The 130696-nt window shown below is 36.0% G+C and overlaps 2 protein-coding genes across 2 annotated transcripts; one reads left to right on the forward strand and one right to left on the reverse strand.

Moving 5' to 3' along the window:
- The first annotated feature begins 56555 nt into the window (after positions 1–56555).
- Positions 56556–100750, forward strand: LOC148941241 (uncharacterized). Its single transcript, XM_089104498.1, has 6 exons — positions 56556–56674; positions 66907–66988; positions 80640–80771; positions 89154–89321; positions 94342–94707; positions 98530–100750. Exons 2-6 carry the CDS (start codon positions 66944–66946, stop codon positions 100270–100272), a joined length of 2454 nt encoding a protein of 817 aa, XP_088960624.1. The 5' UTR covers positions 56556–56674; positions 66907–66943; the 3' UTR covers positions 100273–100750.
- A 15667-nt stretch (positions 100751–116417) lies between these two features.
- LOC148941242 (protein ZBED8-like) lies at positions 116418–117002 on the reverse strand. The gene has a single exon (XM_089104129.1). It carries the CDS (start codon positions 117000–117002, stop codon positions 116418–116420), a length of 585 nt encoding a protein of 194 aa, XP_088960255.1.
- Positions 117003–130696: the final 13694 nt, after the last annotated feature.

The raw sequence follows: 130696 nt of genomic DNA on the forward strand, positions 1-130696 counted from the left end.
GAAGATTTATTGGGTGATTTAGAAAAGGGGGAACATATCAGCTCGCGGATGGATTTCACCAACTGAAATCCATCACTCTACCCCGATTTTGTTAAACGTCAAGCCCCCAACCAACTATTAATGTTAAAATGAGAGACGGGGAGTGATTTAATATCCAGGGGGTGTTCCCGGGCCCCAAAGTTTATTGCGTTGAAACTCATAGTGGGGATTAAAAGAAGGCGTGTAAAGGGGTGCCTACACATTTTGTAAAGAGCAATTTCAACATGAGCGTGTACAGAGACTGTGTAGAAAGTAGCCTAGTGCCGAGAGCACAAGTGCTTGCAATTCGCTCTCTACAGTATAGAAATTATACTTAGAGAGTGGAAAAGAATGCAATGTCATGTATATCCAACAATCCCGCCCGCGGCCGGCCGGCCTTCGGCCCCGTGACCCCGGGGGGGGGATCCCACCTTTAAATTCACTATAATGTTCAACTGTGCTATCCTGTGATTTTCAAGTGTTTTTTTTTGTTGTTGTATAGAAAAGTGTTTTTTTTTGTACAGAAATGTGTTTAAAGACAATAAGTGCTGCTGATAAACAAAAGTGTTGTACAGAAAAGTGTTTTTTTTTAAGACAATAAGTGTTGCTCTTCATGGAACAAAAGTGTTTTTATTTATATTGTACATTGAATGTTATCATTATAGTTCATGTTGAACAAATAGTGTTTTCATGTTGACAATGAAATTTTGTCATGTTCTTGTTGAACAAGTGTTATTTTTATCGTTGCAGTTCACGTTGAACAAATATTTGTTTTCCTATTGCCGAAATAAATGCTGCCATGAAATATTGTTTTTTTGTTGTTCTTGAATAGATAGATCAATGGGGAAATTATTGCTACTTATTCATTGGACGCGTATGATTTACAGTTAGTTGTATTCCGACTGTTGTCAGCTGCAGTAGTAACATGTATTAATTTAAAACACCATTTAAGTCGTTTCTGTTTGGTCCCTCAATGTCAGGTAAAAAAACACTCTTAGCTAGAATAATAAAAAATTGCGATAAAATGTTTTTGGAAAAAGCGAAGAAAATCTACTATTGCTACAGTATTTGGCAGGAGTCCTACGATCAAATAAAAGCAACTGCAACAACCATACCAATAAAATTCATACGGGGACTTGATGTTTTCAATAGTATTGAATCAAACTCGTGGCTGATAATTGATGATTTGGCTGAATCTATAGAACAGTTCTCACAGGAAATGCTACAACTGTTCACCGTTCGCTCCCACCATGAACACATTTCCATAATCCTAGTTCTACACAATCTGTTTCATCAGAGCAAATGTATGCGAACCCTTGCTTTGAATTGCACTATCTATATTATCTATCGAGTTGTTCGTGATTCTAGCTTGCTCATAACTCTCAATAAGCACAAATACCCCGGTGCACCAAAAATTATATTGTCATCGTACAAAAAGATGACTAGAAAGCCAAAAGGGTATATTTTGCAAGATCTTAATCAGAACACACCCGAGGATATACGTGTAGTCACCGACATTTTCAAAGATGAAATTACAGCACATCTTCCGGTGAACAGTAGAAAAGGCTATTAGTTGCTATCATCACACTGAAGAAACTACGCGAACAACGGCATTTATTTTCCGTTTTAAGCACTTCAAAACCCTTGCTTAGGAAGGCCATACTCAAACATGGGGTTGACAATGATTTCATTAATCTAATATCTGAACTTTGTTTAAATTTAACTGAGGGCAGGCAATGTTCAACTGACTGAAGGTGTTAGACAAGGGAAAAAGCAACATCGTTCCCCTGTACGCGCCTTGGCTTGTAAAAACAAGGGAAAAAAATTTAAAAGAAAACGTCTCCTTCAAGCGGGCGGTAGCTTTTTCACACTTTTACTGCCAATAATTGCAGGAATTGTAAACAGTTTTCTCTTGAGAGAGAGAATGGCTAAACCCTATAAATTGACACCATTTTAACTTGTCCTCTCGCCCGTCGAACATTTTTAAGACAATCTAAGCAAATTCATTAATGATGAGAATATTGCCGCTGACAAAAAACTGCTTTTACTTCAAGATGCATATAAAAGTATTAATAAACATAAACCTTATCATGAGAGACCCACCGCTACTACTGACCCCTTTAAATAGGAAAAATCTCCTCAAGATTCTGCACAATCAAAGGAGAAGGAATTGAATTCGATTGTATCGAAAATTGGGAACCTATTGCCACTCACCTATCGAGAACAGAGTAAAACAGTATTATCTTATCTCATGCTGGAAACTGCTGATGAACATCAAGTTCAAGTCGATAGTACAGGGAAACGAATTATAATTCAGGGAAAAAGATATAATCTAGTTGATTTAATTTGTGATATGGTGACGAATCGTAAAGGACTTTTATACTTTGAAAATAATTTATACATTTTTCTAAACGCATTAAATTTTCCGAAGGATCTTATTGGCAATAATAAGATTCTCCGGAAACCAAGAAAATATCGTCCTTATACAAAACCACTAACAACTTCATTTAAAAAAGAAGAACAATAGTCAATATTTGAAAATACTAGCACCACTGATTTTACAACACCTGTGGCTACTAGTCAAAAGCGAAGACAAATTGATTCACCCTCCAGTGTGGAAAAGAGGGGTGGTCATTACACTACGTGCTTGTGTTCAAAATGGATGAAGTTCTGAAAGGTGTCTATGAAAATGTCGGTGAAGCGGGAAGTTTAAGTTCTCCCAATACACTTTCGAAAGTTGTCCCCAGCACCACACATTAAAAACAGCAAAAGAGTAGCCACATAATGAAACGAGTTATACACAGCATAAAAATTACAGGATTCGCGGCAAACAATACCGAAAAACTAAAGCCTTTTTCCCTCTGCATATCATGCAAACGGATCTTTTAACTTTAGACACTGTTCAACAGCGTCACAATGCGCCCGACAAATATATTTTAATGGCAATCAGTATCATTAGTCGCTATGCATATGCCATTCCACTGCAGTCAAAGAGAGGTGTTGAAGTTGCACAGACCATTGAAAGTATTCTTGAACAGGATTCGTATAGAAAAATTAAATTCGATCGGGGCATTGAATTTGTAAATCCCCATGTGCAAAGGGTTCTTTTTAAATATATTTCAGCGCTTTATCATAGTCACAGCCCAATAAAAGCTGCATTGGCTGAACTATTAATAAGAATAACTTGTCTATTAATTTCAAGATATTGTACTCAGAAAAACACAACTGCTTTTATTCATGATTTAGATAAGATCGTGCAGATATACAACCATCAATCCCATCGATTTCTGTCCAACTCAAGCCCTCGGGATGTTCACTACAATGAAAATACATTTGATACTTTTCTAAAGCAATACTCCAAGTGTGAAAAAGAAAAAAAAATGTGAAGAAGAAATTCAATGTTGGTGATACTGTTCGAATTAATAGAACCACCAATATTTTTGAAAAGGGGAATTATTTATGGAGCACCGAACTTTTTAACTTTTTCCAAATCCTGGACAACGAGCTCACAGCATATCAAAAGCGATACCTAAAGTATGATGACATTATTTGCGGTTTTTCTGAATACGAACTGAAAAAAGTGAGAAACACTATTGAAAGTTATAAAATTGAAAAGATATTAAAGAGTCGTGCTCGTATGGGAAAGAGACAGTAGCTTGGTCGCTGTCTGGGAAAATACTCAGATTTTTATTTTTGGATCGGTGCTGAAGATATTAGGAATTCCCAATGATTTCCATGTGACTTTCATGTCCATTGTTTCCGATCCTCTACACAATGACTTGAATAGAACAAGTGATTTTTGGACGAAACTCTCCGCCACCATCAAATTCGACGGAAAGTATGAAGTGGCTCTTGTCGACTGTATTCTCAAAAATAATTATGACATCCTGAGAAAGAATCGTAAATATGGTATAAAAATTAGACTCTATGATTTTCCGCTGCGACAATGTGATCAAGAACAAATTAGAAAAACCGATTGGATGGATAATTCGTTTATTGAACTCCCTATGAGGAAATCACCTGTGTGAATGATTTATGTCGTTCTATTAATAAAAGAATTTCCGCTCGTAACAAAGGAGCTTTTCATTTCAACTATTCAAAGGAGGAGGGTAAGATCTACGTTAGTTCACCTATTGCCAGTGAAAAGGTTATTCTCAATGATAATCTAAAGGATGTTCTTGGCTTTAAGCTCAATATAATCAATGGTAAAAGTGCCGGAAACACTAATTTAATTTTTCCTGACTACCCACCTGCCTTCTCCACAGAGACTTGTATATTTATCTATGCCTCATTTGTGGGAACATCTCGAGTTGGTAATTCAAATGTTCCCTTCATACGATTTTTTGAACGAAAAACCAATCAAGAACATATTCACCACTACAATATAAAGCATCTTCAGTATATTCCCGTAAACACTTCCTATTTGGAACTCTGTCAGTTAACACTAAGAACCGAATTGGGCGATCCCATAGCAATTTCAGAAGGTTTGGCTGTGATTACATGCCATTTTTGTCCCATCGTTCATAAGCAAGATGTCTAATAAAAAAGTGGTATTCACTTGTCCTGATATTGACTGCTATGTTAATACTCTTGGCCCAAGACAACAGGGCAATGGAATGGACTACTACAAGGGTCACTCGTCAATGTCTGGCTATGGTCTTTGTAGTTGGTTTGCTAAGCTCTTTCGTTCTTCACTACGGCTGACTAGAAAATATCTTGTACCGACTGCGACAGATTTTGCATCCCCTATGCTTTACGATTGGGACTCTGGCAAGGATTTTCTAAAAAATGCTTCAGAAAATCTAAGGTCCAGTGCGCGAACCCTTGGCGAGAGATTAAAACAAACTGGTAGAAGATTAAAAAGGTCAAGAAACAATGCATCACTCATCAGTCTCCACTCAGGTCGGAAACGAAAGACATCATCCCTTTTGTCAAAGAAAAGAAGGAAAAAGCCGACACATGGTGTAAACAGAAGAAGAAGCCCTAGGAAGAAAATTGTTAGATCGAAACTAGATTTCTTTTACTAAAATGTCCTACCTGCCACATAATGGCTCTCAAACTTAAATCACCGACTAATTGAATATATTAAATTCTGAATATGTTTATTTTATTGTCAAGAATTTATACTATTAACAATTTAATCAACTACAAAACCTCTCTGACAACCTCCAATTTAAAATTTATTTTAATTAAGACTACTTTATGGACTTGTCGTCGAAATTTATAGATTTGCAAATAAAGGTCCAGAAATCAAATAATGCAGAGGCAATTCCGACCGAATGAATATCCTATGCAAATTTTATATTACATAATCTATTTCGTTAAATCAGTGTCTACATCAACGACACGTTGGTGAATACAAGCAACAATCTATAAGATTATACAAGCTATATGCATTTCATATTGATGACACCCAATTCATACAAGAGCCTGAGAGGAGTTTCCGTTGAATATGAATATATCACTAATACTAATAGTACATATGCACTTAAAAATGCTACAACTAGTGAATTACATCTAGTTGGAAAAATATATCATAAAATATTTAATATACCCCTATGGCTGCCGCCCAATGTTAAAGTGGATATAAAACAAACGCTTGCACCATCCAATTTCATATTGAGAAAAGAACTTGCTGTCAATCCCGATGTAAGTCTCTCCCTCACCTCGGCAATACTTCATGTACGCAAACAACATGTCATGAGTTCTGTTGCTTTGTCCTTGAAAACACTGAGAGCTAATTAAAACAATTTTAAACTAGTTTTACTTAATACCATCACCAATCAGCGTCATAATGCGATTAGTTAACGCAACTTCGCCGAATCATCCCTTATCAATGGTGAAATTCCGTCAAAACTCGCTTTGGTATTTGTAAAAAGCGCCAGTGCAATAACATCATGGACTGAATGCCCACATAAATTAGAGATGTTTCGACTTTCATCTCTTCTGTGCAAAGTAAACGGCATCCCACTCTACAATCTATCTTTTGATAGATCCAAGAGAACATTGTAGGAGTTGACCATGCAAAACCTACATCATGACTCGCAACTATTTGAAAATGGTATAACCGAAGATATGTTTGCTAAAACAAATGGTATCACAGTACTAGATTTGTCTGGCACACAGGATAAGAGTATAGTACGTACGGGAAGTGTGCTTTTAGAGTGTACGTTTGCCGATCCGTTGGCTGAGAGTATTGCACTAATCTCACTAAACTAATATGAAATCTATTGGGAAATCACTCCTGAAGGTAGTTTTCTACTAGACTTTGCACCATGAACACCAGTCAAATAATCAATGTATTTAATATTGATCCATACTTGTCACAGTACAAATCCTATTGTATACCCTCGGACTTTCTCGGAAAAATTCAAAGTGTCAACAATACTTTGATTATTGTTAATAGCAATCCGTTGACTGTGCTGACGGGTCATTGTCTGTGCATCTTTCAAACAATGAAGACGATTGAATTTTTTGATCCTCTTGATCTACCCTATACATTTTACACGCCTCATCTCAGCAACTATATTGAGAGCAGTGGGAAAACTATTATTCAAAATCAGAAGAGGGTTCAGGATCTAACAACTAAAAGCTGCGGCTTCCATGCACTACTATATTTTGTGGTCCAAAGTCACGGCTGTACTTATATGCAGTTTCTCTAAATATATGTTGATAATCCTCGTCTGAATGACATTTTAGTGGAAAATATCCTCTCAAACCTATATAATAATGATTTCAGTGCACTAAGAGTAAAGTGCTTTAAAAATGTTTTTGAATTTGTTTATTAATAAAATGAATATATATACAACAATGTCTTTAAATCTTCACTTAGATTTCTTCATCGGTGTATAGGCAATTGTCGTGAACCACTAATGCTGGTAAATCATTTGGATTCACTGTATATTGATCTTGATTGACTGTAAAGTCAGGGTCACATTTTCTACAGTACAATGTAACTTCACTCTTGTCATATCTCTTTGTATAGTCAATGATACTATTTGAATTCATATTATGAAATTCACGAGTTTCAATCTGTCGATTTGAAGCAATATCACATACAATGTTTTCAAATTGTGAATCACATTCGGTAACTGCAAGATAAAAATAACTTGTTTTATACTCATATTAGGCAGTGTCATCACAACGATGACTTAGAAACCAAATTGCAATTTTAGTCCAACAGTTGACTCGTAGACCAGATTTTTCTTCCCAGAATAATTTAAATCCAGGACGATACCAATCTCGTAGAAATAAACTAGAATCACGTTTGGGATTCTTTCCAATCATAGCAGGGTAAGTATTCTCCCACTGATCACATTTATCATAGTGACAGTTGGAGCACAGGTGCCCTCTAGGGTGAGAGTCACACACCTCTTCAAGACATGAATTACATCCTTTAATTTGTACTGCATAGCCATGTACTGCATTACATAATTTACACTTTTCACTATAGTCATCTATAATTGTACAATTCTCACATTGAGTCCAACTGCCAAGAGTGTACATGCGCAATGGACATATATAGAGCATTTTTGGTTTCCGATGTCAACTCACTCACAGCTAAAACGAAACTGATCGTCCTCGCTCCATAAATTCAATGAGGGGAAATGGGGGAGAGGAGTAGCTCTGTGACGGTACCCCTTTCGAAGAACGGGGGATTCATCTAAATTGAATCTATTGGCATTGTTTTAAATAGTATATCCACGCTATCGTTCAGCTTTGTTCCAATTAATATATCAATAAGTTCACTATAGGCACTTGAGTCACACGTTAAAAGTTTCATGCAATAGTCCAACGGGGGATAATCACTCCTCATTATATTGTCAAGTTTTCCCTGACAAGAGAATATCCTGCGTTTAAGAGATAACTCGAGAAAATCATCATCCAAAATCAAATATTTTTCCATAAAAATTAGATTTGAATTAATTCTCTTTTTCTCAAATTTATTCATTTTTTGATCCTTTCACTCTGACTGCTGACTCTAGACTGACCCTGATTCGTTAGCCCCATAGCCTAACCTTGCCAGAAAAAAAGGAAAAAATTTTCGATTTCGAAACAATTTTATTGAATAATTACAACAACATCAATAATACAGAGCATGTACAATTAGCGATACTGTTTATTGTCTTCAATATGTTTCACCAATGTACTTAAAACACATTGAAGTCTATTCACATGTGCTATATCAACTTTAGCGGCAAAACATAATTAATCATCCATTTTCAATTTGCTTAAGGATATCACATATCTTGCATATACTGCATCCCATTCCAGACAAAGACGTGATCCTTTCGTGATTTCCACCGCAATGTTTGGTGCTCTTGTATTATTATCATCAACTCCACTATCAACTTCTAATAGGGTAAACATTCCACTCATCGCCATCAACACAAATATATATCCAAATGAGTAAAGTCCTTTCACTCCTTCTCACTCCTTTGAATTCTATTCACAGACTAATAAAACTTTAGCAAAAAACCCTGTCCTTATATTCCCTCCGTCGCTAATATGTAACCAGCCCTCTGATTGGCTGAGAAGGGGGATGTAACCGAATCGCTGATTGGCTGAGAAGGAAACACGTGATCTAACTGTTTCCTGGAAACTCATAACATTCGCGTCGAGCATGTACATTCTCACTGACAAAAACCATAAAACAGACATAAATTGCTGTTGACATCCATAAATGTGAGAAAGTTCCTGTTTTTCCATTCTCACTGACAAAAACCATAAAACAGACATGAATTGCTGTTGACATCCATAAATGGAAGAAAGTTCCTGTTTTTCCATTCTCAATGACAACGAACTATAAAACAGACATAAATTTCTGTTGACATCCATAAATGTGAGAAAGTTCCTGTTTTTCCATTATCACTGACAATAAACATAAAAAATACATAAATTGCTGTTAACATCCATAAATGTTATAAAGTTCCTGTTTTTCCATTCTCACTGACAACGAATCATAAAACAAAAATGAATTGCTGTTGACATCCATAAATGGGAGAAAGTTTCTTTTTTTCATTCTCACTGACAAAAACCATAAAACAGACATAAATTGTTGTTGACATCAATGAAAAACATCAAATAAATTGAACAACACACATAACCGTCCAAGAAACATCCGTCAATGAGAGAAAATTTATGTTTTTTTAAGTGAGAAAATTCCTTTTTTTTCATTCTCACTGAGAAAACCATAAACCACGTGGTACTCGTCGGAGTATAAGATAGCCTTCTACTACTTAAAACCCTTGCCCTGAGGGTTGTGGGGGAGTGTCCTCTTAAAAAACAAATTTTCTATCTGGAAATCAACTACGCTGAACAAAATGGCTATCACAAAATTTTGATTGGATGTATTTGGGGGAATGATGGGCGTGGGGAAGGGCTAGTTTCCCTCCAATCACTTTCGACTATTAAAAAGGGCACTAGCCCTTTGAATTTTCAATCAAATGAGCCTTTTTTGAAGTTTCTACCACAACGCCTTCTATAAAGACCTTATATGTCGTCCGGGCATAAATTATAACCGTTGCCCCGTGGGTTTTGTGAGAGTGTCCTCTTCAAAAATATATTTTCTATTTGGATATCATCTAAACTGAACAAAATGGCTATCATAAAATTCTGATTGGACGTATTTGGGGGAATGATGGGCGTTGAGGGGGGGGGGTAGTTGCCCTCCAATCACTTTCGACTATTAAAAAGGGCACTAGCCACTCCAATTTCCAATCGAATGATCCCTTTTCGAAGTTTCTGCGACCACTCCTTCGATGCGAAGTGCCCGGGTATGGGGAAAAACCAAAAAAAAAAAAAAACACATTGTGCCCACATCGTTCTTTACTTAGGCAGCGCTAGTGCGCTGCCTATGATAAGGAATATTTTTAAGCACTGTAAAAATTTGGTGCAAATAGTGGAGGTTGAGAAGGGGGATCGAAATAAGAAGCATCTTAAAGCCACAAAAAAAAATATTGTGTAAATAGGAGCAGGTTGAGGAGGGGGCAACCCCTAATATAAGGAACAATTTTAGTTCGTTTTAATGTCACTTTTAGAACTGCTATATTCAGTTACAAGCCACTTCTTTTTGCGATTTGGGTGGATTGGTCTTCTCCGTTTCGACTGTGGCAGAGGAATGGTATCACATTTGCTTCCTAATCTTTAATGGTTCTCCAATTGTATATAATAAAAAAACAAAATAAAAAATAGATCTTACCTTTTAATCAGTTCTTTGCAGCGATGTTGATTTGCAAGAAAATTTAACTTTTGAATTAAGGAGGGTGTTATTTTTGTAGAAAAAAAAAGCAGTCAACTGAAACTGGGCTAAGTGAACCCAAATCACAGGAATAGGAAACTCTATAGGAAGCTATTTCGGGAGAAGGGAAATTTAAAATTAAAATACAGACCATTTTTGTTTTTAATATGAGCTATTTCGTTTAGTTTCAAAGATTAAAAAAAATATATATGGTTGAAAAAATGTTGACTGGCGAATATTTCTGTTTGACTCAAAGAATTTTTCACTACACTTGACCTTTCTAACCAGAGGCTGGGAGATACGGACACAAGACTGGAGGTGGGACAAGAAATTAGATACTAGTTGGAAGACACGAAATAAAGTATTGGAAACAGAAGATGCAGGACTAGATCCAAAAGTTTGTGTTTGTCCTTGACAGTAGTGGGCAACTTCTTGGCTTGATTCCAATATCCCAACGACATCCTTCACTTTTGAGTGATTGTTGTATTGTGAAGCGTTTGACAAAAACCCACGAAATGAACTAATCACCTAATTTTCCGAACATTATTATTTGCTTGAATGGATAAATTGTGTGAGTAAATTTCTTTATGTTATGATATATGTCAAGGTGTGAAATTTTGCGGGTGCTGACTTACATTCAGTGGATTGTGAAGCTTGGTGTTCTTATTATGCACAACACCATCCCCATTAATCTGCTACAATATATAGTTTCTTTATCTTCAAGAGTTTGGTGTATATTTCTCAATGCAAAAAAAAACTATATATCTCTTTCTTAATATTAACTCATTCTACTATTGAAAATTCAACTATCGGTTTTTCCACTCTCCACTACCTATTTTTTGTCTCAAAGAACCATTGTTCGCTCCATACGTGGCACAATTTTTGCCACACCATTACTCTTCACGCCATACGCGGCTCACTTTGTGCCACGTATGGCACACACCACCAAGTGCACTTGATTTCCGATAGTGGATGATCCCTCGATTCAATCATTATGTAAGAATCGTAAGATGGGCGGTAAAATTTCAATTTTATGAAACTATGATTGAGGTTAATTTCTCAGGAAATCTCCCGAGAAGTTTCTGGGAAGAGTTTTTTGTACTCTGAATCATGCCAACCCTATTGCTCCAAAATTTATGCTTAAGGAAACAAAAATTAAAAGCTACATAATAAAGAATAGATTTCTTAAAAAAAATGAAGAAAAAAAAACCCATCAAGGCTCGAAAAATCAAAGACTAACTGTTAAAATCCGGAGCTTGCTAGCTTTTTGCCACCTATGGTGTGTCTTATAGTTAAGCTCTTTCTGCCACATGTGGTATATTGCCGCCCCTCTATGTCTCTTCGTACTACACATTGCACCCTCCATATCATTCGTAGGGTTTAGCCATACTTGACACGTGCCAACAGGTGTATAACTTTTTTATAAAGTGACAAGCCCCTCAGTCAAATATTCTGGCCTCGCTGGAGACCAAGGGTACTTTCCAAATCAAAATTTTAATTTATTACGTATTTACTTGGAGTTTAATATGAATTAACTGCAAACCCAGAACAATTTATTTACTAATTCCTTAATATGCATTATAATAATTATTAAAATATTAGTAATTTTAATGAGTAATGAGTACAATATGAAACTATGATTTTAATGCCTTAATAAATATTAATTATCATGAATTTGGTCATTATGAGAATCCGAATCTGATCCCAATCATCCCGATTTGATGATGATAGTGCAGAAGTTAATAAACTGAACATGCTAATTAACTGTGTTCACGAAATTTTATTACAAATTTAACAAGAAGTTAAATTCCGATCGTTCTAGCAGTTAATTTGCTCTCACCTGGAACGAAAAATTAAATTTTTTATTAAATATTATTAACATCTCGTCGAAGCTGGAATGTACTCTAAGTCGGTTAACTGCAATTTTCTTCTTCGTCTTGTTTAATTGTAGCTCCAAGGACTTGATTGACTTCTAACTTTGACTTTAAAACTTTATTGGTTTCAACAGTCACAAGAAAAACTCTTCATAGAAATTCAGACAGGAAATGGCCGAAAATATTTATTAAAAAAAAAGAGTTAAAAAGAATAATTTGGCCATTCAATCCTAACTACATGGATTTTTATCCAAATTGACAGAATATTTGTATTAAGATATGATTAAACATGTTCTTTAAACTATGTCCTAAATTTACGGCAAAAAAGTCCAGAAATTTTTTCACAGTTGATGACTAGTACATTAATATAAAACCAGTAATGTACGTTTTTTGTCTGGTTTTCTGCTGTTTTTTGGCTTCAATAGGTTTTGCAATTAAGCCATTCATCTGTGCAAGCCATGAGGTTTAAGATGTCTTGCAATTCACAATTAAACAACAATTACCCCGCATTATCTAAAGGGTCACGTTCATGTTCTTGCTGAGGAATATTGAAGTAACTGTGACATTAAATGCTCATAATGCCTATCAGGAGCAGTAGCAGATCGAGGGGCAGGACCGAGGGGGCACGCGCCCCTCCCTACCGTAGTCTAAAGTAGTGTAAATTACTTCATTACGCAAGTTTATGTTAAATAAACTTGCTCCTAACGCAAGTGTATCGGATCAACCTATTTTGCGCTCCCTTAAAAAAAATCCTGGATCCGCCCCTGATCAAGAGTGTTCAAAGGGGACTCGGACAAATCGTTAGATTTTGATTTTGGGGAACCTAGTTTACGTTTGAGGAAATTTTGGGATAACTAACACCCCTTCCATGCCCACCATTTCCCCAAACACATCCAATCAAAAATTTTGAGATAGCCATTTTGTTCTTTGTAGTTGATTTCCAAATAGAAATTATGTTTTTTAGGAGGGCACTCCCCTACAGCCCTCAGGGCAAGGGTTGTAAGTTATGCCCTGGGGGCATATAAGGTTTTTATAGAAAGCTTTGTCGTAGAAACTTCAAAAAGGTTCTATATTTATTTATCAAAAATTAATACTTTAAGTAAAGAATCTGATAACTGAATAAAAAAAGTTTACTTGCTTAGACTTAGGTCTTCTTACGCCAGCTGGCACATAAGGTGACAATATCACCTCTCTATAAACCCATTTCCAATTCTTTTGATCTCAAAAGGACGACCTTGACAGCGGACAGCAGGGACAGCCTGAGTCACATCTAATTTTTCCCAAAAAAAAAGTTTTTGGTTATTCTTTTCAGTATGCACTATATTCAAGAAGGTCATTTTCTTGAATATGTGATTTTTTTATTCTTTCTATACTTTTTTTTGTACCATTTTTATCCATCCAATACTAAAAGAGGCTGTATTTTTAATAGTTTTGTCAATGTCTGTTTTAACAAACTAAGCTTACGTTAACAAAAATTCTAAAATACATTACGGACGTTAAATTACGTTACGTTAACAACGTTGAAAACATTTAACAACGTTCAACAACGGTAAATTAGGTTACGTTATATATATATATATATATATATATATATATATATATATATATATATATATATATATATATATATATATATATATATATATATATATATATATATATATATATATATATATATATATATATATATATATATATATATATATATATATATATATATATATATATATATATATATAGTTTAATATACATATACTGATATTTAGTAATCAAAATTTTAATATTCTCTGATTTATTAAAGTTGTAAAAGTAAAAACATTTATATTTTTTCAGTAAAGTGCAAATTATGTTCTGGCAATGGGAAGGCGTAGGGGTTTTGAGCCCTACTCACATTAATTTGTTCTCGTTTTGAGTTTGACTCGGTTGTTTATTGTAATTTCGGTTCGTTTTGGGTTTCATTTATTTATCAATGCAGATTTTGTGGTAGTTTCACGCTTGGTAGATTATTTGATTTTATTTTTGCTCATTTTTGTTTTAATGGAGTTCTTTACTTTTCTTTAAAATACTTTTTTTGTGGAAAAAGTTTTTTTAATAAATCCCATAAAAACAACGGGAATGGGTTGAAACTTGGATATTATTACTACGCAGTGAAAAATTGTTGGAGTAAAATATTTGCCGTCTCTTTATCCCAAAGGAGACTCCACAACCAAAAGAGGCTTAATTTCTTACAGTTTTGATAATATTTTTTAAATAGTATTTTAAGTTTACTCTTATAAGATTTGTGCACAATAATTTGAAATATGTACCATGAAATGATGGGGTACTATTTTCTGGTTCCAGAGGAAGGGGACTTGTGCGCTTTTTGGAAACCAGAAGACATTAAAATTGTACAAAAATAGAAAATGAGGAAATATACTTAAATCTTACTAAAATAAATTCATTGTACAACTTGCCATCCCCTCCCTGGAAATTTTCCATGAGAAACGCTTGCTGTCTTGAGGATTCTTTAGGGAGAAAACTCCAAGCTTTTTGAAATAAATAGTTTTTATAATATTAGAAATTTTTACTGGGAAAACAGAGTATTGAAGATAAAAGAAACCATCTATCAAACAAAATAGAAAGTTCAGATAGTTTAAGGCTAATGAATAATCAGCCCTTTGTTGGTGAATATTAAAAATTTAATTAGTTTTACAAAAGTTAAGTTTTTCAGTTTGATTAATTTTATTTTATAGCTCTCTTTCGAATTTTTGAACTCGCTCATTTTGGTGGTCTGACATTGATTGCTTGGCGAAAAATAAATTTCTACAATGCAATCAAGGTAATATATTATATAATCGACGAAGAGATTTCAGCTTTAGTTCATTCGTGAATATTTTAATTTTCTCCTTATATATAAAAAAATGGCCATTCTTAAGAAATTGGGACAAAAAGTCAAACTTTTGCGTATAGAGCGAGGGATTGAGGAGGGGTAGCAGCCTAATCTACGAAATAATTCATGTTCGTTTTAAGCAAGTTCAGTTGAAAAATAGTTTTTTTTTAATTTAATTTCTGATCGTTTACTATGCCCTGGCCTAGCCAAGATATACTGTGCGCTACCGGCTCCATGAACTAATTTCTTCGAAAATCCCCATTCTCCTCAAATCCCAGATTTCTTGCTAAAAAAAATTGTATGTATTTCTGCTTAAGAATTAAAATGTTGGATTGGAATTAAAATTCTGGACAAAATTCGAATATTTAGTCAAAGATGGCGAGTAGTTTTGTTAAATAAGTCCTTTAGAATACTTTCACTGAAGAATTTCGGGTGGAAGGAAAGGTGCATTATTTTTTATATGGATAGAAATTCTTCTGTGTGGCTGAAGCCAGGGCAACCTCTAAAATAGGGCTTTCTGATGCTTAAATACGTTATATACACACATGTTTAAATACATTGAAACGTTATATATAAATAGGAAAAGAGAAATATTACGATTTAAAATAGCTGAAACTTAGCACTTGCCTGCCGCCCCCCCCCCCGAAATTTCCTGGCGAGGCTCATGACGTCTTGCCTCACTTTTTCCACCTCTGTGCCGTCAGGTATGCAAATATTATATTTTAGGCTACATAGACAAAGATTGTCACAATAGGAGGGGCTGGTTTCCCAATTTTTACCGATTTATACTGGTATTAGAATCGGTTTTTAAGGGCTCTTCAAAATTTTAATTTTTAAACTGTGAATGAAGTAATTGCTCTTTTTTTGCGCATTATAAGACGCCACGAGGCTTGCACAAATGAATGGCTGAATTGCAAAACTAATAAATAAAAAAACACCGGCAAAAAGTGACATTTTTACATTAATGAACCAGTCATCTATTACAATAAATCTTCAGGATTTTATTCATGCTATTACATAGAGAACGTGTTAAAGCATATTTTAATTCAGCATCTTTAAAATCCCTGAAATTTGCCGAAGAAACTCCTGATCAAGCCTTAAATTAATCTTAAACAACTTTAAATTTTCTTATATATAGAATAGTTTTACAGCCTGAATATAGAAAAAAAAAACATTTTCTTTTTTCTTAAAGCATAACGTCTTTAAACTCCCGTAATTTCGGTTACATCCTGGGGGGGGGGGGGGATTTAGAGCCGATTTTTCCCAAGTCAAGTGAAAATGACTAAGTGAAAAATTGAAAGGGAGCCATATAGTACCATAAAGGCAAAGGCGGCAGCGGCGTTTCGGGGGGGGGAGGGGGTGACTGCCCCCCAGTAATTTGGAGAAAAATTATTATATAGCCCAGGTCCCTTGGTTCTCCGGATGTAGAGCCCCTCTTGCCCTCCAATAAAAATGCTGGAGCTACGCCCCTGGGCAAAGGTATACTAAAGAGAACTGATCTGTTTCTGTGTAGGCTTGAATTATGTAAGACCATCTTAGTTTCGAAAAGATTTTTTAAAACGCTAAATTTCAGCTGGGACGGCAACCATATCAAATTACACCCCTACCTTAAAATGATTTAAAACAAATTAGAAAAGACATATAAAAGTAATTTAACATTAATGCTGTAAGTAATCACAGAGACAAGTGCACAGGTAGAGATCAATGACCGGGCCCCTGAAGTATCATGATTTTTTTTTTCTTATATTTTTCAAAAACTAGCTTGTTTCGCCTTTTTTGCAACTCCCCCTTCCTCTTAAAAACTCAATTTTATGTGAATGATGTAGAAGTTTCACTTTAAATGAAGAGGGTATTATTATAGGGATATTATTATTATTAAAGGTCCTGTGTCAATTCTAAATTCTTAGTCAACTTTCTTAAGACCATAGGTGGGCGGGCACTGTTTGCCTCTCATTCCTGGCAATCTAACGGCCCTATGTTTAATTTTAAATTCTTGGTCAACCTGCCTGAGACTCTAGGCAGGCTGACAAGCTTTTCCAACAACTAACAAACAAGTATTTGTCCAATAAAAGAGCCATAATTATTCCCACCATTTACCCGTCCGTGCAGCCATTTAAACATTTGCCTCTCAATTACTTGGACTATCTGTCTTGGCTTTGCTTTGTACCACAGTTACCATTTTACCCATTTTACCTTGTTACCATTCCTGTCTTTAAGCAAGGCCTAGAAGAAGAGACCTCTTAGCACCATCGTTGCAGCAGCAGCAGCTACAACCTAGTAAACAACAAGCCTATAGTAAAAAAAAACAGCTAAGAGAGAAATCTAAACAATGAAGAAAAAACGGGACTACAACCAGTAGAAAGAAAAAATAAAACAAAAAATGAACTATTGTTTATCTGTATATAACTTATATAGGCCCTGTCAGTGAGTTATGTATATTTATAAGTAGTAGGTTAAATATGTCACTGAGTTATATATTTCTGTATATAACTTATATGCCTAGTCAGTGAGTTACACATATTTATAAGTACTAGTCTAAATATGTCAGTCATTTATATATTTATCTATATAAATTTTATATTCCAAGGCAGTGAGTTACACACATTAATAATTATTAGGATAAAAATGTCACTAAGTTATCTATTGATGTATATAAAATATAAAGGAATAGTATGTGAGATAAAAATATTTATCCGTATTAGCTTAAATATGTCACTGAGTTATATATTTTTGTATATAGCTTATATAGGCCTAGTCAGTGAGTTATGTATATTTATAAGTAGTAGGTTAAATTTGTGACTGAGTTATGGCCTTTGCAAAACAAAAGTGATCCGTGTATCTGGCCTCCCCCAGGCCATTCAGCGTGTCCCCAGGTGGCGATAGGGGAACGCTCTACAGATATGTAGGGTGCCTCCATAGGAGGCACGGACCAAGGGGGACCTTGTCCCTGGGGGTCCATAATAGAATCTGGGGCACCCTTGCCTGGGGTCATAAATACAGGCGGAGGAGGAAGAAGGCCCCTCAAATGTACACTCAAAAGGGCCCACTGGTTTGTCCACAAGTTCCATGAGTTGCAAACCATCTCCCAGCAATGGGTTGAATTGCATGGTGATGCAGAACACCATCGCGGGAGGATCCTCTATAGGAGGACAACTGCGGCAGGGCGTAAGATCCAGATCTATGGACAACGGCCTCGGCAAAGCGCTGCCTCGACCTTTTGGGGGTACCTGCAAGACTGGGGACCTTGCGGTCAACTCTATTCCCACTTGAGGAGTGGCGCCCCTCGAGGAAATTATAGCCTAGTAAACGACACAGCATTCGCACGGGATTCTGACTAATGGACAATTCTTCTGGGATTGGTATGTTTTGATGGGCGTCTTTGGGCTGAAAAACCTCTTCCTAGCTAATTTATCTATTACGGGTTGCCTCCCCGTAGTAGCGTAATATTTGTAGGCATGAATATATAATGAGTCGGAGGTAATAGGCTTGAGATTGTCTGTGCAGAATTTCAACTCTTGTTGATAGAAGAGCATTGCCAAATGCTGAAAACCATGTTGTGACCAAGATGGGCCCAGGATTGCACAAAGCCTCCATTCATGGAGGTCCCAGGGACTTCTTGCTGTCCAGTTCTAAGCCAGCTTAAGCACTTTGGGGTAGACTTGAGAAGATATGTGATCCCCGTCCTGCACTGGTATCCGGGATCATTGCTTTTTCTGAGGCGAAAAAAATTTCAATGATTTAAAGAACATGAAAATTGGAACTTGGAATGTTACGACATTAAAAAATGACTATCGTATCTACATTTTGACTGACGAATTCAGACGATTCGAACTGGATTTATTAGGAGTTTCAGAAACTCATATCCGAGGGGCAGGGAGCCTGAAATTAGTTGATATAGAATTTTTTCACTCAGGCAGGAAAGATGGGGTACATAGACGGGGAGTAGGGCTCATGATAAATGAGGAAGCTGCAAAGTCTTGTTGAGGCTGGGAAGGTATTAATAATAGAATACTAATTGCTCATTTTATGACTAGAAAGTTCAGGGTATCAGTTATAGTAGTATACGCCCCTGTAGAACCGACTGATGGAGGTACTAGTGACTCAGATGAATTTTACTCACAGTTACAGGAGCAAATAGACAAGGTCCCAGGTAGAAATATGATGTTATTACTGGGAGATTTTAACGCCCAGTTTGGTAGAAATAAGGATAGATGGTATCCCAGCTTAGGTAAATTTGGTGTAGGAAAAGAAAACAGTAATGGATACAGACTTTTGCAATTTTGTAGGTATAACAATCTAGTTATAACCAATACGGTGTTTGGTCATAAAATGGCTCATAAGCTAACATGGTATTCATGTGATGGTAAGACAGCAAACATTATTGATTACGTTATTGTAAACTGAAGACTGGCAGGATTAATACAAGATACTAGGGTATATAAGAGTGCAGTTATTGATGTTAAAACTAAATACTACCATCTGGTAGTGTCTAGGGCTAGTTTAAAGCTGAAATTTTGGAGGGGTAACTGCCTTTCAGGAAGTTACGATGTTGATAGACTCCAGAATGAGAATTTGAGAGAAACTTTCCAGGAACAGTTGAATACTAAATTGAGATTTTAAAATTTGATAATGTGGAAGATGGTTTGAATAATTTTAGAAAAATATTTAGTGAAGTTGCTGAATGTGTATTAGGGAAGAAAGATAGAACTGCATCTAAGAATATTAGTGAAAAAGCTTTATGTTTAATAGAAAGGAGAAAGGACTTGTACAAGAATTATCTGAGTGATAGATCGCAAAAAAACAAAAGAAATGTAAAGAAAGTGGAGAAAGCATTGAAATATGAACTAAGGAGGTGTGAAGTGGAGGCCATGGATAAAATTGCCGAGGATTTAGAAGATGCAGCTAGACGGCATAATAGTAAAATATTGTACTGGCACGTTAACAAATTGAGAGGGAGTAGTCAATCCGGACTTGTCCCAGTTAGAGATAGGAATGGGGTTGCAATTAGCGATAAGGAAAAAGCTAAAGCGAGATGGGCCGAACATTTTGAGAACTTGCTTAACCGAGATAGAGTTGCAGGAAAAAATATAGAGGAAAATGAAAAAGTTTGTGATACCTTGGATGTGAAGGAAGATTTGTTTTGTGAGGAGGAATCAGCAACAGTACTAAAAGGATTAAAGAATAATAAGGCTCCAGGTGGTGATAGGGTGGTAAATGACTTTCTTAAATATGGTGGCTCTGAGGTTAGAAAAAAGTTACTGAAGATTGTGAATATGATTTTTGAAAAATGGGAAGTACCTAACGCTTCTAGGAAAACCTTAATTAAACCACTTTATGTGAAAGGTGATAAAAGCGAGTGTGATAAATATCGAGGCATTAGTCTGGTCTCTGTAGGTAGCAAATTGCTTAGTAATATGATACTTTTTAGACTGAGAGATGCCGTGGACAAAGTTTTAAGAGAAGAGCAGTGCGGTTTTAGAAAAGGTAGAGGATGTGTTGACCAAATTTTCTCTCTTAGATTAATAATTGAGAAGTGCCTGAGTTTTCAAACACCTTTAGTCCTCAGTTTTATAGATTATGAGCAAGCGTTTGATTCAGCTGATAGAGGAACTTTAGTAAAGGTTTTATCGTTGTATCGTATACCAGACAAATACATTAAAGTGATTAGTGCTATGTACGAGAATAACACTGCTGTGGTTAAGGTAGGAAATGAGGTTAGCAGCTGTTTTTTTATTAAATCAGGAGTTAAGCAGGGTTGTGTTCTATCCCCCTTTGTATGGATTATTTAGATGGACTTTGTTTTAAGGAGCACAGGAAAGGTAATGGAAGACCACGGAATCAAATGGGGAGGAAAAAGTCTCCTGGACTTGGATTATGCTGATGATTTAAGCATCCTAGATGAAAGTTTGAGTAAAATGAATGAAGTTTTAGAGGTTTTGCGTGTTCAGGTTGCTAGTATTGGTTTGAAAATTAATGTTAGGAAGACTAAGTTACTAAGGCTAGGAATAAGTGAAGAAGAAAACGTGTCGTTCGGTAATAAAAAGATGGATCAGGTGGACCGCTCCACATACCATGGTAGTGTTCTTAGTAAAGATTGTGGGAGAAGTGAATATTTTAAAAGTATTATAGCAAAGGCTAAGGGTGTTTTTTCACAGTTAAAAAAAAGTTTGTACTAATAGGAAGACAAGTCTACAAGCCAAGATAGGAATATTAGAAGATACAGTGACGACAGTGGTCAAATATGGCTGTGAAGCATGGACGCTGCGAAAAGAGGATGAAGATTTGCTAGATGTTTTCCAGAGAAATTGCGTAAGGATTCTTCTGAGTACCCGGCTGACTGACCGTATTTCAATCAATAGGCTATACGAAAAATGTGGTTCAATACCGCTCTCTAGGTCTATAATGAAATAAAGGTTGAGGTGGCTAGGGCACGTTGTGCGGATGAAGGATGACAGATTGCGGAAGATTGTTTTTTTCGGCTAACCATCTAGGGCTAAACGGAAAGCAGGTCGTCCCCGTCTGGGTTGGGAGGACGTCATAAAGAAAGATTTTAAGGAAATGGGAACTTCGTGGGCGGGTGTAAAAAGGGAGGCTTTGAATAGATTGGGGTGGAGGAGGAGCGTGCGTAGCTGTGTTGGCCTCAGGCGGCTTGGTGCTGCGATGAGTTGTTAGTAGTAGTAGTAGTATGAAACGAGGTGTCATCGACGCTGATAAAACAAAGGTAAAAAACAAAAACAACAAAGAGAGAAATCTAAACAATGAAGAAACAAACCGGACTACGACCAGTAGAAAGGAAAAATTTTTTTAAAAGACGCGGATATTTTGCCTGTATGAAACGAGGCGTCTTCGACGCTGATAACACAAAGGTAAAAACAAAAACAACAAAGAGAGAAATCTAAACAATGAAGAAACAAACGGGACTACGATCAGTAGAAAAAAATAAAACTAAAAAGACGTGGGTATTTCGCCTGTATGAAACGAGGCATCTTCAACGCTGATAAAAAAAAATTTTAAAAATAAAATAACTTAGAAACAATTAATATCCAAAACAAAGAAATAAATACAACTAATATTAATATCTACAATTGTTGCTATGTGGCTGGCTGGCCACCCAATTGTGGCTTGCCAGTTCAGCTTTAGATCTTTCATTAGCCCATGATAACTGAAAATTTAAGAGCGCGTTTTGAAATAATAAAAAAAAGCAAAACAAAAAAAAAACTACTGGCAAGTAAGGATGAATTACCATTTGAAGCTTGTTCAGGAATGTTAACTGTTATTCCGGCTAACCTTACGACTAAAAGTTTATTGCAAAACAAATTTATGGGAGTTTCAAAAAATATCATGAAACCCCTCAAAAATGGTACGGGAACAAAATGAAATCCTCCTTATTGGAATCACTTAGTCGAATACCCCATAAAAAAAATTTGTACTTGTGCATTATATCATACAAACGAAAGAAGTCAACTTTGGTCGATACCAATAAAATAAAATAAAATAGGATGAAAATATTATAGTTTAGAAACAAATTTGGGCTATATATTTGCACATTAGAGGGGGAGGAGGTAAACCAGAGCATATACTAAATACGTAACCTAACCCAGGTACCTCCCCCTCACCTCCCTAAACCCCCCAAAACAACAGTTTAAATATTGTAAACGCAATAAGAAATCCCGCTATGTTTTCCATTTCTCTATTGCAAATATCCGTTTGACTGATGTCCTGTAGTACTTCCTTGTACAGTCTATACCGCTGTGTAGGATATAATGCACAAGTACCAAACAATTTTACATTACTGATGTAGAAGTTTCACTTTAGATGAAGATGGACACTATTCAAGAGAGGAATGTTACCATTTTACCATTCTTGCCAGGTTACCATTTTACCAAAGTTACCATGTTACCAAAGTTGTTGCTGAATTCTCTAAAAAAAATTTCTTGCTCGTATTTAAAAAGGTTATTCAGGATTTTTTACCCCCCCCCCCCCCCCAAAGTGTGGGTTTAACATATTTCGACAATATCTTTTTATCAGAAATATATTTTACAACTAATATAATTTTGTATTTATGGCTTGTATCAAACAGTTCGTGGTAACGAACTGTAAGTAAGGAGCAACCCGGCTCAATAGAAACCGAAAGTCTAGAAAACAGGATTTTGATACCAATAGATAGATCAAAAGAATCAGATTTTAATGCTGATTTCAAATATATAAGGTTCATCAAGTTTAATTTTACCCATCAAAATTTATGCGCCTAAGAACATTTGGCTGATTTTCGAAAAAAGGGAGAAAGACCCCCTAAAAGCTATAGAACATTAATGAAAATCACACCATCAGATTCAGCGTATCAGAGAATCATACTGTAGTGGTTTCAAGCTTCTATCTACAAAAATGTTGAATTTTGCATTTTTTGCCAGAAGAAAGATCACGGATGCGTGTTTATCTGTTATTTTTTTTTTTTTTTCCAGGGGTGATCATATTGACCCAGTGGTCTTAAAATATCGTGGGAGGGCTCATTAGAACGGAACTTAAGAGTTCTAGCGTCCTTTTTAAGTGACCAGAAAAAAATGGAGGGCAACTAGGCCTCCTCCCACGCTCATTCTTTTCCCAAAGTCACCCGATCAAAATTTTGAGATAGCCATTTTATTCATCATGGTCGAAAATATAACTATGTTTTTTAAGGAGGACTTAATCCCGCGAAGTCCCCGGGGGGACTTCATAACTTTCTCGGGGGGGAAGTTATGAACTTTACCCAATGTTAACATATAGGTCTAGTATTGGTTATTAGGAAGTATACAGATATTTTTAGGGGGATTTTTTCTGGTAGTGGGGTGTGGGTGGGTCGTGGAATATGTGGGAGAATCTTTCCATGGAGGAAATTCTAATAGGAGAAGGAACATTGCTATGAGGGGGCGCCGGATTTCCCAGCATTATTTAAAAAAAAAGATCAGAAACTAAATTAATTTGACTTTTATTGGGTTAAATGGCTTTCTCGAAAAATGTTTAATTTTATTTACGAACGCTTCATTAGTAATAAATATACGTAACTTACGGATAAATTTACGTAACGAACCTCTATATTCATATATTTTTAATACGTTAATTAGGGGGTTCACCCCCTAGTCAATACCTCGCTCTTTAAGCCAAAGATTTTTTAGTACTTACATAAGAGCTATTTATTCTACTTAACGGCCTTTGTGATTAAGGGGTCATTTTTAAAGAATTGGAACAAAATTCGAAGTTTAACGTAAAGACCAAGGTATTTACTAGGGGGTGAACCCCCTAATATACGTATTAAAATATATGAATATAGAAGTTCGTTACGTAAGTTAATTCGTAAGTTACGTATATTTAATACTAATAAAAACGTTCGTAAATAAAATTAAACAAGTTTCGAGAATGCCATTTAACCAACTAAAAGTAAAATTAATATGAAAATTTTGTTTGAATTATTCATGTACGGTGAGCGAAAATCAAAACCTGCAGTAATTCAAAAACGTTCAAAAATTAGATAAAAAAAACAAGTTTTTTTTAACTGAAAGTAAGGAGCGACGTTAAAACTTAAAACGAACAGAAATTATTCCGTAGATGAAAAAGGATGTCCCTTCCTCAACACCTCGCTCTTTACGCTAAAGTTTGACTTTCTCACAACCCTATTCTTTTAAACAATAAAAACCTTTACCGTAAAGAGGCAGAAAACAGAAAACGAAGAGAAAAATAATTTCTGTTCGTTTTAAGTTTTAACGTCGCTCCTTACTTTCAGTTAAAAAAAACTTGTTTTTATTTTATTTAATGCCATAGAGGCTCTTATGGGCGGAGAGGAAACTCGATAGAGCTCACGGCTGGTTTCTAAAAACGGTTTCTAAAACCGTTTTTAAAACCGTTTTTAAACGGTTTATAAAACCGTTTTAAAAAACTGATTTCTATAAAGATCCTTTTGAAAGCAGGTTTACGCTGCCTTGTGAGATATAAACAAAGGGTTTCTCACTCCGGGACCTATATTTAAACTTTAATTTTGGGGGTATAGAGGGTCTAAAAGGCACCTAGGTTGGGTTGTATAGGTTTTAGGTTACATATTTGATATATGCTATGCTTTACCCCCCCCCCCTAATGTGCAAATATTTAGCCGAAATTTGTTTCTGAACTATTATATTTTCATCTTATTTTGTTTTATTTCATTAGCATTAACGAAACTTTACTTATTGCGCACTTACCAGATTATTCACAAGTACCAACAAAAACACAAAGAAAAAGTGTCAAGTGAGGAAAAGTTTTGCCCTCTTATCCTGTTCGTTTTCTTTTTTTACTCTTTTCAGAATAAATTTGTCAATATGGTCAATTATTGGCAGATTTGTTACATTGCCTCCCCCCAAGATTTTGATCATTGGCATCCTTGTCACATTGGACCTCCCCCAAGATTTTGCTGTAGATCTGCCTCTGTATATAGGAGTATTACAATACCCCATGTCGAGCAATAAGGAAAATCGCGTGGAAAGCGGTGATGTGTCTCTCTTTTTATTTTTTTTCAAATCAAAGACTAAAAAATTATTATCCCTCGTTAAAGTAATATTCAGGCAATCACTACTAATGAAATATTTTACTGATGGGAAAATACCTTAAGAGGGGAAGGCGTCATAACATCCAACCGTCAGGACATCCAACGTCATAACATCCACAAAATCCGTAATATCATGAACAAAAACATCCGTCAGAACCACCAACCGTCACAAAATCCAAAATTTTTAAACTTTAGTTATTTGGGATTTAGGGGGGAGAAATGTACCTAGGTTTAGGTTACGTATTTAATATATGCTCTGGTTTACCCCCACCCCCCTGATATGCAAATATATAGCCGAAATTTGTTTCTAAACTATTATATTATACAAACTTATAAATTTTTTGCATGTTGTGACGGTTGGTGGTTATGACGTTTGCTGCTTGTGACAGTTGATCGAAATGGTAGCACCCCCCAGGGACAGATCCAGGACTTTTTTAGGGTGGGGGCAAACTAGGTTGATCCGATAAACTTGCCTGAGGAGCCAGTTTAATTAACGCAAACTTGCGTTAATTAAGTAAATTACAGTACTTTAGACGACGTTAGGGGGGCACCCCTGGCCCCTGGATCCGCCACTGGCCCCCCCCCCCCCCTTAAGAACAGGAGCACCAATTCCTAAGAATAAAGGGGGACAAACATTTCGTAAGAGTGGGGCACTTTAAAAAAAGACACAGAAAGAAGTATTGTTCAAAATCTAAGGGGGGGACTTCCTTTTCCAATGAAACCAATATTTAAAATATAGGGGGCAAAAATCTATCCCCCCTTCCAATTGGCACCCCTGCTTAGGAGGATCATTGTTGACAGCTTTATAAGAGGAAAAATGTTGTTTTCTAGTCTCCAGTGTTTCTTACATGTTTATGCGCATACATTTAACACCTTCTAAACTGAAATTAAGACATGAGACTTAAAAGATAATCTAATATTCATGCAAAAATACCTTTTTATTCTAAAATGAAATAAACATTCGAGTTCACAGGTAAAAAAATAGAGCAAAAAATTTTCAAGCACAAAAAATAGATCGTCCTTGAAATCATGTTTTCGTAAGCATTCCACAACACCTAGAAGTAATAGGATGACCCACTACTTGACTTCAACACAATTTTAAACCCGCGAGATTATTTCCAGTATAACCGGATGCTCAAGCTACCTTTTGCTACATATTGAAAACGCTTTCTCCAGGCTGAGGAGTTACAAACTTTCAAAATTAAATATGCCATGTGGCGCAGGCCATGCGGGGTGGGTGTACCAAACTTTGTGTGAGAAGGCATGGCGTGGCGGAATTGTACATACGCGTGGAGTTTGTCATACATAGTGGAGGAAGTGGCACTCAGAGATGTACATCATATGGTGGAGTGTGGGTATTCCCTCGCTCGGGACTTCTTGAACAAAGCCAAATTTGTTGCCGAAAAGAAAAGGCCGCCAGTTAATTACAACTGAGATGACATGGCGATATTTTCTGAGTGGCTTAGACATAAAGTATTATTTTAAATTTGCTTGCTCATTCATTTAAAGAATAGTTAGAAAATAAACCGCGTTCTAATTTCTTGCCTTGAAATAAAAATGATTTAATTGTTCTAAAGCGTTCTAATTTCAAAACTTGTGTGTAACTAGGGGGCAATGAGTGTGCGAAAAAACTAAGCGAACAATGTGATACAGGCACGTAAGCTAAAATCTATTTTGTAGATGACCAATTTCACCTACACAATATAAAACGAGCGATTTAGAGTGGGGACAATATAACATACTCTGTTGGTTTGTGGGGAAAATCGTTCAAAATCTTTGGAACTTGGAAGAAGGCCATGCTCCGCCACACCAAGCACCAAAAAAAGAACGCATCAAGCACCAAACACCGAAACACCGAACACCTAACCCAGATAGTGGAAAACCCACTGAGTTACAATATATATGGATTAATCACTCTAATTTTCATATTATTCACCTATTTATCTTGTTTCAACGAATTCCTCCCCCCCCCCAGGAAAATTCGTTCATTTTTGTAAAGAGAATCTACAGAAAACAACCAGAGTGAACTTCCAGAAAGGCAAGTTAAAGTGAAAAGATCGCCGTACCAAACAGTTCGTTGTAACGAACTGTAAGTAAGGAGCGACCCAGCTCAATAGTAACCGAAACTCTGAAAAACAGTTTTGATACCAATAGATACATTAAAGGAATAATATTTTAATGTTGATTTCAAATATATAAGTTTCATCAAGTTTAGTCTTACCCTTCAAAAGTTACGCGCCTGAGAAAATTTGCCTGATTTTCGAAAAAGGAGGAAATATCCCCTAGACGTTATAGAACCTTAATGAAAATCACACCATCAGATTCAGCGTATTAGAAAACCCTACTGTAGAGGTTTCAAGCTCCTATCTGCAAAAATGTGGATATTTGTATTTTTTACCAGAAGAAAGATCACGGATGCGTGTTTACTTGTTTTTTTGTTTGTTTTTTCCCCAGGGGTAATCGTGTCGAACCAGTGGTCCTAAAATATCGTGGGAGGACTCATTCAAACGCAAATTAAAGTTCTAGTGCTCTTTTTAAGTGCCCAAAAAAATTTCTAATCATAGAATGAGCAGTTAGTATTCTATTATTAATACCTTCCCAGCCTAAACAAGACTTAGCAGCTTCCTTATTCATCATGAGCCCTACTCCCTGTCTATGTTTCCCATCTTTCCTGCCTGAGTAAACAAATTCTATGTCACTTAATTTCATGCTTCTTACTCCTGGGATATGAGTTTCTGAAACTCCTAATAAATCCAGTTCGAATCGTCTGAATTCGTCAGTCAAAATGTCGATACGATAGTCATTTTTTAATGTCGTAACATTCCAAGTTCCAATTTTCATGTTCTTTAAATCCTTGAAATTATTTTCGCCTCAGGAAAAGCACTGATCCCGGTTACCAGTGCAGGACGGGGATCGCATATCTTCTCAGGTCTACACCGAAGTGCTTAAGCCGGCTTAGAACCGGACAGCAAGAAGTCCCTAGGACCTCCATGAATGGAGGCTTTGTGCAATCCCGGGCCCATCTTGGTCACAACATGGTTTTCAGCACTTGGCGATGCTCTTCTATCAACAAGAGTCGAAATCCTGCACAGACAGTCTCAAGCCTATTACCTCGACTCATTATATATTCATGCCTACAAATATTATGCTACTATGGGAAGGCAGCCCATAATAGATAATTAGCTAGTAAGAGGTTTTTCAGCCCGAAGACGCCCGTCAAAACATACCAAGCCCAGAAGAACTGTCCATTAGTCAGAATCCTGTGCAAATGCTGTGTCGTTTTACTAGGCTATAATTTCCTCGAGGAGCGCCACTCCTCGAGTGGGAATAGAGTTGACCGCAAGGTCCCTAGTCTTGCAGGTACCCCGAAAAGGTTGAGGCAGCCCTTTGCAGAGGCCATTGTCCATAGATCTGGATCTTACACCCTGCCGCCGTTGTCCTCCTATAGAAGATCCTCCTACTACGGTATTATCCATCAACATTTAACGTAACCCATTGCTGAGAGACAGTCCGTAACTCATGAGACTTTTGGAAAAACCAGTAGACCCTTTTGAGTGTACAGTTAAGGGGTTTTCTTCCTCCTCCGCCTGTATTTATGACCCCGGGCGAGGGTGCCCCAGTTTCTATTATGGACCCCCAGGGACAATGTCCCCCCTTGGTCCGTGCCTCCAATGATGGTACCCTACATATCTGAAGAGCTTTCCCATATCGCCACCTTGGGGACACGCTGAATGGCCTGGGGGAGACCAGGAACATAAAAATGAAATTAATTAAAAATATTATGTTTCCTTTAAACATGGAAAATGGTATAGTCTTCTGTATGACTTTTAAAACATCAAATTATTATACAGAAGTATGAACAAAGTTATACAGAAGACTTTTTGGTGTTCTTATTTAATATAACTCAACATTAGCTTGTAAAACTAACGTCTAGCCGAATTTATTGATTTACTTCAACTTTAATAAATCAAACAACATTAACATCTTGACTACTAAACACTGAACTGACAATTCAATTTCATTTGTATTTTTTTCAGTAAAGTGCAAATTATGTTCTGGCCTTCGGAAGGCATAGGGGTTTTAAGCCCTAATGTTAATTTCTGCTCGTTTTGAGTTTGACTCGGTTATTTATTTTAATTTCTGTTCTTTTTGGGTTTCATTTATTTATCGATGCTGATTTGTGGTAGTTTCACGCTTGGTAGATTATTTGATTTTATTTTTGTTCATTTTGGTTTAATAGAGTTCTTTACTTTTCCTTGAAAAACTTATTTTGTGGAAAAAGTTTTTTTTAATTAATTTCTGTTCGTTTTATATTATCATAGTCTCTTCAGGGAGAAAGAAAATAATACTTTAAATCTTTTCTTTTTTTTAAGACTTTATAGTTTGACCTGGTATTTGTATGCTGGAGAAAAATTTTCAGCAATTTTTAACAACATATACCCTTTTAAAAATCTGGACACAAATAGTAGTGTTTAATATAGTTTCACACCTCCTTTAGTAGACCTGAAATACAGAACTTGATACCATTCGCAAAAAAAATCTGTTTACTTTATTTTATAGCTTGGATACCCTTACGCTACTTTAGTTTGGTTAAATTTTAAGAGCAAAAGTAGCCCCGAAAGTCTGAACATAATACCCTCAGGCGTTCTTGGGATGGCTGAGATGCCTTATTGGCAATTAGCATTAACACAGTGCATTTTCATTTAATCTTAAGATAACAGTTAGTTTTTAAACAAAATGGGCAAATGGGAGAGTGGGCATTGGACGGGGACTAGTTGCCCTCCAATCACCCCCAACAACTAAAAAGGGCATTAAACGGGGTTACTTTGAACTAAAAGTACCTTTTTTCTCGTTTATTTCGCAATAAATTTTGTAAATGGAATCATAACAACCTAGAAACACATTTCCATATGTATTTCTGACCGCTGAAGAGGGTGGACTTTACGGTTTTTTTCTATCCATTCCCACATGGCCATAATTTTTTTTTGAAAATGGTGTTCAAAATTACCTAAACTTTGTCCAACTTTGAACGACGTTATTTTATTTTATATATTGTTCTTGTTGTTTCCTAATTTGTTAAAAGCTGGCCATCCTTTCCGTAAATTTGAACGACCATTTCTTTACATACTTCCTCCCCTAGGGTTCAATGTAAAAAAAGTCACTTCTATTGAACAAATTTGAAAAAAAATACAGAAAATTAGACTAAGATCATGTCAAAAAACAGAACTTGCAGAAAAATCCCGGAAAACCGGGGGCTAGAATTTGTGTTCTTTGCAAAGTTTTTTGTATGACTTTGTAACTTCAAGGTGCCCTGCGATTTAAAAGGGGCTATGTCCTTGTCTAACGAGTGGTCCAGCGAAAACATATCTTTCTTCAAAAACTGTGACATCACCTTTCTTGGGCCAGTTGTAACTGAAGTCAACATTGCTCACACGTTCCATAAATTTAAACTTCACCATCCCCTCATCTGGAAAGTCTTCTGTTCGCCCAATGTAGAAATCTTACTCCTAGAACACAGCATAGAAGCCAGACAGTCTATTTGGGAGAACCGAGTCCTTCTTAAAAGTAGCATTGTCCCGACCCTCATGTTCACTGTTCTGGCCTTTATCCCAATTACGTTCACTGGAATCGTCGCACAGTTTTTCCGAAAAGTTGTCTGATGCGTCGTCAGATGAGCAGTCTAGATTCAAGACCTCTCGTAACTTTTTTCCAGCTCCCTTTCCTTTATTCGGCTTCATTTAAGCTTTGCCCGATTTCACTTCACTCGTCCTTGAATCCTCAAAATCTTTATCTTCTCTTTCGCTCGATTCAGCTAGTGATTTTCCGGGAGCCTTGTTAAGCTTTGTTCGCTTACGCGACACAGTACCAACAGTGACAAACCGCTTTTTTCAAAGGAAGTTATGAAAGTTCGGGGTTTCAAACAGTTCGTGGTAACGAACTGTAAGTAAGGAGCGACCCGGCTCAATGGTAACCGAAACTCTAGAAAACGGGTTTTTGATACCAATAGATATATCAAAAGAATCAGATTTCAATGCTGATTTCAAATATATAACTTTCATCAAGTTTAGTGCAACCCATCAAAAGTTAAGTACCAGAGACCACTTGGCTTATTTTCAAAAAAAGAGGGAAATGCCCCCTAAAAGCTATAGGACTTTAATGAAAATAACACCATCCCATTCAGCGGCTCAGAGAAACCTACTGTAGTGTTTTCAAGATCCTCTCCACAAAAATGTGATCTTTTACAATTTTTGCCAGAAGAAAGATCACAGATGCGTGTTTATTTGTTGTTTTTTTTTTCCCAGGGGTGATCGTATCGACCCAGTGGTACTAGAATATCGTGGAAGGGCTCATTGGAACTGAAATTAAAAGTTCTAGCGCCCTTTTGAAGTGACCACAAAAAATGGAGGGCAACTAGGCCCCCTCCAACGCTTTTTTTTTCCCAAAGTCATCCTATAAAAATTTTTAGACAGCCATTTTGTTCAACATGTTCGAATATATGATAAATATGTCTTTTAGGGTGACTTAATCCCCGAAGTTCCCAGAGGGAGGGCTAAAAGTTATGAACTTTACCCAATGTTAACATATAGTATTGGTTATTGGGAAGTATACAGAAGTTTTCAGGAGGTTTTTTTCTGGTAGTGGGAGGGAAGGTTGGGTCGGTGGGTATGTTGGAGGATCTGTTCATGATGGAAGTTTTCATGGGGGAAGGGATATTGCCATGAAGGGGGCGCCGGACTTGCCAGCATTATTTATTTGTTATTGGGAAGTATACAACCATTTTCAGGAAGGATTTTTTCTGGGGGGGGGGGGGCTAGAGGAGGGGTTACTCTGGAGAATATTTCCGTGGAGGATGTTTCTTTGGGGTAAGAGACATGTCTATGAAGGGGGCGCCGGATTTTCAAGCATTAGAAATTAAATCGATCATTAGACGATCAGAAATTAAATAAAAAAAACAAGTTTTTTCAACTGAAATGTAAGAAGGAATATTAGAACTTAAAACGAACAGAAATTATAACGTATGTGAGGGGGTTCTCCCCCAGGTCAATACCTCGCTCTGTATGCTGCAGTTTTTTTTTAGTAGTTTCAAAATAGCGATCTCTTCTAATTAAAATGCCTTTGTGATTAAGGGGTTTGTGTATCAAAATTTATTTTAAATTTTGAAGTAAAGAGAGTGGTATTGACTAAGGGGAGAACCCCCTCATATACGTAATAACATATACGTAATAAAAAAACAATAAAAAAACAAGCGATACGGCTCAATAGTAATCGAAACTTTTAAAAACGGAATTTTGATGTCAATAAATGTATCAAAAGAATGTGTCTATAATGCTGATCCTAAATATATAAATTTTATTAAGTTTAGTATTACTCATCAAAGGCTACAGGCCTGAGAAAATTTACTCGATTTTTTAAAGAGGGGGGAAACTTCCCCTACAAGTGAAAGCATTTTAATGAAAATCACACCGTCAGAATTCAGCGTATCAGAAAACCCTATTACATAGGTTTCAAGCTCATATCTGCAAAAATCTGCAACTTTGTATTTTTTACCAGAAGAAAAATATACGAATATAGAAGTTAGTTACGTAAGTTAATTTGTAAAGACATCCATTTAGCAAAAGAAAAGTAAAATTTTTATGCAAATAAAAGCTGCATTAACTAAAAAACGATCAGAAATTAAATAAAAAAAACATGTTTTTTAAACTGAAAGTAAGGAGCGACATTAAAACTTAAAGCGAACAGAAATTATTCCGTATATGAAAGGGGCTGTCCCCTCCTCAACACCTCGCTCTTTACGCTAAAGTTTGACTCTATCTCACAACTTTATTTTTTAAAACAATAAAAAACTTTAGCGTAAAGAGCGAGGCGTTGAGGAGGGGACAGCCCCTTTCATATACGGAATAATTTCTGTTCGTTTTAAGTTTTAATGTCGCTCCTTACTTTCAGTTTAAAAAACTTGTTTTTTTTTATTTAATCTAGTTAAGTTCAGGGTATCAGTTATAGTAGTATACGCCCCTGTAGAACCGACTGACGGAGAAACTAGTGACTCAGATGAAATTTACTTACAGTTACAGGAGCAAATATACAGGGTCCCAGGTAGAAATAAGATGTTATTACTGGGAGATTTAAACACCCAGATCGGTAGAAATAGGGATAGATGGTATCCTAGCCTAGGTAAATTTGGTGTAGGAAAAGAAAACAGTAATGAATACAGACTTTTGCAATTTTGTAAGTATAACAATCTAGTTATAACCAATACTGTGTTTGGTCATAAAATGGCTCATAAGTTAACATGGTATTCACGTGATGGTAATACAGCAAACCTTATTGATTATGTTATCAAACAGTTCGTGGTAACGAACTGTAAGTAAGGAGCGATCCGGCTCAATGGTAACCGAAACTCTAGAAAACGGGTTTTTGATACCAATAGATACATCAAAAGAATCAGATTTTAATGCTGATTGCAAATATATAATTTTCGTCAAGTTTAATGCTACCCGTCAAAAGTTACGCGCCTGAGAAAATTTGGCTGATTTTCAAAAAAAGGGGGAAAGACCCCCTAAAAGTTATAAAACCTTAATGAAAATCACGCCATCTTATACAGTGTACCAGAGAACCATACTGTAGAAGTTTCAAGCTTCTATATACAAAAATGCGGACATTTGCATTTTTTGCCAGAAAAAAGATCACGGATGCGTGTTTATTTGTGTTTTTTTTTTGTTTTTTTTTTATCCCCAGGGGGGATCGTATCGACCCAGTGGTCCTAGAATATCGTGGGAGGGCTCATTGGAACGGAAATTTAAAGTTCTAGTGCCCTTTTTAAGTGACCAAAAAAAATGGAGGGCAACTAGGCCCCCTCCCACGCTTATTTTTTTCCCAAAGTCACCCGATCAAAATTTCGAGATAGCCATTTTGTTCAGCATGGTCAAAAATATGATAAATATGTCTTGTATGATGACTTAATCCCCCGAAGTCCCGAGGGGGAGGGCTAAAAGTTATGAACTTTACCCAATGTTAACAAATATAGTATTGGTTATTGGGAAGTATACAGAAGTTTTCAGGAGGTTTTTTTTTATGGTAGTGGGAGAGAAGGGTGGGTCGGGAGTTATGTTGGAGGATCTGTCCATGAAGGAATTTTTCATGGGGGAAGGGAAATTGCCATGAAGGGGGCGCCGGAATTGCCAGCATTATTTTTTGGTTATTGGGAAGTATACAGACATTTTCAGGAAGGATTTTTTCTGGAGGGGGGAGGGGGCTAGAGGAGGGGATTACTCTGGAGAATCTTTCCATGGAGGACGTTTCTTTGGGGTAAAGGACATTTCTATGAAGGGGGCGCCGGATTTCCAAGCATTATTTAAAAAACGATCAGAAATTAAATATAAAAAAAACAAGTTTTTTCAACTGAAAGTAAGAAGCAACATTAGAAATTAAAACGAACATAAATTATTAAGTGTATGAGGGGGCTCTCCCCTAAGTCAATACCTTGCTCTTTACGCTAGAGTTTTTTTTAGTGATTTCAAAAGAGCTATCTATTCTAATTAAACGGCCTTTGTGATTCAGGTGTTTGTGAATCAAAATTTTTTTTTAACTTTTAACGTAAAGAGCATCGTATTCACTACGTGAAGAACCCCCTTATATATGTAATAACATATACGTAATAAAAAAAAACAATAAAAAAACAAGTGAGATGGTTCAATAGAAATATAAAGTTTTAAAAGCTTTTAAAAATTTTGTTGTCAATAAATTTATCAAAAGAATGGGTTTATCATGCTGATCTAAATATGAACATTTTACTAAGTTTAATATTACTCATCAAAGCCTGCGAGCCTCAGAAAATTTACCCGATTTTTTAAAGAGGGGGGGAAACATCCCCTACAAGTGAAAGAATTTTAATGAAAGTCACACCGTCAGATTCAGCGTATCAGAAAACCCTATTACATAGGTTTCAAGCTCATATCTGCAAAAATCTGCAACTTGGTATTTTTGGCCAGAAGAAAAATATACGAATATAGAAGTTAGTTATGTAAGTTAATTTGTAAAGACATCCATTTAGCGAAAGAAAAGTAAAATTTTTATGCAAATTTTGTTTATTTATTCAATGACGGTTAGCCAAAATAAAAGCTGCTTTAACTAAAAAACGATCAGAAATTAAATAAAAAAACAAGTTTTTTAAATTGGAAGTAAGCAGCGACAATAAAACTTAAAACGAAAATAAATTATTCCTTTTGTGAAAGGGACTGTCCCCTCCTAACCCCCTCGATCTTTACGATAAATTTTTACTCTTTCTAAAAAATTTATTTTTTTAAAAAATGAAAAGATTTGGCGTAAAGAGCGAGGCGTTGAGGAGGGGACGGCCCCTTTCATATGCGGAATAATTTCTGTTCGTTTTAAGTTTTAATGTCGCTCCTTACTTTCAGTTTAAAAAACTTGTTTTTTTTTATTTAATAGTAAACCGAAGACTGGCAATATCAATACAAGATACTAAGGTATATAGGAGTGCCGTTATTGATGTTAAAAGTAAAGATCACCATCTAGTAGTGTCAAGGGTTAATTTAAAGATGAAGCATCGGAGGAGTAACTAGCTCCCGGGAGGTTATAATGTTGGTAAACTTCAGGATGAGAATGTAAGAGAAACTTTCCAGGAACAGTTGAATACTAAACTTAAGGGTTTCAAATTTGATAATGTGGAAGATGGTTTGAATAATGTTAGAAAAATAACTTTTGAAGTTGCTGAAGGTGTATTAGAGAAGAAAGCTAAAACTCCAACTAAGAATATTAGTGATAAGTCTTTACTTTTAGTAGAAATCAAAAATAACTTGTAAAAGCATTATCTGAGTGATATATCATATGAAAACCAAAGGACTGTAAAGAAAGAGGAGAAAACATTACAATTTGAACTAATGAGGTGTGAAGTGGAGGCCATGGATAAAATTGCCAAGGATCTGGAAGATGCAGCTAGACGGCATAATAGTAAAATATTGTACTGGCATGTTAACAAATTGAGAGGGAGTAGTCAACCCGGACTTGACCCAGTTAAAGATAGGAATGGGGTCGTAGTTGGCGATAAGGAAAAAAACCAAAGAGAGATGGGCCGAACATTTTGAGAATTTGCTTAACCGAGATAGAGTTGCAGGAAAAAATATAAAGGAAAATGAAAAAGTTTGTGATACCTTTGATGTGAAGGAAGATTTGTTTTGTGAGGAAGAATTAGTAACAATACTAAAAGGATTAAAAAATAATAAGGCTCCATGTGCTGATAGGGTGGTAAATGATTTTCTTAAATATGGTGGTTCTGAGGTTAGAAATAAGTTACTGAAGATTATGAATATGGTTTTTGAAAAAGGGGAAGTACCTAACGATTTTAGGAAAACCTTAATTAAGCCACTTTATAAGAAAGGTGATAAAAGAGAGTGTGGTAATTGTCGAGGCATTCGTATGGTTTCTGTAGGTAGGAAATTAATTAGTAATATGATACATTTTAGACTGAGAGATGCCGCAGACAAAGTTTTAAGAGAAGAATAGTGCGGTTTTAGAAAAAGTAGAGGATGTGTCGACCAAATTTTCACTCTTAGGCTAATAATTGAGAAGTGCCTGAGCAAAGATGGTGTGAGCAGTGAAGATGTTAAAAGTAGAATAGCCAAGACTCATGGTGTTTTTTCACAGTTAAAAAAAAGTCTGGAAGAATAGGAAGATAAGTCTGCAAACCAAGATTAGAATATTAGAAGCTACAGTGATGACAGTGTTCAAATATGGCTCTGAAGCATGGACGCTACGAAAAGCGGATGAAGATTTGCTAGATGTTTTCCAAAAAAATTGCTTAAGGATTGTTCTGGGTATTCGGCTGACTGACCGTATTTCAAACAATAGGCTATACGAAAAATGTGGTTCAATACCAATCTCTAGGGTTAGGGCACGTTGTTCGGATGAAGGATGACAGATTGCCGAAGATTGTGCTTTTCGGCCAACCGTCTAGGGCTAAACGGAAAGCAGGTCGTCCCCGTCTGGGGTGGGAGGACGTCATAAAGAAAGATTTAAAGGAAACGGAACTTCGTGGGCGGGTGTAAAAAGGGAGGCGAATAGATTGGGGTGGAGGATGAGCGTGCGTAGCTGTGTTGGCCTCAGGCGGCTTGGTGCTGCGGTGAGTTGTTAGTAGTAGTAGTAGTAGTAAAAAAATGGAGGGTAACTAGGCCCCCTCCCACGCTCATTTTTATCCCATAGTCACCCGATCAAAATTTTGAGATAGCCATTTTGTTCAGCATGGTCGAAAATATAATAATTATGTCTTAAGATGACTTAATCCCCCAAAGTCCCCGGGGGGAGGGCTGAAAGTTATCAACCTTACCCAATGTTTACATATAGTATTGGTTATTGGGAAGTATACATTCATTTTCAGGGGGAATTTTTCTAGTAGTGGGGGGGTCGGGAGGTTATGTGGGAGGATCTTTCCATGCAGGAAGTTTTCATGGAGGAAGGGACATTGCTATGAAGGGGGCGCCGGATTTCCCTGCATTATTTAAAAATACGATCAGAAATTAAATTAAAAAAAACAAGTATTTCAACTGAAAGTAAGGAGCAACATCAAAACTCAAAACGAACAGAAATTATTACGTATATGGTTGGGTTCACCCGCTAGTCAACACCTTGCTTTTTAAGCCAAAGATTTTTTTGTACTTTCATAAGAGATATTTATTCTAATTAACGGGCTTTGTGATTAAGGAGTCATTTTTAAAGAATTGGAACAAAATTCGAACTTAAGCGTAAAAAGCGAGGTATTGACTAGGGGGCGAGCCCCCTAATACACGTATTAAAAATATATGAATATAGAGGTTCGTTACGTAAGTTAATCCGTAAGTTACGTATATTTATTACTAATAAAAACGTTCGTAAATAAAATTAAACAACTTTCAAGGAAGTCATTTAACCCAATAAAAGTAGAATTATTATACAAATTTTGTTTTAATTATTCATGTACGGTGAGCCAAAAGCAAAACCTGCGTTAATTCAAAAACATTCAAATATTAAACAAAAAAAAACAAGTTTTTCTTAACTGAAAGGAAGGAGCGACATAAAAACTTAAAACGAACAGAAATTATTCCGTATGTGAAAGGGGCGTTCCCCTCCTCAACGCCTCACTCTTTACGCTGAATTTTGACTCTTTCTCACAACTCTATTTTTTTTAAACAATAAAAAACTTTTTGCGTAAAGAGCGAGGCGTTGAGGAGGGTACAGCCCCTTTCAGATATTGAATAATTTCTGTTCGTTTAAAGTTTTAATGTCGCTCCTTACTTTCAGTTAAAAAAACTTGTTTGTTTATTTAATCACCGGAAGGAGCGACTCGGCTCAATAGTAACCAAAACTCTAAGAAACACAATTTTGATAACAATAGATACATCAAAAGAATCGGCTATTTATGCTGATTCCAAATGTATAAAGTCTGATATTACCCATCAAAAGCTACAATCCTAAGAACATTTGCCTGATTTTCAAAAAAAGGGGAAAACCCCTCTAAAAAGTCAAGTGATCTTCATGACCATCAGGCTTAGTTTTCTTGAGAGGAGGGTCAAAGGTTATGAGTAAAGACCCTATAGAGCCGTTACTCCCAACATGGTGTACAGGCCCCACCCGTTGGGTGGGGCCATGACAATATTTCGATTTGTCATGGGCAGGACATGCACCCTTCGGCTACTATACTTTAGACCCTTAATTTAAAAAAAAATTAAAAAAATTTAAAAATTAATTTAAAAATTACTTAATTTAAAAAAAAATAATTTAAAAAAAACTTAATTTAAAAAAAAACAGATTCCTTTGCATTTAAAGAGCAAACAAGTACACAATAGTATTGCAATGATGTCATGCATTGTATAAAAGGTGTTTTATATGGACAATATTTTGTATTAGCATAATATATGCCTCGAGGACGTCCTGCTGAAAAATAATGGCCTTTTAAGCTTCTTTCAGGTGAACCCACGTAAAACTGAATAACAAATTTAAATATCACGAGGGGGGAGGGTCTTCAGAATTTATGAAATTCTTAGTTAGGACATGGCGCAAAATTGGTCGGGAATCACTGCTCTAGAGCTATTACTGGCAGGGTGATGTATTGACGTCTCAGTTACCGGGTCTTTTTTACGGGGACAAGTAAAGAAACTAAAAAAAAAACAGCAAAAAAGGCAAAAAAAGCGATTTCTTGTTTAGTTAGTAAAAGAATGAAACTTCTGAGAAGACCCATGACCCATGTAGCGTTCCAAACAATGCGACAAGCAACTAAAGAATTAAATTTGATCATAGATAAGGTGAGAGGAATTTGAATATTATTTGAATTTCGAAAAAAGCAAGCAGACAGATGAGGGATAAAAAATCAAACAGTTCGTGGTAACTAACTGTAAGTAAAGAGCGAAAAAGCTCAATAGTAACAGAATCTCTAAAGAATCAGATTTTTATGTGATTTCAAATATATAAGTTTCATCAAATTTAAGCTTACTCATCAAAAGTTACGCGCCTGAAAAAATTTGCCTTATTTTCGAAAAAAGGGGAAAACACCCCTTAAAAGTCATAGAACTTTAATGAAAATCCCACCTTCAGATTCAGCGTATCAGAGAGCCCTACTGTAAAGGTTTCAAGCTCCAATCAGCAAAAATGTGGAATTTTGAATTTTTTGCGAGAAGAAAGATCACGGATGCGTATTTATTAGTTTATTTTTTCCCAAGGGGTGATCGTATCGACCCAGTGGTCCTAGCAAATCACGGGAGGACGATTAAATGTTCTGGTGCCCTTTTTAAGTGACCATAAAATAGAGGGCAACTAGGCCCCTCCCACGCTCATTTTTTTTCCCAAAGTCACCCGATCAAAATTTTGAGACAGCCATTTTGTTCAAAATAGTCGAAGAATACAATAACTATTGAGGATGAGGATGTTTGACTCTGTCTCACAGCTTGACTCTGTCTCAAGTGTGACTCTGTCTCACAACTTTATTTTTTTAAATAATTAAAAACCTTAGCGTCAAGAGCGAGGCGTTGAAGAGGGGACAGCCCCTTTCATATACGGCATAGTTTTTGTTCATTTGAAGTTTTAATGTCGCTCCTTACTTTCAGTTAAAAACACTTGTTTTTTTTTTATTTAATTTCATACAAGAGTCAATGAAAGATCACCTTGGACAAGGCCGTATCCAGAGGGTGGAGGGGTTGAACTCCACTCCCCGGAATTCATATCTGTATCGTAAAACCAAATAAAAGAGCATATAAACAAATGTTTGATTGCCTTTAAAAAAACAATTTTGCCCCCCCCCCAAAAAAAAAAGAAAAATAGCCCCCTCCACAAAAGATAATCCTAGATACACCCTTGACCGTTGAGCTAAAGAAAAGTGAAAGATGCACAAAAAAGAACATAAAGTGACTCAGCATCAAGTGATGGATTTTTGTGTAAACCCCCCTCCCCCAAAAAAAATCCTGGATACGTTCTTGGCCGTGGAGCTAAAAAAAAAAGTGAAAGATGCTCATGAAAGAACATAGAGTGACTCGAGATCAAGTGATCGTTTAGTTGCTATAGGATGGTTTGGTTGCTATAGGATTTGCTTACCCAGGATTTCAAAGGGGGGAGGGTGAAAAACTACCAAACATTCATTGAGCCTCAACACAAGAAAGAAGCCTGTATCTTAATGGCCTTTTTTTATTAAAGAGACAGGGGCAAAAACTTACAAATCCTACTTGGGGTTGGGTAGAGGGTTGCCACCTGTAGCATGAGAGTTCTATTTTAGCACTATTAGTCAATTTTTTTACTGTAGTCTTTTTGTAATGCCAATTAACAGCTTAACTCGATTTTTCTTAAAGAATCAGCTAATTGGTTAAATATGACCCAGAGCACAAATTCTCATTATATATTTACAGCGTCTGAAGAAAACAGGGTTAGTAATTTTGAAAGTGAGGAGGTCAAAATGTCAAACAGGAAGTCACTTGAAAACTTAATAGAGAAAATTATGGAGGAGGCATGTCTTAGAAGATGTAACAGTTTTTAGATTTATTAAGAAAAAAGGAGGATTGGAGAGAGGAGTATTTTCTTAAAATGGGTTACCTATGTTTTGGGTATTGGCTCTTCGCGCGGATTTTCTTCCACTTGAACCGAAAAAAAAATTATCTGAAAAGCTTAGGATACAGATTGGTCCATATTTATGTCATATAAGGAGTAATATAGAAGAATTGCAACTTTTTTGGCTAAATAATAAAAAAAAAACTTTTTGCACAAAATAAGTTTCTCAAAAAAAGGTAAAGAACTCCATTAAACCAAAAATGATTAAAAATAGAATCAAATAATCAACCAAGAATACAGCTACCACAAATCAGTAACAATAAATAAATGAAACCTAAAACAAACAGAAATTAAAATAAGTCACACTCAAAACGATCAGATATTAGTCTGAGTAGGGTTCTAAACCCTATGCTTTCTAAAAGCCAGAATATAATTTTTATTTTAATGAAAAAAATTCAAATGAATTTACTGATAAAAATGCGCATTGTCAGTTTAATATACATATGCTGATATTTATTCCTATGAATCTTAATTAATTTTGTTTTCTTAAAGTTATAAGTGAAAACATTTAAAAGAATTTTTTCAGTAAAGTACAAATTATATTCTGGCTTTTAGAAAGCATAGGGTTTAAAACCCTACTCAGATTAATTTCTGCTCGTTTTGAGTTTGACTTATTTTAATTTCTGTTTGTTTTAGGTTTCATTTATTCATTGATACTGATTTGTGTTAGTTGTAGGATTGGTATATTATCTGATTCTATTTTTGTTCATTTTTGGTTTAATGTAGTTCTTTACTTTTTTTTGAAAAACGTATTTTGCGTAAAAAGTTTTTTTTATTAATTTCTGTTCGTTTTATATTGACATTGTCTTTTTCAGGGAGAAAGACTGAGCGTCTTCTGAAGTTAAACAACCATCCCTTCCATAAAAACCTTTAATACTCCCTGGGTATAACTTACAACCCCTGTCCCTAATCTAAGGGGTTTGTTTTAACCTCGAAAGCCTTGTTATATGATATTTAGACTATTTTGAATAGAATGGCTATCTCAAAATTTCTATTAGACGCATTTCGGGACAATACGACGTGTGTGTAGGGGTGAAATGGTAGCTGCCAACTGATCACTTTGACTCTTAAAAAGAGCACTAAAGCGTCTGACTACCAGTCCAATGAGCCCCCTTTGAAGCTTATGTGACCAAATTTTCTATAAAAACCCTACATGTCCCAGGGCACAACTTGCTACCCTTGCCCTGAGGGCTGGGGAGATTTGTTATCCTTAAAGACATAATTTCCAGACCTTTCTGATAGGCTTTACAAAATGGCTATATCAAAATTTTGATTGGAAGTGTTTGGGTAAATGATAGGCGTGGAGGGAGACATTTGCCCTCTGATCACTTGCGACTATTAAAAAAGCCACTAGTTCTCTCATTTTCGTATCGAATGAGCCCTTTTTGAAGCTTCTACGACAACACTTTCTATAAGAACGTTATATGCTCCAAGGGCATAGATTACGATCCTTGCCCTAAGGTCTATGGGGGAGGGGTCGTCATCCTCAAAGACCTAACTCCCAGACCTTTCAACGACGTGGATCGACTTCACAATATCAAAAAATTGTTAGGAAAGGTTTGTGGAAATGATGGGCGTTTGGGGGGGGGGGAGATTCTCCCTTTGATTACTTTCGACTATTAAAAAGGGCAATAGCCCTCTCAACTTCCAATCGAAAGAGCTCTTTTTAGTTTTTTACAACGCTTTTTATAAAAACCTTATATGCCCCCAGGTCATTACTTATAACTCTTGCCCTGAGGGTTCATGGGAGATTGTCATCCTCAAAGACCTAATTTTCAGAACTTTCAACTACGTTGAACAAAATGGCTATCTCAAAATTTCTATTGGATGTGTTGCCCTCCAATTATTTTCGACTATTAAAAAGGGCACTAGCCCTTTGAATTTCCAATCGAAAGAACCTTTTTTGAATTTTCTACGACAATGCATTCTATAAAAATCTTATATATCCCCAGGGCATAACTTACAACCCTTTCCCTAAGGGCTGTGGGGGAGTGTCTCCCTCAGAAACATAATTTCTATATGGAAATCAATTACGCTGAACAAAATGGCTATCTCAAAATTTGATTGGATGTGTTTGGGGAAATCGTGGGCGTGGAAGGGGTGTTAGTTGCCTTTCAATTACTTTCGACTATCAAAAAGGGCACTAGCCACTCCAATTTCCAATCGAATGAGCCCTTGTCGAAGTTTCTACGGCAACTCCTTCGATATGAAGTGCCCTGGTCTAAAACCAAAAAAAAAAAAATAACAATACATTGTGCCAACATTGTTCTTTAGTCAGGCAGCGCGATTGCGCTACCTATGTTGTAATGGTTATGGAAATTAAGAATAAAATTACTTGGAGTAGATACAGTTGAATTTGATTGGAGGAAAACACCACTGGGGACTAATTTCCACATTGACACGTGTAGTAAAACCCAGCGGATATCCATTGGTGACTGATTTGCAGCTACTAGCTATAAACACTCTCCACACGTGAGAATCTAAGGGTGATCCTAATACAAGGGATTGTATAACCCCATTTACCCCCACCACATACCATACACCCCATTTACGTACACCCGATTTGAATCTTTTTGTGAAGTTAGTTAAAGCTTGTACTGCAATGGGTACATACATCCTTATTTAAACGATTAGTTGAAGTTCGTGAAGTAAAACCCAGCGGATATCCATTGGTGACTAATTTGAAGCTAGTAGATATAAATACTCTTCACACGTGAGAATCTAAGGGTGATCCAAATACAAGGGATTGTATAACCCCATTTACCCCCACCACATACCATACACCCCATTTACGTACACCCGATTTGAATCTTTTTGTGAAGTTAGTTAAAGCTTGTACTGCAATGGGTACATACATCCTTATTTAAACGATTAGTTGAAGTTCGTGAAGTAAAACCCAGCGGATATCCATTGGTGACTAATTTGAAGCTACTAGCTATAAATACTCTTCACACGTGAGAATCTAAGGGTGATCCAAATACAAGGGATTGTATAACCCCATTTACCCCCACCACATACCATACACCCCATTTACGTACACCCGATTTGAATCTTTTTGTGAAGTTAGTTAAAGCTTGTACTGCAATGGGTACATACATCCTTATTTAAACGATTAGTTGAAGTTCGTGAAGTAAAACCCAGCGGATATCCATTGGTGACTAATTTGAAGCTACTAGCTATAAATACTCTTCACACGTGAGAATCTAAGGGTGATCCTAATACAAGGGATTGTATAACCCCATTTACCCCCACCACATACCATACACCCCATTTACGTACACCCGATTTGAACCTTTCGTTAAAGTTTGTGAAGTTAGTTAAAGCTTGTTCTGCAATGAGTACATACATCCTTATTTAAACTACTCGATTAGTTGAAGTTCGTGAAGTAAAACCCAGCGGATATCCATTGGTGACTAATTTGAAGCTAGTAGTTATAAATACTCTTCACACGTGAGAATCTAAGGGTGATCCAAATACAAGGGATTGTACAAACCCCATTTACACCCACCACATGCGATACACCCCATTTACATACACTCGATTTAAACCTTTCGTTAAAGTTTGTGAAATAAGTTAAAGTTTGTGAAGTTTAGTTAAAGCTTGTACTGCAATGGGTACATACATCCTTATTTAAACTACTCGATTAGTTGAAGTTCGTGAAGTAAAACCCAGCGGATATCCATTGGTGACTAATTTGAAGCTACTAGCTATAAATATTCTTCACACGTGAGACTCTAAGGGTGATCCTAATACAAGGGATTGTATAACCCCATTTACCCCCACCACATACCATACACCCCATTTACGTACACCCGATTTGAACCTTTTTGTGAAGTTAGTTAAAGCTTGTACTGCAATGAGTACATACATCCTTATTTAAACTACTCGATTAGTTGAAGTTCGTGAAGTAAAACCCAGCGGATATCCATTGGTGACTAATTTGAAGCTAGTAGTTATAAATACTCTTCACACGTGAGAATCTAAGGGTGATCCAAATACAAGGGATTGTACAAACCCCATTTACACCCACCACATGCGATACACCCCATTTACATACACTCGATTTAAACCTTTCGTTAAAGTTTGTGAAATAAGTTAAAGTTTGTGAAGTTTAGTTAAAGCTTGTACTGCAATGGGTACATACATCCTTATTTAAACTACTCGATTAGTTAAGTTCGTGAAGTAAAACCCAGCGGATATCCATTGGTGACTAATTTGAAGCTACTAGCTATAAATACTCTTCACACGTGAGAATCTAAGGGTGATCCTAATACAAGGGATTGTATAACCCCATTTACCCCCACCACATACCATACACCCCATTTACGTACACCCGATTTGAACCTTTTTGTGAAGTTAGTTAAAGCTTGTACTGCAATGAGTACATACATCCTTATTTAAACTACTCGATTAGTTGAAGTTCGTGAAGTAAAACCCAGCGGATATCCATTGGTGACTAATTTGAAGCTAGTAGTTATAAATACTCTTCACACGTGAGAATCTAAGGGTGATCCTAATACAAGGGATTGTATAACCCCATTTACCCCCACCACATACCATACACCCCATTTACGTACACCCGATTTGAACCTTTCGTTAAAGTTTGTGAAGTTAGTTAAAGCTTGTACTGCAATGGGTACATACATCCTTATTTAAACGATTAGTTGAAGTTAGTGAAGTAAAACCCAGCGGATATCCATTGGTGACTAATTTGAAGCTACTAGCTATAAATACTCTTCACATGTGAGAATCTAAGGGTGATCCTAATACAAGGGATTGTATAACCCCATTTACCCCCACCACATACCATACACCCCATTTACGTACACCCGATTTGAACCTTTCGTTAAAGTTTGTGAAGTTAGTTAAAGCTTGTTCTGCAATGGGTACATACATCCTTATTTAAACTACTCGATTAGTTGAAGTTCGTGAAGTAAAACCCAGCGGATATCCATTGGTGACTAATTTGAAGCTACTAGCTATAAATACTCTTCACACGTGAGAACCTAAGGGTGATCCTAATACAAGGGATTGTATAACCCCATTTATCCCCCACCACATACCATACACCCCATTTACGTACACCCGATTTGAACCTATCATTAAAATTTGTGAAGTTAGTTAAAGCTTGTACTGCAATGGATACATACATCCTTATTTAAACTACTAGATTAGTTGAAGTTCGTGAAGTAAAACCCAGCATATATCCATTGATGACTGATTTGAAGCTACTAGCTATAAACACTCTCCACACGTGAGAATCTAAGGGTGATCCAAATACAAGGGATTGTACAAACCCCATTTACACCCACCACATGCCATACACCCCATTTACATACGCTCGATTTAAACCTTTCGTTAAAGTTTGTGAAATAAGTTAAAGTTTGTGAAGTTTAGTTAAAGCTTGTACTGCAATGGATACATACATCCTTATTTAAACTACTCGATTAGTTGAAGTTCGTGAAGTAAAACCCAGCGTCATTGGTGACTAATTTGATGCTACTAGCTATAAACACTCTTCGCACGTGAGAATCTAAGGGTGATCCTAATACAAGGGATTGTATAACCCCATTTACCCCCACCGCATACCATACACCCTATTTACGTACACCCGATTTGAACCTTTCGTTAAAGTTTGTGAAGTAAGTTAAAGTTTGTGAAGTTAGTTAAAGCTTGTACTACAATGGGTACATATATCCTTATTTAAACTACTCAATTAGTTGAAGTTTGTGAAGTAAAACCCAGCAGATATCCATTGGTGACTAATTTGAAGCTACTAGCTATAAACACTCTCCACACGTGAGAATCTAAGGGTGATCCAAATACAAGGGATTGTATAAACCCACTTACCCCCACCACACACCATATACCCCATTTTCATACACCCGATTTAAACCTTTAGTTAACGTTTGTGAAGTAAGTTATTTAATTAAAGTTTGTACTGCAATGCATGCATACATCCTCATTTAAACTACTCGATTAGTTGAAGATCGTGAAGTAAAACCAAGCGGATATCCAATCGTGATTAATTTGAACCTACTAGCTGTAAACACTGTCCACACATGAGGATCTAAAAACAATCCAAACATAAGGGATGGTAATTATTAGAGGTAAAATATTTAAGAGTAAAAATATAAACCTCCTTATCTGTATTTAATGTATAGGTGCTACTAGCATACCAATATAAGAGGCAACGCTGTTGCATTACCTATAGTAAAGGCCATAAGGTTTCATTGTTTTTTGTTTTTTTTTCTTTTTTTTCCAGAGACGCTTCATATGAAACGGGTAGTTATACAAACTTTGGAGGGGGCTCTTTCAACTGGAAATCGAAAGTTCTAGTGCCCTTTTAAACAGTGAAAAGTGATCAGAGGGCAACTAGCACCCCCCCCCCGCAGCTTATTTTCCCCAAATGTATCCGATCAAAATTTTGAGATAGCCATTTTGTTTAAAATAGTTCAAAGATCAAATAACAAAACTTCGGGGTCGGCAAAACCTCTCAGATCCCCGGACACGTGTAGAAAGTTATCCCCCGGGGGCATATGCGGTTTTAATGGAAGGCGTGGTCGTATAAAATTCGGAGGGGGCTCATTTGATTGAAAATTGAAAGTTTTAGTGACCCGTCTTGAAGTTGAAAGTAGTAGAGGGTCAAATAGCCCCAAGCCGTCTTTTCCCCAGGTACACCTGAAAACTTTGAGATAGCAATTTTGTTCAAAATAGTTTCAATGTCAAATAACTATGGTTCCGGGTTTGAACCCCTCAAGGCCTCTGGGAAAGGGCTATAAATTATGCTAGTTACCTATCGTTAACATATAAAGTGTTTACGGAAGGCCTGGCCGTATAAACTTCGGAGGTGGCTCACTCGATTGGAAATCGAAATTTGTTTTGCTCTTTTTAAGAGTCGAAAGTGATCAGAGGGTACCCCCCTCCCCTCTTCGTCCGCCTTTTCCCCGAATGCATCCGATTAAAATATTGAATTAGTCATTTTCTTCCAAATAGTCCACAATTCAAATAACTATAACTTAGGGGTTAGAAAACCCCCCATAGCACCCAGGGCAAGGGTTGTAACTTGTGCAGGTTGCCTATTGTTAACAAATCAGGTTTTATTAAATTTGGAGGGCACTCATTTGATTGGAAGTTGAAACTTTTAGTTTTATTTCCAAGAGTCGAAAGTGATCAAAGGGCAACCAGCCCCATCCACCCCTTTTTCCCCAAAGGCACCCAGTCAAAATTCTGAAATAGCTATTAGTTTCAAAATAGTCAAACAGCCAAATAATTTTGCATCCGGGGATGGACCTCCCTCCCTCCCCAAGACCCTGAAGAAAGGACTCATCTTGCTTGTTGTTACTTTGATAATTTGATACTTTGTTTACTTTTATATTTTCTGTACTTTGATGCTTTGTTACTTAAATATTATTCCTTTGATACTAGTTTTGATACGCTGATGAAACTTTGGTGTTGAAATAAAATTGATTTTGAGATAGAGAGTTTTGAAAAACTTGAAACTTAGGCAATAAAAAACGAAGAGAAATAAATTAAAAAGAAATTTTCCGAAAAAGCAGTTTTTCAAAGAAAAGAAATGGGCATATTAAACTTTAGATCAGCGGAAACAAAAATATATTATAATTGAAAACCAAAACGACCAGAAATTAACAATAAAAAATAAACGAAACCCAAAACGAACAGAAATTAAATAAACAATCATAGCAAACAAACATACAACAGGTAGCCCACCATATAAATGAAAATATAAATCTTAAAACGAGTAAAACTTAAACTGAATATGCAAATCAAGCCCAAGAAGAATAAAAAATCTTAATTTCTGTTTGGGTTTCATTCATTCTGTATGAGTAATTTTTCGTCGTTTTGAGTTTGAATTATTATAGATTTTCATTTCCGCTGATCTTAAATTTAATACGGCCTTTACTTTTCTTTGAAAAACTCCTTTTTCAGAATTTTTTTTTTTAATTATTATTAAGTAAGTTCAAGGCATCCACTCACCTTTACGATGTTGCAGAGCTCTGAAGCAGTGTTGTCAAAGCTATGTGGGACCAAAGTATACAAATGAGAAAAACCAGGACACTTTTAGTGTCCTTCCAGTGAACTGGCGGGTCTAAAACTTGGGACTGGGTTTCACTCAAATAAAGACTTCTAGTTCTAGCTGTTTGTTTGTGTTTCTTTAAGGGCCCAGTCAACAATAACATAAGATATTTTTGTCTTCTGTAAGCAATAGTCTTAATTCTGGCATCTTTCCTGCTAAGGGGTGAAAATTGCTTTTTCATTTATTTATTTATTATTAGTATTATTATTTTTAATCAAGATAAGGTGCAAACTCCTTGACAAAACTTTTATGAATTAAAAAACAAGGATATGGGAAATGAAAATGAAAAAAATAAGGATGTGGAAAAAAATAAGGAAAATAGGATTATTTTTAAAAATTAAAAATCATGCCATGTCTGGCATTATTTTTATTTACATAAAGTGGTTGTTTTTCCTATGAAGATAAAGTAGAGGCTCATAAATGGGTAATTATTATGAACATGTAGACACCCCCCTCCCCCCCCCAAAAAAAGGGCAGATGTTCAAAGTAAAAAAAATGTCTATATCATTAAAAAGCAATATTTAAAAAATTAGGTTTGCCTATTCTATATAGCATAAGCCTAACATAACTTTATTCCGTTTGTGAAGAACAATTTTCGAATTAAATTCTTTTCTAAATATTTAAATTTAAAATATAAAAATGCTTACTGTTATTATTTGCCAATTTTCCCAAAGTTTACTTTAAATTTCGACGAGCCAAAAAATAAACTGATGTAAATTCAAGATTTTTACCAGACGTTGTTAAATTATTAAAATAATTTGTTGTAAATTTATCAATTTCACTAAGTTATACTTGTCTTTTCTCTGGTTAATTTTAGTATTATAAAGAAAACCTAGAAAATTTACAAATTTTGTTTTGCGCATTTACTAAGTTTATGTTAAATTTGTTTGCTAAGGTTTTAGCAAAACAAGATGTTTTTAGTGAAGCTAAAACAAGGCCCAAGGACACTAATTTACTGTTTTAAAATTACACAACAAAATTACCGTAAGAATTTTAATCACATGGCAATTTCAAACTCTCCGCCATATTATTGAGAAGCTCATTTCATGGCCCCAAGATGAAGGTTTTTGCACTTCCTAGAAGTTGCCCACTTTCCGCCATCTGATGCACATCTCATAGCAAGACATGTTCCATCATATATTACGCACTTTCCTCTCGCTGCTTCTCTTTGCACCCCGGATGGTACGTTTCACACTGCGCCAAGAATGGTAAGCTGCGTGTCCTACGTGGCACGCTCCCTCCAAGTGTGGTATGCACTACACAAGTTTTTAAAAGTTGTTGACCTCTTGGATATTTCGAGAGCCCCTATATGATCACTTTCGTTTATTTAAACATTTTGAAAGTTTTAATAGCTGAAATTACTTTAAGAAATTTTCTGCAAGTAGCTTCCTTCATGGTTGTGATTTTAAAATTGCCAGTAATTCGGGCATGAAGTTCAGAAATTTCACTTACAGGACTAACAATTGAGAGACAAAAATTGCGTGAGAAATTCTTATTTTGCAACAGAAGTCATTGTATGAATTTGATCTGATGACAGATTAGGCTGTTCGTCAGATCGTCAATCAGAAGGTTTTCAGTTAGCGATTTGTCTGACGAATGAGTGGAAATTTGTATAGTGACCCTTTATAAGATGTCATTTATTCATGCATCACTAGAAAAATAAATACATTTTACTAGACCTAACAAAGAATCCACGGCCTGTGATGGAGGAAGAAGACATAACCTGTCATTAAAACAAAAAATAGGGTTTTTCCTGTGTGTCCAAATTTAAATATTAAACGAAAAGGCATACGCAATACTTCTTTCCGAAATTACTTAGCGAGTAAAAAAAATTCTTGTAGTGGATTTGAACCTACTAGTCGTAAAACTGTTAGTATAACTGCTGGGTTACAAGAACAGGTTACTAGTAACGGGTTAACTGGAAAAGCTTGGTCCTTTTCGATCCGTAATAGTATCGGGTAATAATTTTGGATAGTATCGATATTATGTTAACCGTTTTGGCATCGGAGAAGCAATTTTATATGGAGTAGTTTCAGGTAACATCGGGATTTTTCTTTTTATTACGAAATTCCGAAACATCAAAGCAGACAATTTTGAGTCGTTTTGTCCTCTGATATAGTCTTTCTTTTCACGAAGGTCACTCAGAAAAACTAAACAGACTCCAAATAATCTTAGACAAACTAAAGAAAAAAAATATATATATTGAGAGTATAGAAATTTTAAGATGCCAAACGAGTGAAAACTTCGAGCTTATTTAGGCTTCATGTTCTATACGACGTGACAAGCCGTTACATGATAGAAACCTGACCTTACGGATGGATTAAAAGGAACCTGAATATGATTTATATTGCGTAAACGGTAGTTTAATTCAATGGTTCCCAACTGATGCATGGTAGGGAGGCATCAGTGCTATTGTATGCAAAATAAACAAGGACATCCAAATAAGCTGAACTATTATTACTATTTTCGGCATGGGAAACGTCAGTATGACAAAATCTGCAGCAAATTACTGGTTTCAGTTTCTCGCTCTATAAAAAGACTATTTACGCATACTAAAAATAGTACTGGCCCTGTAAATGATCCCTGAGGGACACCATAATTCTGTCCCAAGGGTGAGCACGAAAGTGAACCAACGAAAAATGTTCGACATTTAAAATAAGGCTTGTACCAAGAAAAGGCATTCCCTCCTATACCAAAACTTGTCTGCATATTAAACTGGTATAAGGGGAATGTACTTTCTTCGTATGAGTATTACTTTACTGGTAGAATAATTTAGCAGGGGATGAGTAATGTTTTTGGATGGGAGGGGAAGGTAGCTGGTGGTCGGATGACATCAGAAAGCAAGCCCAAATTAGAGATGTGATGTCAAAAGCATACAAAAACCAATTATTAAGATTCCGAGAAATAGCATAAATAGCAGAGCAGAGAGCAGGAGCTAGAGAGCTAGGAGAGAGTAGCAGCTAATAGTATAAAAGGCAAGGAAGAATGAAGAGGGCAGTTATTTATGGTACTAATAAATCAGAAAACATACAAATGTTGCCCAATATATGATGAAAAAGCTCGTTTCTTGCACACATTCTATATGGGAAATTTAATTAAGGAAAATCAGAAATTTCACTTACAAAGCTAGAAACTGAGAAAACAAAATGCGTGAGAGTTTTTCACGTTTGTTGTATGGCAAGCGTCACTTTTGTCATAAAGGAAAAATAGTCAAATCAGAAATAGGTCAACAAGAAAACAAGAGTTGTATGATATATTAGGTATTTGATTTTGTTGGGGGAGGGGAGAGCACAATTTGAAATACATGCAAAATACAAACAAGTTATCCGGAAAATATAACAAATTTTAACATAAATACTAAAAACATCCAGATTTGGGTGGTATCATGCGTACAAATGCCCCCATGCGATCCTGATTGATATAAGAAATTTGGCTAGTACAATGAACCTTTAAATTTGCTTATAGGTGTGAACATAAGCTTAAAATTATCCCCACTAAAGATTGTTCTAAGAGAGCAATTATCCATTATCAATAGGAAATCCTTGCTCACCTCGAATGAGAACTTTGAACACGTTACCACGTTATTTCTGCCTTCAGTGTTACTAACCCTGTCTTTTTTTCTCAGAAAAAAAAAAAAAAAATTCTTTTGTCCTTTTACGTTTTATTTGACTTAATATTTTCAATAGAGTTGAGGGATGCTGACTTTCCACCACCTAGCGTATATCTCGGGACGCTACGTGTGCCACACAGTCTACCAAGCTTGGCACAGTCCTCAAAATGATTGATACACTTCCCAAAACGCTTGGCACAGTTCCGCCACGCCTGGCACCCGTGACCTGGGGTACTTGTGCATGATTTCTGAGAGAGATAACCACACAAACACAGAGTACCCTCACACAGAGTAACCACAACAAAATGAATTTGACTGTTCAATAGTGTTTTTAGTGTAATGGCAGCGAAGATTTGAAATTTGAAACAAATTCGGACATGACGAAAAAAGGCAAAAAAAACTAGACTAGGACACCATCAGAAAAGGCCGAATTTCTCGGTCTGGCTTATGTGTCGGATTAAGATTTGTGCGAGAGTTTTATTTTTATTTTTTTTTATGACAGAAGCTATTAATGTCACAAAAGAAACACAGTCATATGAGAAATACATCAGCAAGAAAACAGAAGGCGATATGGTAAATCGGTATTTTTTTGCGGGGATGGGGGCGTAATTTAAGACTCATGCAAAAATAAACAAATTATATAAAAAATATAAGAATTGTAAAGAAAGCCGTAAAATATCCAGGTTTAGGGGGAGGGCGTGAGTACGGAGCCCCCCTTTTCAAGGCCGTACCCAGGATTTTTTTTCGGAGGGGGTTTTACTCAAAGATTTTTTTTTGGGGGGGAGCTACACAAAAACCTCAAAAAAAGCATACAAAATTTGTTTATATCCATTTTTGTTACGTTTTAAGATTAAAAAAAAAACATTTCGGGAGGGTTTCAAACCTCCCTAACCCCCCCTCTGGGTACGGCCTTTCCCCTTTGTACCAGGCTGATATGAAACATTACACTCTTTGGAAATATAATAGCGACTACCATCACAAATAAATTTCGACCCCTCTTCTCCTCCCCTCTGTTCCCTGGATGGAGGGGGCCTAGGCCATATGCCGAAATTTACTCATTTTGTTAGTTTGTGTTGTTTTTTGGATTTATTTTCTTATGAACGGTTTTTTCATAATGCCAATAGGGAAGGGGGGCTGGTACGCAATCCCGACGGCAGTGGCTGTTATCTTTGGAAAGGGTTCTGAATGGAGAATTGAAGTGCATTCATTTGATTTTTATTTCTGATTTTAGTGTCATATCGAAGTGCATTTATTCATTTTTCTTTATTTCCGTGTCATATCAGTAAATTTCCAAAAAGGTAAGAAAATATTCTGAAAATTTGAGCCAGACAACTGCCACTCCTATCAGCGGCTGTTCTAGGCCTGGACAGGGTGGCAGCTGTCTCCCCTCCCCGTTTTTCTGGCATCTGCCATTAACTTCTTTATTTTATATTCTTACACTCCAATGGTATGCCTTGCCCCATGCCTTCCTAGGGGGACAACCGGGTCAGCTGCCCCTGGGCACCGGAGCTCGGGGCTGCGCCGCGGCTGAAGGATCGTGCACTTTGATCAAATTTATCACTTTGATTTGGCTTTTCTGCCTATACTTGAGTCACGAGGGGGGGGGGTCCTGAAATTTTTTCCTAGGGCACCACCAGCCCTTGGAACGGCTATGCCTTGCCCCCCCCCCCAGATTATGAGGCCGAAACCGCTACTGAGTCCTATATACGTCCCTGATCAAAGTTGTTGTGAAACTTATTAATAATAATGAAACAGTATTAAAATTCAGAGGCTCTCTCATGCGTATTTATGATGGTCCTTATGGCGAACAGCCTGACCTGTCATCTACGAGAACATTCAATGCAAGTATTCCTTACCGCAACCTGCCGTGTCATAAATTTACAAAAACAAGCCAAGTACAATGCAATAAATTAACGGGTCCACAGAAAAATCTTAGCTTTTTTTCAGAAATGGAGTGACCCCAAGGCCGTATCCAGGGGGGGGGGGGTTACCCGGTTTGAACCCCCGCCCCCGAAATTTTTGATCGAGTCAAAAATTAGTCGAAAATTAGTAACCCCCCCCGAGCAAAAATCCTGGATCCGCTCTTGAGTGACCCAATATATGTTTGAAAACAAGAAAGGAAAGAGGAATCCATACGTGCCCTTCCCCACCCCGAAATATCAAAAGTTTTAATACTATCCCTGTAAATTTATTATATTTTCGGTATGACTGGACCATGTTATAACTTTTTTTTCTAATTCCAGCCCCCCCCCCCGCCTACGTAAACCTTTGGCAAAGGTTTATGCATTCCTTCATATGACGTTTTGTACTTGACCAGATCCCTTCCTTTATCCTTCCGCAACGACAGAGGAAGCAGAAAGAGCATTTACGTCAAAACCATGACAAGTTCGTCTTTTCTAAGGCAGACACTTCTTAAGTATTCATCAGAGGTAGACAAACACGCGGTATTTGATGTTTAAATGTTGTTCATCTTCAACATTTCCAGAAGTCCAGTTAACAGACAATGTTGTCATCTGAACAGTGGTGGTTCTGGTCTTTCTTTTGCCCGGTACAAAATCTTGATTAGCGCCGTCACCCACCCTGTCTCCCAGAAATTTATAGGCCAAATTCAAATAAAATTTTTATTTATTTAAAAAGATATTTTAAATTGATTAATTAATTGATAATTTATTTTAATAATTTATTATTTAAATATTTTTAGTCTAATTATCCAATTTATTAACTGCGTTATTTTAATAAAATAAAACTCCAAAAATAACAAAACGAATCATAACCTTTAGATTATCTATTTGAAATTTTGCACCCCTAAACTTTCTGCGCCCAGGGCAAGTGCCCCTCGGTCCCTCCCCTAAAATCGCCTCTGCATCCGAACATATGATAAGTCTGGCTTGATCACAAAGTAAATATCGGTCCATTTCAACCTATTGTAGCCATTGAGGTCATCTTGTTCTTCCTTGAGATGACCTTGTGCGCTTGACCGGAGCCCGTGTCCACAACTTCTCTTTTAATCAAACAATACTAAATTCCCTTTCACAAGAATGTCTTCATAGCTATTTGGGAAAGGCACCTGCTGAAAAATACAGGTACGCGTCTGCATACCAGCGCTTTCACTTTTTGGACGCACCTTGCAAGTGTTGCCTTAGGTATTGGCTTAATAGGGTAGCTCATATCTCGTCACTGGGTCAGCCGCTGGTTGTGTTAGGTTTACACGCCTTTCTATACGTCATTTCAGTCCAGAGTTTAGTCAATGTAAAGTTTGTTTATTGAAGTTAGTTTACAATCGACAGTGTTGCAGCAAACATTAGGGATACTATATTTGTTTCGGAGCTGAAGGTACTACAACATTGCAATTTGTCCTGCTACTTTTGATACATTATTGCTAATTTGACTAAAATAAATTAAAATGTTCGTAAAGTCTTTTTCTCATAACAGTATTTTATTTCTGAAGCGCCACCTTTTTCTTGGTCCGAATTGATGTTTCCAAAAATTGTCTTGGTTCAGTCATATTAAAAAAAAACGAATTTAATTTTACTGGGATGTTCCAACACTAAGTACTTAAAGATTCATGAGTTTTGTCGAAATTTTAAGTTCAGTTTTGAAATCATCCGTTTAGATCTATCGTATAACATAATCAAACAAGGTAAAACTTCTTAATGAGGTGTATGTTCCTATCTTGGAAAGTAGCTAAAATTAGACTTAATGAATGAGCAAGTTAATGATCAAGGAAATCAATCGAGGATAAAGTTGCTTCGGAGCACTATGTCCATTGACCTGCATGCATTTACTTTGAATTGAAAATGTGGTTCTCAAAATAGCAAAGCCCGTGTACATTCTGCCAAATGGCAGCGGCTTAATTTGCTATGTGGGGCAGTTGCCCCCCCCCCGCCCCCGCCTTCAAAAATCTTGTCAAAACTAAGATAGGCCTTCATAATTCAAGCATACACAGAAACGCATCATTTTTGTTTAGTAGGCTATACCTTTGCCTTTATGGTTCTATATCGCTCATTTTTTATTATTCACTTGGTCATTTTTACTTGACCTAGGAAAATTGACTCCTTGACTTGGGATTTATGAAGATGTGTTTTGTTGCTGCTACATCGCAGCTCAAGTCTGGATGGGGCCAGCACAGCGCAAAGCCATGTCAGCTTCTTGGCTATATTTATCTTAAGACTTGCCACTCCTTTAGAGACAATGGCTTGCGACAGCCAGGATTGAATTGCCCCGTCAGGGTTTCCAGACGGCTATTTCCATTGCATTGCCACAAGTCCTAAAGGCGATTAATACGAATTGTACAAATACTACCAGTAACAGTGACATCAATCGGAGCATGGTGCATGTACCCCCTAGATTTTTTACTCTCCCCCCCCCTTAGATCCTAAAATACCTTTGGGGGGGGGTATTTTCATTGAAAAATGTCCTTTTTGGTATTTTCCTTCGAAAATTAAAAAAAAAACGAATTTGGTCCGGCTAGACTTTGAAAAACACACTTTACCCCTCACCCCTAAATTTTTGTGAATTGACACCACTGACCGATAGTTTGGTTATTATGCGAACTCTAGTACATGCGCAGGATTTCCAGGAGACACGAGCCCAAAGCTCCCCTAAATTGTTCGCGTTCAAATTTGAGCAGTGTTGTCACAGTTAAAATTAGTTGAATAACTAGGCTGACTGAAATTTAAATGAGAATTTCTTCGATATTACTTTAAAATCGAGATACATTCCTTTGATAAGCCCCTTGAGGCCAATACAGCTGTGTATGCTCTTTCTCCATCCCGCTCCGCTTCATTAATGGCTCCCTCCCAAGGAGTTCCTTTGATTCTTTTCTTAATATCTCCCCCTCGAGGACGTCTTGTTTTTCGTTTGGCCCCAGGGTACTGGTGCGTTATATGATCGCTTTTATATACTAATGAGAGACGAAACCCGCCAGACTGGTTATTTACGATATTTAAACTGCTGTTTTTTGGGGTTTAGGAAGGGGGGTACCTAGGTTAGGTTAGGTTACGTATTTAATATATGCTATGCTTTACCACCCCCCCCCCCCCTCATGTGCAAATATATAGCCCAAATTGTCTTCTAAACTATTATATATTCATCCTATTTTGTTTCATTAGCATTAACCAAACTTGACTTTTTAGAAGTGACCATATAATGCACCAGTACCGGCCCCAGCTGGATTTCAAAAAAAATATTTTAAAACCTATTCGGTAGCCTACTTGCATGATATACGCCCTGCCTAATGTTCTTCTAATATGTTTCTCTGACACTCAATCCTATTGAAATATACCAAAGTAAGATAAAAAAAATAATATTTAAGAAACAAATTTGGGCTTTACCCCACCCCCCTTATTTGCACATAAGGGGTGAGGGCGGTAAAGTATAGCGGGTCTGCATGCCTAATGTGTTAGGTACAATTATTCTGCAGATTATGTAGTAAGAATTGTTTTCTACTTCACACAGTCCAAATACTTTACTCCCCCCCCCACCAAATTGGCAAACATATAGCCCAAATTGTATATTTTCCATCTATTCTGTCACTCCTCTTTGTCTTATCTCGCGCTAAGCTGGAATAAAACTAACGAAAAAAAAACGTTTCTACAATGCGTCAATAAATGAACAATTTGAGCGATAGGACGTTTATCATACAAATACCACATATTCTCCTTCATCTGCAAAACGTGGGCTAACCATATTCACTTTTCTTACGCATAGCCATAGCAAGTGGGATGGAATCCCGCTTTTCGTACATTTTATGTTTAATATACTGCTTGGGTACGATATTCTTATTTTTTTTTTTTTTTTTTTTTTTTTTTTAGAGAACACAAAGGTTGAAAAAAAAAAAGAAGATGGGTTTAGTTTCTGAAATAACCCTCATTACTGTTTGTGCATAAGTTCTAAGACCACACTGGCTAGATATGACGTATGAAAAAAAGAATAAATAAACACTGGAAAATGTTCCGCCAGTGAAAACAGAAAATGATGCAAATTTTGGCCAATGATGCCCTTCCAATGATTTTAAACCTTCTCTTGTGAAGTGTTGTGATAATTTTAATCTTATTTGTGCCATGCCTTTGATTTGAAAAAAAGTACTCACGAACTAAAATGACAAATCCGCAAAATAAGGAAAAACATTAAAATACAATCCATAAAAAAAATGAAACGACAAGCCTACAAGAAAAACAAAATTAAAAGAGCCAACCAATCAGACGTAACGGAAAAATAATCCCACTCAATTTTCATACCGAATAGATTCTTCAGTGAATGTTTAATCATTCACTCTACATCAAAGACTGTTTTTGAGCAACGAGTTTTTTTTAAACAAACAGGAGCTTGAAACATCCGGTGTGTGGTTCTCGGACATGCTGAATTTAGCTAGTCTAATTATTACTAAAATGCACCCTTTTTATGATTCTGTCGCTTCATTTTCTAGTCATTCACATTTTCTGCTAACAAATCGATGAATAACTTAACTCGATGGATCGAACTTAGTGAGTTTACCATCATAACAAGTAGATTTTTTTTCATAGATATTTTGCTATCAGTTTTTTTTTTAGAAATATGGCTACCATTGGCATGTGTCACTCTTTGACTAAGAATAATAATTATTAAAATTAAAAACAATTGCTCAAAATTTACGTATGTACATCCTGTATTAGTGCTCGACACAGGGGCGCTAATTGACGATTATGTAAAAGAATAAAAATTTGTTTACGATTTTTTATTTTCACCGACATTAAAAAAAAGGTATTTTCAAAATCTAGGGGGAGCTTTTTTTTTTTTTTTAATTAAGATACCAGAAACAGGATTTTTTCAGAATCTACAGGGCACTGACAAACCCCTTTGCCTTCAGCCCCTCCCCCAATTGACGTCCCTGGCTCAACATATAACCTCTGTTAAACTTTCACTAAAATATTGAGTGAGTTGTTGAGTTATTAATGTCTTTCATGTGCCAAAACTGACAGTCTGACGCTTGATTTATATGCTTTTACTTTCCTGGCTACTAATATAAATATGCCATTTTAGTTCGTGAGTATTTTTTTTTTAATAAAGGGCATGATATAAACAAAATTTTAATTCTTGCAACACTAGGCAATGGAAGGTTTAAAATGAATGAAATGGATTAAAAACTAAAAATGACTTCCGATAAGAAAAAAAAAAAAAAACAGGGAATGGGCAGCTACAGGTTGTTCTTTTTATTCTTTGTCCCATTAGATTTAAAGGCTTAAAATTACTTCCAAAAAGAAAAACACTTCAAGGTTTGGCCTAATGTGGGAGGCCTCTTTAGTTTTGTCCCATTAGAAAATTTGTTGGTCTATAGCCCTATGCAAGGAAGCTTATAAACTAAGAGCAGGGGCGTAGTTCCAGCATTTTTATTGGGAGGGGGGCAAGAGTGTCCCCCCCTCCAACAAAAGTGTCCGGACAAGAGTACATTTTTATATTATAAAAATATAATAATTTTTTCTCTAATTTATTGGGGGGGGGGGGGGCAAATCCGCCCTTCCCCAAGGATTGGGCAAATATAGGGCGTTTGTTTTTGTTCTGTCCCATTAGATTAAAAAACTGAAAATGATTTCCAAAATAAAAAATTCAGAAATTGGGCAACTATGGGGTGTTTTGTTTTATATTTTTGTCCCATTCAAAAAATTGTTGATCCATAGCTCAATGCGAAAAAAAACTGGAAATGACATCACTGCAGTTCTAGTTTTAAATTATTGTTCTATGTCGGTGAACAAGAAAAGGAAAGAACAGTTTTTAGAATTGACAGTTGACAGTTATTGTATTCGTTGTACTATTGAGTTTCTGAATAGTTGGTAAACCTTCGGGTTACATCAAAGGCCTTCTTTTAAATAGATCCGGTGTTTCCAGGTTCCTTTTCAAACAACGTGTAAAAAAACCTTGGCGATTTTCGGTATCTTCTTTTTTTTTATGTCGGGAGACTGATATGGAATACGGCAGATCTCCCAAAAAATCGGCAGAATTGGCAATACTGACTAGATTATATATAACTACTTCTTCTTGTTGTTTGATTACCTGGAAACCCTAGCGCATAAACTCCATGCAATTGTGTGGCTTCTATAACAGAAGTTTTCTATTGATTGCAATTTAAAGGACAGGATTATGTCTGTAACTATATTAACAAAGTCACTATAATTATCCATACTGAATTTAGGAAATAACACCGAAATTTCACTTTAGGGACAACCATCTTTGGAGCACACTTCATCTAAGGATTTTCGTAGCTCAACCATATTTTGGCACCGTTCGAGGATGATTCAAAATCAACGGCCCTTGTGTTTGAGTAGTATTTCTTAAAGAATTGTGACAAAAGTTAAACTTTAGCGTAAAGAGCAAGGGTTGAGGAAGGGGAAGCTCCCCTAATATTGGATAATCATGTGCGAGGACTATATGTTTTCCCATTTAGCAAGAAATATGAAATCTATAGGAAGAAGTAATTTTATTCAAATGTTAGCGCGGTAGCTTAGGCATGAACGAAAGGGGAGAGGGTTCTGGTTGGACCTCTACCTCCAAAACATACATATTTTCTCATGTTTCTCCTTTATTTTTTTGCCCGTTTTGACTAATTAGTTCCCCCTTTCCTTTAGTAAATTTCCAAACACATTCCTGCGGTTGTCTAGTTTTACAAAACTGTAGAAATATTTCTTCTTTTAGTTTTAGTTCATTTTTATGAAGTATTAAAACTTTTTTTCGCTTTTTATTTTTACAGTCTGAAGAACCAAAAATATGTATTTTCCAAGGCTTTGCCATTTGTGCATTTAAAGTACGTAAATATTATCAATATTGCCCCTCTACTAATTGCTGCAAAAAAATTTCACGGTACTGTATTGTCACAGCAACTGGGCTTGTTTGCGAAATTTCGAATCAACTCGGCAATAGGAAGTGGGTTTGCAATCAGTTACAACAAAAACTACCTTCCTCACATACTCACCCACAAGCATACATGACTATAATTTTAGCAAAAAGACATTTTAAGCTCTCATATGGTATATTGCGGTCGTCTAATTATAAAGAACAGTATAACTGATTCCTTTTTTTCCCTAATTTTAAAGAACATTTTAAAGATTAATTTTAATCTTTATAATTTTAATAATTTTATTAAATTTTAATCTTTTTTTAATTTTAATTTATTTATTTACTTAATTTTAATTTATTTTTTTATTTAATTCATTTATTTAATTTTAATTTATTTCATTTTAATCTATATAATATTCATAATTTTAAAGATTCCTAATTTTAAAGAATAGTATAACTGATTCCTTAAAAAGCTTAAACTGAATATTAAAAAAAAAACAAGGTTCGAGAAGCAGTTTTCCTGAGGTATTATCAAAATGAAAGAAATTGCTGTCCTATATTTCTGTTCTAAAAAGCTTTAATTTGATTGGTTTAAATTTGTGATCTATATACTTATTTATATTATGTCTTATTTATTAGAAAAATTCCAAGAACCTCAAGTAGACGATCACGAATTCCGTGGGCTTGGAGTTATTTCAACAGGCCTTTATGCCAGACTCTGATCGATAGTTTTTGTATTATCAAAATACAGCACCTTAATGTCGTACCCTTGGGTCAGAGTTCAACCCACTCGTTATGTTGGGCATTCAGAAAACCAGTGGTGGGAGTTTCCGGTGGAACCCATACTGCTTATCGCTAATAAGGTTTGACTCCAGATGTTTGTTATGGGTTTTATTGAAAATGCCATCATAAACCTTAACAGTGCAAGAGAGGAAGCTTATCAGCCTATAGTTTCAAATTCGGGCAGGGTTGCTATCTAGCTTGGGAATAGAGATGACATGGTCAGACTTCCACAACCTTGGAAATGATCTGGAGCTAAAGCAGAGCAAGAAGAGTGATTTCAGAAGGCTGGCTGTTTCAGCACTACATTATTTGAAGATAAAGCATACGGGATGTTATCTGGACTGGACGATTTTGGCTACATCAAGACACTGTAGATTCCGCTGGACTTTCGAAGCAGAGTCGTTGAAGCGGTTGTGGGGTTATATGTGGGATGAAGAAAGTTGTGGACTTCCTTACCATGGTCATTAAGACTTGGAAACTCGGAAAATGCCTTAGCAACAAACTTTTGTCTTTTCCTAAGATTCTTGAAACATGATCCTGTTAGTCTGAAGGGAGGGAATTAACGTCTCTTTTGATGACCGTATTGCCGTATTGCCTTATGCCTTATGAACATCTCTCCGTCAATTTTTTGCCGAAGTATTTTGGAGTCTGGTGGCGAAATCCTCCTCGTATTATAGTTGGGATTGGCGAATCACACAACCATCGTCACTACGCGCTTTCACGAATCTAACTTGATCGTCTTCGCTCTTGGCAAAAGCCAGCGTTTGTGGTCTTCTACATCGGTCCGATACCCTTGTCACAGTTGGCATTGAGCCAAGGTTTATTTTTGTCTGATATCTGTATTCTCTCAGGTGAAGAGGTTTTATATATCTATTGCTGTGTTGACGGATATGGCCCCTCCCGAAAAACATTCTCACGTCCATGCCCAAAATGGAGTTTGGAAAACCCATTTTTGATTTAATTTTGATGCGTATCGTGTGCTTTTAACAAAACTGTAAATCTTGTTTCTAACAAAAAAGTATGGAAGTTTTAGAGTCGAACATCGATGAGTTACTCAAATCTCCTTTCTTGCAAGATGTATATGTCTTTTAGTATTGCTGCTTCTTTCATGACAGAGCCTGTGATGGATTATCAGTGGTGATGGATTGTCTTCATACAAATATAGATTAGTCACGGTGCGTGTAATACGCCTCAAACTTGATTAATTTTTTTTTATCTCCAAACGTCTTTCATTAAAATTGCACGGTAAATTCTGTTTACGTCTACAAAATTATTTTAAGTCATCAGTGAAACGAAAATAGCATGTAATTAGTTTTGCACTTAGTAGGGGGGTGCGGGGGTTTAATATATCTTCAAAGGATGCCCTTCCAGAATAAATACAAAATCCAAGCCTAAAAAGAATTCTTCTTGTTTTTTACCTCATATCAGAAAGGCTCCCTTCACCCCTGACCTTCTACCCTTATTAGGGAGAATCGGATGCGTGTAAACTTGGGAATTATGTTGTCACTTCAACACATTACAAAATTATGGGTGTTCAAATTCAGTATATGGAAAAGAATCTGTTATATTTGGGTAGGGCTGTATCCAGAATTTTTTTTTGGGAGGGGTATACAAAAGATTTTTTTTGGAGGGGGGGGGGGAGAGTTACAAAAAAAACTTTAAAAAACACATCAAAAATTTATTTATATTTATTTTTGTTGCGTTTTTTACGAGTCGGAAAAACATTTCGGGGGGGGGGGGGTTCAAACCCTCCCCCTAGATACGGCTTTGCATTTGGGGCTCTGAAAACCCCTGTATAAATGACTTAACTCTACCAGTATCTACTGCATCGTTTCCCTGTTTTTGACCAATTCTGACTTTTAGCTACGTAAATGCAGTACATGTAAAATCCTAGCTTGTACTACAGAACCGACCAATCGGAATGGCAAGATTTTGGTTTGAAAAGCCTCTATCATCAGTAATTTGCTTCTGTCTGCTAATATTACGCCTTTCACCAGATTCATCATACGTGTGGGAAAACTGTTCCAAACATCCATATTTCCTGAGTTCAAAAAATTACGCCTTAAATCTGCTCTTTGATTTGTCGATGACAAATTTTACGCTTAAAAGTTGAACACTGTTCAACGCAATAAATTGCGAGTAGGATTCACTACTGGTGCTGTAGTTATCATGATAAGTCCAATGATGGAGCTCTTAATTTCCAGCTCTTTCTGTTCCTGAGGTACATGTTTTTTGCCACTAAGGAAATTGCCACAATCAAAATGTTTGTGGAAAGTTTTCTGAACTTGAGATTTCCTTTCAGATAAACAGATACTCATTGTATCAATTTGGTTTATAATAAAAAAAAAAGAGCTTACAAGTATGCAAATATAAATGAAGAAGGATGTACTATATTTCATCCACTCCAGAAACCAAAGGGCTGAACACCAAAGGGTAAGAAACCAAAGGGTTCTTAAACATACGAAATCTTATGATCTAACATTTGATTCTTGGACTCTATCCATTTCTGAAATAATTAATTTTGCAACAGTATTCATGTTACCGTGAAAGACCAAAATCTGATGAATATCGAAATTCAGCGGTGATAGTCCGAAATAAGGATACTTAACAAATATTTCGGACATAAACTAAGCGACTATAAGATAAGATAAGATTTATTGCAAAAAGCCCGTGGGCCATAGCAACACAGAATACACCCTACAAACAAAACTCAGAAACAAAATACAATTTCGGATAATATAATTTAAAAAAGAAAAAAGAACAACAAAAAGACAAAAAAGAAACAAACCAAGGATCAAGATTTTAACCAACAAACGCCAATAATAATGAAATTCGAATCCTAAAAACCGTAGCAAGCTATCCCCTCAAACATGCTTCCCTATGTTTAATCCCTAAACGAAGAAACTTACACCATTGTTTAATAGCACATGCGTTCCTCTCAGCCATCTGCTCAATTAACCAGCATTCACTCCCAAACACTCGTCCAAAACATTCATTCCGCAACTCAGACAGCTCTTCACACTCGGATACAAAATGAAAGAAATTCTCATTCACACATCCACTCATAAAGGGAAACAAATAGGGGCCAGCCGCCAGCCTAAACTTTCCCCAATTTTTTTTCTCTCACGTAAATCTAATTATGTTTGTAGACCAGTCAGCTTTGCCAGTTTTATGCAAAGTTTGATGGTGACAGGTTAGGATAGTGCATAAATTTCAGAAATAGGCTAGAAATTAAGTTAGAATCTCTAAGTTAGAAATTAAGTAAGCTAGAAATTAAGTTAGAATTAAGGTGAATGCCAACAAACACATAGTCGCTTGGTGTAGGCCTATCTCCGAAATATTTGTTAAATATCTTTGTGTCGGACTTTCACCGTTAAATGTCAAAATTCATCAGATTTCGGTCTTTCATCGTAACATCCCCACAACTTGCCACGATTAGATAGTTTGTCACAAACATTTATAAAATTCAAAATCTACTGTCGGATAAGCCCTTTCTCAAGTTTCAACGACAACCCATTCAATTTATTTTCTGCGGAAAAAATGAGACATTCAAGTACTACCCCTGATAAGATACGATTTATGGCAGTTTTTGGGATGTGTGGAAAACTGTTGTAGAAAGTTGTATTCAACGGTAAAACATTTCTTCAAGTCCTTCTTTTGCGGTGGTGGGTTGCCCCTTCTCACAACTAGTCAAATTTTGTATTTAAAAATTTTAGCATATGGTTTAAGGCAATAATTGTTACATAATTTTCATTAGAATTATTTCGCTAATGTTTCTCGTTATACGCTTTTTCCAAATGCAGAAATTTTCTACCATTGCAATCATGTAAACTGAGAGGAAAGGTCAAGCGCGGTTTCGTTGCTTAGCAATGGGTAAAACAAATTTAATAGGCGTTCTCGTACACCGATTCTTATTCCCTTTACATGGGATATGTTTTTTTTTTACATACTTTAAGCACTTGTTTTCTTTTCAGGAGAAAGTGAATAGGATTAAGCCAAAACGAAGTTGAAATGCGCTGGATACTTTTTTCATCGTTGTTGCTGGCCTTCTCAGCGGTAAGTACTAGAATACACGTTATCCCCCCCACACACACAGACAATAGCCTCAAGTATAGATGACAATATAGGTGCACAAGGGCCCATATGGGGGGGGCAAAAGGAACAAAGTGATTTTTGACTCCATGGCTACAAAAAACTCAGGGAGGTCTTTTGAACCAATATCAGGAGACCCCCCCCCCCTGCATGCAAACAAGGGTAGAATCTTCAGGGAGCTTTAAGTCACAACAGCGATAATGTTTGAAGCGTTTAGTATAGTTTACGCATACTTGATCGCTGATAAATGCGGCAAAGCTTCAGCTGAGTGTGGGAGTTCAGAAGGGCTCCCACTTCCAAAATCATGTACACCAGATGGTACACGCCACACGTGGCGGAAGTTTTTATTATGTATGGCACGAATTTTGCCATTTGAAGAGGTGTGATGTGGCGGAGTAAGTAGTTCTCTGATATCTATATTAGCGGTAGGGAGTAGGCAAGGCGTCGACATATTCTTCCAAGGGATGTGTCTGATGTTCTTGGGCAACCACAGACATTTTTCGGGGAGCCTTCAAATATTTTTTGTTGGGCTCATTTATTTTTTAAACGGCTCAGAGCATTTACCAATTGACCTTTCTCCTTCCTTTGGGTTCCTATGTCTAAGCTAAAAATTCTCTATCTAGCCAAAGCGCAAATTCCAGGGTTTCGTGGACAAATCTTATCTAAGAGTTCCCCTATGTCCAGGCTGTACCGGATTCTCAGCTAGACACATACGAAGGATTTTTGGGGTAGGATGAAGGGATGAAATTCATCAAAAAGATTAAAATAAGAGCAATATTAAAGTGGATGGGAATTAAAGTAAAAAAGTTAACAATAATATGAACTTAAAAAACCTTCTTCTAATTGCGTTGTGGTTGCATATTTCCATTTACTTCTTTACTGCTAAAGATTTCCTGTGCTTGCTATGCCAAAAATTTTCTGTGTTAGGTAGAACAACCTCCCCCAATTGACGCCACTGGTATATAAAGCACCAAATAAGATGTTACGAACAAATTAGACCAATTGATATAGTGTAATTGTAACGTAAATCCTAGTTGCATGAAGCATGTTGCATACATGTCGTATTTTCAGGGTTTTAGAGTTCCTTGGTGTTAAGCCATTCCAAGGTTTATTAAAGATCGGGGTCCGGTTCCTAACTCTATTGGTGGCTTAGGTTCAGGCCTTGTGATATGGGATGATCATTCCAGCCACTACTTCATAACCTTTATTCGTCACAGAGCAGAGGTGGTTTTAGGGGAGGACCAGAGGGAGCATTTGCCCTGGACGCATAAATTTTAGGGTTCAAAATTTCAAACCAATAATCTAAGGGTTATTAATCATTTTGTAATTTTAAATTTTATTAATAAAGTAGAGGGTACAGTTAATAAAGGAAAATAATTAATAAATTATTAATTAATAAAATAAAACTGAATTTAAAATAATTAAATGAAAATAATTAGAATAATTAAATTGAAATAATTAACGATAATTAGATAATTTAAATAATAAACAAAAAAATAAATTATTAATTAATAAGTAAATTGAAAATAATTTTGTTAATAAATAAAATTTTATTAAAATGTGGCCTGCAAATTTTGTAGAAGACAGGGCGGGGGGCGCAAATCAAGATTTCGCCCCGGGTGCAAGAGGGGCCAGGACCGCCACTGTCGTAGAGTGCATTGAAGCTAACGTGGTAGCAATTTTTATTTACCTGAAAATCAAGAATTAAAATTGTTGTAAGCCTCAGGTATTAAAGGAAGCAGACCAATTTAGAATCAATTTAAAAGTTTACTTTTAACGGTTTGGTTATTTTAAAATATGTGTCAGTGAGCTAATACGATGAGAAATAAAGCGAGATCCTTCACACGACATAATTGTAAAATTGACTTCTTCAAGCTAAGGAAATGAATAAAAAAAGTCGTGCTTTACGCAGGATCTAAGGAATTACGATTTTCTGCAAGCACCTCGTGAATTTTAAAGAACTGGGTTTTGGAAGGGATAGTCGTTGCAAATTATGAGACCACAAAAGCCGGTAAGACTACCCCTAGACCATCGTGTAATTTTATATAGACTCAAATTAAGAGGTGGTCATTGTAAAGCGCCGAATGTTTTTTTATGGGCTTCCTTTTATTTTTATTATAAATGAATAAACATTTTTGCCCAAAACAGAAACTAACACATCGGAGGTGCTCTAGAGACGCCTCCATCCGCGAAAAATCGCCTGAGTTTTACGATTTTTTTCTGTTTACCCTATACGTTTAGCATTGATACTGCTGTATTAACGAATTTATGACCTTCCTCTAAATTGTTATTTTTAAAAATGAGAAAGAAACTGTTTAATGCTATAGCCAAAAGCAACGATAAAAATCGGTAGTAAAGTCGATTAAGGAAAAATCAAACGAAGACTAAGTTCTGTTTAATTCTTTTATGCCTTTCTTAGTTACGAGTCAAAACTAAAAACAGAAAAAAAGGATTGTGGAGCCGTAATGAAACAAAACCAAAAACAGATAAAAATTGATTGTGAAGCTGCAATGAATCAAAACCAAAAACAGAAAGAAATTCGATGTGCTAAAACACTTTCTCGGCTACTGGCAGCTCATTCTTAGTTTGGATCTTTAATTCGGCTTAAATATGAAAAACTAGAGAAGATTTGGCATAGAAAGCTCGTTTTTATTTGATATTAAATATTTAAATAGTTACTGCATCCTCAATTTCTCTGTAGCCACCCTCGTAGTTGAAGGGTCTGAAAACTTGCAACCCCACCCTATAAATACATTTTATAAAAATATGATTTATCAGCTTGCTCACTTTCGAAATCTTAAACATCAGGTGAGCAGGTGACACGCGCCGCGCGTGATACATGGTTAAAGCTTGCTACGCGTGGTGGAACAAATGTGACGTTCCGATATGTACATCAGTGATCAGATAGCAGAGAGAAAGCACTCCGTCGGAATAAGGAAACAGTCCTAAGTCTAAAAATTTTGTTTTTTTTGGGTATTTGGGTATTTATTTTGAGCCTAAATTCGAAAAACAGATGAATCATGTGAAAAACAAATGCAAAAGTTTTTCAACAATTTACTGGTAAAAATGATTCTTACTGTTTACCACTGTAATTATTTACACAGGTGGCCAGGGTCTGTTCTCCGCAGAAATTAAATTTGAATGATTAAGAAATCTTAGCGTATTAGAATATATTATAGAGAATAAGATTTTTTTACTTTCACGACTGGTAAGGTCACCCACAAACAAGAGCGTATCCAAAATTTTTGTTCTGGGGTGTCTTATCGGCGGTGGAGGGGGGGGGGGGTAGGAAACTTAAAGGGGTACAAAGAAACTTTAAAGCGCATAAGAATTTTTTTGTATGTATGTTGGTTATGTTTTTACAATTTAAGTAAAATTTCGGGGGGGGGGGATTATACACTTAAACCCCCCTCCTGGATACGGCCTTGTCCACAGATGATCCTTAAGCCATAGAAATCTGATTAGCAGAGACCTGCTTGAGAAGGGATAAAGGGAACCATAAGAATTTTCGGTATTATAGATTCAATACAATGTTATTTTATTTACATAACAATGTTATGTTATTTTATTTTATTATAGTACAATGTTATTTTATGTTATTTTTCTGCTAATTTATTTTTATATTTTATGCACAACTACACGAAGTTTTCGATATAAGTTTCAAGTAAAAGGGGGGGGGGAGGTCGCAGGACAAATCGTAACAGCTCAAGTTTTTTTTTACGATTCATCTCCCAACGCATGCGCCTTGACTTGGGGTTATCTTTTTTCTTGCTGGCCGAAAAAAGGACCGGCCTTTTATTCCAAGAAAAAATTGCTTTTCAGCTTTTAGGACACTTTTTAACCTACATACAAGGGGAGGGGTATTAAAAGTTCCTTCATTGAAATTTTAAAAAGTGACGTCCTGAAATCGTGTTTTTTCCAATTTGGGACCCTCCATGGAATAATTATCTGACGCGTGGCTGGCTCTCTCCGATAAATCATTGTTGTCGTAGGAAAGTAATTAACAAGGAAATGACAGCTACCTGGAAGGATGAAAACGTACATTTTCAGTACAAATAATGTCGCCACTACCACTACTACACCTAAAGATCTATCCGACATTTTCGAACTTGAAACAGATACCAAAAATTGTTTTCTGAGCTGTTTTCAAACGAATAATCAGCAGGACTCTTTGGGAACAGCTTAGGCATGAGATTTTGTTAATTACCTCGGACGCGTCAAAATGTTCATAACAGGTCAAACTATAAGAGTATGTCAACGGCCGTTTTAGGATTTGAATCGTAAAAAAGTAATTTTTTGGCAATATTTGCTAGAATTGCAGCACTTTTTTGGTCAAAAACAGATGTTGACTTAAAACCTTCCTCTTTATCCTGGAAAATGTTTTGGAGCCACGTGGAAAAATGTCTGTGGGTGTCCGTGCCAGATAGTATCACTTTTAAATTTGTTCTTCCCCAAACCAAATTTATACAGTCAAATTTCTTAGTAGAAATTTAAGGTACTTATGTATTAAACGTACTCTTTTGGAAACCAATCACGAAAAACCCGCCCATTTAAGAGAGCGCTATAGAGTAATGCAATGCAAGGTGTGGTTTTCATTGCGTTAAAGATATTTAAACTGTTGTTTTTTTGGGGTTTATGGGGGGGGATGTACCTAGGTTAGGTTACTTATTTAATATGTGCTATGCTTACCCCCCCCCCCCTAATCTGCAAAAATACAGCCCAAATTTGTTTCTAAACTATTATATTCATCCTATTTTATTTATTTCATTAGCATTAACCAAACTTGACTTCTTTAGCAGTATATAAAAGAGTACGTTTAATACATAAGTACCAAATTTAATATGCATTTACAGGATTGTACGCAGGGAAGGAGGAGGAGGTTTGGGATCACCTCAATTTTAGTTTAAGTATTTTTATGATTATGATCAAAATATCATTTTTGGGTAATTGGCTTCCTTTTCCGTTCTTAGTATATACCACTGCCCTCTCTCTATCCCAAATAAATTTCTGCCCGTGTACCTTAACCTTTATTATCCTTTCACAGACGTAAAATTCATGTTTCATTTCTTGAAAGTTTTTTCTCTGCTCGCATTAGGTTTTTCCTCTGTTGCCCCTTTTTTGTTGCCCATATTTTTCCTTTTGGCACAATTCTAATGATTTTTTTTTAACTTTTGGGGCTGTGTCCCATAGCGCAGCTCCTCCTGGAATGGATTCTTTTCTCCCAATACCACATTGTGTTTGCTCTCCGCGTAGGCCTACTCTAAATATGAAGTTACTTCTTTGGATTTGGCTCTAATTTCTTATATTGTCCAAGTATATTTCTGTGTTTTTGAATTTACATCACTTTTCAAAATCCCTCCTCCTGAGAGACTCGAGCTTACACGCACGAACGTTGCCTACATATTAGCAGGAATCAACAAACTGCGTGAAAAAGTTAGTTTTCAATATTCGCGAAATTTTTGTACTCATTTTTTAGAAAATTTTGTACAGTATTTTTAGAAAATCTTTTGCTGATTAAAGCGCCGCAAGGCATGTACCCAGGATTTTTGACTATGAATGAATGATCTTATTCAGTGATTAAACCCGTACAGAGCATTTCAATACTCAGAAAAATATCAAAAACTGAAAATCACAAGCAAAATACTAAACACCACAAAGAAACAAGGAAAAAGCAAAAACAATAAGTTGACAACAATTATTAGCACTTAATAGTAATTAATGAAGGAGAAAAGGAAAAAAAAATTATACAATATCTAGTCTCTTTGTTTCTGTTCAAGCATTCCCTACCGAGCCTCTTTGATGAACCAGATAACATTAATATTAAAATTATTAGAGTAAGAAAAACCTCGTAATTTAAATTGCATTTCAGTTCTTTCATTTTCAAAAAATTTACACTCAAAAAGATAATGATATAAAGTCTCCTCGTCACCACTGTCACAATTGGAACAATTACTTTTATTAATTTTACATAAAAATGAATTTAGTTTACAGTGACCAGTTACAATTTGTGTCAGTTTATAATTAGGAGTAATTTTTGTGACTTGAAGAAGGATTTTGTGACTATCTACCTTAGTTCTGCCCTAGGAATGACAACTGGACGGATGATAGATAGACTTATTTATCTACAAATGAAATGACATTATATTTATACAATCCTAAAAAGAACTTATCCCTTTGAAGGCAGTGGCGGGTCCAGGGGGCGCGCCCCCTAGCGTAGTGTAGATTACTTAATTAACTCAAGTTTGCGTTAATTAAACTTTCTCCTAACGCAAGTTTACTGGATCAACCTATTTTGTGCCCCCTCCCCCTACAAAAAACTTTTCGGATCAACCTATTTTGCCCCCCCCCCCCCAAAAAAAAATCCTGGATCCACCCCTGTTTGAAGGAAACGCATTGAAGTTCTGAAAATAACTAAAAAATTTAAAATACTTTCTTATATCATTTCTAAAAGCGCTTCACTTTGTTTTACCCCGAACACCTAATGTACAAATATAATGTCTAAATTATTCCTTATCCGTTTAGGTAGTGGCGTAGTTTCGTCAAAATCCAAGGGGAGGGGGCCAATTTGGAGCTAATTTTCCAAAATCAAGTGAAAATGACAGTAAAAACTTAAAAATAAGCCATTTGGTACCATAAAGGTACAATTTAGTAGTATAAATGTATAATAAAGGTACTTTAAAGTAAATATGTACTAAAAAAATACGTTTCTGTCGATGCTTGAATTATGCAGGCTTATTAGTTTTGACAAGATTTTGGAGGAAATTAAATTTCAACTGGGAGGCAAACTGAGGATAGGGGGGGGGCAGTTCCATCCCCCTGCCCCGTAGCAAATTACGCCCCTGTTTTTAGGAGTGATATAAGAAAGAATTTTTAAAGCTGTTTTCAGAATTTTATATTGCTTCCATCTGAGAGGAAGTGATTGTAGTCACTACCAGTAACATAGTAATTTATTTTTCTGTAAGCATTTGTACTATACTTCTTTATTTATTCGTATCGACTCTTTTGGCCACTCTATACAAGAATTAAGCATGATGGCTAATCACTTGTAACGATATAGTCAATTGTGTAAGTAATAGCACCTTTCATCACATAATTCTCATGCATTACCATCCATTCACTTTCGGCTTAGCTGAAAAAAAAAACTTTCTACCGTCCTAAATATACGCGGTTTGTGACCCACTGCCGAGAGCGCACCACACTGGTTCCGCCGGTTTTTTCTTTAGACAATGTTGCCAGATGAATTTCACTTTGCATACCAAATGAAAGAAACTAAATTAAGGGATGACCGTATTGACAGAGTGTCAATTTTGGCGACCTCTCGTTATGGCTAATTAGTGAGCTCATTCAAATATGTGGACATTAGTGCGTGGAGGTGAGGAGGTTATATTTTGAATGAAAATAATTTTTGTGAATGACTGTTGAATAGTTTCCTGACTTGTTTGGATAATGTCAAGGAAGTGTTATAAATTACAATGAGTGAGCCGAACTGTCACAGGCAGTTATGAATTGGCATGGGGTTTTATCATAACAATAGGGTTATCAAATATGTGTATAAATAGCAGGGATGTCACATCACAAACTGTTGGACGGAAGGGGGGGGGGCAATTTGCGTGGGTACTTATTAAGAATCCGGTAGTCACACGAGACAGACTGCATCGAGAAACACCGATATGCTTAATGAAAAACAGGTTTCCACTGCTTGTGAGGTGTTTCTCACTCCTTGACAAAGATTTAAACTTTAGTTTTTTGGGGTTGAAGGGGCAAAAAAGGTAGGCTACCTAGATTAGGTTAGGCTACGTATTTAATATATGCTATGCTTTACCACCACCCCCCTAATGTGCAAATATATAGCCCAAATTTGTTTCTGAACTAATACATTTTTATCCTACTTTGTTTTATTTCATTAGCATTAACGAAACTTCACTTCTTGCGTGACTACCGGATTCTTAATAAGTACCTTTGCGTGCCACTAGATTAAGTTTAAGGGTGCCCGTTTAAATTATTTATTTTGGTAACAAATAGTGTTAATTAATGATGTCGTAGGAAAGGTCTGAAGCGACAAAATATATTGCTGATTTTCTGGACATTAAATTTAAAAAAAATGATATTAAGTTTAAAAAAAAAAAAAAAAGAAACAAATATATCGTCGTAAACAACAAGGGGAAAGATTTTACTTTGTTCTGGGTAAAGGGGAGGGGGTAATACAGGAGTATATTATTTTCATTTTTTCATTTCATTTTGTTTTCATTTCAATTGTAAATGGAAAGGTGGTGAGGTCTAAAAAATTATTTATCAGTTAAAAAAAATGTATAATTAGTCTTAGAAATGAAGCTAACTCCTTAGCGAAAGTGTAAAGACTCAAAAAATCTCATCCCTAGCGAAAAATAAAAAATTCACGACTTCTAAGCATCAAATTGCTATTTCACTAACTTTTTTTTAATGCCTCTGACTTGCTCATTTTCAATCGTTCATTTTGATTTTGCGCTTTTACTTTTGCCTCAATTAACATCAGAAAATTTCCCTTTTCACGGTAAAATTCACAGCTTTGAGTCAAAATTCTAAAGATAATTCTTTTTATTATCGTAAATAAACACCCTTTCCAAATTTAATGCTCAATATGCGTTTGAATGAGTTCTTTTGTATCAATACAAAAACAAATACAATCAATATTAAGTGGTTGTTAATGAGAAAACTTGGAGCAGCAGTCCCTTCTTAAAAAAGTTTTCTTTTTATATTTTTTTAAAAGAAAAGAATAGCAGACAGTATCGTAGATTTTCGATTTGATACCAAATTAAGAAATGCAATCACAAATTCCCCGTCACCTGCAATTGTATTTATATATTTATATATATATATTTATATTTATATATATTATATTATATATTATATATTATGTTATATATTATATATATTATATTATATATATTATATTTATATTTATATATATATATATATTTATATATGTTTCTTAAGTTTGTTTTTATGGAAAATTTTTGTGTTTGAAATCTTAAAAAATGATTAATTTTTATAGAATTTTTTGGCACTTGGGCATTATATGGGCATTTCTAAAAAGTCAAGTTTGGTTAATGCTAATGAAATAAAATAAAATAGGATGAATATATAATAGTTTATAAACAAATTTGGGCTATATATTTGCACATTAGGGTGGGGGGGGGGGGGGTGTAAAGCATTGCATATAGTAAATACTTAACCTAACCTAACCTAGGTACCGCCCCCCCCCAAAACCCCAAAAAACAACAGTTTAAATATCATATACGTAAGGAAAACCACGCTATGCATTCCATTACTCTGAAGCCGTCTATTAAATTAACCCGTCAAAAACGGGTTTTTCATGACTGGTTTCCTTGTAGGGTCCCATAAAATGCCCAAGTACCGATTTTTTCTTATGGCGGTATATATGGTGGATACAAAATTTATAGAATTTGATAGCGGAGCAATACAATCAATAAAAATACAAACATAATCAGTTAAAGGTTAAATAGTCGTGCTTGTGTATTAGAGTGACCACACTGTATTTCTTGATCTGTTGTAAAACCGGTTTTATTTTGTGCACTCGGAGATAATTAGCTTATGGAATATACCAAAATATGATGAAAATACAATACTTTAGTAACAAAATTATGGAAACTACAACATATAATTATAGAGCATTATAGAGAATTATAGAGAGCATTATATTAAATACCTAACCTAACCAACTCTATATACAAAATATTTAATTAAAATATACCTGCATAGTAGTTTATCTCGCTCAGGCTAAGCTAATTATCTCCAAGTGCACACAAAGAAAACGGTTTTACAACAGATCAAGAACAACAGTTTGGTCGCTATAATACACAAGTACCTGGTCGTTGATTTGAAATCTCTATTGTTACCTAAGTTGAACAAGCAAAATTAAACATTTTTCTTATGATCAAAGCATTCCTGAAAAAAAAGTAATTTTGAGGAAGCATGTGAAACCAATAGTATATAATCTGAAAGTAAAAGGAATTTAGAATGTTACAGACTTTTGTCTGGTGTTGTTGATGCCTTGTAATTAATTTTCGGCATTTCTCTTACGAGACAATATTTTGCCAAAAATAACTTGAATCTAATACGGACCGTTCAAAGCCCAATTTGGCTAAGTCCATAACAGAATATTCAAAAAGATGGGTCATTGCTAGTTTGAGCTTAATGTACCTACTATTCTGTGCAAATGCACATATGTGTTTGACCCCAGGGGGAGGGGGAGGGTGAGAATAGGTTTTAAAGGGAAATTAAAAGTATTAAAAGAAGAATACATTTCCTGTTGTATGATTTTGAGAGCTATTCAAAAGCTTCGCCACCATAATGGCAGTAGATGTTAAAAGCGAAGTTGGTTGCATTGGCTTCTGAAATACCTAGATCTTGAGTAATTTTCGGTCAGGACCAAGTCAGTTTTTGAGGAAGCCCAAAGAGCTCAATCTTTTCGAGCCGATCTGACTAAGTCCGCAAAATTGATAATTGCGATAATTCAAAAATATAGATCATTGCTACTTTTGAACTTAATACACCGATTATTTCGTGTATATATCTACTTAGGTTTGACCCTTAGCGGATGGGGTAAATATGTAGATTAAAGGGACCTTAAAAATTGAAGAGTGGATGTACTGTTGTATAAAGTTGAGGACTATTCAACATACTTAAAGGAAATGGGAACTTCGATGGCGGGTGTAAAAAGGGAGGCTCCGAATAGATTGGGATGGAGGAGGAGCGTGCGTAGCTGTGTTGGCCTCAGGCGGCTCGGTGCTGCGGTGAGTTGTTAGTAGTAGTAGTCTTCAAGATATTTGACGTCAAGAGATCAATAGATGTTAAAACTGAACTTTGTTGGAATGCCTTCTAAAAGATTCTTATCATGATTAATGGCTTGGTCAAGGCGGAGCCAGTTTTGGAGGAAGCCCAGGAATTTGAAGGCCAATTTGGCCAAGACCACAAATTTGATTGCAAAAATCATCAAAAATGATTTTTTATCAAAAAGTCATCAAAAATGAGATAAAATGAATTTCGTGCATTATGGGGTTAGGAATTGTTCAAGAGCTTTGACGCTAAAACGTCAGAAGATCTTAAAAGTGAATTTGTTGTATTATCAAACAGTTCGTGGTAACGAACTGTAAGTAAGGAGCGACCCGGCTCAATGGTAACCGAAACTCTAAAAAACGGGATTTTGATACCAATAGATACATCAAAAGAATCAGATTTTAATTCTGATTTCAAATATATAAGTTTCATTAAGTTTAATCTTACCCATCAAAAGTTACGTGCCTGAGAAAATTTGGCTGATTTTCGAAAAAAGGGGGAAAGACCCCCTAACAGTTATAGAACCTTAATGAAAATCACACCATCATATTCAGCGTATCAGAGAACCCTACTGTAGAGGTTTCAAGCTCCTATCTACAAAAATGTGGAATTTTCCATTTTTTGCCAGAAGAAAGATCACGGATGCGTGTTTATTTGTTTGTTTGTTTTTTTTTTTTTTTTTTCCCCAGGGGTGATCGTATCGACCCAGTGGTCCTAGAATATCGTGGGAGGGCTCATTGGAATGGGAATTAAAAGTTCTAGTGCCCTTTTTAATTGACCAAAAAAAATTGAGGGCAACTAGGCCCCCTCCCACGCTCATTTTTTTCCCAAAGTCACCCGATCAAAATTTTGAGATAACCATTTTGTTCAGCATGGTCGAAAATATGATAAAAATGTCTTTTAGGATGACTTGATCCCCCAAAGTCCCCTGGGGGTGGGCTGAAAGTTATGAACTTTAGTCATTGTTAACATATTGTTTTGGTTTTTGGTAAGTTTACTGTCTTTTTCTTCGGTTTTTTTTTGGGGTTGGGGGGTGAAGGAGAGGGTCGGGGCCTATATGGAAGGATCTTTCCTTGAAGGAAGTTTTCCTGGGGGAAGGGACATTGCTATAAAGGGGGCGCCGGATTTCCCAGCATTATTAAAGAGAAAGATCAGGAATTAAATAAAAAAAAACAAGTTTTTCAACTGATCAACTGATTTTGATTAAGAGGTCATTTTTAAAGAAATGTAAAAATAAATTCGAAATATATTTTAAAGAGCAGGTTATTGACTAGGGGGAGAACAACATAATATACTTTTTAAAAATTTATTAATATAGTAGTTCTTTACGTACGTTAATTCTAAGTTAAGTATATTTATTACTAATAAAAACGTTCGTAAATAAAATTAAACAAGTTTCGAGAAAGACATTTAACCAAATATAATATGCAAATTTTGTTTTAATTATTCATGTACGGTGAGCCAAAATCAAAACCTGCATTAATTCGAAAACGTTCAAAAATTAAATAAAAAAAACAAGTTTTTTAAACTGAAAGTAAGGAGCGACATTAAAACTTAAAACGAACAGAAATTATTCCGTATATGAAAGGGCTGTCCCTTCCTCAACGCCTCGCTTTTTACGCTAAAGTTTGACTCTGTCTCACAACTTTATTTTTTTAAACAATAAAAAACTTTAGCGTAAAGAGCGAGGCGATGAGGAGGGAACAGCCCCTTTCATATACGGAATAATTTCTGTTCGTTTTAAGTTTTAATGTCGCTCCTTACTTTCAGTTTAAAAAACTTGTTTTTTTTATTTAATCTTCTGAAAGACTCACATCATGAATAATGCTTTGTTTCAGTTTAATGGGCTGCAGAACTTGTAATCTTGTTTAATATGAAAGGCTTGCCAAAGGTGGATGAAATTAAAACTCCAAGGCTGGGCCAGTTTTGGAGGAAGCCCAAAAATTTCACTTAGTCAACACAGTTAATTTAAAAACAGGAAAATAACTTAAGGAGCCACTGGAATGCTAGGTGCGTCATTATTGTTGTGCCAGAGTAAGAGATTGTGCACTATTTGCACCAGGCTTACAGTCCCTATAACCAAAATGAAATGATAAAATATAAATAGGACCTGGTCCATATCCAGATTTTTTCGGGGGGGGGGAGGCAACAAAAGACTATAAAAACGCATTAAAAGTTTGTTTATATGCGTTTTTACGAGTCGGACAACTTTGGCAGTGGGGGGGGGGGGGTTCAAACCCCTAAGCCCCTGGATACGGCCATAAATAGCAGGTAAACTTGTTAATTAAAATTTTGAAAAAAACTTATACTAATGATTTAGCTTGAAACTTTTACTTAACAGCTACTCTAATTCCTCAGATATGAGTTTCTTTCGTTTTTCCTTGTGTTGTTTTGCATTTTTCACCGCTTTATGCTAGATTCTTGTTTACTTCAGCTATATAGACTAGTTTTGTTTTTCACTTCGATAAAGGCTTTCGGACGTGAAACCAGAATATTCTGGCTTTTAGTATACGTATATTTTTTACATATATAGGTTTATGCGTATATACGTATATTTTTTCTATCTTAAGTGGAATTTACCCCTTATATGGATATTTTCATTTCATTCCATTTGTAAATGGTAAGGCATTGTGTCCTAAGTGCCTTTTTTATGCAGCCCTGCCCCGATTTAAGCTGCTATTTTCATGCTTGAGATATTAGAAGGTCACGCTTTACTCCATATTAAAAGTCAATACCTAAAAATAATTTGCACACCCTAAATTCAAGTTTTTCTTTGCAGACTGTCATATGTGCAGAGGAGAAGGTTGCAATTGTCGTTGCAAAAGAGGCGTCAGAACCAGTAGCAGAGGAAAGGCAACTGGAAACTGAAAGCTCAGAGGAAGATCAAATCGCCTTAGAAAGTGTTCATCATGTAAGATCAAAAAATACTATGAAAGACATAGCTTGACCGTTTGACCGTCTTCGTGAAGTTGACTAGTCCACTCTTTAGTTTTTGAAATGCTGCTTCAATGTTGCCAACCTCTTTGCAAACAGAGTGGTTTCGCTGTTCCAAATTTTTTCATGGTTTACCCAATTTTTTTAAAAAAAAACTTTGAACTGAAACAAAAATATGTTAAAAACTGGTAAAATATTTAAAAGAACAGTGAAAAATTAGAAAAAAATAATGTAAAAATAAAAATCTGAATATTTCGGCTTCACATCCGGGAGCCCTATCAAATATTCATTCAAATTATCTCCACTGTCTTGCAAAAAGATTTCGCTGTTGTTCTTCGTGCTTTTGTTGTTAGCCCCTATCAACGGAAAAAATGAAGGAAAATTGTAGCCTAAACAAAAAATTTAAAGGAAAACAACACTAAAATGCTATTAAAAAAAACAACAAGAAAAACAAACGGAAAACTTACATTTAAACAAAATCCGATATTGTAGAAAACCCAAGCTCAAAATGCTAAGGTAACAAAGCAAGATTTTTTCTACATGTGTACTATAAGACGCCCGAAATAGCTTCTGATATGAAGTTTTATTAAAAGGAAAGTCTTTTTATTAGATAATCTTAAGTAAGCCCTAGGTCAAAATCGATTAAATCAAATTTGAAAAAAGGCTAAAACCACACTTTTGATGGTGAGAAGATCGGGAAATTTTTCATAATCAGCATCAAACTAGTTTGAACTTTAATAATAAAGGTCAAAATAAACTTTGAAAAAAACCAACAAGCTTGTGCCAAATTAGCAATACAAAAAAATCATTCAGCTTTCCAAACGTTATGCGTAGACAGGGGTGGATCCAGGGGGGCTGGGGGACCGCACCCCCCAAGATTTTTCTGGCGCCCTCATCTTTTCTCGTTTTTCTCTTTTTTTAAATAAACTTTTCAATTTGATAACTTATTGGTACTATTGCCACATTGGCCCCCCCCAAGATTTAAATCTAGATCCGCCGTTGTACATAGATTCCTGTTCCCCCCCCCTCATCCCTGTTTATATTGATCACCTTATACATAATCTTTTTAATCTCTATATTTTCTCTAGAACTTTGTCACTTCCTAAGAAAATCGAAGCAATTGCCACATTGCCCCCCCCCCAAGATTTAACTCTAGATCCACCGTTGTATATAGATTCCTGTGTCCCCCCTCATCCCTGTTTATATTGATCGCCTTACACATAATCTTTTTAATCTCTATATTTTCTCTAGAACTTTGTAACTTCCCAAGAAAATCGAAGCCATTGCCACATTCCCCCCCCCCAAGATTTAACTCTAGATCCGCCGTTGTACATAGATTCCTGTTTCCCCCCCTCATCCCCGTTTATATTGATCGCCTTACACATAATCTTTTTAATCTCTATATTTTCTCTAGAACTTTGTAACTTCCCAAGAAAATCGAAGCCATTGCCACATTGCCCCCCCCCAGATTTAACTCTAGATCCGCCGTTGTACATAGATTCCTGTGTCCCCCCTCATCCCTGTTTATATTGATCGCCTTACACATAATCTGTTTAATTTCTATATTTTCTCTAGAACTTTTTAACTTCCCAAGAAAATCGAAGCCATTGACACATTGCCCCCCCCCCCAAGATTTAACTCTAGATCCACCGTTGTACATAGATTCCTGTTTTCCCCCTCATCCCTGTTTATATTGATCGCCTTACACATAATCTTTTTAATCTCTATATTTTCTCTAGAACTTTGAAACTTCCCAAGAAAATCGAAGCCATTGCCACATTGCCCCCCCCCCATATTTAACTCTAGATCCGCCGTTGTACATATATTCCTGTTTCCCCCCTCATCCCTGTTTATATTGATCGCCTTATGCATAATCTTTTTAATCTCTATATTTTCTCTAAAACTTTGTAACTTCCCAACATTTTTATCAATTATTTTTGTTTCGTAAAACATCATATTGAGGTTTTAAAAGAACGAAAAATAGTTTTTCTGAAATCTCCTTGAAAGTGAATCATGACAGGAGTCTATCAATTTAAATTTCTTCATAACGTTCGTTGACGAATGTCCGTTTTTGGGGATATTTTGAGGTTATCTGGCAATTTTTTTAGCAGCTTGGGGAGGTCTCAGAAAATTCGAAGATAGGTCAAGGACTGTACTCACAGATTAAAACCATTATCAGTCAATATAAACGCACTTATTGTTTTTGTGACTTTTGACATCTTGCCTGACGCTTGTCAATCTCCTAACGAATTATTTCATACCGAATTTAAAACGACTATTTTGAATAATGACTCATAGTCAAAGAATAAAAAGAAATCATCAAATGTGGATGTATTCCAAGAGTCACAAAAAAACCATTAGCTGCATTTAATTTTTGGCTACTGTTTTGTTACAAGACAAAAGATGACACAAAATTACGAGTAATTTGTACTATTATATGTATTAGTCCCTAATATGTGTTCTAGGCATTTAGGGACTTTTTGTTGTTGTCTGTCATTGAAGGCTGAAATTCATAACAAGTAATTAATGAGAATAGAACAGTGGGACGCACCATGGGTAAAAGAAAAAAAATAACCAGTGTTTTGAGTAGAATCTTAAAGGCAGTGGTGTCAACCAAGGGAGGGGGAATTTTTCCCCAATTATTTTCCCCACACCAGTCTTTAAAAAATTTATTTTTTCAATATTTCCATTGAAAAATAGGTTTTTGGTACTTTCATTTACAAAAATTGAAAAAACAACAAAATTGTCCCGCATACATTTTTACCCCGCCCCCTTCCCCTTATTTCCGTGATTTGGCGTCACTGCTTAATGCTTTTTATGTTTGTTTATATTTTATTTTACTATGTACAACTACACTACATGTGGGTTCGTCGGAAAGCTTGGTTCAGAGTCTTTAAGAAGCCATAATTTTTTCCCTTTTGTATTAGGAAATTTATTTTACAAGTTTAAATGTCTTAATTTATAATTAAAATATGTATTGCTTCGTAGTTTCCTCTGCCTGCTTTTTTCTGCTGAACAGAAAATAAAAGACTAAAAGAGATTTTCTGTCGAATCCTTTGAGTAAGTTTAATTTAACTTGAGCAGACTTAGAATGTGTGAAGCTAAACCAGCTTTTAGCTGTGTTAAATAAAAACTTAAAAACTCTTAATTTTCTTGAGGTCTAATAAGGTCTAAGACCGTAAATTAGGCAAGTTGAATTATATATCATTTGAGTAGGTTGGGTTAAAAATATATCTTTGACGAATAATGTCACAAAACGTCTTTTGAATTCCCATAGCCATATGGGCGCCCATATGGGGGGGGGGGGGCGGGGGGGGCACCCGTCCCCCCCCTGGCTGAATGTTGCTGCCTTTTTTTTATATTTTTGTTCTGAGATTTCTCTTATATAGCATTAAAAGTGCCAATTAGACCCGGTTTGCCCCCCCCCTGGACTGCAGCTTGTGGGCACCCATGCATAGCCACACTGCCTTATTAGATCTAGGGAGCTGAATCACACGCTAGTTTAAGTGACGGAGGTTGGAATTCTTGTTCAGCGCTATGACCTATATGTGTATACTGTTTATATCATTTGAATAGGATGGGTTATAAATATCCCCTTAACAAAATATGTCACAAAACGTCTTTTGGATCTGGAGAGCTGAATTACACGCGAGTTTAAGCGACGAATGTTGGAATTCTTATTAAATGCTATGACCCATATATGTTGTTATGGTCCATGCAATGTATGGTATACACAAGGCCGTATCCAGGGGGGTATGGGGTTAGACCCCCCCCCCAAAAAAAAGTTTTTATGACTCGTAAAAACGTACCAAAAATGGATATAAACAAATTTTTATGCTTTTTTTTAGTTTTTGTGTAAATACCCCCTCCCCCCCAAAAAAAAACCTGGGTACGGCCCTAGATAGACATAAAAAAGACAGAATCTCTTTCAGCACTTATGTCGTCGCTAAACAAATTTTTATGTGTTTTTTGAGTCTTTTGTGTGAATCAACCCCCCCCCCCCCCTGAAAAAAACCCTGGATACGGTCCTGGATATACATAAAAAAGACGGAATCTCTTTCAGCACTTATGTTGTCGCTGCTATTCCCAAGAGTTTGAACTGATAACTTTTTTAAAACCAAGCTATTTACCAAACTTTACATCTTACAGTAAGTGACGTACATAGGGAGGATGCTCACCATCCCCCAAAGCCCTACATTTTCCCGGACTTCTATGCACTTCCTTATTCAAATTATCAAAGGCAATTTATTTTAATTACTCCCCCAACCCACCAAAAAAATATTCCGAACGTGCCCGTCAACAGTGTAAGCTCATCAACTAAAATTAGCGCCTAAAGGGCCTATGGTCAGGGTGGCCAGACGTCCCGCGTTGTGCGGGACAGTCCCGGATTCCGAAACCTCGCCCTGCATTCGAAAACGTCCCGCAAAATGTCCTGCTTTTTTAAAAAGATTCAAAAAGATTAAAACATTTTTAGATTAAAAAATAAATAAAATTACTTTAATTAGTTTAATATTTTTTCCCATATATTCATAAAAATGTTTTAATCTCAATGAAAATGTTTTGATAAAAGCAGACACAGGATTTGCCCTATTGCTATTAAGTGTGATTTATTGTACTATAAGGTATACCCCTAGCCAAGATGCTTGGGGCAGCTTGCCCTGGTTGCCCTCCCTGCCCTTGAATGGATCTGAGTTCAATGTAGGCTATTTGTATTTACACTCTAGGGTGGGGGGGGGGGGGTTTCAAAGTTCTTTTCTGACACAAAGGAATGTTATAGGCTATTTGAAATCAGAAGGCTATGAAATTCTTGTTTTAAAAGTATGCCTATTCCTAAGTGACCTTATTTGTGAGTTAATTGCTAAATTTACCATTTTCTTCGGAATAAAAATTCTCAGGACAAATATTTTGCCTTAGTAAGTAAGCAACTGTAACTGAAATAAATCATCAATTTTAAAATTAGACCTTAGTGAAAGCAGGATTGTCTACAAGAATAAACCAAGCCTGAGAGAAATTAAATAAAAAAAACAAGTTTTTTAAACTGAAAGTAAGGAGAGACATTAAAACTTAAAACGAACAGAAATTATTCCGTACATGAAAGGGGCTGTCCCCTCCTCAACGCCTGGCTCTTTATTCCGTATATGAAAGGGGCGGTCCCCTCCTCAACGCCTCGCTCTTTACGCTAAAGTTTGACTTTATCAAAATTTTTTTTTTAAAACAAAAAAAAAATTTAGCGTAAAGAGCGAGGCGTTGAGGAGGGGACAGCCCCTTTCATATACGGACTAAAGAGCGAGGCGTTGAGGAGGGGACAGCCCCTTTCATATACGGAATAATTTCTGTTCGTTTTAAGTTTTAATGTCGCTCCTTACTTTCAGTTTAAAAAACTTGTTTTTTTTATTTAATTTCTGATCGTTTTTTAGTTAATGCAGCTTTTATTTGCATAAAAATTTTACTTTTCTTTTGCTAAATGAATGTCTTTACAAATTAACTTACGTAACTAACTTCTATATTCGTATATTTTTCTTCTGGCAAAAATTCAAAGTTGCAGATTTTTGCAGATATGAGCTTGAAACCTATGTAATAGGGTTTTCTGATACGCTGAATCTGACGTTGTGATTTTCATTAAAATTCTTCCACTTGTAGGGGATGTTTCCCCCTCTTTAAAAAATCGAGTAAATTTCCTCAGGCTTGTTGCCTTTGATGAGTAATACTAAACTTAATAAAATTTATATATTTAGAATCAGCATTATAAACACATTCTTTTGATACATTTATTGACATCAAAATTCCGTTTTTAAAAGTTTCGATTACTATTGAGCCGTATCGCTTGTTTTTTTATTTTTTTTTTTTATTAAGTATATGTTATTACGTATATGAGGTGGTTCTGCCCTTAGTCAATACCAAGATCTTTACTTTAAAATTTAAAAAAAAATTTTTTTCACAAACCCCTGAATCACAAAGGACGTTTATTTTGAATAGATAGCACTTTTGAAAGCACTAAAAAAAAACTGTAGCTTAAAGAGTGAGGTATTGACTTGGAGGAGAACCCCCTCACATACGTTATAATTTCTGTTCGTTTTAAGTTCTAATATTCCTTCTTACATTTCAGTTGAAAAAACTTATTTTTTTTAAATATAAGGTAGGATAGTTTTGAAAAGATTAATGTGCAATACGTTGCAATCGGACGATCAAGTTCCCTTACCCACCAGAATCATCATCAACGGGAATATTCTAAAAACTACAAAAATCCTCTCTCCCACCCGCCAGAAAAAATCCGTCCGGACCATGCGGTGCGCGGGCGCACGACCCACGCCATCATGCTGGCCAGTCCGGCGGGGCTTGCCAATTTTGATCGGGTGACTTTGGTAAAAAAATAAGCGTGGGAGGGGGCCTAGTTGCCCTCCATTTTTTTTGGTCAATTAAAAAGGGCACTATAACTTTTAATTTCCGTTCCAATGAGCCCTCCCACGATATTCTAGGACCACTGGATCGATACGATCACCCCTGGGAAAAAAAAAAAAAAAAAACCAAAAAAAAAACAAAAAAAAAAAAAACCAAACGGGATGTTTCTTCTGGAAAAAAATGCAAAATAACACATTTTTTATTATCGTAGCTTGAAACCTCTACAGTAGGGTTCTATAATACGCTGAATATGATGGTGTGATTTTCATTAAGGTTCTATAACTTTTAGGGGTCTTTCCCCCTTTTTTTGAAAATCAGCCAAATTTTCTCAGGCGCGTAACTTTTGATGGGTAGCTCTAAACTTGATGAAAGTTATATATTTGAAATCAGCATTGAAATCTGATTCTTTTGATATATCTAGTGGTATCCCGTTTTCTAGAGTTTCGGTTACCATTGAGCCGGGTCGCTCCTTACTTACAGTTCGTTACCACGAACTGTTTGAAAACTTATAACTGTAGCTAAGTAAGTCTTACTTAGTAAGACTACCGCAACCAAAATGGAAACATGGTCTGAGGAAGAACCGCCGGTTGATTTGATTTGGGTGGAAATATTTGCATTTTTTGAAAAGGAATCCATTCCGTACAACAATTTAGCGTTACTTGTAGAGTTTTTCCTAAGTCTGCCTGGCACAAACGCAGCTTTAGAAAAAGTTTTTTCTTTGATAAATAACTTTTGGCCTGATGAAAAATCACAATTGGAACTGGACACACTGAAATCTTGTGTGTTTATCAAGTTTAACGGAAAGAAACCGTGTGATGAGTTTAAGAAGGAAATCGAAAACAATGTTGTATTTCTAAAAAAGGTACATTCATCATCCAAATGTGAATAAAATAAAAATATAATGACATAAGACGATAAAAGTTTAAGAAATATTTTTGAGTGTTTTTATGAAACAACACACACTTCCTACTCCTTCCAGCGCTCTAAAAATTTTGGTATGTCCCGCATTGGGTCTGAGAAAATCTGGTGACCCTACCTATGGTACATCCTGAAGCTGTGCCCTACATTTTCGCTCGGCGTAATTGTATTTCTTCCGTTTCCCACTTTGGATCATAACTATGTTTTTATATTAATTTCTAGGCATTTTTCAATATGTAAGTTGCGACCTCTAAATGAAGCAGCGATTATGTATGTGCATCAGGACGCACTCGCGCATGATACAGACAAAAAAAAAGAAAAAAGAAGAAAACAAAAAACATGTAAAAATGGAGAAAATATCTATAGACTATCTGAGGGCAAGCGAGATGACAAATAGGTACAAGTATCGTACAAAGTAGAAATGAAACAATTCGACACCTTATTCACAATTTTTGTATACTTAATTATGAAAAGCTAGTTTAAAGGGAAAATTAGATAAAAAGCAATTAACGATTTGTCACAAGATTGTCACCAAGAAATTTTCCTGGGGAAAAGGACATAAAATGCATGAAGTTTTGTTTTTACCTGGATATAAATATGAGCATTTGTCATTTTCCTCTTTTAATATATTTTTGTTATGTCTCCCTGTTTCGCCAAAGGGGAGGGGCATCTCTCCCTGATGCTTGCAGTGATGCTCAACCAGGGGGGGGGGGGGCAAGTTCACTCTAGATTTTTTGCTCCCCCTAGATTCTGAAAAGTAGTTTTTTGGGATATTTCCATTGAAGAATTTTTTTTTGTATTTTCATTGGAAATATCGGAAAAATTTCCCCCTTAAAGATTTTGAAAAGTACATCCATTCCCTCCAATTTATGGGAACGCCACTGGGTGATTGCCCATAGTATATTATCAAATACGCTTGGTTAGAGACATATTACTAGCCTTTACGGGTTTTGGCATTTTTGCCTTAATCAATTAAAAATATTAACATTTTTTTTTCTTAACAAGGAAAGTATAGCTATGTATATCACAATCATATTTTCAGGCTGAGGACAAAGATGGTCATGGTCACCACCATGAGCATCATGATCACCATGATCAACCAATCTCGTACGCCGCTGCACCAGCTCAAGGAGGATATCATCCTCTTCCTGTTCCTATTCCAGTCCCAGTTAAACCCGGCTCACTCGTGTTACCTTCCTTACCAGTCAAGGTGAGCTTTTTATTAGAAACTTACAAATGCATTGTAGAAAATTCATTAGAATAGAAAATATAACTACTTTATATAATTGGTAAGTATTCGTAACTTCCAGCCAATCACTAATCTTCAGCCCTGATAGCAATTAAATAAAAAAAACAAGTTTTTTAAACTGAAAGTAAGGAGCGACATTAAAACTTAAAACGAACAGAAATTATTCCGTATATGAAAGGGGCTGTCCCCTCCTCAACGCCTTGCTATTTACGATAATGTTTTTTATTGTTTTAAAAAATAAAGTTGTTAGACAGAGTCAAACTTTAGCTTAAAGAGCTAGGCGTTGAGGAGGGGACAGCCCCTTTCATATACGGAATAATTTCTGTTAGTTTTAAGTTTTAATGTCGCTCCTTACTTTCAGTTTAAAAAACTTGTTTTTTTATTTAATTTCTGATCGTTTATTAATTAATGAAGTTTTTATTTTGGTTCACCGTCATTGAATAAGTAAACGAAATTTTGTTCCAATTCTTTAAAAATTACCCCTTGATCACAAAGGCCGTTAAATAGAATAAATAGCTCTTATGAAAGTACTAAAAAATCTTTGGTTTAAAGAGCGATGCATTAACTAGAAGGTGAACCCAATCATATAGCTAATATTTTTTTTTTAGTTTTAATTTTTGATGTTTCTCCTTATTTTCAGTTGAAATACTTGTTTTTTTATATTTGATTTCTGATTTTTTTGTTAAATAATGATGGGAAATCCGGCGGCCCCTTCATAGCAATGTCCCTTCCCCCATGAAAACTTCCTTCATGAAAAGATCCTCCCATATAACCCCCACCCCCCCCCCCTCCCTACCAGAAAAAATTCCCCCTGAAAACGTCTGTATACTTCCCAATAACCAATACTATATGTTAACATTGGGTAAAGTTCATAACTTTCAGCCCTCCCCCTGGGGGCTTCGAGGGATTAAGGCATCCTAAAAGACATAGCTATAATATTTTCGACCATGCTGAACAAAATGGCTATCTCAAAATTTTGATCGGGTGACTTTGAGAAAAAAATGAGCGTGGGAGGGGGCCTAGTTGCCCTCCATTTTTTTGTCACTTAAAAAGGGCACTAGAACTTGTAATTTCCATTCCAATGAGCCCTCCCACGATATTCTAGGACCACTGGGTCGATACGATCACCCCTGGAAAAAAAAAAATAAAACAATCACGCATCCGTGATCTTTCTTCTGGCAAAAGATGGAAAATTCCACATTTTTGTAGATAGGAACTTCGAACCTCTGCAGCAGGGTTCCCTGATATGCTGAATATGATGAATTGATTTTTATTGAGGCTGAATAGCTTTTAGGGAGTCTTTCCCTTTTTTTTTAGAAAATCAGCCTAATTTTCTCATGCGTTTCACTTTTGATGAGTAAGATTAAACTTGGTGAAACTTATATTTTTCAAATTAAAATTAAAATATGATTCTTTTGATGTATCTGTTGGTATCAAAATTCCGTTTTTTAGAGTTTCGGTTACCATTGAGCCGGGTCGCTCCTTACTTACAGTTCGTTACCACGAACTGTTTGATGACGAGACTACAACAGGTACATTAAGCCTAAAGGCACAAATATCCGAAAACCAACTAACTCTAATTTTGAAAGGTAAAGGTAAAGAATACGGCACTGGACTTTACAGTCCCTACCGGCGGTGCTGATCTCCGATTCTTGGCACTTCAGCCGGGAAGTGCAATGGGGGGCTGGGGGCCAACCATTCTGCGCTTTCGCACACCCTTCCTGTTTACATTCCCCAGATTTCTGTAGGTACTCATTTAGAGCGGGGTCGACTCTGGCTGAGGTTACAGATTCACACCACTGACCCTCGTCCTAAACCCAATTATTGGGTACACTAAGATTCGATTTCTCGCCCTTTCGGTCAAAGAATCCCAAATCCAACGCACCTATCCACTCGGCTAGGACGGCCTTACTGTGAAAGTACTCCTGAGAAACCATTACCGATCATCCAGCTTCAAGTGTTTGTTTCTGCTTAGTAGTTTTCTAGGTGCTATGGCTAATTACCAAAACGCAAAGTAAGATAGTGATATACAGGCACTGAGTGTGAATTTAAAATTTGAAGTGTAACTTCATCTTGCCCAAAACAAGAGGCTCATCTCACGAATTTATCTTGGTAAAAGTGTAAATGAGGAGCTTTTATTTTTCTTGGAAAGTACTTGAGTTAGTTAAACTTTAAAGGAATGGATCCCACTTTATCAAAAAGACCTATTAGGCAGTGGTGTAAGTAATTTCGTTAAAATTCCGGGGAAGGGGCGAAATTGGAGCCAGTTTTCTCAAATCAATTGAAAATAACAGTGAAAACCAAGCCGTATAGTACCAAAAACGCAGATATACTAAAAAAAACTGACGCGTTTCTGTGGATGCTTGAATTATGCAGGCATATCTTAGTTTTATGGGTACTTATTTAGTAGCCGATAAACATGCGAGAAGTGAAGTTTTGTTAATTCTAATGAAATAAAACAAAAATATGATGAAAATATAATAGTTTATGAACAAATTTGGGCTATATATTTGCACATTAGGAGGGGGGGGGGGGTAAAGCATAGCATATGTTAAATAAGTAACTAACCTAGGTACCTTATTTTGTCCCTTTAACCCCAAAAAACTAAAGTTTAAATATCTTTTACAGAGTGAGGAATACCTCACTATGTAGAGGAAACCTATTTTTCATTAGGAACTTTGATATTCTATATGCGGTTCTTCTCGCGTGTTTCTCGGCTACTAAATAAGTACCGTTTTATCTTAATTATGCTGGCTTATCTTTGACAAGATTTTTGAAGAAAATAAATTTCAGATGGGAGGGGACCAAACTGAGGTCTAGGGGCAGTTGCCCCCCTCCTTGTCCCATAGCAAATTACGCCCCTGCTTTTAGGTCTGCTGCCAAAAAAGCGTGTTGACGATCCTTTTTGAAGCAGGGTTAATGCGAAGGTGTCATGAAGCATCTAGCTTCAGCCTTTTCCACTCCGAAGGACATTGTCCCTTGGCAACCTTTGACAATCTTCGTGTTATAAAATTGAAACCTTGAGAGATAGATCTTCTGTTCAAATTTGGCACGAGGAAAGTGTTTAGAGCTGCATTTTACCTCCTCATTTTACCTTATCTCTGTACCTCTCCTCTTGACTTGTAAGATTTTAAGACATGTAAGATGTTAAAAATTTGTAAATCTATGTCTTTAATTTAGGAGAAAGGCCTTGATATGGCTGGTAATACCTCTTAATGGGAGTTGCATTTTCAAAAACAAGAACCAATGAAAAGAAAGACTGAAAAGCCAAAAATAATGTAAAACAATTGTCAAATTTTCACAATTTTTAAATTTTCAAAATTGTCAAACATTTTGACGGGTACCTTTCCAGCAGTAGGGGTTTTGGGCCTTATAATTTGGATGGGGCTTAAGCAATTCGCTCTTATTAAGCAATTAAAAAGAAATTAAGCAAAAAATTTAAGCAATTCGTTTCATAATTTAGAAAAAGCATTACCTACACGAAAGGCCGTACCCAGAGGGGGGGGGGTAGGGTGTTATAACCCCCTCCCCCGGAACGTTTTTTTGACTCGTAAAAACGTAGCTTTTTTAAAGTTTAATCAGATGTAAAAAAAAAACTAAGATGGGAGGCAGCTACCCCCCTTGCCCTGACCTAGAACCGCCACTGCTCCCCAGAGCAAACTTTAGGCCCTGGATTCATTTCTGAATGTTTTATTCACATAGGTCGACTATTTTTCAAGATACAAAGAAGGTCCTCAACTAGAACCTCACCTTTATCTCTTCAAAAGATGGGTTAGAAACTAAAAAAGAGATCCCCTGGTTGGAAATTAACCACAGGCCGTATTTGTAGAGACTCACTTACTTGAAATAAGGGGGGGAGCAGGATCTACTTCATAGGTGATGATGAGATAGGGGAGAGGGGCCATGAGTAGGATTACAAATACTTTAGTACATCCAGCACGAAGATCACCTATGAAGTTATAGATATGGACTATACTACTACCCGTTTGAAGTCACAATATTCATCAACTCATCGCAATATTTCCTCAAATCAGTGGACAAAGAGTTTCCCCGCGAACACCTTTTTTGCTGGATGTCATTTTCGTGTTTTTATGGACCTAAATTGTTGTTTTGTGGTTTGTTCTGACAGAAAACGGCACTTTCCTAAGACTTAATGTCTTTTATTACTTAGAAAGCGCACCTTTTATTTTAAGTTCCGCTGCCAACCGTCTGGATATCGCATGACCATTGGTTTGATATTTTCACCCCCTGAAAAAGACAAGAAAATCGCCCATATGTTCCAGCCTTCTCGAAAAAAATTGTATGTGTCGCGTTTGTAGATATGGACTGGAATATTCCACTCCATAGCTCTTTAGACTTGTTTATTCTGCTATTGTGATTGCCAACCCGTTTTTCAAAAATATGCAAACTTACTTTTGCAAATATGCTTTAATGACTAAATCTAAAATTAATGATATGCATATGCGAAAAAAACATTAAAAGCAGATGCTGTTTATATATTTGCTGTTACCTTTACATCCAATACCATGAGTCATTTGATGCCATAGCTAGGAAAAAATCTTTTTTATTTGATAATTGTAACATGTTTTTCATTAACCCCAACTCGTTATTATGGCAACTTCTTCAGCAAATATTAGAGTTTCCTATTTTCGCATCACCGGAAAATATAGAAAACAAATAGAATAAAAAACGGAAAAAGAGAAAAGCAGTCAGAAAGCCATATTTCTATGCAAGATTTACTTTATTGACAGATGAATTTACATCTCATCAGTTTTTGTTGTCAATATTTTTTTTAATGAGTTATCTAGTTTAAAGGCTGGATTAGTTGATGGATCGGTTGGTATGGAAGTATTTAATTAAGAATCCGTTGTGTCTTTCTTACCAAAGGGCAATATGAGCCGTAAATATCTGCTCACAGAAGCAGTTTTCAGCTGATCATAAAGGAGAAAAAAGATATAGGCTAATTCATTTTACTCTTTAGCCTGTTCAGTACCCTGCTCCACAACCAGTGAATCGACCATATGGCCAGACACCACCAGCCTTTGTTCCCCCTGCAGCCCCGGCTCCAGTTTACACACCACCAGCGCCAGCACCATATGCTGCTCCGTTAGCTGCTCCCGCCCCGTATGCTGCTCAACAAGTTGCTGCTCCTGTTCACATTCCTCCACCTCCAACCTATAATGCACCACCTCAAGCTCATCCTGTACATCAACATCCACCCCAACATCATCCTGCGCAACATCAGCCACAAGCTCATCCAGTGCAACATCATGCCCAAGCTTATCCAGTGCCACAAAATCAGCCACAAGCTCATCCGATTCCTCAGCAACAGCCACAAGCTTATCAAGTAAGTTTCAAAGATACTTTTAGGTGTTTGTGGTTTAAACATGCAAACCTTTCAGGGGATTGGTAAAATTATATTTCATAGAGACTGTAAATACGGTAAATACAGAAAATCAATTTGCAACTACTGAGTCATGTGTATCTATTTTATTTTTGTAATTTTCTTACCGCGATTCTATTTCACCTTCAAACACTCTGCACATAGTGTATTTTCATATAGTTTTTCACCTTGGATTCCTGTGAATTCTAAATATCTATATAACGTTCCTCAATGAGTCTATAGTATATCGATAAATGTTTCTCTTAGGGTATGGATAGTTATCGTGATGATGTGAAGTTCACTCTTTTTTTGTAGCGTTTCTCTAATCTCTTCATTTTATTTTCTATTTTTTCTTTGCTTCCTATGTTCTTCTTTGGATCTACAGCTTTGGATCGATAAATGTTTGTCTTAGGGTATGGATAGTTGTCGTAATGAGGTGAAGCTTTATTTTTTTGTAGCATTTCTCTAATCTCTTCTCTTCAATTTATTGTCCATTTTTTCTTTGCTTCTTATATCTTCTTCTCTGAATTTACAACATATCCATAAATGTTTCTTTTAGGGTAGGGATAGTTGTCGTAATAACGAGAAGTTCAATCTTTATTCAATTTTTTTTGTAGTGTCTCTTTAACCTCTTCTCTTCAATTTATTTTCAAATTTTTCTCTTTGCTTCCTTTATCTTTATTTTTACTTATGGTGTCCCAGCAGGGTGAAGTCCAATTCCTTTTTCCAACAGTGTCTCTTTGCTTCTTTTACATTTATTTCTTTTCCCTCTCTGCAGTTCAAATTTCAGACACAAACAATTCTTGACTTTACTTTCTCCTTTTACTTCTCTTTACGTCGTCTCAACTGCATGAGTTCTCTTTGCAGTTTACAGTGTCTCTTTGGTCTTTTTTTATTGCCTCTTGTTTCTTCTCTTCTACTTTATTCTTTTCTCTTTACCATAAATCTCTCCTCGCTTGTTTTGAAGAGTATGCTTTCTTTTCTATTCGCTTGCAAGAAAAAAAGGCCCTTCTTAAAAATCAGAGATCGAGTGAAAATGAAAAAGAATATCTCTAGCCTAAAGTAGTATAACTATTATAGCACTTATTACTAATTATAGTTCAGATTAAAGTGTTCCATAGATCAAAATTGTGCTCTTCAAATTTGCATAATCTCCAAGATTGATAATAAAGCGGAAGGAAAGGTGGCAATTTAAAGCTGCTCAAATTATTTAATTTACCTACCTCACACATTGAATCACATTACTTTGACCTAGTAATAGGTAGAATCTTTGAATAAATAACTAGCTTATTTTATAATTTACCGCACAGTCGGCTTTAATGCAATTAACTATATCATAACTTTCACTTCCTAGCCTAACCGCAAATCGCCTTGTCAATTCGAATTTATTTTCACTCCTGTTGCAAATTTTAAAAGAGAAAAGAACAAAAGCACAGTTGAATCATTCATTCTTCCACTCAAGGGCAGGTATGAACACGATATTTTTTTGGAGGGGGGTCAGTAATGAAAAAACCTATCTAATAATCTGAATAAAAGGACAGGAAATTCCGAAAAAAAGGGTTTCGGGGACCGATATAAAATAATAGTCATAATAAAATAATTTCTGTGCTGTATCTCTTCTTAGTTCTTTCTATAGATTTTATTGGCATGTATACATATTGTTGTTCTGTATATTTTGGCTAAATTAAATTCAAATGCGAATCTTTTCCAGATTTTCAACCCCCCTCCCCCCCCCTAAAACCATGGATCACACGGAAAGCATAGAAAAATGTAGGGGAAATCTTTATAGCATGAACTTCTTTCGCGGGTAGAGGTGGAGCGTATAGGATAAAACTTTATTGTGTGTACTTGCTTAATCTCACATAAAGCAAAACAATCTTATTGCTTCAACAACAGTGTTGACATTTGAGAATTGGATGCCATATAGTCGAAAAATGTCAGGAATAAAATAGCAAAATATGATATTGAAGACATGAGAAATCATCAAGGGACAATTATTTTTATAAATCAATGAAGGCCTTTTGGTAACAAAATTTAAAGTTGAAACTAGCGTAGATGTCATACGTCATATGTTTTCATTTTCGAGAGAAAAAGTGCATCTATCGAACCTAAAAAATGCCATATGCCAAAAAAAAGGCCAACTAAAACAAACTAACTATCTATCATGGGAACCATATGTGATTTAAAGTATGATAATTAAGCATGACACGAGAGGTTTCAAAATAAGAATTGTGAATGAGACGCTGTAAAAATCTCACCATCAAATTCCGCTCCTATTTTGCACATGGAAATTGTTTTGATTTTTTTTTTCTAGGAATATTATTGTACATATATGGCATATGACGTTACAATATAACCAGGGGAAGGTCACTGGGACCAATGTCAGAGGGAGAGGGCTGGCTGTTTGTAAGGAATAATATTAATAGTACATTTGGTCAGAGCCGGAGTTAGGTTCTTTCTCAGGGGGGGGGGGGCAAATATAGACTTTACTGCCCCCTGCCGCACCATCAATACTGTAAATATTACAAATGTTGCCTAAAGCCGTCCTAGATCCGGCCTTGCCTTTGCTATGTGGTTTTTCTTGATTCTAAGGTTTCATATTCCAAAATTTCAGTTCTCCCTTGTTGTATACCAAGGCTGTATCTGTATTTCTAATATGCAAGTACAGGCCGGAGCCTGTACTTTGTTCATAGGCTTGAGCCTAAGGACCCCTTCAGGATTGAAGGGTGAAATCAAGCCTTAATAAATACAACAATTTTTCGAGACAATAAGTACAATACCTTAAAGCTTTACATTACTGAATAAAATGATTCCCTTAGCTCACGATAAAACATGTACGTTAAGAAAGAAAACCAAGCCATGTGAACACCCAGTAGAAAGAGTGGTAGTAACCCAGAAGTCTTACAAGGGAGTTCGTAGAACCTTTCACACTAGCATGACTTATACCTATAGTTTACGCTATGCAATATAGCGGAGCGAATTTTGTCCGCAATGTAGGCAATGCCAAGTACACTCGAACTCTACTCAAAACTCTATGCAAAGCAATTTTAGATTATGACATGGAAAAATTAATGTAACAGCAGGCATTTCTAGTTGAGCAATTAATATATTTTGAAAGTAAATTGATCAAAGCTTTCTTAGAAAGTCTTTCACTCTTGATCAGAACTTTAATTTCCATTTTACATTCCACATCATTCTTTTTTGATCATTTTGCTTATGATAATTTAAGACGATGATTATGATGGCTTATGGACTTTCAAGTAAGCCTTGTGTGGAAGGACGTGTAAGGGTGAAAGATTGTACTGAACGTAACGCAACGTAACGACTTGGTATAAAAAGTTTTGTACGTATTATAAGAGCTGCTTTAGCAGTTGTCTCTCAATATATGGTCAATAAATAATATTGTTGCTTATATTTATAACAATAGCTGAAATCTTTGTTTCATTAGTGTTATTGTTTTTCATAACCTTTCTTTTAATTTTTTAGTTGAGTACAATTGTGTATGAAGCTATGACGATTCATTTTAATACATTTTCTTACTCATCAAAGTCGTGTAAAGAGAAGTAGGATATTTATTGCTGACATACTTAAAAACCAGTATTTTAGTCAATAATATATTCTTGGTAATAGTTGTAAAAAAGATAGCTGTTTATGTTACCAAGGGAAGCAAGCTTTGAAAATAGATGCAATTACTGAGAAAACAGACGAATTATCACGTTTTCCTTTTTAGTATTAGCTATGATTTCTAAAATAAAACATCCTTATTCACGTATTTTTTTTTTCTAGGTGCCAGCACAACAACCAACTTATCAACAGGTGCCTGCCCAACCCCTACCGCAGTCAGCCCCTCTACAGGTGCCACCTCAAAATCTTGGACCTTACCAAGTTCCATCAGTACCCCAACCTGTTTCTTATCAAGCACAGCCACAAGTGCAGCAACAACAGCTACCATCTCAGCAAGCTCAGTACCAGCTACCACCCCAGCCTTCACAGCAGCAACTCCCACCACAAGCTACTCAATACCAGCCAGCTCAACTTCCTCAAAACCTAGTTCAACAGCAGCAACCACTACCTCAAGCTGCTCAATATCAAGCAATACCCCAGGAACAGATCCCGCAAGAGGTTCAGGCGTATCAGGCAGAACCACAAGAAATTCAAGGTGCCGTTGAACAAGCAGGCTCTTATATTGCTCAAAGAAATATAGATCAGGACTATAATTCCGGTGCTACTCAATTACAAGACACTGCACCAGCTGCGGCTAACCCCGTTCCAAATGCTGAATCCTGGCCATCTCAGCCAGTGAATGAAATGCCTCAAATCATTGCTATAGATGTTAAATGCGAGAAATCTTTGATGAAAGTGGCGATCCAATTTGATAAGCCTTTCTATGGTATTATATTTTCAAAGAATCATTATGCTAACCCTAACTGTGTTCACTTGCCCGCTGGACTTGGAAGATCAAGTGCGAATTTCGATGTTAACATCAATTCCTGTGGAACGCTTGGAAACACAGAAAATGGACTTTATGGCTATGGTGTTCAATCAGGATCAGGAACCTTTTTTGAAAACACAATCATTATCCAATACGACCCTCAAGTACAAGAAGTTTGGGATCAGGCTCGAAAACTACGATGCACATGGCACGATCAATACGAAAAATCGGTTACCTTTAGACCATTCCCTGTTGATATGTTAGATGTTGTTCGCGCAGATTTTGCTGGTGATAATGTAGGCTGCTGGATGCAAATCCAGGTTGGCAAGGGACCTTGGGCTTCTGAAGTTAGTGGCTTGGTGAAGATTGGGCAAACTATGACCATGGTGCTTGCCATCAAGGATGATGAGAACAAATTCGACATGCTTGTAAGAAATTGCATGGCTCACGACGGGAAGCGTGCCCCAATCCAATTAGTTGATCAACGTGGTTGTGTTACCAGACCAAAACTTATGTCACGTTTCACCAAAATAAAAAATTTCGGTGCATCAGCTTCAGTCCTTTCCTATGCTCACTTCCAGGCCTTCAAATTCCCTGACTCAATGGAAGTGCACTTCCAATGCACCATCCAAATTTGCCGCTATCAATGCCCAGAACAGTGTGCTGATGAGAGCACTGCTGCTTTACCCGATCCAAGAACCCCTTCTTCTCAGTATTCCGAAAGAATGGGTAAACCTAGAGAAGATAAGCGAGTAAGGTCTCGTCGTGACGTCTCAGAGAACCAAGATGTCGGAATTAACAAGATCATTCAAGTTGTCTCAACTGGAGATTTAACTTTTGCACTTGAGCAAGCGAAAGATAATACGACCACAATTGTAATTCCTACCCGAAACGAGTATGATGGGTTAGTGTGTATGACTTCACCTGGCTTTGCTGCTACCCTAGTTACCCTTCTTGGTATTCTTATCGTTTCTTGTCTGCTCTCAGCTTTTTTGTGCTTGAGACATAGAACCTATGGACCTGATAGGGGTTTAATGACATCTTACGACAACCCATCATATATTCATACAAGTTTAAAGAAATCCGGATTTTTTTAAAGTCATAATTAGTTATAGTAATTGGCAACCAGTGAAATAAACCAGTGACTCAAGTACCGTGCTTAGTCAGTTTTACGAAGAAAGACAATAATGCTCAAATTTTTTTACATGTAGTAGCTAATTTTCCTTATTGATCACCACATAGGACCAGAGAATAGAGATCAACTGAAATCTTTTCTTTTTATGTTGAAATACAAAAAAAGTTTTAAATTTCACACACAGAAGTAGCTAGTGTCAAATTAAAGTATAGAATGATGAGTTAAACAACATAAAGTGTAATTTTACTACCTATATTGTGGGACAATTTAATTTTGTCTGGGTTAGGGCATTAATGTCCTCCTGTTGGGTATGGGGTATTTATTTGTATTATTTATTGTATGAACGTACGTTCTTGAGTGTGAAATTGATTATGCAAATGTTTTGATGTGGAAGCCAGTCAGTTTTAGTGTCACGATGTTCAATAAAGCTGTTACCTTTTTGAATTATCTGATTTGATAGTCTTAACTGCCCAAGGAACGATGCGACTTCTTTGTTCTTTTATTTTTTTTTGCTTTTTTGAGAAAATAACTATAGTCTTAGAGACTTGATAAGAGATATTCGACATTGATACGGAGCTATTGGAATTTGAGATACTGATAAGAGTGAGAGCTACATTATCCTATTCCGTAAACAAAAGTTTGGGAAACCTTCTTTCATCCAACATGATTTTTTTCGCTCTTTTAAATGGTATAAATGGCAACGATGTACGACCTCTAGTGCTTAGCAACTAAAGATTCAGTTCTAATCCAATTAATATGTCAACATTTTTCCTGAGAGTGAAATTATCCTTTTAGGCCGACCGGGTTTAAAGGTTTTACGCTTCTAGGCCCAAGCGTTTTTGCTGCTCCGTTTTTGTGGGATTTTCGGGAAATCATTGAAAATTTGGGGATAGTGAAAGCACTGAACAAAACGCTACTGATGAGCCAAAAGTAATGAAATATAGAGGTGGTACCAACTCTCAGCTGCCATTCTTGGGAGACATCTGACAATTATAAATGGCCATGGAATTCCTGTGTTGTTTTAAAATCACTTTTCTGTGAATAGGCAGCGCGGGGCGGAGTGCACCTGGAACGATAAATCACATCAGTCTAGTTTTTGTTCAGAAAAAATCATTCAGTGATAATGTTTTGCTCCCCTGGGCCCAGGCCTAGTGGGTCGATTTGTGTATCCAGTGGGTCTAATAGGAAATAGTCCTATTCCACTTAAATTTTTTTTCGCTGCCACCAGTGGCCAAAAAATTAAGCTGATATAATCCTGATTGTGGATCTTTTGAAAAGAGTGTCCAAAATCTTTAATCTTGTTTTTCTCAGAATGACCTTTTGAGGAGTAGGACGATTTCGCTCTCTGGTCACAAATAATTGAGAGTTACTACCTTCAAAAAATAGATAAAAGCAATATTTTTTTCCATAATCTGTATACCCTGATTCCTCTGTCTCGATATAAAGATTGAGCAGAAAAAAAATGTTTTCACTTTTCTAGAATGTTTAATTTGTTCTTATTTTTTTACAATTTCCCACTGATCTAGGGTTTGTCATAACGTTACTAACTATAAATGCTAGCGCTATTTACAACGTATATTATACAAGTGACGAACTACTTTGTAAGTAAGACGCACAAAAAGGAGAAACCATGTTAAATAATAGCCCGGAACAAGACGCATCTTAACTGGATATATAGATGCCATTATCAGCAAGGCTGAGGCCAGAAAATGCTAGCAAAGACTGCCATCTATGTCGTAGGATCCGTCAATATCTAGGTTTCAGTAAAAAAGAACTAATTAATTAGCAATAAAAAAGATAAAAGGGATTTTCTTAAAAACTTTATGCAATGTTAAGAATTGATTGAGTGACTCTGTTTTATGTTTTTCTCATTTTCAGTGAGTCATTTGTCCTATTTCACAAATAAAAGCAAAATATAACTTTGAAAACCAGTGGAACACGTATCGCTTGAAAATAATTTTTTTTTCGAATTTGATGTAGGTAAGCAAAATATGTAAAAAGTAGCCTAATTAAAACTTTAACAAAATAAATTGTGATAAACATTATGTAGAAATCCTTTAAGAAAATAAATTGTGATAAACAGTATGTACATCAAAACAATATTGATAAAAAATATGCGAGATTCACTGAGATGAAAGTACAAAAAATTACATATTGGCATAAATTAAGTTTGGAGCCAGAAAAGGGGATAGTTAAATTTTTGGAAAAAAATAATTGGATAAATGAAAAAAATAAACAAACCCTTTCAGATTGAGCTAAAAAGTTAAATGAAACATACTAGACTAGAAACGAAAAGAAATTAAACTTAAAATAATACCCGTTTCAACGAGTCTTGGAAGCCACGCCTACTTCACAGAGTGGCCGAGAAGAACAAAAGCAGTATATTGACCTAAAAAACTCAGATGAGCCAATCCAAACAACCGATGTTTTTACCACTGTGTTTTGATCTCACATCCTCCAATTAAGAAGGAGAGTCCTTTAAAACCTACACTGCACTGTGATAACTGTTAAGGAACGTCAAATCACTGAACCTTCGATCATTATGCAGTCATGAAAAAATTGAGGAAAAGTAGAAACTAGTACAACATGGCAAATAATGCATAGCCATCAGTTTGATATATGATCCTATTATCTCTAATCTATCTTTTACATATCCTTTTATATATATGACATATCTTAAGAGGGCACGATATATGAGTTTATTAAGAGGCTTAGTGCTAAAAAGATCAGAAGAGAGAGAGAAAATTCATTTTTATTAAATATCAATATTCACAAAAAAACATATCAAACAGACCTACCACGTGAAAATCTGCACAGATTTGTTTGTGGCAGGACTCACTATTTTACTCACTCATATATATATTGAAAAAAACTTACTCACATATATATTGAAAAAAAAAATTAATAATAATGATAATAATGGAATCATATAAATAAATAAGAAATAAACCTCATGGGAACCGCGAACCAATCCTTACACAAAACAGAATACAGCCCCCCCCCCCTCAGCCATCCCTATTCATTAAGAAATTATTTAACCTATTTTTAAAAGAGGACACACTCTCAGTAATCCTAGTGCTTTCCGTAATACTGTTCCATACCAAAACACCCACATTCCTAAATACAAACCAAACCTAGCAGTTTATCGTCTGTCATGTACCAACTAAGACTGAGGAATCTCTTGTATCATAAGTATAGCGCTCAGAACTCAATGATAAAACATCAGAAACATAATTAGGTGCTAATTTATTTCAAAAGTGATTCGCGAAAATACCGGTCTGATATTCCCTCAACTGCCCAACATTTAAAATATTAAAATGGTGATAACAATCCATTGCACTTTCACAATTTTCAAAATCACCGAGCAGGCGCAGTGCTTTATTCTGCACAATTTGTATCCGTTTAAAATTTACAACAAAATTACTAGCCCACACAGAACAACCGTATACAATATAAGGATGAATAAGTGAATTATATAAAATTTTCAAAACTGAAACAGGAAAAACATGTTTAAATCTACGAATCAGCCCTAAGCCCCGCGCAACTTTCACTGATACAATTTCACTATGTTTTTTCCAATTTAAATTACAATCAATCTGAAAACCAAGATACCTTGTATCAAATATCTGCTGAATCTCCGTACCATTAAGATTAACCAAACCGAAAACATTATCAATAAATCCAGTACGACCAAAACTCGTGTAATTAGTTTTACTCGCATTTACTGCTAAGCAACCAAGACTAGTAAAAATATGCAGGTCAAGTAGCATTTTATTTGCTTTTGAAACAAGCTCACTCAAAGCCTTTCCAGCAATCGTTATAGCTGTGTCATCAGCAAAGGATGTTATGGCGGAATCAGGAATGTATAACTGTAATGTGTCAACATAAATTAAATATAAAAGCGTACCTAACATAGAACCTTGTGGTACTCCACATAGTACAGGACGAGGTGAACTGACAATATCCCCCACTAGTACACGCATTGATCTACCATACAAATACGAACGAAACCAATCAATCCAATTTCCTTTTATTCCTAAATGTGACATCCTATCTAACAACAGCTCAAAATCAACAGTATCAAAAGCTTTCTTAAAATCAATAAAAATAGTTAAAGGAGTAGAGCCGCTCTCAAATACAATGTTTAAAACATCAGGTCTCCAGTTTGACATTTCTCATTTGTCACCACCTTTACGTAAAGGTATAATTTTTGCTTGTTTTAAAGCATCTGGGAACTGACCTTTTTGCATAGATAGGTTCACCAATTATATAAGACAAGACAAAAGGTAAGCGGCGACTGCCTTAAAAACCTTAAGGCTAAGACCGTCAATTCCTGCTGAATTCGATTTTATTGTTTCCAGTACGTTCTCGAGATCAGACTGAGTGCACTTTACAAATTTCATGGAACGACCTTCCCCACGGTCATCAATAAACAGCTCATTTTTATACCCATGGTCAGCAACATCATTTTTAACATTAATTCCAACATTTGAAAAATATTTACAAAACTCATCACTAACACCTTTCTTACCTTTAACTTGTTTTTCACCAACTACAAGTTCATCCACTGGGTCTGTAGTGTTGTTACCACGTAATGCCTCGTTTATCACTTGCCAAGTTCCCTTAACATCACCGTTTTTATCACGAAACTTCTCTGAATAATAATGTTTCATTGATGACCTTCTGAGGGAATTCACATTGTTTCGGATTTTCCTAAATTCTTCAAAGGTTTTGTTGCGTTGGAAAATCAAGGTACAACCGATAAAGTCTGTTCCGTTCAAAAAAATTTTCCAAAATTTTATTCGTCCCCCACGTTTTCCTTGGGACATCTTTCTTCTTACGAACAACCTTCACAGGGCAACACTTATCATAAATAGGTGACAATATTTTAAAAAAAGTGTCAAACGCCGCCGTTGCTTTTTCTTTTTCATTCATAACTTCCTCCCAAGAAACTATACTTATCTCTTCTTGAAACTGTTTAAGATTTTCCGGCTTAAGATCCCTAACTGTCGTTTTCTCAATTTTAAAAATCTTTTTTCCAGTGTCCCAAATTGCGCACGCAAAAGGAAGATGGTCAGAACCTGGACATATGATCACGTCACAATAACTTTTCGGTATAAGATTCTCCGATAAATAAATAGTATTAATAAGGTTAGCTGACTGACTAGTAATCCATGGCGTTATTTTTGCTATCGGAAAAAAATTGTGCGACAACATGAGATTACAAAAATCAAGGTTAGGACTACTTAAATTAAGAAGATTAAAATTAAAATCACAAATAAGAACCTGATCCAATTTAGTCACCACTTTATCGGAAAGAAACTTTTGATAATCGCAAAGAAAATCCTCTAGATGAGCACTAGGTGGCCGGTATACTAAACAAACTAACAACTTTTTCTCCTCCGAAACTTCAATCTCAATAGAAAAAGTTTCGATCTTACCTTGAATCCAACAATTTAAATCCTTCTTTACTGTGTATCTTATTTGATCCTTAATTATAAATGCTAGTCCACCCCGCATCATAGAATTTCTTGATTTTGAAACCAACTGGTACCCTGGGAAAGTATATGTTGGGAGAAAGCTATCCTGTGTAAGAAAAGATTCGCATATACCCAACATATCAATTTTACCACAACATGAAGTAAGAAGGTTCGACACTTCCGAAAAATTCGATGTGATGTGACAGTTCCACTGACCAATAAATAGATCCATATTTGTCACATTAATTACATTACTATTTATAATATCAACATATCTACTATGCCTCATCGGCCTAACATTAACTTCAGCTGGATCATTTGCCACGCGAGATAACAGTACGTCATCAATACGAAATGGATGATTTTCAAGCGACTTCAAATACGAAGGGTTAATACACGAAGCAATTAAAATTATTTAACTTCACTGACAACAAATGATTATATGTCCCTGGTTGACAGAGGACAAAACCTATGAATGGAAAACTAATGCTAAACTGCAAAAATAAATGAAAAACCAATGATACGTAACTAAAATTATTACAAGCAGGAATAAACTTAGGAAGATATGCTAACTAATAATATATGCAAAAAATGACACACGCATCAGAAGATTTCTTCTAGCGACCAGAGCCTCCGGGGTGAAGAATCGCTAGTTTCACGAACGAAAATTCGACCTTGGTCGGACCATACACACTTGTTCCCAAATTTATCTCTAGCCGCATTTAAAATATCACGCTTCTTGCGCGTAAGGTTTTCGGACAAAAAAATTCCGCTTTTTGCAAGTTTAGGCTTAGCTTTGAAGATAGACTTTGCAATCTCTTTGTTACTAAGCTTCATTATAATTGGCGCTACTCTGTCAGGTCTACTTGCCGGGTTGTTATTCAGGCTCAGTCTATGTACACTAATAATATCGGAGTCGGCAATATTTACAAGGCCCATTTTTTCACGGATCACACTCCGCATGGTACTGTTTATGTCGGTCGACCGTAGCGGGCTGCTTGAAACCATGAAATAGAAGCGAGTTCAATTTCCCCTCTTGTTCGAAATCGTCCAGTTTATTTTCTAAACTAGGAACTTTTTCTTCAAGTAAATCAATCTGATGCTTGATTCCTCCAGAGGGATTTTTCCAGAAGCAAAAATTTGGGGGTGTATTCCACAGTGATTGCAACACAGATTTCAGAGACAATAATTTCCGTCGGAAAGTTACCAACCCCTCGTTCAACGAAAGTTTACCAACCCATTATGATCTAAGATTTTTAAGTGTCTAGGTCTGAAAGTAAAAAATAGACTAATAAAAAAGACTACTGTGGGCTCTTTTTAAAAAAGAGACCGCATACTATATTGAGCTTTGAGCACCTGTCTCATCTGTGGGCCATTGTTGTCACCAAAAGGTCATTTGGCCTATTTTATAAATAGTAGAGGAATAACGATGACAAATCTTAAGTGGGTGCGATAGATGGCCTTATGAACAAGCTTAGTACTAAAACAGGCTGGGAAAGAGCACGGTCTAAAGGGACGGACACATGCAGCTTTTTTCAGCACCGATTTCAAAGAAAACGTGAGAAATTCAAGCTTGAACATTTTCTAGTTTTCGGTGCCGATTTCCAAAAACGGCACTGAATTTCGTTGTGACTATAAAAAAACAAATTTAAAAAAATGTTCTTCCTGGGGTGTTTCAATCGTTTACTTCTCTTCAGTAGGAAATTCAAAAAACCTAAGTTGAGATCAATCATGAAACTATTGATAAACTGCAATTGACTATTGGTGTCCATGATGATTAGTTTTGAAAATCTCACGCAAAGAGCACTGTTTTATCATCGCTATCGTTTGCTCACTTAGCTGCTGAAATCGGTGCCGAAAAAATTTACGTGTGTCCGACCCTTAAGATCTATAAGTATCTAGGTCTCAAAGTAGAAAAGATTAAATTACTAGCATTAAAAAAACGAAGAGGGATCCTCTCAAAGACTGTAGCCATTTTGTTAGCCATTAATCACCTATCTCAGCTTTGTGCTATTGTATACATAGTAGCGAAATTTCACTTTGAAAAAATCTAAAATCCCAAAACAACTTTGGTACATAAAATTGGACATATAGATGGCCTTATTAACAGTATTAACACCAAAAGGTACTATGAAAAAATATGATCTTTATCGCAAAATGCATAAGTATGTAGATTTTTTAGTAAAAACAAACCAAAACAAACCTTAAAGAATATATACCATGTTAAGCATAGAGCATGTTTCTTAGCTTTGAGCTTTCCTTGTCATCAAATGGTTATTTGGCCTATTTTATAAAATGATTTGAAAAGCATTTTCCACCATAGAATTTTTTCAAAGAAAAGTAAAAAGCAGGAACTCATTTGGCCTATTTTATAAAATAATTAAAAAAATATTGTCCACAAAAGAAGCTTTTAAAGAAAAGTAAAAAGTTACATTAAACCAAAGATGAGCAGAAATGAAGTAATATAATTGTTCAAGAGTAAAGGTAACTCAAATTACTATTACTACATAAATGAAACCCAAAACGAACAGAAATTAAAAATAATAATCAAGTCAAACACAAAGCGAACAGGAACTACGACAATTAGGAGTGGGACTAAGACCCCTTGTGCCTTCAAAAGTCCAGAATTAATTTGTACTTTTCTAAATATAATTTATTTCGAGTTTTATTTTTGTTTTTCATAAGAAAATGAATGTGATTATAACCAATAAAATAATATAAATGACATCAGGTTTTGTCATTTAATACGAGCGTGATTAAATTTAGAGCGCATTAATATAATTTATTACATTAGCAGTAGTAGCAATATATACATATATATATATATATATATATATATATATATATATATATATATATATATATATATATATATATATATGTATTTGTATAGCAAACTTTTCTTCGTTTATTAAGGAAAGGTTCCTTTCCTATCGAACGAAGTTAAAAAGTCATAAGAACTTGTTACAATAGGAAATCCTTATCATTCTTTAACTTGATTGAACAAGGAAGGAATCAGCCCATATCATTCCTAAGTAAATCAAATAAAAAACAAGTTGTTTTTTAACTGAAAGTAAGGAGCGACATTGAAACTTAAAGGGAATATAAATTATTTCTTATATGAAAGGGGCAGTCCCCTGCTCAACACCCACTCTTTACGGTAAAGTTTTTCATTGTTTCAAAAAGTAGAATAGTGAGACAGATGAAAGAAAACAAATAACACCTATCTGTGATGCTTTCTTCTGGCAAAAAATGCGAAATTCCACATTTTTGTACATAGGACCTTGATGCGTCTACAATACAGTTATATGCTGAATCTAACGGTGTGATTTCTATCAAGGCTATTTGAATTCTTAGAGGTGATTCCCCCCCCCCCACCCATTGCAAAAATAAGGTCAATTTTCTCAGGCTCATAGCTTTTGATCTATAAATCAAACTTAATTAGTTTTATACATTTGGAATTAACATAAAAATTCAATTCTTTTATGATATCTACCGCTTTAAAAATTCTGGCTTTTACAGTTTCGGTTACTATTGGGCCGAGTCGCTCCTTACTTACTGTTCCTCACCACCAACATAAAAAAGTGAGAATTAGATTGACTTGACACGTTTTTAGTTAGACATGCCTTTACCGTTTTCTGAGTTGCTTTACAAAAGGCTAAGAAAAACTGCTCTTAAGATTGAATTTTATTTATTGTTTCTTCTTTAGTTTTAAAGTTTTAAAGAGGCATGCGGGCTCGGTGAAAACTTGTAGCTTCATATCCAACAAGTTGGGGCCAAGTAAAAGCAGGATATGTTGGAACAGGGTAAAAAGAGGCCATCAGAAAATACATAAATAAAGTGGTAATCTATTTTGTGTTTTATGAAACTAACTAACCCCCCCCCCCCCCCAACAAAAAACTGAAAAAATATTCAAAAAATCTAATCATGATATTATAAAAATATTATTCTCGATATGAACAGTTGCGACAATTTATTTAACTTTACTATTAGTAAAAATGCCTTTAGTTTTTCCATTGTTTTCTTCCTTTTAACTCTTATTTCAACTAATTTCTAATCCTTAACTCTAATTCTAATTTAACTTTAATTTTCTTCCGTGGTATTCTTTGATATTATTATAATTTTAAGACTTTAATATCAAATATGTAGAGGCAGGAAGTAAAGAATTAAGTTTGTTTTAAGTATGACATAAATTTTTAGATTGTCTTTAAGGAACTTGCCAACCTTTTCTTTTGAAGAAAATTATTCTTAATAATTATTTTTTAAATATTTTTTGTTGTAGGCAACCATTCTTAAACCCCTCTTTTTAAAGTTTTAAGGGGTTAGAAACTACGACTTTAAAACGATAGCGAAGAAACAGAACAACTGTGTCGTGTAACGCTTTCGTTAGCGAAACCAATGAGGGCCGCAATGCTTCATGTTGCCCCAGCAATGTAAATCTAGTTTAATATGTTTTTCTTTCTAGACCTGAAGGACGATACATTTTTGGAAGTTGTTAAGTTAGGTGAATGGATCTTTCAGGAACGGGTTTACAGCTCAACTTGGGTCTAACAAAACTTAAATGAAACTTATATTACAATTGTGAATTATTTTTATTCTTAATAATTCTATGCTTTTTCAAAATCTGGAAAATCCATTCATTGAAATTTACCATCAAATGGTATGTCAATATTTAGAGTATTCACATTTACTTATTTTGTTATTCATCTCATCTGGATGAGAAACCTAGTTATTTGATCAAGCGAACAGCTTTGTGATCTTATTCTGACACAGTTATAAGGTTTGAGCAAAATATGACTATAAGAATTACATTTACATTAATATCTATTGTATGTTGATTTGCATTGATTGTTTATTTAGTTTCTGTTCGTTTTAAGCTTCATTTATACTTCAATAGGAAAATGTTTTTTTCGTTTTAAGCTTGATTTTCATATTCAGTCTAAGCATTTCTTGCTTTAAGATCTATTTATTCATTTATATTATTACTTGTTGTATGTTTTTTTCTATGATTGTCTATTTAATTTCTGTTTGTTTTGGGTTTTATTTATTCTTTAATAGTAATTTCTGGTCGTTTTGAGTTTGAATTTTTACAGGTATCTGCTTAACTTAAGCTTAATATGGCCTTTACTTTTATTTGAAAAACTTATTTTTGGAAATTTTTTTTCATTAGTTTTTATTCGCTTTTGATTGCAAATAGTTTCAGGTTTTTAATCATTTCTTATTTCAAAGTCAAACTTGTTTAAAAAAAATCAAATGTTCATCAAAGTATTAAAACAGGTGTCAAAGTAACAATATCAAAGTGAAAAAAGTTTGCCCCCTTTGAAATGAGCCCCCTTGAAGTTTATACCAATAATTGAAGTTTATAACAACCATATATTCCCCCGGGTATAACTTACAACACCTACCCTGGGCCCTGGAAGGGGGGGGGGGGTGTCGACACCGGAGTTTTTGTTATCTAATCTTTCTGTTTTTAACAAAATGTTTACCTCAAAATTTATATCTGTTGCATTTAGAGCATGGAGGAGGGGGGGGTGCTAGTTGCTCTTCAATCTCTTTTTACTCTTAAAAATTGAACGAGAACTTTCAATTTCCAATCAAATTAAACCTCTCCGAAGTTTATGCAAGCATTCATTCCATAAAAACAATATATGCCCCCTAAGTATTACTTACCACGCCTACCTCCGGGCCATGGGGGGTTGCGTCGACACAGGAGTGTTTTTTATCTGACCTTTGAATTATTTTTAATGAAATTACTACTTTAAAAATTTAATCGGATAGGCTTGGGAAAAAAAGGGGGGGGGGGTGGGGGGGGGAGGGGAGGCGAGGCTAGTTGCCATCGGATATCATTTAACTCTTAAAAAATGAACTAGAACTTTCAATTCCCAATCAAATGAGCCCTCTCTGACGTATATACGAGCATTCCTTCCATAAGAATCATATATGCCCTCAGGTCATAACTTATAACCCTTCCCCTGAAGACCTTGGGGGGGGGGGGGGGGATTGTCATGCTCAAAGATATAATTTCCGGAACTTTCAACTACGTTGAACAAAATGGCTATCTCAAAATTTTGATTGGATATGCTTTGGGAAATGGTAGGTGTCGAAAGGCTGCTGGTTGCCTTCCAATCATTTTCGACTATTAAAAAGGGCCCTAGCCATTTAAACTTCCAATCAAATTAGCCGTTTTTGAAGTTTCTATGACAACACTTTCTATAAAAACCTTATATGCCCTCAAGGCATAATTTACAACCCTTGCCATGAGGGCTGTGGGGGGTTGTCATCCTCAAAGACATAATTTCCAGAATTTTCAATCACGTTGAACAAAATGACCATCTAAAAATTTTGATTTGATGTGTTTGGGGTAAAGGTGAGCGTGAGAGGGGGGTTAGTTGCCCTCCAATCACTTTCGACTATTAAAAAAAACACTAGCCCTTTGAATTTCCAATCAAATGAACCCTTTTTGAAGTTTCTACGACAAAACTTTCTATGAAAAGCTTATATGCCCCCAGGGCATAACCTACAACTCTTGCCCTGAGGGCTGTGGGGGAGTGTCCTCCTCAAAAACATAATTTCTATCTAGAAATAGGCTACTTATAACAAAATGGCTATCTCAAAATTTTGGTTGGATTTGTTTGGAGAAATGGTGGGCATGGAAGGAGTGTTCGTTGCCTTCCAATCACGTTTGATCCTTAAAAAGGGCACTAGAACTGGCAATTTCCAATTGAATGAGCCCCCTTTGAAGTTTTTCGATGACCCCTTCCATATGAAGTGCCTCTGGGAAAAAAAATAATAATAATAAAACATTGGAGCGGTATGGCCTTTACTATAGGCAACGCTATAGCGTTGCCTCTGATGTAGCTCCAGCATATGGGCAAGTTGTCAATATAGCACCCGTCGTATACTGCTTTATCCCGGACACTGAGCTTTTTAGATCCCGAATTTCACCTAGCCATATAGAGAAGTTAGTCTGGGGGACCTGTGGAACTAGTGGAAATGGGTGAGTGATGACGAAATTTTGAAGTGGGATATTATTCCTTTAACTTTCAGCTAGCAAATCTAATATTTTTGATGTTGCTGAGTGTTTTGTGCGGCTTCTTGTTGCTTGAGCTTCTCTTTCTCGGAATGCTAGTTGAAAGAGCTCAATTTTAGCGTCACATGATGATGCTAAGTCAGAGAAATCGCATGTCATTTTCGACAGCAACGCTAGATCCAACTTCCTAGATTACTGGAGAAAGTTTAGGATTGTCTTGAGATATAAAAACGTCTGTGCCATGATGAGCACCGATAGACAAGGGAAGCGTAGGCTCCTGTTACCTATTTCCTGCAATTTAAGGGAGACACCACTCTTAGTAGGTACGACGGCACTTGCGACAAGTAACCTCCCCTCTTCTGCTTGCTTGTTCGGGCAGAATGGAAAACTGACAAAAACAGTCGTCAGAGTTTTTGATTTGCGCTTTTCTGCTTTCAATGTAACACATGACAAAACTATACCACTAAAGTTCTGGCACATTTTCGACAGTCCAAATATCGAGCGTTGGCAACTTTAGACAGTGGACAAATTATTTCAGCTATATCGGGGGTATTTCAGCAATATCCTTGAAAATAAATAATCAAAAAAAGTGAAGAGGAGGAGGTTTTTGGTACGGAGTTTAGCTGAATACTAGCTTTTGGGGTTATCCAATATTTGCAAGTTTGGCTGAAAGAATATGGTGGTTCACATTGTTATATGCCCCTTCAAAATCTAGGAAAGCAGCAACTAGGATATTATTTTTTGATAGATTCATTTATTGCATTTGTTAACAAGATAAAAGCATCTGTCAAGGAGTGGTGTTTCTTGAAGCCACATTTGAGCATGAGGTATGAATTTTTAGCTGAATTCACTGAATTTTTGGGAGTTGATTAATACAAGATTCACTGTAAGTTGGTGGATTTTTCCGTAAAGAAAAGCATATTATTTCATAAGCAGTATCTAAACACGTTGTCACACTAGTTTTGCCAGCGAATTGTCTATGTGCACAACGACATACCACTACTAATACTGCTATCACAGCAAAATTTACTAGTTCTTCAACTACTATTAGCATTGCTCCAGCTATTATATCTATCGCACCTACTTGTAAGGTTAAGAGGATTAAGATGCAAATTTCAAGAAGTATATGAACAAGTAGGTTATCAAAAGGACATATCGACAATGTCATAGCAATGGCTAATTGTCTTAAGTTGAGCAATAACACTACTGCTGTGACTACTATTACAACTATACCTAAGGAAATCAAGATGAAACTTTCATAGAATATTTCTGAAAATCTTTGTTGTACGGATGACAACCTGCCATCCGTATGCAAGTTGTAAAAAGGTCGTATCAGCAATATATTAGGAACCGTACTACTCCGATTATTATAATTTTTTTTTTTATTGAGGAATCACTTTATTTACATAAATATTTACATACTTCAAGAAGCCTGGTCATCCAGGCTTGCCAGGCACTATCTCCATTCAATTTAACATCCTTACATCTTAAAAAAAAAAAAAGACGAGAAACCTCTTGCTCACTCAATTCCTCGACGGGTACCATTAATATCGGGTAATATCGGGTACCGATTAATATCGGGTACCATTAACGACGGGTACCTCGACGGGTACCAATCCTCATACTGTTTGGCAGTACTTGAGGTAAAAAAACAAACACAAAAAAAAAAAAACACATTAATCAAAATCATAACAACCAACACATTAGCCCCATAGCAGCATACGGAAATCGAGTCTAACCGTCTGGTCAAGAATCTCACCTGGTAGTCTTTCCCATGTTAACGGAAGCTGGTGTCTGAGCAAAAAGCCAGACCGGGTCGAAGCAGGGTTGCCACTTCAACCAAACTACTGTTACTCGCCAGTATCGCACAAAAGCACTACCACAACATAAAAAAAATAACACCTGGCCTAAAAATTTGCCGCGTGTTGCGATTTGCACAACTCTCGGCATTTTAGCCCCGTAGTTTCTCTTTGGTTTATCATATAAGCCAGAGTAATTTTTATTTTTTATTCCTGTATAGCTAGTCGAACACTGACTTCCGATATGGCAAAAAAGGGCCACTGATATGGGAAGCAACTACAAGCAAAATCATCGAAGTTATCTCTGGATGTTCACTATGAACGGTCCGTAATTGCATAGTATGGCAATAGGGTTTCCAGACTATCCGTTTTCTGGGAAAATAGGCCAGAAATCTGGAAGCAGGAAAAGTAGTCAAGATGTGCAGTTTTTTTAAACAAATCTGTACAAGTTTATCAATTATCCGTATCAAGCCTGTTTTTTTCTGAGTCGAAACCTGAAAAACAAAAAAAAATTAAGCATCAGTTAGAGAATTAACCTTTTTTCTTTTTAAGAGCTACTACATTTAAAAGCTACTTCTATTTATCACTTATTGTCTCCTTTTTGGCACTTTTTCAGGAAAAGCAGTCCACACTACCATGTTCCGTCCCATTTTGCCTAAATGGGACTAAACGGGGGCAACGCGCTAAAGGCGTCACCCTACAATTTCAGTAAGAGAATTTTATTCACAGACCTTTACAGTAATAAAATATTATTTAAGCTCACGCTTCCACTTCCTCGCACTCCCGACCAGCTCTGTTGGAATATCCTAAGTCTCTGGATTCGTTACTTCCCTCCTGAAATGTATAATATCGGATATTGTTTCTGGCAGTAGTCTGTTCCGGATGGGGGTCCGAACTAGCTTTAAAAGCGAAAACTGACGTTCAGCCGAAGCGCTGCTATGAGGCAACGACAAAATACCCTTTATGAATACGGGTAGGTGAACAAAAGCAGAGTCCCCAGCACCATCCTTGAGGGTGGACACTGAAGTCCAAAACTGACACTTTCCCTTCCCCTAGCTCTTTCTTCAAGAATAGTAGTCGCCTCCACTCTCTGTTTAGGGCTTCAACTTCCAGCGAATCATTGTAACAGTCCTTGAATATGCGGAAAAGGGGGATTATAGAAGGAACAGATTTTATTCCTGTATATTTTCAGCGAATTGTCATCGTAACCGGTTGGATATCTTTACAAATTGAAGTTTTTAATTAATTTATTTATTTAATTTTTAATTACGAAAAAAAAACCGATTAAAAAAATTTTAGATAATATATATTTATAATATTAATATGCCTATTTTTTATGTTAAATTAAAATTCGGCAATTTAATAAAGCAGTTTCTGGAGATAACCAGTCTAGCATTCGAAGCAAGGGGTCTTCACTGTTTACTCTTCGTTTTATTTCAGAGCACAGGCAATTTTTCTTTGTTGCAGCTAGCTGTCCGTCTTGAAGTTTCCAACTTTCAATCTGATCAATTGCAAAGAGCTCAAATTCGGCTCCAAAATGCATATCCGTCTCCATAGCTTTGAAGTTTCTTGGGTTTGAAAAATCTATTTCGAAGACTGAACGTATGGTCAAAAGCTTGTGTTTCATATAATTCTTTGCCAGTTCGGAGAGAGTATTACCCACGCTTTTTAAAAGTTTGTGAACTTTCACTTCTGTACTTTGGAACTCAAGATTAAGGCCATTTACAATAGAAAGAACTTAATTCAGAAAAAAGACAATAAAGCTTGACTTCGGGATCGATCAAAGCTATATAAAGCTTCACTGCCGTTTGATCCCGACCTTCATTCGCAGGTAAGGCAAAAACAACGTCAGAGCAATCCACTGCTCCACCAGCCTCTGAGAGACGGCCTCAAACGCTAACCAGCGAGTTGCAGATGGGTACAGAAGTGCATGCTCGGCTACTTCACAGAACTTTTGGAATTCCTTATACTCACGAAGTCGTTTGGCACTATTCGATGCGTACGTGTATATATCATTGCTGAATCTGACGATCTCTGTAGGTAACTGCTCACAAGTACTAGCACAGCATAGTGCAAAACTGTGACAGATGCATCCGAAAATAGCCAGGCAGGGAATATCTTTCTTTATGAGGGCTGCAAGGCCGTTGTTCTTCCCAAGCATCACACTTGCATTATCAGATGCAAATCCTATGCAGTTTTTTATTGTCATCTTCTTCTCACTTAAAGTCTTATAGATGAAGTTTTGAAGGCCCATTGCTGTTGTATCCCCAACTTCTGGAATGGCCAAAAAGTCTTCCTTGATTCCGCATGTAGCGTTGTCATAGTAGCGAATGATGATGACTAAGTAATTTGTCCCACACTTATCAGTGCTTTCATCAACCATCAGCAAAAAGAGCAATTTTTCCAATCTTGAGCTCAGCTGGCTGGTGGTGTATGGGGCAATTACGTTTTTTATTAGTCTAGTGGTTTTAGTTCTTCCAAATGCAAGAAGCTTTACTACTGATGAATCAGGGATAAATTTTTCAGCAATTCGGGCAAGCTGTCCATAATACTCATCTCCTTGGATTTTGATGCTACCCAGGCTGACATTGTCAACTCTAAAGCTCACACCTTTTGGCTAATTAGTTCTCTTTCCTTTGCTGCTCCCGATAAAGTAAACTCATTGGTTTGGTCATCAGCAATACGCGCTTGGTTCTTCATGCTAACAACTTTGGATATTTGAGTTTCCCTCAGTGCATGTCTACGTAAATGGGATAGGCCACCAGTAATGATCTTTTCGCAAAACTTACACCAAGATTTTGTCCTATCCCTTGGATATCTTTGCACCCAGACCTGCAAGTCTTTATCTTCTATCCATTTTGCACTGAATTTCTGTATTTTCACTGGCTTTGGTGGTTTATTTCTGCTGATTTTTTGTTTTCTCACATTTAATAGTTCATTCTCTTCACCTTCAATGTCATTTGCAGTTTCTTCACAGTCAGTGGCACTAGCTTTAGATTTATTGGCTTCATCTCCAGAGTCATTAGCTAGATAGAGAATCTGTATAAGAGCAGCAACTCTAACCGGTTGTCCATAAATCAAACCAGTGGCGTAACTAAGGGGGACAAGTAGGGGCCCTTTGCAGCACAAGTTTAGTTTTTATGGGTATTTACTTCTCTAAAAGAGGTATCTAATAGAGGAAGGAAGAAAAATAAAAGAGATAAAGAAACTTCTAGATCCTAAATTTCAAAATTTTTTGAATATTCGCTGTATAATATTGCTCTTAGAGATTATTTGCTTCCTGACAAGGATGTTTCAGGGGCTAATTTAAAGAAACATTAAAACTGGCTTAGTTGAGCCAGAATTTTCAATTTCATGCTAGACTTTTCCCAAGTGTCATGGTCACTTTTTTGACATTATACCCCCATCCCATTCTGAGGTCCCATATATAACTGTATAAATACATTTCATCGTTGTGTCGAATCTTGTGATGACATTCTTTCCTGTAATATTCTTACATGTTCTTTCATATTGTGAAATGAAAATTTGATTGGTTGATTTTTTTAATATATTCCTAGGGCTATATCCCGGACCATCAGGGGGATGGGTGTATTTTCAGAAAAGGGGCCCTGATATTTGGAAATAGTATAAAATAAAGAACTGAATGGTACTGCGTTTGTGTGTTTAGCATATTTTCTTCAGAAAAGGACAATCACTAAATATTTGGCATTAGAAAAAGACAATTAGACTATTGCCCATTTTTATTGATAAAATAAACACTCTTGTCTCTGTGAGGGTAGGCTTAAAGTTTACTTAAAGACTGATTCATAGGGACCACGTAGGTTGGGCTGGGGTCCCAAGAACTTGAAAACGTAAATTTCTTCGAATTTCTCGGCATTTCTTTATTAAATTAAAGGTTTTTTTATTATCCCCCCTTATTTTTTTAATTAAATAATTTGCAGTTCGTTTCTATTAACTCACTGATCTTTCTGTTCCATCTTCCATTTATTTCTTTGTACCACAATTTTTTTTAATTTGTGAATTATTTTTCAACCACTCCCGAATGTTCAGTTACTTTCCACTTTTATCAGTAAAGCACAACGGTAAGAGCACTTCCTGAGGCTGTGTTAACTTAGGTTTCAATCTTGGATGAGACACGATATCTTTTTTTTTAACTGGAAAATAAAAAATTTGAAATTTTTTTTTTCCAGAATCTATAAACATACGTGAAAATCCTGGGCAAAAAATCGATAAGTTTTTGCATAATTTGATCTTGTTTACTTGTTTTCCTCAATTCATCGACTTTTCGTTTATGCATTTAAAACCTAGATGAATTTGGTGTTTATCAAACAGTTCGTGGTAACGAACTGTAAGTAAGGAGCGACCCGGCTCAATGGTAACCGAAACTCTAGAAAACGGGTTATTGATACCAATAGATATATCAAAAGAATCAGATCTCAGTGCTGATTTCAAATATATAACTTTCATCAAGTTTAGATTTACCCATCAAAAGTTACGCGCCTGAGAAAATTTGGCTGATTTTCAAAAAAAGGGGGAAAGACCCCCTAAAAGTTATAGAACCTTAATGAAAATCACACAATCATATTCAGCGTATCAGAGAACCCTACTATACAGGGTTCAAGCTCCTATTTACAAAATTGTGGATTTTTCCATTTTTTGCCAGAAGAAAGATCACGGATGCGTGTTTATTTGTTTGTTTGTTTGTTTTTGTTTTTTTTTCCCCTGGGGTCATCGTATGGACCCAGTGGTCCTAGAATATCGTGGGAGGGCTCATTGGAAGGGAAATTAAAAGTTCTAGTGCCCTTTTTAAGTGACCAAAAAAAATGGAGGGCAACTAGGCCCCCTCCCACGCTTATTTTTTTCCCAAAGTCACCCGATCAAAATTTTGAGATAGCCATTTTGTTCAGCATGGTCAAAATATGATGAATATGTCTCTTAGGATGACTTAATCCCCCGAAGTTCCCAGAGGGAGGGCTAAAAGTTATGAACTTTACCCAATGTTAACATATAGTATTGGTTATTGGGAAGTATACAGAAGTTTTCAGGAGGTTTTTTTTCTGGTAGTGGGAGGGAAGGGTGGGTCGGTGGTTATGTTGGAGGATCTGTTCATGAAGGAAGTTTTCATGGGGGAAGGGAAATTGCCATGAAGGGGGCGCCGGACTTGCCAGCATTATTTATTGGTTATTGGGGAGTATACAACCATTTTCAGGAAGGATTTTTTTCTGGAGGGGGGGATAGAGAAGGGGCTTACTCTGGAGAATATTTTCGTGGAGGATGTTTCTTTGGGGTAAGGGAAATTTCACTGAAGGGGGCGCCGGATTTCCAAGCATTATTTAAGAAACGATCAGAAATTAAATAAAAAAAAAACAAGTTTTTTCAACTGAAATGTAAGAAGGAATATTAGAACTTAAAACGAACAGAAATTATAACGTATGTGAGGGGGTTCTCCCCCAAGTCAATACCTCGCTCTTTACGCTACAGTTTTTTTTTTTAGTGCTTTCAAAAGAGCTATCTATTCTAATTAAACGGCCTTTGTGATTCAAGGGTTTCTGAATCAAATTTTTTTAACTTTTAACGTAAAGAGCGTGGTATTGACTAAGGGGAGAACCCCTTCATATAAGTAATAACATATACGCAATAAAAAAACAATAAAAAACAAGCGATACGGCTCAATAGTATTTGAAACTTTTAAAAACGAAATTTTGATGTCAATAAATGTATCAAAAGAATGTGTTTATAATGCTGATCCTAAATATATAAATTTTATTAAGTTTAGTATTCCTCATCAAAGGCTACAAGCCTGAGAAAATTTACTCGATTTTTTAAAGAGGGGGGAAACATCCCCTACAAGTGAAAGAATTTTAATGAAAATCACACCGTCAGATTCAGCGTATCAGAAAACCCTATTACATAGGTTTCAAGCTCATATCTGCAAAAATCTGCAACTTTGTATTTTTTGCCAGAAGAAAAATATACGAATATAGAAGTTAGTTACGTAAGTTAATTTGTAAAGACATCCATTTAGCAAAAGAAAAGTAAAATTTTTATACAAATAAAAGCTGCATTATCTAAAAAACGATCAGAAATTAAATAAAAAAACAAGTTTTTTAAACTGAAAGTAAGGAGCGACATTAAAACTTAAAACGAACAGAAATTATTCCGTATATGAAAGGCTGTCCCCTTCTCAACGCCTCGCTCTTTACGCTAAGTTTGACTCTGTCTCACAACTTTATTTTTTAAAACAATAAAAAACTTTAGCGTAAAGAGCGAGGCGTTGAGGAGGGGACAGCCCCTTTCATATACGGAATAATTTCTGTTCGTTTTAAGTTTTAATGTCGCTCCTTACTTTCAGTTTAAAAAGCTTGTTTTTTTTATTTAATGTTATGTAAAATCCAATGCTTTTTGTGCCCCTCTTGTTCATTTATATTCATATATTCTTGAGAAAAAAAATAATTCTCTACTTTTTAGTTCATTTTAAAATTGAGTTTAACTTTTTCTTTATTGTTTGACCTCCTCCCCTAACAATTATTTGTACGTCTGGACCTGTGAAACCCATCAAAACAGCTTTAAGCTAACATTCTTGAGGTTGAATTGTGTGGTTGAAGAAATAATCTTCTTTTATTTCTTGCTTTCTTTTGGTTGGGAGTTATGATTCAAATTACAAACGGAAAAAAGGCATTTTATGTCAAATAACTGCTGTTTCGTATAGGAACTGAAAAAAATGATTGAAATACTTTTTGTTTGATAAAATAAAAACAAAAAAATACTGTCTCTCAGAATTCCTCAAATCTTTATGTTGGAGCGATGCAAATTTAAGGCTGGAGGAAGTTAGACTGAGATCAAGCCACTCTAAAAAATTAAACGGGAAGGGAGCAATTAAAATGATTTTTTGGGTCTTTTTAAGAAGCTGGATTTATTAAGATCGGTTTTTATTGAAATTTAACAATAAAAAAAATCTAGTTGGTTATCTTGGTTATCATTGTTGGTTATCATTTCTAATATGCTTGTAAAATTGCCCTTTTCGGTCTAAAGTACTACTTTTGACAAAAAGTATTGAAAAAGTACTGCTTTTGCAGAAAGTATTCAAGAAGTATTACTTTGATCAAAAAGTACTAAAAGTAGTACTTTGGTACTACCCGTGGCAACTCTGGGTCGAAGGTTTCCTTGGTCGTTGAATCATACCTGTGTTACGAGTACCATATTGATGACGTTCAGAAACGGAACAAAAGATATTATGCAGGCAATCTGGTACTACATTATTCAAAATATCGAACATTAACTATGCTCTATAGAACTCAAATAGACTAGAAATCGGTAGTATATGTAAACTGTTATACAGATCCCTTACCGAAGAACGAGAATCACTATTAGAAATAATCCTGATAGCCCCATTCTGGAGAACACGTAACTGCCTAAGATGTGTAATGAATGTGGACGACCACACTGAACAACAGTAAAGTACATAGGGGTGCACCAACGAAAAATAAATAAGACGCAGTATTCTAAAACGAAAGAAATGCTTTAATTTACGCATCATTCCAACATTACGGGCCACTTTAGAAGATACACACTGTATATGTTGTACAAACAAGAGGGTCTCATCTAGAATAACTCCTAGGTATTTCACCGTACTTTTCCGAGATATCCGGGACGCACCAGCATTCAGGGTTGTTAACCATGGATAGTAATTCTTAGATCTCCCACAAATAATCCAGTTAGATTAGGGTATTAAGGTGAAGCTTCAAAGAGTATTTAGGTGGATGTTGAAAAAAAATCAAAAAGGAACTATGATCAAGTGGATTGTCAAAAGGGTTACACAAACGTATCATTATAATGGCTTACATTACTAAATTATAACTTTCAGGGTTAGTTGTGATGAATTTTGCACTAGCCAGAAGACATTATGTGTATACTTTCAATACTACTTCTACAGTTACTATAACTATTGACACTAAGGGCATTTAGTTGGAATATTTAGGGGGAGTTTTCAAAAAACGAGAACACTATACCCACGAAAGTATTAAAGGGACAAATAAGCAAAATCGTAGGCAGCGCTGCTCTATCATAGCTTGTAATATCATTGATATTTTAAAGGAGCTAATTTGATTAGAAATTCAAACTTCTAGTACCCCTTTTAAGAATCAATAGTGATTGGAGGACGATTGGCCTTTCTCTTTAGCTCACAATTTTCCAAACACTTCCAATCAAAAATTTTAGGTAACCCTTTTGTTCAGCATAGCTGAACGGTCTTTTAGCTGTATTTCTAGGGCTATTGCATGGGTCAACCTTCTTTGACCTTCTTTTTTTCTTAATTAATTAAAAAAACATTTTCTACAAAATATACAATTTGCCAATAATGTTTAATGGACAACCCATGGTCAGAACATAATTTGCACTCTATTGAATTTTTTTGTTTAATGTGTTTCCTTTTACAACTTTAAGAAATCAAATATTCTTAACATTTTAAGGAATAAATATCAGCATGTGTACACTAAACTGACAATTCATTTTCATTTGTATTTTTCAGTAAAGCGCAAGTTATGTTCTGGCCTTGGGGATGCATAGGGGTTTTTAGCCCTACTTATGTTAATTTCTGCTCATTTCGAGTTTGACTCGGTTATTTATTGTAATTTCTGTTCGTTTTGTGTTTCATTTATTTACCGGTGCTGATTTATGTTAGTTTTCCTCTTGGTAGATTATTTTATTCAATTTTTGCTCATTTTTGCTTTAATTAAGTTCTTTACTTTTCTTTGAAAAACTTATTTTGTAGAAAATGTTTTTTTAATTAATTAAGAAAAAAAGAAGGTTTTTTCAACTAAAAGTAGGGTGCAATGTTAAAAGTTAAAACGGACAAAAATTATTACGTATACAAGGGGATTGCTACCTCCTCAATACCTCACTCTCTACGCTAAAGTTTTTAAAGTTTGACCTTTTAAAAAACCTCATTATTCTAATTAAACGGCTCATGTGTTTCAGGAGTCATTCTGAAATAATTGGAACGCAAAGTCAAACTTTAGCGTAATGAGTGTGGTATTGAGGAGGGAGAAAACCCCCCCTCAAATAAGTAATAAATTACGTTCGTTTTAATTTTTAATGTTGCTACTTACTTTCAGTTGAAAAAACTTGACTTTTTTTTAATTAGGAAAAAAACCATTTTTAAAAACAGAAAGTAACGAGCAACAATAAAACTCAAAACAAAAAGAAATTATTGCGTATATGAAGGGTTAGCTCCCCTTCTCAATACCTTGATGCTTACGCTAAAGTTCTTAGCACTTTATAAATAGCTTCATATTCAACTTAAACAGCCCTTGTGTTTCAGGAGTAGTTCTTGAAAACTTAAGACAAGCAGTCAAACTTTAGCATAAAGAGAAAGGTATTGAGGAGAGGGAAACCCCTTCATATGTGGAATAATCTCTGTTTATTTTGAGTTTTAATGTTTCTCCTTACTTTTAGTTGATTTTTTTTTTATTTCTGATTGTTTTTCAAATAATGCCGGTAAATCTGGCTCACCCTCTATGAAATATTCCCTCCCCTCATGAAAAAACCTCCAAGGAAATTTCTTTTCACCCTCCCCCCGTAAAATTCCTTCCGGACAATTCTATCTTAGCTGAAAATTCCCCTTTCTATAAAATTTTAAGCCTGAAAAATTTTCCTTAGCTTATTTTCATTTGAAAAAGACTAAGCTCTAATAGTTTTTCCAATCACTCAGGAAATCCTCCTTTCCGTGGAAATCCTTTTGCGGAAATCCAAACACAGTGAAATTTTCCTCAGGGAATTCCAACGGAAAAATCTCAAAATACAAAATTAAGTAGGCCAAGAGAAAGTAAGACAAATAAAAAGAATTTCGTATTGGAATTCTGTCCAATCCCCCCAGCGTAAAATTTCCCCTGTAAACTTCACCCCCCGAAAATTTCCCTTCACATGGAAAATTATCCTTATGGATACCCATTCCAAGCACAAAATCCCCCCCCCACCCAAAGTAATGTCTGTACACTTCCCAATAAGAAATACTACACTTAAATATAGGGCAAATTAAAAAACTTAGGCTTATCCCCAGGGGAGGGGGAGGGAGGTCATGATATTTCCAAAAGCATAGTTTTAGGACTTTTCAACTAATCTGGATAAAACGTCAATCTCAAAATTTTTAGCGGACAATTTTTGGGGAAAAGGGGCGGGGGAGGGGGGCTAGTTGCCCTACAACCTTTTTGGTCACTTAAAAAGGGCACTAAAACTTTTAATTTCCATTTAGTTGAACCCTATTCCGGTATTACAGGACAATTGGCTCGATAAGATCACCCCTGGAAAAAACAACAAGTAAACACGCATCCTTAATCTTTCTGACAAAATATACAAAATTCCACATTTTTGCAGATAGTAGTTTGACACCTATACAGTAGGGTTCTCTGATATGTTGAATCTGATGGTGTAATTTTTATTAAAATTGTTTTGCTTTTAAGGGGTGTTACCCTTATTTTTTGAAAATCAGGTAAATTTTCTCAGGCTTGTATCCTTTTATGTTAACACTGAGATAGTCTTTTATGTGTAACACTAAGAATGAATCTTATGCATTTGGAATCAGAATAATACACAAATTCTTTTGATATATTTATTGACATCAAAATTCCGTTTTTCCAGATTTTTGGCTTCTATTGAGCAATGTCACTCCTTACTTACAGTTCCTTACCGCGAACTGTTTGATTATAATCGAAGCATAAAATGAACAGGAATTAAAATGAGAGTAAAGTAACACCAAAACATTCATTTACGAACGGCTTCTAAGTAATTCGCTAACGGTACAAGCAAAATATAATCTAACTATCTAATACATGGGTTCGTGGGCATCGGTAAATATAGTTTACGCCGCTACACAAACTCAGAATATCTCTAAATCATAAGGTTTTGGCCAATTTTCCAACAAGTGAAAATGACAGTGAGAACTGAAAAATAGCCATATAGTACCATAAAGGCAAAGATATACTAAAGAAAACTGACCCATTTCTGTGGATGCTTGAATTATGCAGGCTTATATTATTTTTGACGAGATTTTTGAAGAAACTAAATTTCAGCTGGGGGGGGGGGGGTAAACTTTAGTGTGGGGGTCAAACTGAAGCCACTTTCTTCAAGGATCATTCGATTGTAAATAAAAAGTTCTAGTCCCTTTTTAACCGTCAAAGGTGATTGGAGGGCAACCAGCCCCCTCCCTCCCTACGCCAATCATTTCTGAAAACATATTCAATTAAAATTTTAGAATAGCTATTTTGTGCAGCGTAGTTGAAAAGTCGAGTATTTATGTCTTTGGGGATGACAAACCCACAACATCTTCAGGGTAAGGGTTGATGCCCCGAGGGAATATAAGGTTTTTATGGAAAAGAGTGTTCCTATAAACACAAACTTCGGAGGGGGGCTCCTTGGATTGGAGGTCAGAAGTTCTAGTGCCCTTTTCAGGATTCAAAGTGATCAGAGGGCGATAAGCACGCCCCCTCACGACCAATTGTCCCCAAATGCATCCGACAGAAATTTTGAGACAGCCATTTGTTCAAAAACAGTTCAAAGATCATATAACGAGGTCTTTGGGGTTAACGCAACCCCCCTCCCCCGAGAGTCTACAGGCAAGGATTTAATGGAAGAGATTATTGTGTTTAATGATTGAAAATGATGATTGACAATAATGTTTTTATGGAAGAGATGATCGTGTGAACTTCAGAGGAGGCTCATTTGACTGGATATTTAAGGTTCTAGTTTTCCTTTGAGATTCAAAAGTGATGGAGGGCAACTAACGCCATTGACACCCTCTTTTCCTCAAACACCCCAGATCGATATCGTGACATAGTCTTTTTGTTCATAATAGTCCAAAGAGCATATAACAATGCCTTCAGGGTTGAAACAACCTCTCAGAGCCCAAGAGCAAGAGTTAGAAGTAGCACCCCGGGGCAAATAAGGTTCTTATAATAACAATAATAATAATTTCTTCATTACCCACTATGAAAAAAAAGAAGTGGAGTACATCAAGAAAAAAAAAAAAAAAAAAAAAAAAAAAGCTCGCACACATAACAATTATTTACATAAAACGACGTAAATTATGGTGCGCAGTAAGACCTGAAGATAACGACAGCTTTCCCGCAAGCACAGTCACTTTTTCCCGCAGATTGGGGAGGCCGAATTGCGAAATTAGGTGCCGGTTCCGGAACCAAGGAGGGAGGCACAAAAGGTACCGACAAAATTTAAAATAATAAGTCCGGATAGCTTTCAGATCTTTAGTTTGTTGTCGTATAAAGTTATAATCGGATTTGGCTCATTTGATTGAGGCCACTAGTGCCCTTTTTAAGAGTCAAAAGTGAATGGAGGTCAACCAGCCCCTTCCCCACAAGTCTATCATTCCCCAAAACATATCTGGTCACAATTTTAAGAGAATTATTCTCTTTAGCATTGTTAGAAGGTCCAGTAATTATGCCTTTGAGGATGTCAGCCTTCCTAGAGTCGTCAAGGCAAGGGCTTTAAGTTAGGCAATTGGTTCATTGTTTACATATGGTATATGTCAGAGGCAACGCTATAGCGTTGCCTATAGTAAAGGCCATACTGCTCCAATGTTTTATTATTATTATTTATTTATTTTTTTCCCAGAGGCACTTAATATGCAAGGGGTCGTCGTAAAAATTTCAAAGGAGACTCATTTGATTGGAAATCGAGAGTTCTAGTGCAATTTTTAAGGGTCAAATGTGATTGGAAGGCAACTAACACCCCTTCCACGCCCAACAGTTCCCCAAAAACATCCAATCAAAATTTTGAGATCGCCATTTTGTTCAGCGTAGTTGATTTCCAGATAGCAATTATGTTTTCGATGAGGACATTCCCCCACAGCCCTCAGGGCAAGGGTTGTAAGTTATGCCCTGGGGGCCATATAAGGTTTTTATAGAAAGCTTTGTCGTAGAAACTTCATAAAGGACTCATTCGATTGGAAATTGAAATGACTTGTACCCTTTTTAACAGTCGGAAGTGATTGGAGAGAAACTAACCCCCCTCTCATGCCCACCTTTTCCCCAAACACATCCAATCAAAATTTTAAGATAGCCATTGTGTTCAACCTAGTTGAAAGTTCATGAAATTAGGTCTTTTAGGGTAACCCCCCCCCACAGCCCTCAGGGTTGTCGTACAAACTCCAGAAACGGCTCATTCGATTGGGAATTTAAATGGCTAGTTCCCTTTTTAATAGTCGAAAGTGATTGGAAGGTAACTAACATCCCTTCCACGCCCACCATTTCCCCAAACACATCCAATCAAAATTTTGATACAGCCATTATGTTCAACGTAGTTGAAAGTTCTGGAAATTATGTGTTTGAGCAAGACAATCCCCCCACAGTCATCAGGGCAAGGGTTATAAGTTATGCCCTGGGGCATATATGGTTCTTATGGAAGGAATGCTTGTATAAACTTCAGAGAGGCCTCATTTGATTGGAAATTGAAAGATCTAGTTCACTTTTTAAGCGTCAAAAGTTATCGGAGGGTAACCAGCTCCGCCCCCCCAAAAACCCTTTATTCCCAAATGGAGCCGATAAAAATTTTGAAATAGCTATTTTGTTAAAAATAGTTCAAAGATCATATAACGAAAATTCTGGTGTCGGCACGACCGCCCAGGGCCCGGGGGCAGACGTTGTAGGTAATGCCCTAGGGGCATATATGGGTCTTATGGAAAGGATGCTCGTATTAACTTTAAAGAGGGCTAATTTAATTGGAAATTGAAAATTCTTGTGCACTTGTTAAGAGTCAAAAGACATCAGAGGGCATCTATCCCCCCTCCGAGTCCTTTTTTCATCAAACCCATCCAATAAGAACTTAGTGATAGCTTTTTTCTTAAATTGTTCAACGACCATATAACGAAAACTCCGGGGTCGACACAGCCCCCCTCCCCAGGGCCCGAGGGCAGTTGTTGTAAGTTATACCCTTGGGGAATATATGGTTCATATTGAAGGGATGCTCGTAAAAACTTCAGAGAGGGCTCATTTGATTGGAAATTGAAAGTTCTAATTTCAGTTTTTTAGAGTCAAAAGAGATAAGAGGGCCACTAGACCCCCCCCCCTACGTACCTTTTCCCCTAAATGCATCCAATACAATTTTGATATAGCCATTAAGTTAAAAATGTCTCAAAAGTCAGATGACATAAACTCAGGTGTCGTCACAACCCCCCCCGGGCCCACGGTCAGGCGTTGTAAGTTATGCTCTGGGGCATATGATTAGAAATTGAAGAGATCAAGCTCACTTTTAATAGTCAAAAATAGTTCAAAAATCATATGATAAAAAGTCCTTTATGTATTGCCATTTCGTTAAAAATAGTTCAAAGGTCAGATAAGAAAAACTTTTGTGTCGACACACTCCTCCCCCCCCCCGGGCCCAGGGAAGACGTTTTAAGTATTACTCTGGGGGATTTGAATTCCAATAATGATTGGAATTGAAATTGAGAAAGCTCATTTGATTGGAAATTGAAAGATCGAGCTCACTTTTAATAGTCAAAAATAGTTCAAAAATCATGTAACAAAAACTCCTTTAGGTATTTCCATTTCGTTAAAAATAGTTCAAAGGTCAGATACGAAAAACTTCCGTGTCGACAACCCCCCCCCTCAGGGCCCAGGGAAGACGTTTTAATTATTGCTCTGGGGGCATATATGGTTCTTATAGAAGGTATGCTCGTATAAACCTCGGAGGGCTTATATGATTGGAAATTGAAAGTTCTCGTTCACTTTTTAAGAGTCAAAAGAGATCGGAGGGCAACTAGCCCACCTCTCTACGCCCTATTTTTCTCAAACCCATCCGATAAGAACTTTGAGAGAGTCATTTTTCAAAATAGTTTAAAGGTCAGATAACAAAAACTCCAGTGTCGACACATCCCCCAGGGCCCGGGGAGCAGGCATTATAAGCTATGTCCTGGGCCCGTTATTGGTTCTTATGAAAGGGATGCTCGTATAAACTTCAGGGAGGGTTCATTTCAATGAAAATTAAAAGTTGTAGTTCATTTTTTCAGAGTGAAAAAGATCGAAGGGCAACCAGCCCCTCCCGCCCTCCGCGTCTTTGGGTGTATCGGATGGATAAACCCATCCGATAAAAATTTGAGGTGACCATTTTGTTAAAAATAGTTCAACCGTCAGATATTAAAACTCCAGGGTCAACACAACCCCCCAGGGCCTTAAGCCCATTTTAAACTTAAGCTTAGCAGATACAAATACCTTTTAAAACTCAAACTCAAAATGACCCAAAAATTACTATTAAAGAATAAATGAAACCCAAAACAAACAGAAATTAAATAAACAATCATAGCAAAAACATACAACAAGTAATAATATAAATGAATAAATAGATCTTAAAGCGAGTAATGCTTAGATTGAATATGAAAATAAAGCTTAAAACGAAAAAAAATATTTTCCTATTGAAGTACAAATGAAACTTAAAACAAACAGAAATTAAATAAACAATTAATGGAAACAAACAAACAATAGATATTAATAGTAGAAAGGGGGATACCAGCGCGACGAGGACCACGTGGTTATGGTTTTCTCAGTGAGAATGAAAAAACAGTATTTTTCTCACTTGAAAAACAGGAATTTTGTCACATTTATGTCTGTTTTCATGGATGGTTATGTGTGTTGGTCGATTTATTTGATGTTTTTCATGGATGGTTATGGATGATTTATGGTTTTTGTCAGTGAGAATTTGAAAAAACAGGAATTTTGTCACATTTATGTCTGTTTTTATGGTTTTTGTCAGTGAGAATGAAAAAACAGGAACTTTCTCACATTTATGGATGTCAACAGCAATTTATGTTCCTGTTTTATGATTCGTTGTCAGTGAGAATGGACCTGCTCGACGCGAATGTTTTGAGATTGTTAGGCGAACCTAACCTGAGAAATTGATTTACATAATCGGCGGGGAAATTTTTTATTCATGTAGGTGTAATTAAGAATCATTCTGGTTTATTTGATCTTTAGGCGAACCTAACCTGAGAACTTGATTTACATAATCGGCGGGGAAATTATTGATTCACGAAGGGGGAATTAAGAAACATTATGGTTTCTTTGATCTTTAGGTGAA

The sequence above is a fragment of the Artemia sp. Qi Xiang Cuo genome, chromosome 18 (genome assembly GCF_049724085.1).
Source record: "Artemia sp. Qi Xiang Cuo chromosome 18, ASM4972408v1, whole genome shotgun sequence".
Classification (NCBI taxonomy): Eukaryota; Metazoa; Arthropoda; class Branchiopoda; order Anostraca; family Artemiidae; genus Artemia; species Artemia sp. Qi Xiang Cuo.

What these genes read in the sequence shown, in the direction of transcription:
- LOC148941242 (XM_089104129.1), bottom strand. Translation starts at nt 117,002, where the DNA reads ATGGTTGATGAAAGCACTGATAAGTGTGGGACAAATTACTTAGTCATC.
- LOC148941241 (XM_089104498.1), top strand. Translation starts at nt 66,944, where the DNA reads ATGCGCTGGATACTTTTTTCATCGTTGTTGCTGGCCTTCTCAGCG. An exon ending in TGTTGCTGGCCTTCTCAGCG is followed by an intron (nt 66,989 to 80,639) that starts GTAAGTACTAGA and finishes TTTTCTTTGCAG; the next exon opens with ACTGTCATATGTGCAGAGGA. An exon ending in TACCTTCCTTACCAGTCAAG is followed by an intron (nt 89,322 to 94,341) that starts GTGAGCTTTTTA and finishes TTTACTCTTTAG; the next exon opens with CCTGTTCAGTACCCTGCTCC.